The 128,705-nt window shown below is 40.3% G+C and overlaps 2 protein-coding genes and 1 pseudogene across 2 annotated transcripts; 1 reads left to right on the top strand and 2 right to left on the bottom strand.

The window, feature by feature from the left end:
• Positions 1-9,624: 9,624 nt before the first annotated feature.
• Positions 9,625-33,168, top strand: LOC127624252 (serine/threonine-protein phosphatase PP1-beta catalytic subunit-like). The gene is made up of 8 exons (XM_052098991.1): positions 9,625-9,704; positions 14,489-14,620; positions 19,926-20,156; positions 21,611-21,715; positions 27,358-27,429; positions 27,585-27,736; positions 27,961-28,095; positions 31,118-33,168. The coding sequence occupies exons 1-8, from the start codon at positions 9,647-9,649 to the stop codon at positions 31,220-31,222; spliced, it is 990 nt and encodes a 329-aa protein (XP_051954951.1). The 5' UTR covers positions 9,625-9,646; the 3' UTR covers positions 31,223-33,168.
• On the bottom strand, positions 33,072-102,915 carry LOC127624251 (monocarboxylate transporter 10-like). The gene is made up of 6 exons (XM_052098990.1): positions 102,464-102,915; positions 74,697-74,841; positions 62,872-63,301; positions 37,493-37,636; positions 36,275-36,503; positions 33,072-36,070 (listed from the first exon to the last, which is right to left on the bottom strand). Exons 1-6 carry the CDS (start codon positions 102,777-102,779, stop codon positions 35,838-35,840), a joined length of 1,497 nt encoding a protein of 498 aa, XP_051954950.1. The 5' UTR covers positions 102,780-102,915; the 3' UTR covers positions 33,072-35,837.
• An 11,530-nt stretch (positions 102,916-114,445) lies between these two features.
• Positions 114,446-124,563, bottom strand: LOC127623571 (ribosome production factor 2 homolog; annotated as a pseudogene).
• Between the last annotated feature and the right edge of the window lie 4,142 nt (positions 124,564-128,705).

Here is a 128,705-nt window from a genome sequence, read left to right as displayed (position 1 = left end):
TACAAATGAATGTTATTACTTTTAAATTGTACACATTATTTGAAACATTGAGAGCTAATATAATTATTGTACAATTTCAAGAAATAAAATTAACTGATAGAAAGTAGAATTTTATATTTTTAAAAAGTTAAAATGTGATTATAATAATCAAGACAAACAAATTATTAAAACATTTTCTATTGCTTGTTCTGCACTTGATCAGCCTGAATGTTGCCCACTATTTTTGAATGCTCATTTGTTTGTGATCTTTTCTTATAGTGAAAGGAATATGAGAAACTCTTTTTATTTAAACTTTGGGCATTTATATTGTGTATTAATGAACTTTATTTTTGATGAGAAATTGTAATGTGCATTTTGCGCTGACATTAAAAAAAATGAATACAATTTTCTGCAATAGTTTGTCATTTAAGTGTTATCATATCGAATCGAAATAATATTGAATCGTGAACCTAATCGTTAGATAGCCATATCATCCAATCCCTAGTTTAATTTGGGAAAGATCAAACTGAACTCGTTGCCCTGCTCATTCTTTCCAAGGTTTGTGGAAAATCATCTCGGTGTCTCGTCGACTTTTCAGTTCAGAATCTACGAGGGCGTTACAAAAAAATAAGGTAACAAACTCTTTAAAAATTTCTTTTCATGAGGAATCAAAATAGTCTTGATCATTTGAGATAAAAGAGCTTGATGGACTGAGACAACAGAACTCAAGACTTTCTCTCCATTCCAAAAACAGCATCTGTTGAAACCAAACTGCAGGTGGAAAATGGTGGAGCACGAGGGTGCTTTTTAACAGAAATATTGTTTGCCATTCTTAACCAAAGTATTTGTTTTAATTAGTTATTTTGTTGTGGTAGTCTGTATGTCTCTTTGAAATAACTGAAAGAATTTAGCGAAGTTATGTGGATCCGTTATGCGGTCAAGACCTGGAATTACTTCATAGCTGTGCGTTTACAGGAAAATAACTGCACACCTTTGAACGTCCGTCAACCAATCAGAATCAAGCTTTCAACAGACCCATGATTCCCACAGTTTTCCTGAGCAACAACTGGGCGATACCATGATGATTAGAATTGCCTGTTTTCTGTTTTTGGTCTCAAGATGCATCTTAAAAACTACTGAAACGAGTGATCCAGATGGACAACAACAACCGTTTGAGTCATAACAACTCTTAATGATTTTGAATTAATGATATCAAAGTAACTAAACTCAGACCAACTCTTCATGTCATCTACACACTCAGGTGAGGCACTGTCTACAAATGAAACAAAATGGTCTCTGTGAAGTATCGGCATGTTTTTCTGACAATTTTTACAAATGTAATACTTTAAGCATTACATTACCTACTAAGAATATACACCGATGCGAGTTAAAACACTGGAGACTGGAAATTGAAAACAGCTGAATCGTTGAAAACTTCCGCATTCAGGAAAAAGGATAATTACAAAATAAACAGATCTCTGACGCAAACAGGAGGTTGATTTCAGCTGTTCAGTGATTACTTTCTTCTCACATAATTACATAATTTCAACACAAATCAATACAAAATGTTTATATATTTATTTGTTTGGTAAGTAGCCGTGTAATAAGCAGGATAATGTATAGTCAGCCGGATGTTATCCGCATCACGTCGGGGTTCTGATCATCCTTTTGGGGTTTATTGTGCAATAACAACCGGCTGACTATACATTATACCTTACTAATTATTGTTCTTTTTCTCTCCCCTTTTCTTCCCAATTTGGAATGCCCTATTCCCAATGCACTCTAAGTCCTCATGGTGGCTGTTGGGGATTGCCCCACTGAAAACTGGTGGATTAGATTATTGACTGCTGCAGAACTCTGGTCAGGGAGTCGGAGTCATCAGATAGAGTTTAGCTGTTTATTGCACAAGAGTGACCATACACAGAATAGTGTACTTGAGGTAGTTTCTGAAATAAATAATATAACAGAAATAAATACTCACTGTCTAAGCATATTCAACAATTTAAGAGATTGCAAACCCGAATATAAACATCTCTGTAAAGTGCACTGATACATTAAATACAAATCGAGAAACATATCAGTATGAGTCTTCAATAACAAACTGTGCAATGAATTTGACAAAAACACCAAAATATAGATTATAGAAATTGGACTGTCTCATTAATAGTATAATAACTAGTGAAGGATATTATCCCACAGAGAAATGCACTTCAAGGTAATAACTAGTAAACATGAGCAAACGAGCCGTGATGCTAGCGGGATAATCCGCTCGTTAAGCAGGATCAAATTACCCTTAGAAAGATCGCTAAACATCAACTACATCACAAATATGATTTAACTTAGCACAGATTGTCACATTGTATTTCAACTGCGCTATTAACAATATACATAGAAGGAAAACTTACTTTGTCACAAACTTTATCTTGCACATAAACACTGCACATGAATGTGTTCACACGATATGATCGCTCAACTGGAGTAGCTTAGTGAATAGGCAATTACACTGAGTCCATGCGTGCTGAGAACGCTGCACTACGTTATTTGCATACAACGCAACTTAAAACTTCACACACGTAGCCAACTTAATAATTAAAGGGAGAGAATTCACAACAGCCGCCCCCACAATTGAGCAGCAAATGGGTAATCAAGGAATTCTCTAACTGTCTTTGGTGTTACCTTCTAGAGCAGGCAACTCTATCAAGTGCGCAACTGGTCTAATGTAAGCTTTACCATCAATAACAACTTCAACAGTTCGCACACATCTGTCACTGCTGGGCAATGTTTTCCGAACTCTGCCTATGGGCCACTGAGCTCTTGGGAGTTGCGGATCCACAATCAGTACAACGGAGTCAACATCCAGGTTTTCTGAAGCGTTATGCCACTTTTGCCTGGTCTGAAGCGTAGGCAAGTAGTTTCTGGTGAACTGTATCCAGAATTGGTCCTCCATGTTTTGACAGTGACGCCACCTTCGCCGCCCCATGTCTCCTGGAGAATACGCTACCTGAGGGAGAGATGCATCCCGCCACCTCATTAGGAGAAGATTAGGAGTAATTGGATCGATGTCTGCGACATCTGTTGAGGCATATCCCAGAGGTTTCGAATTAAAAAATCCCTCCACTTCCACTAGGATTGTGGACAGAACATGCTCTGTGACTGCTTGGTTCCCAACGGCTACCTGAAGAGCATTTTTTATAGAGCGGACCTCACGCTCCCATATTCCGCCGAAATGTGGAGCGCTGGGCGGGTTGAACTTGAAGTCGATTTGGTGGTCTGCAAGAGGGATTTGGAGTTCTGACTCCATGCTAAAGAAGGCTTCCCGTAGCTCTCTTTCTGCCCCGCGGAAGTTGGTGCCACAATCTGAATGGATCTCACAGGGTTGACCTCTTCTGTCTATGAGCCAGCAGAGTGCAAGAAGGAAGGCATCAACATTCATCGAATTAAGAAGCTCGATGTGAACTGCCCTGGTTGTGAGACATTTGAAGATCAGGCCCCAGCGTTTCTCATTCCGCCTTCCTATTTTGACCAGGTATGGGCCAAAGCAGTCAACACCCATTGAATAAAAGGGTGGGCAGAGTAGACGGAGGCGTTCTGGTGGCAAATCTGCCATTTGAGGTACCTTTGTCTGCGCTCTCCAGCGCTGACAGGACTGACAATGAAGTTGATGGTGCTTGATAGCCTGGCGTCCTCTGATAATCCAGTACTGCCTGCGTATTTCAGCGTAGACTCTTTCAGCTCCCGGATTTTACAGACGCTCATCAAATTCTTGAATAAGGAGCTTTGTTACTGCATGTCTCGGGTCCAGTACAATGGGGTGGATTTGTTCTAGGTCTGAGTTTGCAAGCCTTCTTAGACGCCCCCCAACTCGTATCATGTTGGTCAGGGGGTCCCACACTGGAGCGAGGTTGACTAATCGACTGTGCACAGGAATCAATTTCTGTGCCCGAAGGGCAGCTACCTCTTCCGGGAAGCTCTGAGCTTGACATGCCATCAGCAGGACAGCTTCTGCCTCTCTGTTAGTCATTATCACACTGTTCGATGCGGCCGCCCCTTGACAGGCTTGTAGAGTTGCCCCCACTAACTCTCGCCAGGTCTTGAATTGTGTAACATCGGGGAGGTTGGACTCTGTTTCAACTGCCATTACGGAGTAGCAGGTTAGGCCTTTCAATTCGGATTCTCCTTCTGACTGAGCAACTTCAGGTCTTTTAGGCCAGTGCTCTGGGCTCTTTTTCAAGAATGGAGGCCCTTGACTCCATCGACTGGGCTCGGCCAAACTTTGGAGGGTTTTACCTCTCGTTATGTCATCAGCTGGGTTATCCTGCGTATTAACATACCTCCATGAGCTGTGGTCTGTTAATTCTTGGATCTCGGTGACTCGTGTCCCAACAAACACCTTGTACCGGCAGGAGTCTGACTGAATCCACTCTAGCACAGTCATGGAGTCTGTCCACAGAATTGTCTGATTGATGGAGAGTGTCAGCTCATCCCTCACCAGTTTGGCCAGCTGAGCTCCAGCTAATGCAGCGCAAAGCTCCAGGCAAGGTATAGACTGCTGTCTCTTAGGAGCAACCCGTGATCTGGCCATTATGAAGGAAACATGAATGTCACTGCTGGTTTGAACGGCCAAATATGCCACTGCATCGTATGCTCTTTCAGAGGCATCGCAGAACACATGAAGGGAACTGTGCTGTTCTGCTGTAGTTGTGGAGGGTGGTGTGTAACAGCGAGGAATGGAAACTGCAGTGAGTTGTTTAAGCTCGCTTTCCCAGTTGGTCCAGGCGGCCTGAAGGTTTGGTGGTAGATCTGGGTCATCCCAATCTCTCTTTTTAGCCCACAACTGTTGGATGATCACCTTTGCTCTGGTGGTAAATGGTAGTATGAACCCGAGTGGGTCATATTGTGACGCCAACACCTGATAAGCAGCTCTCATCGTCAGTTCTGCATGCTCAATGAGCCGATAATGGTAGTTGAGGGTATCAGCTGCACAATTCCAATGGAGGCCTAATGTGGGCTCCATAAGATCAACGCGGTTTTGCACTAACCACTGCTCTGTGGCTGATGACCGGGCTTCCGTCAGAAGATGAGATACCACCACTGGATGACTGCTAGCCCACTGTCTGAGGTCGAACCCTCCTTCCTCTAACATGCTGCGTAACTGATCCACAGTTTGCTTGGCTGCTGGGACAGTAGGGAAGCTTGTCCGGCAGTTATTCACGTAGAAGCTTTGGTGGACTAGTTGTTGTAACCCTGGAAATTTTGCTTCTGAATTGCAAGCATGATGTTGCAGAGCAAAGATGGCACAGCATGGACTGCTTGTCGTGCCGAATGGCAGAACCTGCCACTCGTATACATCTGGAAGATTTTCACCCTGCAGATCTCTCCAAATGAAACGGAGAAAGGGCCTGTCCTTCGGCAATAGACGAACCTGATGGTACATGCCCTTGATATCTGCGCTTACTGCTACAGAATGCTGTCTGAATCTCAGGAGTACTCCTAACAGTGATGGTCCAAGTGTGGGACCTGGGAGGAGCTGGTCGTTCAAGGACAGGCCATGGTATCTGAAAGAACAGTCGAACACCAGTCGTTGCTTATTGTTATGACTCACGAGATGATGGGGCAGGTACCATGCCTCTGTTCGTGTCGCTTCCATTTGGTTGAGCTTGACTACGTAACCTGACTCAATGAGTTTGGCAATCTCTCCTGAATAGATTGAAGCCTTTTCAGGGTCCTTCTGGAGTCTCTTTTCAGTGCTCCTCAGATTTGCAAGGACGGATTGCACTGAGCCCTTAAGTTCTGGAGCACCTGGGTTCCACAGAAGAGGGGTTGCGTAACGCTGTACTCCCTTGATATTGACTCGCTGCGTTTGAGACTCAAGCAACTGCATAGCCTCTTTGTCTTGCTTAGACCGGACAACCAGTTTCTCATTACGAAAGGGCAGCACATCCGGTTGCCATAACCTCTCATTTCTGTAGAGAAGATCGTCTGGGTGGTCAGTGGAGATGAAGAAACACTGCTGCACTGGTTCTTGGCCTGTGGTACTCATTTCCGCCCCTTGGAGTGCCCAGCCGAGAGCAGTACAAACTGCCATGGGTCCCCCTTTGATGCCTTGACGAATAGGCTCTTTGGCAGTAATAAGGTGAACTTGGTCTGAACCTATGAGCACCAATGGATATACCTTGTGAAATGGCTGTAACGGAACTCCTCTTAGATGTGCATACCGTCTCTGAAGAGTCTGAACTGGGTATGACTGTTCCACCAGATCAATGCCAGAAGCTGTGAATGCTCCAAACACTTGATAGCATTTCTCTGGGTTACCTTTTGGAGAGATATCAAAGGTGACTTTTGAGCCATTAAGGTGAGTAGTGTCTGGTCGGACTGTACGAAGTGCTAGAGTCTCAGGTTCACCTTTAAGCTGTAGCTGCTGGACAGCAGTAGGTAGGATCATGGTACGCTGTGCTCCGTCATCTAATATAGCATAAGTCTCTATTGTCTTTGATTTGTGGTGCAACAGCACAGGCACCACTTTCAGAAGGACTCTGCCTGATGCAATGGATGGCAAAAGGTAGAAGCGGCTCTCCGAAGTAGCTGATGATGTATCGGTTGCACGCCTTTGGGCCACGCCATGAAGCACTTGAAGGTGAATACCACCACAGTCACTGCAAGGTTTCTAAAGATTACAGGTCTCAGGCGCATGGGAACGGGCACATTTCCAGCAGCACGTCCCCTCTGAAATCCACTTACAAAGATCAGCCACTGACTGTTCTTTAATACTGCCGCATCGAGTGATGTAGTGGTCTTTGCTGCCACAGAAAAGGCAGTTGACTATGAGGGGGGTCTTTTTCCAAGACACCTTAGGACTGGGGGATGCTTTATCCTCAGTGGGTGCTGCACCATGATACAAGGCTGTACTTTGGCTTTTTGGTTTAGCTGCACTCTTCTCCTTTGAACTGCTGGGATCTCTTTCATACTGGTAGCATTGCACTAATCTACTAGACAATCTCTGTTGCTGAGCTTTGACGTGAAGCCACCCTGCAAAGTCTTGTAGGTTGTACGGGTTAATACTGGGGGAGTTGAGCTTCCCTTGTAGCTGGAGAAACTCTATGAAACCATCTCGCAAGTACTTTGGCAGCCTACTAACCAATCGATCCACATGTGAGCAGCAGTTCAACTCCATCCCTCTAGGTCCCTCCAAAGATAACAGCATGCTCACTAAGAGGTGGACACGGAGAGCGAAACTCTGAAAACTGCGTGCATCGTTTGGTTTTACCTCTGGTGCTGTGAGGATTGCTGCTATTTCGCTCTGCGCCAGCTGATGGGGTTGGCCATATTGTAACTGAAGAGCTTGCATAGCTGCAGAGTACGGGTATGGATGATGGCAGCAAGACTGGCCAATCATTTGTGCCTCAGGCAGTTTAAGGCGTTCCAGAAAGATATGGTACTTGTATTTCTCATCTAGCTCTGCATGGGGTTCAAGAAGATTGTCCAATGCTAACTTCAGGTTAGCGAATTCCCTTTTGTTGTCATTTACAAAATCAGGAATCTTTGGCTGGGGGGCAGCATGCAAAGGGTGGTGAGGCACCAAGTATTCTGGTCGCTTCAGTGGCTGGCTCAATGGATGTAGAGAAGTGCCCGCAAGAGCAGGAATGTTCATGGCAGGAACTGAAGCACTGTGCAGGGTTTGAGGCACTGACGCTACTGGAGGCATTGTCATATAGTGAGGAACTGAAAAACTGGATGCAGGTGGAGCCGCGACAGGTTCTCGTGGAGAGGGTGCCACTGTTGTATAGATGTAAGGCACTCTGGGATGCTGGTAGGTTGACGTGGGAGCTACTAGCTGTGGCCGCACCCAAGGCTGGAATGCAGTTCCTGCATCGTCATAAGGGCAAAACTGTGTATTAAGCAGTAGTGGCAAAGTGTCTGCTCTTGTAACATGTTGGTGTTGGCGCATGGCGGCAGGTAATGTACCGGACGAAATTGGTGAGTACAAAGGGAGTGAAGTGACTGGCTGTATTGGTACAAAACCAGGGTTAAAGTGCTCTGTCTCTGCAGTAGGTGTGCTTACATTTATTTGTGTGGCACTCACATGTCCTTGTCCTTTGGTATGTAACTCAATGTCAGGTGACTGTGATGAATAGGAAGAAGGGCTTGATGAATGGGTTGGATGAGGTGAGTTTCCTGGAGGTGATCTCGGTGGTGTGGCAGGCTTTACAATTTGCACCTCTTCATCCTCTTCTTTCCTCAGGAATGATGTGATATGTTTCATCAGCTCCTGACGCCGATGCTGTCGTTTTTCATACTGCTTGAGTTTGCTCTGAAGCGCAGCCATATCAGCAACCTCATCTCTTTCCTTCTCGGATATAGACTTTAATTTTATTAAAGATAAAAAATTAATTTTATAGACTTTAATTAATTCCCTCAGTGAACTCGTACTTAATAAGTCTGTGGAGCTTGTGGCTGGATGCTCACCCTGGCTGGAGGCTGGTCGTGATTGACTAATTATGCCCACTGCGGCTGCTGCTCCTCTCTGCTCCGCTGGCACCTCTGCTGTAGGTGGGGAGGAAAGAGCAGGTCGGTGATAGCTGTAGTCAAGGAGATACTCCTCCAGATGCTTGGGTGTGCGACGATGCCGTGAGGGTCTGCCTGACGTCTACATAGTTCTTCTATTCTTGATATCAGAGGAAATGTCAGAAGAAGAGTGCTGAGGAACAGATGATGACACAGATCAAAGGAACTGTATTTTAATGCTAATAATAATAATAATAAAATTGACTGTGACTTGATACTATTTAACAATACAAAATATGCTAATCACATTACAGTGGAAAATGTGTGTGATTTGTTTTAATTAATATAAATAAATGTACATTTTGTATAATTGATGTAATTGTAAATGTAAATAAACAAATGTAATTTTTTTTTTATAGTTGAGTATATACTTGCTTCATTCACAACACAAATGTATACAGCTAGTACGCACTTTTTAGAATAAAACAGTGAATTTACAAATATTACTGTGAAGGCTTGGCTCATGAATATTAATTAGAAGTGCAGTTTACCCAAAAGTAAAAATTCTGCCATCATTCACTCGCATGTCGTGTCAAGCTGCAAAATGAAAAAATAAATTAATATTTGTAGCTCTGATGTCATATAAATTTTACACATTGTGTCATGTTTAAAGTCAATCATAGAAATTCACTGATGTCAATGACATTTGGTTATGAGACATTGATGTCAAACCTGATGTAATGCATCTGATGCCACCACATTTAACTTGAGATTCAGATTTTCAGTGAATAATGACTTACATTTTTCACTCAAAGCTATTTTGTGTCTTCAGAAGACTTATTCAGCACACGGTTTATATGGACTGCTTTTTACGTCACTTTAACAGTGCTTCATGAACATTATTCAGAAATTGTGTTCCATGGAAGAAAAGAACAGCATATGGGTTTGGAACATGAGGATGAGGATGAGTTCATAATTATATAATTTTTGAAAAACTATTCCGTTAATACATCCAACTATGGTGAAGGCTTGGCTCATGAAGTAGCTTACGTTGACGGGCGCTCACGGAAAGTCACAAAAGCTTGCCTTATTAGGTTTGGTAAATTGGTGTGTCGGCGCGCCGTCTGCCGGTGACTTGCAGTATCGTTTGTGTCGCTGCGGCTGCATGAAAATGGCGGAGGGTGAGCTGAACGTCGACAGCATCATCTCCAGACTGCTGGAAGGTAAACGAGTTCTGCATCAGCACACTTTTCATAAGTAGCGATCAGAGAGTTTCCCAAACGCTCGTTGTTTGATTATTACACAGATGAGCTTTAATGTCACTGCATATCTCACAGGCAGCGTTATAGGCCAGCAGGCCGACTGATGTGTTTTTTTTATTTCATTGTATTGCTCTGTATGTCTGTCTGTGTTATCATGAGGGCGTCACCTTTTATTTTTCCCGCTTTGGGAGAAAAAATGTCCACGTATTCCTGCCTTTCTGGTTAATAAAAATGGAAGTTTTGGGCTGGGTGGTTTCGGCCTGTGTTTACATACTTTCTGCACACAGAGACGTTTAAACGCTAAATAGTTTTAAATTACCAAATAAAACCGCTAATCTGATCACAAATTCGATTTTACTCCATGTTGTGTGTGTGCTGTCCTTGTCAGATGTTCTGGACTGATGATTACAGCAGCCATTTCTTGTTGAACTCGATGTAAAACATTCTTTCTTCACGTCGTCCATCGTCACGAGAGGCTGCACGTCACTATAGCTGTTTATGTGTGATTACTTGGTCACTAAACCTAGTGTGCTTCCTACCTAGAAAACTAGGTTTGTGAACATGAGTGTCACAAACACTCGTTGGGTCAAGAAATATCCTGTCGTTAAAGAACTCACCCTCATGCCGTCCCAGATGTGTATAACTTCTGCTGAACACAAATTAAGATTTTATAAGGTTATTTCAGCTCTGTAGGTCCATACAATGCAAGTGAATGGTGACCAAAACTTTGAAGCTCAAAAATCACATAAAGGCAACATAAAAGCAATCCATTTGATTTCAGTGGTTTGTGTCTTCTGAAGCAGTCGAGTTGGTTTGGGGTGAGAACAAACAAAAATAAAACTCCTTATACATTGTACATCTTGCTATTGCAGTCGATTACGATTACAAGCTCAATTTCACTTTCTAGTGCTTGACTCATGCGCAGAGCACTTGAGGGCGCTATAGGAAGTGTAATCGAGCTTGAAATCTTGATCGTTATAGAGACTGCTGATGTCAAGATTTATAGTGAAAAAGTTATTACATTTTGGTCTGTCCTCACCCAAAACCAACTGGATTGCTTCTGAAGACATGGATTTAAACACTGGAGTTTTATGGATTACTTTTATGCCTCCTTTGTAATTTTTCGATCTTTTGAGTCCGGGTCACCATTCATTTGCATTTTATGGACCTACAGAGCTGAAATATTCTTCTAAAAATCTTCATTTGTGTTCTGCAGACGAAAGTCAGACACATTCTCACATCATGAGTAAAGGATGAGTAGAAAGTATTCTTTTAACTTCAAATAAAATAAAGGGTGCTTCATGGGGCTCAATTCGTTTTGCTGGTTACTTTATAAGAAATAAAGCAATGTACATATCAGGCTGGGAAAAAATTTAAATCTATCACATCACAATAATCATTTCCATTTCACCTCCAAAATAAATCCTATAGGTTGTGTAGATATGATGCATATTCTACTCTTTTTCCCTTCAAATGATCTCTTCAACCTGTTATTTCTATCTAATCGTAACCCCCTAAATATATCTGGAAACTCCAAATGTCCTTCACACATCAACATCTGTCAAAATATTCGATTTACTTGTAAATGTAATTGATGACCATTGAGCCGATCTCAAGTTTATTTCATTTTTTTTAATGTTTAATTATAAAATATATGGTGTAAAAATACAAAATAATTGTTTTGTCTATTGGAGAGAGAAAAAAACACTTATCTACACAGTTTTTATTCATTCATACCGGTAATTTCGACAGTTCATTCTAATGGATTAATTTCGGCCTGTTTTCTAAAATAGATAAAGAAAAAAAAATAGCTTTATGTGCTTATCTTTAATGTGTTTGCCATGACAAATTTTATTTGGAGAACTTTATTTGGATTTTTCTTTTCTCAGTTTTGTAAGTGTGTCTCAGGAATTCTGCGGTGATAACACAGACCTAGCCGAGGATTATCCCGCTTATATCATGGGCACTTGCCAGCATTGATTAGTTACAGATGTCAATGATTTTTACAGTGGGGCTGAAATGATTAGTCAACGTTATTGACAACGTTGACAAAAAATGTAATTGTCGAATAGTCGTTTGATCTCATTTAACATAACATCATATCATATTAAACTCTGATGATGATGAAGATGATGATGATGATGATGATGATGATGATGATGCTGAGAGCAGCACTGCAGTTTGCTCCTGACTGATGAGAGGAAGAATTACACCGATCACTGTCCAGATGCACTCTAAACTTTCACAGCTTCAGGTGATGTAGATAGCAAAGTTCAAGGGAATTATACAAAAATACCAAATAAGTAAATACAGAAGCACTCTCATTGTGGAATAATTGGAGTCGGAGCTCTTTAAAGGAAACACCCTGGTGTTACATCTTAAATGCAGTTTTAATGCGTTATAGCTTTTATTAAATTTCAAATAATATGGAAGCAAATCATATAATTAACTACTCCGAAACTAGCAAATGCTACAGCTAGATTATAACATGATGGCTCGTGATGCATTCCAACCAATCAGAATTGAGTATTAGAACAGATCATGGTATAATTGTATTTATCGGAATATTTTGCAATGAACATACTATATATTGTTTGTACTCTTATCAACATCTGTAAGTTTTTTTTTTTTAATTTGATTGTCATTTACAATACTTCATGGGATTGTATTGCATTCCCTCATTATATAAGGAATATTCTCGGTTCAATACAGGTTAAGCGCAATCGGCGGCATTTGTAGCATAATGTTGATTATTACAAAAAATCATTTTTACTCATCCCTCCTTTTCTTTAAAAGAAGCAAAAATCTGTGTTCCAGTGAGGCACTTACAATGGAAGTCAGTGAGCCAATCTGTAAATGTTAAAATATTCACTGTTTCAAAAGTATAGACACAAGACATAAACTATGTGTGTTAACATGATTTTTGTGTAATAAAATCACTTTCTGCATATGTGTAAGGTGCCAATTTTACATCTATAATGTAATGTCACCAAACCCAAAATCCAAAAACAACTTATTTAAACTGCTCAATTGATACATGAGTTTTAACAGAATAATTAATTTAAGTGCTTTTATAAAATTATAAGCTTCACATTTCTCCCTTTTTAAACCTTCCAAAAATTGGCCCCATTTCCATTATAAGTGACTCACTGGAACACAGATTTTTTTTTCTCTCTCTCTTTTTTAAATTATTTTCTCCCCACTTTGGAGTGAACAATTCCCAATGCCCTACAGTTCCTCGTGGTGGTGAAGTGACTCAATCCGGGAGGACAAATCTCAGTTGCCTCCGCATCTGAGACGTCAATCCGCACATCTTACATGTGGCTTGTTGAGCGTGTAATCGCGGAGACGTAGCGCATGTGGAGGCGCACTCTGTTCTCCGTGGCATCCATGCACAACTTACCACGTGCCCCACCGAGAGTGAGAACCACATTATAGCGACCACGAGGAGGTTACCCCATGTTACTCTAACCTCCCTAGCAACCGGCCCAAATTGGTTGCTTAAGAGACCTGGCTGGAGTCACTCAGCACGCCCTGGATTCGAACTTGCGACTCCAGGGGTGGTAGTCAGCGTCTTTACTCGCTGAGCTACCCAGGCCCCCGATTTTTGCTTTTTTTTGCAGTAATCAACATTATGCCCAGGGGCTTATATGGGCTGAAGTCTAGGGGCCTACAACTCCCATAGTTCCCAGTGGGAGGAGCAGATGTTGACATGGTGACAGTGCGCAACCATTAAAGGCATCTGTGTAGTGCTTGCTCAATGCAGAGCATTTCCATTCCCACCCCATTCAACAACTTGAAGGGGGCTTCAGCGAGCCCATGGGCCCAGAGGTACCCCTAAGCGCCCCTGATTATGCCACAAATGCTGTTGATCGAGCTTAACTTGTATTGAACCTGGAATATCAGCCTACTTTAAGTACAGTCTTGTACCTTTGTCTTTTTGTCCAATTTAAAAAATGTTTTTTGCTTCAAGTCATAGTTTGTGATGTTGTGATTCACCTCAAAGCTGGTTGGTTTGATTCATGGCGCACAACTGTTTTATGTACAATTTTATGAAACCAAAACGACTGAAAATGGGGACAGGCACTGTTGTTGCGCTCTTTTTACTTTAAGGAGTTTACATTCAGATCTTGACTTTTTCAATATGGCGGACACTCTGGCTTATCGCAGTCCTTATGAGGAGTTACTGATGTGGTATGTGGGTTTTGCCTATTATTTTGATATTGTTAAGTGCACAGTGTGTGTGGCGCTTCAATCCCATTGAACGAGTTTGTGGGAATGGGCAGGGCAGATGTGCTGTACTTTTGAGGCAGCTTAAAACTACGTCAAATAATTGAATTAAAAACAGCATGTTTTCATTAACACTGTAAAAGGACCCGAATGAAGCTCCTCAGTTGTTCTAGTTTAAAAATACATGTATTAATCCATTACCTTTTGTGCACTGAATAAAAGCAATAAAGTTTGATTTCATTCAAAATATCTTGAAAAGTTCTTGTTTGTTTTATACTCTAAAACATTTTTAAAAAAATCTTATCGTCTGAAAAAATCTAGATGAACTACTGTAACTAGTCCGCCTCAAACAGACACGTGGTTGTACGTCGACTTGTCCAGCATCCTGATTCATCTCTATTATTTATAGTTGTTGGAACCCACAAATTGAATTTGTTTGTACAACAATAATCTTTACTTCAAGAACTGAATGTTTGTGGATGACAGCAGTGTGTCCAAACTCTCTGTCTGGTCAGTGCGAGGATGCCGTCCGGGGAAGATCGTGCAGATGACTGAGGCGGAGGTGCGAGGACTGTGTATCAAGTCTCGTGAGATCTTCCTCAGTCAGCCCATCCTCCTGGAGCTGGAGGCTCCTCTGAAGATCTGCGGTAAGTCACACTCATGTTTCTGTTCTCTTTCCTTGTGGTCACGTCTTTCTGTCAGGTTCATGAATCAGTCCATGTTGAAACCATTCAGAACCGAATTAAGTGATCTGGGGTCTTGTGAAATATAAAGTTCATTTTAAGGTTGTGACTATAAAGAGGATCTACAGAGCAACAGGTGCTGCACACAGACACAAACAGCTCAAGATTTGACAGACTTTAACACATTTTAATATTGTAGTGTTAGTTCTTCTGTCCTATTTCCTATTTATCACTGTGACTGTGCGGGCAAGTTTCTCATCACCCAGTAGGTCATTGATTTGGAAAATGTGGGTGATCATGTTTATGTATTCATCTGAATTAGAACAAGCCATTTGTGTATCCTAAAGCCCAAAGTATAATTTGGTCAGTAGTGAACACTAGGCGTCTGCATACAGGACGCGTGATGCAAATTTTGTCACCAGCAGAGTCTTCGAGCACTTGACGCGTGCGACCCAACTTTTCTAACCGCATGTACTCTTGAGCGTGCAGCTTGCATATGCAGCTGGAATTACTTGCACTAATTAGTGGGTTCAAAAGGTGGCAGCGCTCACAATTGAGCCTTTGCTGTCACAACAGTAGATGTGCACGTCAAGAGTGCATGTTTGAGGAGGTCAGGAGGTATAACTCAAGTCTGTCAAGGCTCCATTTGTTAAAGGGATAGTTCACCACCCTCATACTGTCCCAGATGTGTCAGACTTTCTTTCTTCTGTAGAACAAAAATGATGATTTTTAGAAGAACATTTCAGCCTTGTAGGTCCATACAATGCAAGTGAATGGTGACCACATCATTTTTATGCTGTCTTTGTGTGCTTTTTGGTGCTTCACTTTACGTTCACACAGTCAGTGTTTGGGATTGACAACTGTGTTTACTTACAGGTGTGAGTCTTGAAATGTCCTTTTCATAAAACAGTTTACAGTAGCAGCTCGAATACTGTCCGTATGAACGAACAACCGATCTCAAGTCCATATCATCATCATAATCACATCTTGAAATAACAGTGTCTAGAAAATCCAAAACATGCAAAGAGTTTGCAGAGCAAATATGTTGAATACAAACTTGAACTGTGCTGAAGAGCAGGTTTATTGACACTTCTGAAAAATATCTTATAGATCCGCACGGTAAATTCAGGTTTGTAAGGTGCTGTCTTCACAAATTTTCGATAGTTGTCATATTCTCCATTATTTACAATTGATATGCCAGATCACCATCGCTGCCGGTAACTCTGCCCCTTCTGCTGTATACGGCAAGACGTGCGCTGAGTGCAGGAAGTGTCCAACACTCCGTTTTGACGGTTGAAAAAGTGCATCATCCGGGTACTCGTAGTACACTTCTTTGTTGCATTTTCAGTGTAAAAATACTACTAGCACTACTTACACTTCAAAATGACGTAAAATAGTGCAGAAGTGTGTGGTTTGGAACGTGCCTAAATTCTTTACTTTTTGTCTGTATGCTTGAAACTGAGTATTTTTTAATAAAACACTCAACAGTTCTCATGAAGTGGCGATTTTGTTCTTTTGAACACATGGGATGGAAACGCGGCTTTATTCGTGCATTGTTTTTGTGACCATATACAGTGAGGAAAATAAGTATTTGAACACCCTGCTATTTTGCAAGTTCTCCCACTTGGAAATCATGGAGGGATCTGAAATTGTCATCGTAGGTGCATGTAAACTGTGAGAGACATAATCTATTAAAAAAAATCCAGAAATCACAATATATGATTTTTTTAACTATTTATTTGTATGATACAGCTGCAAATAAATATTTGAACACCTGTCTATCAGCTAGAATTCTGACCCTCAAAGACCTGTTAGTCTGCCTTTAAAATGTCCACCTCCACTCCATTTATTATCCTAAATTAGATGCACCTGTTTGAGGTCGTTAGCTGCATAAAGACACCTGTCCACCCCATACAATCAGTAAGAATCCAACTACTAACATGGCCAAGACCAAAGAGCTGTCCAAGGACACTAGAGACAAAATTGTACACCTCCACAAGGCTGGAAAGTGCTACGGGGAAATTGCCAAGCAGCTTGGTGAAAAAAGGTCCACTGTTGGAGCAATCATTAGAAACTGGAAGAAGCTAAACATGACTGTCAATCTCCCTCGGACTGGGGCTCCATGCAAGATCTCACCTCGTGGGGTCTCAATGATCCTAAGAAAGGTGAGAAATCAGCCCAGAACTACACGGGAGGAGCTGGTCAATGACCTGAAAAGAGCTGGGACCACCGTTTCCAAGGTTACTGTTGGTAATACACTAAGACGTCATGCTTTGAAATCATGCATGGCACGGAAGGTTCCCCTGCTTAAACCAGCACATGTCAAGGCCCGTCTTAAGTTTGCCAATGACCATTTGGATGGTCCAGAGGAGTCATGAGAGAAAGTCATGTGGTCAGATGAGACCAAAATAGAACTTTTTGGTCATAATTCCACTAACCGTGTTTGGAGGAAGAAGAATGATGAGTACCATCCCAAGAACACCATCCCTACTGTGAAGCATGGGGGTGGTAGCATCATGCTTTGGGGGTGTTTTTCTGCACATGGGACAGGGCGACTGCACTGTATTAAGAAGAGGATGACCGGGGCCATGTATTGCGAGATTTTGGGGAACAACCTCCTTCCCTCAGTTAGAGCACTGAAGATGGGTCGAGGCTGGGTCTTCCAAAATGACAATGACCCGAAGCACACAGCCAGGATAACCAAGGAGTGGCTCTGTAAGAAGCATATCAAGGTTCTGGCGTGGCCTAGCCAGTCTCCAGACCTAAACCCAATAGAGAATCTTTGGAGGGAGCTCAAACTCCGTGTTTCTCAGCGACAGCCCAGAAACCTGACTGATCTAGAGAAGATCTGTGTGGAGGAGTGGGCCAAAATCCCTCCTGCAGTGTGTGCAAACCTGGTGAAAAACTACAGGAAACGTTTGACCTCAGTAATTGCAAACAAAGGCTACTGTACCAAATATTAACATTGATTTTCTCAGGTGTTCAAATACTTATTTGCAGCTGTATCATACAAATAAATAGTAAAAAAATCATACATTGTGATTTCTGGATTTTTTTTTTTAGATTATGTCTCTCACAGTGGACATGCACCTACGATGACAATTTCAGACCCCTCCGTGATTTCTAAGTGGGAGAACTTGCAAAATAGCAGGGTGTTCAAATACTTATTTTCCTCACTGTATAGTTTTTCACATAAATTAAATTCGCAGCTTGGATGGAAACAGTGACTAAAGTAAATATTAAAGATGGCAATGTCCACAACCCGGCAAGTCTCATCACAATTGATGTCGCATTATTAAATAAACAAGTCCAATCGAGGCGCGTGTTCATCCGTCAGATCATAATTAAATGAGAGCGGCTTTGAATGATTTTTAACCGTATGCAAAGCGCAGCTTTTTTTGTCACGGCGGCTCGCGCCTGTGAGCAGTAGGGAATACCACTTTAATTTATTTTCGATCTGATACCAGTAATTTCAAGTCCAATGTCATCAATAACGATACCAATACCGACATTCTATTCAATTCTTTTTCTTACATTTTTTTGGGGGATTTCTTGGGATAAAATATAAAAAATACAATATATTGTCATAATTCGTCATTATACATAATACAATTATTAGACTTCTGTTTTGTTTGTTTACCCTTACAGAATAGTTTCACTGCAGTAACTATAATTTAACCATGGTATTTAGTTAATCCATAGTTGCCACACAATTAACTGGCTTCTACTAGGGTTGTCGATTTAACGCGTTAATTCAGTGCGATTAATTTGACTAAAAATAACGCCAAATTGTTTTTTTACGCAATTAATCGCAATGCCTGCAATGAAATGGAAGATTCCTGAGAAATGCAAGCTTGTAGTACCACTTGTTTACTCCAGAGGGCAGTAAGTGGAACTTCAGCTGTGTGGCAATGCGCAGTTTATATAGTGAAGAAAACCAACATCAGCAGCAGAACAACACAGACATTCATTACGTTCTTGCATTTAAAATAAAAAAACAAAATTATATTTAAAGATAACTACGTATCATTATTCCATCATTATATATTGAATTATATTTATATGATGGGCTTTCTCAGCAAATATTTGTATATGCGATTAATCACGATTAATTAATCAGGACACCATGTCATTAATTCGATTAAAAAGTATAACCGATTGACCGCCGTAGTTTCTACTACAATATTACTGTAGTAAAACCATGGTTTCAGCCCTTATTACTATTACTTATTAACAGCAATTATACACAAACTCATTATAAGAAATGTCACCTTTAGATATGTTATTTTAGCATGAATTTACTCCAGAAGAAGCTGTTTCTCTGATTTTCTATCATTACCTCTACAAGGTACTGATTCTTCTTGTTCGTACGAGTCTTGTGACAGCACTAGCGCTTGTGTTTCTTTGATGAGGTGAAGTTTCTTTGATAGTTCTTATCCTCCACAAGTATTTGCTAATATAGCCTAATCAATTTTATTTCACTTTGAAGCTTATGATTATTGTTCTTGTTCATGGTAACCAAATAATAAAATCCCCAGTTAAAATGAGCTTTTGTGAGGATCAATAGTTTTTTATACAACTATCACAGTATGTTGAAATGAATATGATCCAGTATTAATAACTGCTTTAAATATGTTGTTCATTGTTATGCATATTAGCAAAATAGTTCACTAATGTTAACAAATGGAACCTTGTTGTAAAGTTGTTCACCCCAAAATAGTAATTTTCTCATTATTTACTCACCCTCATGCCGTCTCAAAACTATAACTTACTGCTGCGGAACACAAACAAAGATATTTTGATGTGAAATCTTGATTTCTGCAGTCTCGTTGGTGCGATCAGAATTTGGAGCCTGATTACACTTCCTAGTGTTTGATGCATGTGCAGAGAGACTGCTGAGGTCAAGATTTTTGTTGTAAAAGAAGTTATATTTTGGTCTGTTTCTCACCCATAACTGATCGTATTGCTTCAGAAGACATGGATTAAATCACTGTAGTCTTATGGATTATATTTATGCTGCCTTTATGTGCTTTTTGGAGATTGAAAGTGTTTGACCCCATTGACTCCATCAAAATATCTTTATTTGTGTTCTACAGAAGAAAGAAAGTCCTACGAGTTTGATATGACATTAGAGTGAGTAAATAATGAGAGAATGATTGTTTTTGGGTGAACTTCCTGTTCCTTTAACGAACATTTTTTCATGAATAATATTACACTGACCTCCACTGATGCACATGAAGTGTATTGATTTGATGAATTCGTTCTCTAGGTGATATCCATGGTCAATACACAGACCTGCTGCGGCTCTTCGAATATGGAGGTTTCCCACCGGAAGCCAACTACTTGTTCCTAGGAGACTACGTGGACAGAGGGAAGCAGTCGCTGGAGACCATCTGCCTGCTGCTGGCGTACAAGATCAAATACCCCGAGAACTTCTTTCTGCTCCGTGGCAACCACGAATGTGCCTCCATTAATCGCATCTATGGCTTTTATGATGAGTGTAAGTGACTCTCAGCTCATGATAACTGAAATGTTTGGACAAAAAAAATCGATTGGTAATAATTATTGTTTTTAAATATTGCAGTTTCGGTTTGAATTGCGATATGATTAAGAGTCATGAAACCCCAAAACACATTTTTACAGGTTGCACATCACTGAAAACAAAGATAGCACTCATTATGTTAATCCCTTAATTTGTTAAGGGAGAGTGGTTATTTTTTCGTTTTGAGCCATTTTGTTCATCTGGTTTAAAAAAAAAAGAAAGTTGAAGCAATATCACAAAAATGAGGTATATGCGTAAACTCAGAGTTATGATTGGTAGGACAGCATGCATTTATGTCACCAGAGTCTGACCGTTTCTCCACATATTTCATGAAAAGTAGTGCTTCCATCCAATCACAGCACTGCTTCATGCATGAGCTGGCATTACAGCGGAGTTCAAATTCAAACTCATGGACGGAACAGCTGTTAGATGGAGCGCTGATTCCATCACCTCTTCCCTGTGTCGGATCATGGAGATGATCACACGCCAGAATGGACAGTGAATTATGGGAAAGTCTTAATGCAGTGCTGGTTTTGATAATGTCTGCTCTGAATGCTGCTCTCACTTCATTCTCAAAAGTTTGAACAAAACATCCAAATCTTTTTTGCAGATTTGATAATGGTTCTGTCGTCTTCACTCTTCACACTTTTGTCTCATGATTAATATACAGCCCCAAACTCTGTTTTCATCTCCTCTCATAATGTGAGGTTCAGCAGCAATCTCTGTTTTGTGTGTTTTTGGAAGTAGCTCTTGACCCCCTCCTGTTTTCCCTCTTCCCGCCCACAATACCCACCCAGATATTTGAGTATTTTCCTGCCCATCTTGAGAGTCTTTTTTCAGCCTGAGGTGCAAAAAATTGGGGCTGAACTAGGGGGGTTTCATGACCCATTAAAAAAAGAAAAAGGCTAGTAAATGTTTCCTTTTGACCAAAATTAAAGCATGTGCAAAAATGCTCTACTGCTTGTAGAAATACAGTTGTAGAAAGCTTTTCACACTTGAGTCCTCTTAAAAATAACCAGACTAAAAAATTTTAAACCAGTTTTGATAGTGTTTCGGCTCACTTTTTATCATTATTTTGTTGGAACCCAATTAGAAAAGTAAAGAAGTTAATTAAGAAATTATTCCAGAAATATATTTTGGTGTAATAATAATGATATTATGAAAGCTTTTATTTTGGCAGAAAACAAGACTTTTGAGTTGAAAGGCCTTTTAATACAGAGAAATGCTCTCATCCACACTTCTGTCCACAAAAACCTGTTGTTATGAGGTTACTTTAGATTTAAATAATTGCTAGTGAATCTACAGTCCTGTAAATATAAAGTGTTCAGAAACGGTCCATTTGAAATTTCAGACCAGATACCTATTTTGCTGTTCTGGCCTGCTTCAGTCACATCTGTGTTTGTGTTTTTCAGGTAAACGTAGGTTCAATATTAAACTTTGGAAGACTTTTACGGACTGCTTCAACTGTTTGCCCATCGCCGCCATTATAGATGAGAAGATCTTTTGCTGTCATGGAGGTGTGTTTTTCTGTCACTAAGTAATAATAATAATAATAAGTTTAATTTATATAATGCCTTTCCAGAGCTCAAGGACACTTTACAATAGTAACACAATAATACACAAAAACACAGTTCAGATAGTATAAATATTGAAAGTGAATACATGACACATTTAGATAAATAAAACTGAGAAAACAAAGTTTTAAGTTGAGATTTAAACTCGGAGATATAAGAGATGCTGTGAAGAGTCAGGGAGAGTGAATTCCATATATTGGGTGCTACTACGCTGAATGACCTGCCACCCATATTAGAGAGGCGAGATCTAGGGACAGAAAGGAGTCCGGACCCAGAAGACCTAAGCGAGCGGATTGGGTTGTAGGGGAGAAGCAATTCACTAAGATAGTGAGGTGCCAGACCATGAAAGTGTTTTAAATGTAAGCAGGATTAGTTTATATTTGATGCGAAACAAAATGGTAACCAGTGAAGTTCAAACAGCAATGGAGTAATATGAGTGGAGCGCTTGGTATGTGTAAGATATTATAGCAGAATTTTGAATATATTCCAACCTAGCAATAGAGTTAGCTGGTAAAACAATGAAGAGGGCATTGCAATAGTCAAGACGTGAGGATATACAGTGAGGAAAATAAGTATTTGAACACCCTGCTATTTTGCAAGTTCTCCCACTTGGAAATCATGGAGGGGTCTGAAATTGTCATCGTAGGTGCATGTCCACTGTGAGAGACATAATCTAAAAAAAAAAATCCAGAAATCACAATGTATGATTTTTTAACTATTTATTTGTATGATACAGCTGCAAATAAGTATTTGAACACCTGTCTATCAGCTAGAATTCTGACCCTCAAAGACCTGTTAGTCTGCCTTTAAAATGTCCACCTCCACTCCATTTATTATCCTAAATTAGATACACCTGTTTGAGGTCGTTAGCTGCATAAAGACACCTGTCCACCCCATACAATCAGTAAGAATCCAACTACTAACATGACCAAGACCAAAGAGCTGTCCAAAGACACTAGAGACAAAATTGTACACCTCCACAAGGCTGGAAAGGGCTATGGGGAAATTGCCAAGCAGCTTGGTGAAAAAAGGTCCACTGTTGGAGCAATCATTAGAAAATGGAAGAAGCTAAACATGACTGTCAATCTCCCTCGGACTGGGGCTCCATGCAAGATCTCACCTCGTGGGGTCTCAATGATCCTAAGTAAGGTGAGAAATCAGCCCAGAACTACACGGGAGGAGCTGGTCAATGACCTGAAAAGAGCTGGGACCACCGCTTCCAAGGTTACTGTTGGTAATACACTAAGACGTCATGGTTTGAAATCATGCATGGCACGGAAGGTTCCCCTGCTTAAACCAGCACATGTCAAGGCCCGTCTTAAGTTTGCCAATGACCATTTGGATGATCCAGAGGAGTCATGGGAGAAAGTCATGTGGTCAGATGAGACCAAAATAGAACTTTTGGTCATAATTCCACTAACCGTGTTTGAAGGAAGAAGAATGATGAGTACCATCCCAAGAACACCATCCCTACTGTGAAGCATGGGGGTGGTAGCATCATGCTTTGGGGGTGTTTTTCTGCACATGGGACAGGGCTGACTGCACTGTATTAAGGAGAGGATGACCGGGGCCATGTATTGCGAGATTTTGGGGAACAACCTCCTTCCCTCAGTTAGAGCACTGAAGATGGGTCGAGGCTGGGTCTTCCAACATGACAATGACCCAAGCACACAGCCAGGATAACCAAGGAGTGGCTCTGTAAGAAGCATATCAAGGTTCTGGCGTGGCCTAGCCAGTCTCCAGACCTAAACCCAATAGAGAATCTTTGGAGGGAGCTCAAACTCCGTGTTTCTCAGCGACAGCCCAGAAACCTGACTGATCTAGAGAAGATCTGTGTGGAGGAGTGGGCCAAAATCCCTCCTGCAGTGTGTGCAGACCTGGTGAAAAACTACAGGAAACGTTTGACCTCTGTAATTGCAAACAAAGGCTACTGTACCAAATATTAACATTGATTTTCTCAGGTGTTCAAATACTTATTTGCAGCTGTATCATACAAATAAATAGTTAAAAAATCATACGTTGTGATTTCTGGATTTTTTTTTTAGATTATGTCTCTCACAGTGGACATGCACCTACGATGACAATTTCAGACCCCTCCATGATTTCTAAGTGGGAGAACTTGCAAAATAGCAGGGTGTTCAAATACTTATTTTCCTCACTGTAAATGCGTGAACCAGTGTTTCTGCATCTTTGAGACTGATGAAGGGACGAAGGCGAGCAATGCGGTGAAGGTGAAAGAAGGCAATTTTAGATACAGATTTAAAATGAGCTTCAAAAGTGAGGGAGGGGTCAAAGATGATACCTACATTTTTTACGGTATTGGATGGTTTAATAAAAGTGGCATCAATATCACAACCAAAGTCATAAGGAATTTTTTTCATAAGTTTTCCAGAAAATAATGATCTCAGTTTATCCATGTTTAGTTTTAGGAAGTTGGAGTTTTTTTAATTTACACATGTTGATAGTGGACTGGTCTTGAGAGTGGGAGCAGATCTACAAGCTGTACATATTTGAATGTCATCAGCATAACAGTGGTAACTGAAACCATGGTGGCGAATGAGCTCCTAAAGGCAGTATATATATATATATATGTATATATATATATATATATATATATATATTAGGGACGCACCGAAATGAAAATTCTGAACCGAAACCGAAAATCCAGGATGCACTTGGCCGAAAACCGAAACCGAAATTTTTACCTATTTAAAAAAAAAAGAATGTTGTGTATAATTGTATTAATTTTATACTTTTTCATTAATTTCATGAATTTAATTAATCTGAATTGAAAAACTACAAACCAATAAAATAAATCACACTTTTATTGAAAGTAACACCAAAATTGGACAAAAAATATATTAAAACTATATTAAATATTATTCTTCTTTCAGTTCTGTAAAAATCAAATTTTACAGATTTTATTAACAATTATCCAAATAATGTAAAGTTTTAGAAAACTATTATATGCACAACAACAGTCAAGTAATGAACTTAGCTGACATCTTTCAAAAAGTTTAAATATGCAACAGTAATTTTTATTAAAACAACAGGCAGAACACAGAATGGCAGAGGGCCTCTATTCCACTGATCTATATATAGCTATAATATAGAATTATATATATAGATCAGTGCTCAATTCTGTTTATGTAAACGTATGTACACTTTAAGTGAAAATGATTGTGCAAAACAACAGTAATTGAACTAAATCCAACCTCAACTGTAAACGACAGATGTATCCTCAAGTGAAGAACAAGTGTAATGTAATTGCTATACACATCAAATTGGACCGCTTTCTATTTAAGTACAAGTGACAGGTTTCTCTTCAAGAACAAAAGTTGCTAAACGTTCTGACCGTCTCTCCTGTCAGAAAGCTCATCAAGAACATGAGATGCTGCACTGAACAGTCTCTCACTCTCTGTGCTGGTGCTTGGGCAGATAAATACCTGTGCGCAATCCGCGCAAGCAAAGGAAATCGGTGTTTGTTTATGCGCCCGTAGTCAAGGAGATTGTCGCTTCTGGCGTAGTTCAGCTATACGTCTCAAGTTGTGGTGTAGCTGCGCTAGTTGTGACATTTTCCTGTAGAATCTCTTGCTGTATTCTGTATATATATATCTTGAAAGTTCTGCTGAATAAACACTGCAGATCGCAAATTTGATGACCTTATCAGAAACTTTGAAGAATTTCCACACCGCTGACATGATCGGCCTTTGTTTGGTAGCGCCGTTGTGGAATTATCTAACAGCTGTGATAAGGGCTGCATCGATCCAGATTGAAATCTGAGCACTGAGGGCGGGCGAGGAGGTATATATTTTCGGCTCATATTTTCGGCCTTTTTTCTCTTTCGGCCGAAAACCGAAAGTGCCATTTTCGGCCGAAAATTTTCGGCGGCCGAAATTTCGGTGCATCCCTAATATATATATATATAATGAATAGTAGAGGTCCAAGAACCGATCCCTGATGGACACCTAATTTCAGGGAAACAGTAGGTGACTTTGCATTGAAATGTAAAACCGTCTATCCGTGAGGTATGAAGAAAGCCAGGAGAGAGCAGCACCAGTGACACCAACAGCTGAGAGGCAGTAAAGAAGTAATTCATGGCAAACGGTATCAAAAGCAGAACTAAGATTAAGTAATAGAAGAATGGAGTCACCAGTGAGTAGTAGGTCATTGACTTCATTTACAAGGGCGGTTTCAGTACTGTGAAGTGGGTGAAAGCCTGACTGAAAGGGGTCAAAAAGATCATTTTGAACAAGGAAAGATTGTAACTGGGAGGCAACAAATCTTTCCAGTATTTTAGAAATGAATGGTAAGTTAGAGTTGGGGTGAAAATTAGAAAGAACAGTAGGGTTCAAGTTAGGTTTACGTACTGGAGTTACTGCCGCAGTTTTAAGTGGTAAAGAACGAGAAGCAGAAGCTAGAGATCTGCATATGAAATGAGAGATAGTTGCAGAGATGATAGAATGACAGAGTTTGAGGAGGGATGTGGGAGCAGGATCAAGTTGGCAAGATGAAGAATTGGACTTCAGTATTAAGTCACTGATAGAGGAGGGGTTTTTAGGAGTAAAACTAGACAAATATTGACAAGAGTGGTCTGGCATAAAATTAAAATCTGAAGCCTCGTCTATAAAGCACTGGCAGACAGGATTCATCTTTTCCTGGAAATAATTCAGGAAAGAACATCAAAGCTCATCAGATGCATGGACATCATGAGCTGGAGGTTGGGTGAGTTTATTTATCGTGTCAAACAAAACCTTGGGCCTATTGCTTGCTTTTTTTGATAATTTTAGAGACGTAGTCAGACCGTGCAGAGTTCAGAGCAATGTTGTATGCGTTGAGGTGTTCAATGAGCGCTAGATGGTGAACAGTAAGACCTGTTTTCCTATAAAGCCTCTCAAGCTGTCTACCAGTGACTTTTAAGGCCCATATCTCAGGTGTATACCAGGGGGAAGTGTGGGAGGAGGGAACAGACCTTGTCTTAATAGGAACACGCTCATGCAGAACTTCAGAAATAACAGAGTGTCACTTGAAAGTATCAATTAAGGACACGAGACATCAAAGTCATTAGAAATTGCAGAGGAAGCAGTAAATAATGTGACATTGACAGATTTAAGGTCACGATAGGATATCATTTTGTTATTGCATTTTTTCTGAGCTGGTAGACTAAAACTAAATTCAATAAGCTTATGATGTCGTGTCAAAAGGAGACACTGAAGCAATATCAAACCCAAATGTACAGATTATATCAAGAATATGACCATGATTATGAGTAGAAAAAGACACCTGTTGAGTCGAATTAAAACAGACAATAGTTGAGATGAATGAGAGCAAACTGTATCCACATGAATATTAAAGGACAATAGTGACGAAGCACAGGCACGAGTCAAAAGTTCACTGAGTTTGGAAAAGAAAAGTCAGATTGAGCCTTAGGAGGACGATATAGTAGAATACTTGTGAGAGGACTGAATCCCTCAAAATAGATTCAACATACACGTATGGTCTTGCAGAAATGGTTAAAATCGCTGAGAAGTGCTTGTGTTTCTCATTGGAATCTCATTTCTTGGGGTGGTCTGCTCTTCCCATAGGCCTCTCTCCAGATCTGCAGTCCATGGAGCAGATCCGTCGCATCATGAGACCCACCGATGTACCCGACACAGGTGAGGGTTTTCAACCTAATTGAAATGTTTTTTATTGATTTTTTTTATTTTTTTGGTGAGTGACCATCATTACATTAATTGTTAATTATTTAATTGCAATTATCTGATTCTTGATTCTTTTATGTTTGTCAGTTTCATATGTTCTCTGTTTTCAGGCCTGCTGTGTGATCTGCTGTGGTCAGACCCAGATAAAGATGTTCAGGGGTGGGGTGAGAATGACAGGGGTGTTTCCTTCACTTTTGGAGCCGATGTGGTCAGCAAGTTTCTTAACCGCCACGATTTGGACCTCATCTGCAGAGCTCACCAGGTAATGACTGTAAATTTTGAGGAAACATTCTGTATGTAGGAAAGTTTAACCATTATTTTGTGTTCTGGTAATTTTGACCGGGACATTTTATTTTTTTTAATGTTTTGTTACGCCCTGTCTAATGTCTAGATGTGATTTTTACTACTGAAATGACTAGACGTGATCGTGAATTATTTTCATTATCTTAAGTAGTTTTCTCAGATTTTTTTCTTCTTTGTCGGTAGGTGGTTGAAGATGGGTATGAATTCTTTGCTAAACGACAGCTTGTGACCCTGTTCTCTGCTCCCAACTACTGTGGGGAGTTTGATAATGCAGGTGGCATGATGAGCGTGGATGAGTCGCTCATGTGTTCGTTCCAGGTAACACACACTTAGGATACGCCCTCCACACCCTTCATACATATTAGGGATGTGCATCTGCATAACTGAGGCAGATGCGATATGCATCTCGATGCATAACCAACGATACGATACATTAAAGATACATATGAAGCAGCTACCGATGCTATGCGATACGATTCACCCCTATTACAATGCAGTGTGATCCTTTTTCAATGCGATTCAATGCAATACAATGCCATGGGAAAAAATATGATGCTATGCAATTCAATATGGTAGGCTACAGATAGTTCGCTTTTATTTCTTTGGTTCAGACAGACAGCAAATCATAAATTAACTTAAGTGCCTTCTGACTTCTAACGCATGGACCTTTCACAAAAAGGCCTTTGTAGTGCACATTTTTTTTTTTTTTTTTTATGAAACCAGATGGTCTCCAGTTACATTTTTAACAGTTCACACATTTAACAGTGAAACAATTTAAGGATGCTCCGGGATAAACAATGAAGAAATGTTTTGTAACTTGCCAGCAGATGAATGTGCTTTCGTGTCGGCGCTTCAAGTGTTAAATTAGTCATACTGCCTCTATATTTTATAGGGGCATGACATATTTTACAAACTGCATGGTTTTATAAAAATCTCCATCTCTCTTCTAAAACCCAAAGAGTTTCCAAACATTGGATTTGTATCTACTTTTAATTGACCAACTTGTGGAGTGGCGGTGGCATAGTGGGCTAAAGCACATAACTGTTAATCAGAAGGTCGCTGGTTCGATCCCCACAGCCACCACCATTGTGTGCTTGAGCAAGACTCGTAACTCCAGGTTGCTCCGGGGGGATTGTCCCTGTAATAAGTGCACTAAGTCGCTTTGGATAAAAGTGTCTGCCAAATGCATAAAAAAAACAATAAGATTTACCAGTTTCATTTAAAAAAAAATAAAAAATGCTTGTTGGGACTACTGCATGTATCATTGCTATGAATTCCTACATGGAATTCATCTTCTAATTAATTAAAAAATATATAATAATGTTCAATGTTGATATCATTCAGTTTTAACACTAAACCAACACACCTACAGTGCAATAGATTACAATAGCCAGGGCATTTACCTTATTCTGATGATTTGCACTGAATGGAATCAGTAGTTAGTCTCAAACACTGCTAGTTTCTCAATTTTGTGCTCTTCTCAGAAGCCCTTGGAAGGCACGAACCTAGTTGTCATGACAACTGAATAAACAAAAATCTCGCCTGGTCAAAATGTACTCGTCAAGTGCAAGTCAGACAGAAATTAAAAGAAGGAAAGCATTATATTTATTTTTATAAAAATTTTACGAAAACACATTTAAAATTTAAAAGGGCGATCTACCAGCATTGCCTTTGGGATCGACGTATTGGCACCCCTGTTCTATGTGACACTCAGGACACGCCTCGGCCTCTGTAGTGTTGTGATTTGTCATGTTCACTTAGCAGCAGTGGTGATGAGAGAACACGCTGGAGAAACAGTTTAGAGAGGAGAAATCAATCTACATATAAAATATTGGTCACAAATTATTGGTCACATTTTGCAAATAATAAAAGTATAGCGCATCTACTAATAAATTATATATAAATAAATAATTTTTACTATGCAAATACTTTTTTTAAATCGATGCATCGCATCGTTAACTTTTATGCTGAAGCGCCGATGCGACTCGGTGAATCTTACCATTCCTAATACATAACATGCATACAGTTGAAGTCAGAAGTTTACATACACTTGGGTTGAAGTCATTGAACCTCATTTTTAACCACTCCACAGATTTCATATTTGCAAACTATAGTTTTGGTAAGTCATTTAGGACATCTACTTTGTGTTATCTGTGTCTTTAAGCAGCTTGGAAAATTCCAGAATATTATGTCAAGCCTTTTGGCAATTAGCTAATTAGCTTCTGATAGGAGGTGTACTAAATTGGAGGTGTACCTGTGGATATATTTTAAGGCCTATCCTCAAACTCCATACTATATCCACAGTAAGATGAGTCCTATATGGACATAACCTGAAAGGATGCTCAGTATGGAAGAAGTCACTGCTCCAAAACCACAATAAAAATCCAGCCCACAGTTTGCAAGTGCACATGAGGACAAAGAGCTTACTTTTTGGAGAAATGTCCTCTGGTCTGATGAAACAAAAATTGAACTGTTTGGCCAAAATGACCATTGTAATGTTTGGAGGAAAAAGGGTGAGTCTTGCAAGCTGAACTGTGAAGCATGGGGGTGGCAGCATCATGTTGTGGGAGTGCTTTGCTGCAGGAGGGACTGGTGCACTTCACGAAATAGATGGCATCATTAGGAAGGAAAATTCTGTGGATATATTGAAGCAAAATCTCAAGACATCAAATCTTCCAAATGGACAATGACCCCAAGCATACCTCCAAAGTTGTGGCAAAATGGCTTAAGAACAACAAAGTCAAGGTATTGGAGTATCTATCACAAAGCCCTGACCTCAATCTGATAGAAACATTGTGGCAGAACTGGAAAAGCATGTCAGATCAAGGAGGCCAACAAACCTGACTCACTTACTCCAGTTCTGTCTGGAGGAATGGGCCAAAATTCCAGCAACTGATTGTGAGAAGCTTGTGGAAGGATACACAACATGTTTGCCCCAAGTTAAACAATTTAAAATCAATGCTGCCAAATACTAACAAAGTGTCTAAACTTCTGACCCACTGGGAATGTGATGAAAGAAATAAAAGCTGAAATAAACCATTCTTAATCTTAATTTAAATCATTCACTATTATTCTGACATTTCACATTTTTAAATAAAGACAGGGAATGTTTTCAATAATTAAATATCAGGAATTATGAAAAACTGAGTTTAAATGTATTTGGCTGAGGTGTATGTAAACTTCTGATTTCAACTCACCACACATCATACATAACATACAAACACACCCTTTACACTCAAAACACACCCTTTTGATGCGTAAGACACACCCTCCGCACTCAGGACATGCACGGTAAACATGGCATGAACTCGCTCTCTGTGTGTATTTCTATGTGATGCAGATCCTCAAGCCATCAGAGAAAAAGGCGAAGTACCAATACGGAGGGGTGAATTCTGGCCGCCCGGTCACTCCCCCTCGCACAGCTCAAGCCCCTAAGAAGAGGTGAACTTGTTGGTCCACCATGATCCACTGGCACCTCTGAGATCCTCCTACCTTTATCTGGCCTGTCCTCTATACAACCAACCCATTTCTCATGTGTATATACATTTTGCTGTGACCAATGTTCTTTATTTGCTTAGGTTTTAGGCTTTTCTGTTAATAATTGATATTAACTGGCTGTGTTTTTTCCAGTACTATGATGTATTGCTTAACCTGGACTGTGCTTCAAAGTACAGCGATATCAGGTAAATAAAACATGTGTGTTGGGTGGGAGGTTGGAGGATGTGGGGTTAGGGCAGTGAGGTAAAGACACATTCTGCCTTCATTACTAATAGATGTGTGTACATGTGTGTTTTTGGAGCTGAGGGGCGTAAATGTTCCTCCGTTCTTGTACATATTCTACTTTCATCTAAACAAGTGCACTGGGATAAATCATTCCCATGTGAATCCTTCTTATTCCTCTGAAGTATTACCCAAACAACTGTTTTGTTTCGAAAGGCCTCTTTTCTGTTTCCCATTGGACAAAAGAATGTTTCTCTTCCTAATGAGACTCTGGTAATAATTTAACTGAATACAGTGGTCCTAAAAAGTGTTTGGACACTTAAAAATGTATGAATGTTATTGCATTAGCCAAGTGACATCTGTGACCTAATGGTGGTTGAGTTTTATTTTGTATTATTAACCTTTTCTTTGCCTTGACTTTCAAACAACTAGTGTCAAGGTGATTATGAGTGGACGTATAAAGTCGGTTCCTTTCAAGTTCATGTGGGTGTCCTGTAACCACAGGTGCAGTTTTTCACATGAACTATGGGTATGTTCCATTTAATGTTTGACAACCAGAAAGTCTCCAAATACTTTCTTCATTTACACTAATTATTACCATTTGAAACTTAACTTCTTTTTATTTATTCTTCTTGGATTGCTTAAGTGTTTGTTCTCTTTCGAGAAAATAAATGTCACTTGTTTGGATATTTTCTTATTTAGATGTTAAGACATGCCCTTCATAGTCTAAAACACACCCTCTACACTCGAAGCATGCCCTTTGTTCAAGACACACCCTCTACTCTTAAAACACACCCTTCATATTCTAAGACACACCCTCTACTTTTATAGCACGCCCTTCATAGTCTAAGACACAAATGTCACTTGTTTAGATATATTTGTATCTGATGTAATGGCATTCACATGCTTTTAAGTGTGGCTTGGGTGTCCAAATAGTGTTTGGTGTCACTGTAGGTAGAAAAGCACAGTATTATGTACATTAAACACCGTGGTTTGATTCTATTTAAGTCGTGGGCATAAAAAAAAAGTTTAAATTGATTTTAGTTGAAGATTGTAATTCTTTCAGTTTACCTTTGTAAATCCTTCCTTGTCCAAACACTGCTCTGACTATATGAGCGTCATATTTTTGACTCTGCGTCTGGATGATATGTAAAATCTCATGATGTCAGAGTAGATTTGAAGTGTTCCCAACAACATGATGGGCAGTCCTACAGAAGCATGACAAGTGCCCTCTCCAAAACTGTCTAAGTCTCTCTGTTACTCAGTACTGCCATCTGGTGGAGTTTCTCCCTGTATTTGCCTCTGACATCCTCTCTGGTTTCTAAGTAAAGGGATTTCTGCAAATAATGATTAACTATTTGCATTAGATGTTAATTAGTGAGAGCAAAGAGTTCTACAAGAAGTGTGCTTGTGAAAATATTTTCCATTTTGTCTCACAACTTCCTTTAGACTATTAGACTTTGCAGTGAAAAGTTTTTTCTTCTACAATATCGGCCTAAACCTTAACTCGGCAAATGTTTTGAAGATGAGTTTTGAGATTTATACGTTTGTTTCAAACTTTCATTTGGAATAAATGGAACCGTGCTGTTGACCCCATGTGTGTGACCTTTTGACACTCACTGAATTGCAATTGTTTAAATTGAGTGATCGTTGCAATGTTTTGATTTTTGTGAAACATGGGCTTAAGTTGTTTTTTTTCTGAAAAAGTATCACAGACACTCAAAATACTGTTCAAAACAACAGTACAGAAAAGTAAATTTCTTTATTAATACAACTTTTTGAACTTCAACAATGTCTACAAATTCTTTGGCACATCGTAAAACAAATAACAGAAGCTGAAATCATGCTACATTGTTGTTCATTGTGCTAATCTAATTTCTCACATGTATCCAATTATCTGGATTGTGATTATACATTGACAGAAACAAAAGAGTAGCTCACTTTTACTTATCAAATTGTTTAAGAGAGATTTACAACTCATTAATAATGGTATGTTTTGGTCAATTTCAACACAAAAGTGTTGTTAAACAGATGGACAATCTTTAAGGCGTTTAAGGTGAAGTATTTGGTGTTTAGCGGCAGCCTGAAGGTCTTTGAGTTTACCCTGAGAAATGACTGTTGAGTGTTCACTATACAACTTATCCCTATTCACACTACAAAATATGAAGAAAACATTGTTTGGTTTACGATTGTTTGCATGACCAATATGATGAAAGATTCAAAATCCATAAAAAAATGACCAAGCACAAAGAGATCATACTCTAACAATATTCATGTGAACAAATGGGTCTCAAAGGAAAGATCATTTCAATGAATGAGTTTTAAAGTAAAATAAATAAAATCAAAAATAGTGTACAGATTTGAAAAGAATTAGCTTTTAATGAACACAATTTAATCAACTATTTTTTGGTTTCCAAGTGGAAGATAAAACATTGTGCCATTGATTCCATTACAAATGATTAAGGCATCTTCATCCAACAATCATGTCGTCAAGGCACTATTATTCCTAATGCTAATACATCTGTGACCGGAACAGAAAATCAAATATCTGCGTGAAACACGGGACATTGGGCACTTGGTGATTGTTGTTTCAAGTGAGTTCTGAGGAACAGTTCACGAGTAACGTCAACTGAGGTAGATTACGAGACTAAAGATTATGTGAGATGCAGTCCAAGAACATGTATTTTATCAGTATGAATCATGAAAACTGTTGAATTTAAATAACATTCTAGATCAGCTAACTGATTTCATGACCAAATTCACTTCTACATTGTACAGCATGTATAGAGAGAGGGTGATGATCAGTTGGTGATTACATGAAAGACAAAAGCAGAAACTAACTTGGCACACTTCGCAATAAAACGTAAATAGTGTGTATATATATATATATATATATATATAGTGTGCAATTAAAAATTGGAGGACATTAAGAAGAACCTAACTATAAAGTGTCGTCCAATGAACACACTTTAAGATCTTTTCAACATTCATTTCATTGTAAATACTAATGTCTGCCCTGTCTGGTGTTCAACGCATGTAAACATTCCTTCTCGGACGGCTTTCTCAGGCGAAACCTTCGAAACAATTGATTAAAAATAAGAAGCCCCATTGAACACAACACAAATGCCACATTTCTAATAAAAAAAACAGCAATGGAAACAATGCATTCATATCTCCACGCTTAAACACGCCAACATTTTAAATACTTCCAAAACTTTACACTGAACAAATTCAATCTGGCTTTTTTTCCTTGCATATTAATCGAATCTCCAATTTCAGATTGGGCCAATATTAATACCTAATAAAATCACTTCCGATTTTGTATAGCAGCATTTATGTTTCCTTGTTTCTTATTTGAAGAGTTCACATAAAGATAATAGCATATAAGATAAAGCTATAGTGTACATGCACAAATACACTTTTACGCAAGTGTACATGGAAATGAATACATACAATCATTTCTATGCCAAATGAAACCAAATTTAGATGTTGTAGTCAAAAATAAAACTAAAGTTGGATTCATTGCAAGAATGAAAAAACTACGACTTGGAAACTTTCACATTAGTTAACGTGAACTGACGATTAATAATGTTCATTTCTATATTTACCGATACACTTTAACATTGAAGGTATGGAGGGACAAATGACTCAAAATGAATCATATATAAAATCATTAAATTAATCATGAACTCACTAATTAAATCAATACATGTCCCTTGTATTTCATCTTTGGGATAATTGTTTATTTTGGCACAAGCTTTGTGTCTTTTGATTTTCAGTGTTACGGATTCCAGCACGTCACAAAACAACAGTTTAATCGTTTTAATGATTTCATTTCTTTTTCTAATGTATTTGAGAGAAATAACTTATTTAATTCTTTTATTTTCAGTAATTTGGCCCTCCATATGAAAGTTCTGTACATTAATTAATTAATGATATCAATTAATATTAACCAATTAATTAATAAATGCTGTATAAATGTATTTTCTATTTGTAGTTCATGTTTCCTAATGCTTTAACTAATGCTACTTTAATAAAAACCTTCTGGTTAGCAATATTTTGAACCTGCTGATTCAAATCCCATGAATCTTCCATGAGGATGAAGTTTTCAGAACATTTCCCTTCTTAAAGTTCATTTAAAACCCAAAAAACACTGAAGGAAATGCTTTGATTGACGCATCACATTTGAGTGGGTCACCTGCTGTCTGCCCGCTCCATGTTCTGCCAAAGTGTTTCATTACTTCCTGTAGTAAATCAAGGGATAGAAAACGCAATCCACAACATTATTCACATGCAGAACAGACACCTCGTTCGGTCTGTCCGTGATGATTGTGTGTTTCTCAGACGTCAGTTTCCGGCTCGTCACTCTTGGTCCTGTTGTCCGTGTCGTCCTGCGTGTCACTCTTGTGTTCCAGCATTTTCTCCATGGTGTCGGCCTCTACCTCCCGCTGCTTCCTCCTCCTCTTGGCCTCTACCCAGGGGATCAGACACAGAATGGCTCCACCAATGAGGGGAGGTATGCCCGCCAGGTAAAACGCCACATCATAGCTGCCCAAACGGTCTCGGAGGAATCCTGGGCACAAAAGCCAAGAAAGAAATCCAGTTAATGAGTTGAGCAGTTCACTAAAATAATGACTTGTTTAATGAAATGTTTTGCGTGGTGAGCGTCATTTCCCAGTGTTCAATGGTGCAGTGCCCGCTTCACCCAATACTGCATTACATGTCAGAGCGTGCACATGACTCGTAGTTCAGAAAGGAAGTTCACATGGTGCAGTACCTGCGATTGGAGGCCCAACAGTCATGGGGACGGACATCATGCCCAGGAGGAAGCCGATGGCCTGCGACACGTTCTGAGAGCCCACCAGCTCAAAGGCGATGGGAGCCATGATGGAGATGAAACAGCCATCAAACAGACCCATGAGCAGACACACGGCTATCAGCCCGCCGAAGATGTGACACAGGGGAATCATCATGGACATCACGCCGATGACCAGGAACGAAGACACCTGGAGACAAACGGAGAGAAGCGGGGGTGAGAAACGGTAATTTTGTAGGATGTAACAAACTTAAAGGGATAGTTCACCCAGAAAGGAAAATCCTCTCATCATTTACTCACCCTCATGATATCACAGGTGTGCGTGACTTTCTTCACCAGAACACATTTGAAGAAAAATAGAAAAATGTCTGAGCACAGTAGGTCCTTATAATGTAAGTGGATGGTGATCAAGCTTTTGAAGCTCCAAAATTCACAGACAGACAGCATAAACGTCATCCATACGACACCAGCGGTTCAATTCATGTCTTCTAAAGCGATAGGATCACATTTGGTGCAAAAATAAATAAATATTGAGGTACTTTTTTTTTTTAACTCCAAATCATCTGAGCAGGTGTACGTGTGTGACGTAATCGTATTGGCATTTGACACGCGTCAGAACTGATGTATGTGTGTGTGTAACAGCCGGAAGAGCAGCGCTGTTTACAAGTGAGGAGCAGGAACGCTGTATAGTATCTTGGTTGGTTTTGGTTTAGTTTTGTATTTATCTGTTTCTTTACTCACAATGGTGCATTTGTGTGATTATTCTGGATGTCTCAATCGAGAGGAGAATGTGAGATTACGCCTGTAACATGCCAACACAAATACAACACGCAAGAGACCGAGTAAACTCTGCTCATGTGAACGCTCATACTGCTGCTGACTGGAAGCAATGATTTATAGTTAAAAAGTTCTTTAATTTGTATCTTTTGTATGGCTTTAAAAGATATTAATTTAACCGCAGGAGTCGTATCGATGATTCTGACTGTCTGTGATTGTTGGAGCTTCATCATCCAGTTGCATTTAAGGATCTACTGAGCTAAAACATTTAGAAACTTTTCTTCATTTGTGTTCAGTAGATGAAAGCACCTGTGATACCACGAGGGTGAGTAAATGATGAGAGAATTGAAATGTTTGTGTGAACTATCCAGCATTATTTTGCTCCAGTGTTTCTTCTCTCACCTGTAGGTAGACTTTGTTGACTCCAGGTACGTAATCCGCCACTCTGCCGAAGATGAGCCGACCCACTGCAGACGTGATGCCGATACACATCAGCAGAACCTCTTTATTAGCGCCCTCTCCAAAGCGCTCCTCCACATGTTTCATCTGATAACACACACACACACACACACACACACACACATCCATCAGTCATGTACAGTACAGAGTCAGTAACAGTATATGAAGACTAAACACGTTACCCTCCCATTTCTCATTACCGTCACACGTCCAGACGTTTTCCTTGAAAGATTCTTTTCATTAAAAATAGAGAAATTGAAAAACCGTAGCAAAGGAGTACTACTGAGATGTACAAATACATTACAATTTTAAAAAAAAATATGTTATTTGTTCACATTGCGGTAATGAGAATTGTGGTGTAAAATGTGCATAATTGTCATGAAAATATTGTCACAATGTGAAATATCTCAATGGCCCTAAACAAGCGCTTCATTTTGCAGGACTTGGCATTAAGAATCTTTTTTTTTTTCTGTTGTATGTTTTCTAAACTTATGACAGAAGCCAAATAGGATACCCATACAATCAACTCGATATCAAACCCAAGTTGTAATAATACTAAACAAAAATGACAACAATGTCACGGGGTTACTTTTGTCAATTCTTATCTTGTTTTATTCAAATGCAATGATTCTTAACTCTTTCCCCGCCAAACATGGAATTTTCCGGGTATCCGTGTTTTAGGTGTTATACGGTAAGGAAGACCCGCACGCATGTTTTGAAAGAGTACTCAACTCTTTGATCAAAGAAACAGACTGCGATCGTCTCAAACGTGAAGTGGAACACCATACTAATACTAAAGCACTTGTTTGATAAAAATGCCTTTTTCTCAGCTTTTTGTCCGAAATGTTGTTTTTGACAAAACCTACCTCTGTTCAAGTGGCAATAAAAAAAGAACAAATGAAGATAAAATAAAATCATTTTTTTTTTGCCTAAAAGCAGAGGCTCAGATCTTTATTGTGATATATAGCATCTTCATATATTCATGGAAGAAAATATTCTGCGGGCCATTAAAGTTTAGCGAAAATCGTCAAAAACCCTGGCGGTGGCTGGCAACGTTTTTTAAAAACGCTGGCGGAGAAAGAGTTAAATATATAGCCTACATCATGATGTGATGCAAACTTTTATATACAATGACATAAAGACATTTCTGTCATCCTCTCTCACCTTCAAGTCTGTATGAATGTCTCTCTTCCGTGGAAGACTAAAGCAAATGCTAGGCAGAATGTTCATCTCAGTCACCATTCATCTTTTATTTCATACAATGAAAGTGAATGGTGACTGAAACTAACATCTTTTTGAGTTCCACTGAAAAAAAGAGTCATAGACAAACAAGTGTGCAACTAGGGAAGGGAATCATGAGGACATTAATGATTACGGATTTGAGGAAGAATGATTTGAAAATGAGAAGCGCAATCCTTATTGTTTTACTGCAAAATCAATAATGAGAGCAGAGCAGATATAACAAATCAGAAATAAAAGATGGGTTTGCAGACGACATAAATGCAATCCAATAATTGATCCTAACTAGTCCATATTTTAAATAAAAAACTCAAAACAAACAAGAAATGTGATAGCAGATTTCATTCATTCATGCATTTATTTAAATTCCTTGTAGTACAAAACTTGTCTTTATTAAAGACCTGTCAGTAGCTGCAGTAACTGTTCTGTTGTACTTGTAGGCTACAGTTCTCATTTCATTTGAATTGGACATTCAGAACTTGTGCATCAATGTAAGACTAAAACTAGATCGGACTAGACTAGAAGCGGTGTATGTTTCACTCTGCAGATTCAAAAGAGTCATTTGTTAGAGTATTTTATTACGGTGTTCCACATCGGCAGAAAATTCATGAGAGGGAACGTGAACGTTGACAATGTTTGAAAATGTAATCCCTTTCCTCATGTAAATACATTCCTCATTAAGAATATACACTGATGCGAGTGAAAACACTGGAGACAGGGAATTGGAAACTTTGTGGAACACTTCCGCAATCAGGAAAAAGGTTTTTATCTTCTCATTGAATTACAAACAGTTTCATTCAGTGCTGCTCGTGCTCACGGCAGGGAAATACAGAAAGAAAATTCATTTGCGATATTAGTGTTTTTAGTTCTCAAGTAGCTGGTGCAGAACGAGTACTCGATTACTCGTGCACATCCACAGTCCATACTCAGCACTTACATTAAAAATGGCCATTTAATGTTGACAAAATGCATTAAAAACACACAAGATGAATCATGAGAGATTCCTTATATAATATTTATATTAAAGACAAACAATAACTTTTTCATACTATTTATATTATTAATATTATAAATCACTGCGATGGACTGGCGACCTGTCCAGGGTGTCCCCCGCCTTTCGCCCAATGTTAGCTGGGATAGACTCCAGCCCCCCGCGACCCTGTACACAGGATAAGCGGTTGACGATAGATGGATGGATGGATATTATAAATCACTGGTATTTCACATAGAATTGGGGGAGACGGGGGAAACACATCCCCCAATGCTGTGTAGGGGGTGAAAAGTCTCCCCCAATCATGCATCTGTCCTTTATATATTTTATCAACGCTGAAAATAATTTTGTCTGAGATACCTTGCAATTGATTGGCTGTGAGTCTGTCATATTGAGACAAAAATCTGAAGTCCCCTCTCCGTTGAACGAGTTGGTATCGCCCAACTAGACGGAGGAGTCACGTGGAACCTGTTACTTTTCTCAGCGCTGCCCAGGATGTATGAACTCACAGTCATTTATTATTACTGGATGATGATTTTTAAAAATGCTTTTATATAATGCTGAGGTGGATTTTCATTCACAGGTATAAATCCATGCAATTATCAGTTTTTATTAAAAATAACTATCCAGTGTAAAATGTCTCAAAATGGATATAAAGTGTTCTTAGATTTAAATGCGGATGAACGGAGGATTCAGTTTTCAGAGTGTCAAGCGCCCCCTGCAGGAATAAAACTCACAAGACAGTCAGTGGCTGACAATGTGCAATTCCAGTCTGTAACCCACACAAAACTTTCAAAAACATGAAATACATCACATGAGTCATATGTGGAGTTAGTGAAGATGTTAAAGGTGTCCATAGAAATGATCAGTTGTTTTTCATGGTGAGACAAGCATTTCAGATGAGCACGATAGAAAGGGTAAATTTGTTGTGAAACATTAACCCTAATTATTTTTCTGAATGTTTGATATGATACAGTGTATAACTATTTAAGAGTATGCATTGAATTAAGGATGACGTGATTATTCAGTTAATTTAACTAAGAATTTAGAAGACACTGTTAAAAACTGTGAAATGCTTTATTTACACGTGGCAAAATTATTAGATATAACGTATAAATATATAATATAAAATAGGTTTTTGTAAGAAGATTGTAGAAGATTTTGTAAGTCTAAATGGAAAACTCTTGCGCATATGTGGGTACTGGAGCTGTTGCTATGGTTACGGATGATGGCCACGAGGTGCTTTAATGGCCAGGTGTCGTGAACTGAACGTGAACTTTCAATTCACATGAAACTGAAGCTTAAACACACAAATTCCAAAATATAACAGAAGAATTCGATCTACCAGACTCATATCCATCAAAAATGCAACTTAAATCAGCTGTTTGGCAGCATTTAAATGAATGACTGAAGATGACGGATGTAAAACACGGAGACAGAGGTCATAGAAAGAAACACATCCTTGGGACAGGATGATCCACAAGTTGTCCAAAAAACAAACTAGTAAGTTTCATATATTTAGCTGCAGTGATTTAAAGTGATGAATTAAAGATGCCACTTCTTGTATTGTTTAAGTGTGTGTGTAGATACTATCAGCGAGTAAACTTTGAAAGGTTGCGTCTTAAATTGTCCTCATTATTTAAAACATTGCTTCAGTACAAATTCACCACATTAAACAATAAATGTCAATTTTGTTAATGATCGGACTTTAAATTGCCTGCTGTAAGCAATGTTCCCATTATATTCATAGCCCAAAGGTTCATTTGTAATGTGTTGTGGACAGTATTTAGAGTCTGTTGCTGATTCTTTATGTTGGGGTGTCTGACCGACAACGGATTATTTAATAAACTGATGCAGAAAAAAACTGTTTAATGCTGTGAACTACATGTTACACACGTATGAAGCACTCTGGTTACATCAGCACATCACTGAGCTCGGGATAAGAGGTGTTCTTTTGGCGGATTAGCTGATATTTTTTCTACACTGTCGCCTGTCATTTGGAGAAGAGTGTAACCAGTGTGCATCGTCAACTGCTGCCGAAAATATAAACAAGGCTTCAAACTCCTTCTCCATGGAGAAAACGTACATGTTCACACGGAGCAGGAGAATATATGTGTAAAATGATTCCAGAAGAGGAGTGAGAGGAGGGTGAGCAAGGCCATGAAAGAGACGTGAGCCAGATGTGCTCAGAGGTTCCTGGGCGTTGGGGTCCTCCTCCCAAAATGCACCAATCTGAGCAGTAAGAAAGGGGAGCGGCCCACCCATTGTCCCGTGAGAGCACTCAATCCAGCTCCCCACACACACACACACACACACACACACACATGACTGCACATCAGCTGAATTCAACATTGTGAGTGTACAATATGCTGGTAATGATTTTAAGACATTATGGAGCAGAGCTTTTACCACCAACGGCAGGATAAAATACGTAAGGAGGCATAATTTGAGAGGGGGCACACATTTATCACTATAGCCTTTTTAAATGTAGTAATGCTGCTATAATCAATGTGAATGTGTTCTATCATAGCTGTCTGAAGGACGGGGCAATCCTCAGATGATAATGATAAAAATAAAGAAAATGTATACCTTCTGCCTTGCTACAAAATAGACTAAAATAAAATAAATGATCAAGTGAAAATTAAGAATCAGATATATACAGTATTGTGGAGAACTGATAATTCTTTAATTACAGTATAAATATGAAATATAATTAACTTACTGTGAACTTCGCAACAGAAGGTTTTTAGGAAAAACTTTATTAAGAAAGTATGTAGAAGTATCTTGTCTTGACCTGTAGTGTGCAGTGCTATTATCATCCATTAGCCTGTTTTCTCTTTATAGATATTTGTTTCTTCTTCTCAACAAATTCACAATAATGTCTATATTTCCTCCTTGTTCACTGATATGTTAGGGGGCGCACACCTTTCAGCTGTCGCAAAACATACACAGATGTGCATATTAATGTAATTCATGTTTTAAATATTCTACACATATAATATCATTTTAGAAATGTGTAACCCAAGTAATGGACTTAATTGAAGTCAGTAACTGTGATCTGATTACAAGAATTAAAAAAATGTTATGTGCAACATTACTTTTTGTATGAAAAAAGTAATTCAATTACAGTAATTAATTACTTTGTAATTAGATTACACCCAACACTGGTGCTGCCGCTGTAATTTTTAAAGGAGTTAACAACAGCCCTTAATCATGGTCGGATCACAGATGTCTTTACTGTCACACTCGATGCTTCAGTAAAGTTCTTACAAGCTTGAGCAATTTCACTGTCTATTTCAACTCTCCGGCAGTGCTGAATGATGACAGCGCACTACTGTGAATTGAAGAATTTACAAAACTGTTTAAAAAGCATTTCAGGGTACACCTCATGAAGTTTCTTTGAAGAAGATCAAATATACGATACAAAAGTTTTAATTTGTTCAATATTTGTTACTCGCTGTGTAATTCCTATAGTTCCATTAGGTTTTGATGACTTTGCAGTGATAAGAAAGAATGAGTAGGTGTGTGCAAACCCTTGAGTCTGATAGTAGTATGTTTGTGAACACTTTACTATCCACTTGGCTTTATTGTCTTGATAGAGCAGGTCATAAAAGAATAAACGAGTGGACACTGACTTCTAAAAGTGCTCAGTTGCATTTCTCGATGCCACAGCATAAGACTGCTTGCCTCAGCAGGTTCAAACATGTGACATAATGACACTGTCAGCATCTATTGTGAACAAGGAAGAATCATCTGTGGGTAAAATGGGTCACAAGTTTGAGGGACTTCCTCCTGCGAGCTTTCGACCCTTCAGTCATTACATAATGCTGCTGACTCAGGTCAGGCTACTTCACCACACCGATGCGTCTCTATTCTGCGGTACTATTCAGTCCTAATACAGTTAGCAAAAGCAGCCTGTACTGTTTTATTCAAGCTGAAGTGTATAATATCTGTGCCACTAGCATCACCAGACAGAAGTGCAGAAATAGTGATTGTTTTCATACAGGTTTTCCAAACACTCCCCATCTGCCATTAGTCAGACAATAAGATGGTCCCACCACAAACTAGATTCACAAGACCTTTCAAGACCGTTTTCTTCCCTATAGAATCATGAAATGATGTGAGCTGGAGCAGAGACGAGTAATGTGAAAATACTGCAGCTGTTTATTAACAATGTTGCTCAGCTCTTTTATTGTTTGTCTGCCAATGAGTGCCAGCTATGCCAAAGAACATTTGAGAAGTCTGTGCCAACAAACAACTGCAAACATCCTTGCACAGAGAAGTGGGCTTCTCAAATCCTGCCTATGAAAGAATGCATGGGAAGGCATAGAAAGTGTACATCCAGCACATAAACATACATATGTACTAAAGAATCATAAATATATATAAAAAAAATAATTCTCGTTTTATGTAAAATGACTACACTGCTTCCTGAGATTCAAACATGCTTTTAGTCCACGTCTAATAGGTTTAAGGTCATCTATATGCTAGTTTCCATCTACACGCTGACAAAATGACAAATTCTAAGGCTGCACAATATTGTCCTCTTCCTCAAGATACATTATTCTTGTGTGTTGAACACACTTGTATAAATGATTGATTCTTATGAAACCCCTAATGAAAATAAAAAACTAATAATTGTTCATAAAGAAATGAAGGCTACATTTAGAATCATTAAGATTTTTGGCATGTTCAGAACACGTTACCCTCCCATTTCTCATTACCGTCACACGTCCAGACGTTTTCCTTGAACTATTTCCTTTGATGATTCTCAAAACACGATCATTTGACTGTATTACAGATGCTGTTGTACAAAGATTCTTTTCATTAAAAATAGAGAAATTGAAAAACAGTAGCAAAGGAGAACTACTGAGATGTACAAATACATTACAATTGAAATAATATATATTTATTTTAACATTGCAGTAATGAGAATTGTGTGGTAAAATGGGCATAATTGTCATAAAATTAATATCCCAATGTAAAATATCTTTAAGAGGTCATTAAATGGAGAATCAAATTTCCCTTGATATTTAGACATAAGAGTTTAGTATACTATAAAAACATACTGTACATTTCAGAACTTAAAACTTCCTCCCAGTCTAAAAAAAGCATTTATAATTCCCACTCTATTGAAAGCGTGTTTGTGATGTCACAAAACATTGCTCAGTTGTATTTACACACCCCAGAACATGTTTCATTGCACTCTTGGCCCCGCCCACTGGCGCTCAGTTTGTATCGTAAACAGAGACAAAGAGAGACAGGCTTAGTGTACCAAATATCCCTAAACACCAAAGGGGACCCATCTGGAATATTAAAATTTCTTCTGTGCATATAACATTATACATTTGATAATGTTGTGGCGAGGTTGTTTATTCTCTTCCTATTGAATTTCAAATATGGCTGTATTTGATGGGCTGCACAATGTTAGCCAATCAGAACTGTGGGCTTTTACATTGAAGTTTAAAGATGCTGAGGCATCTTTAATGATTCTGATTAACGGTTTTTATTAATTCACACAATTGACAAAGAAAAGCAAAACATACAGTTTGTTCACAGAATCAACATTTAAGCCCTCTCATACCCCAACCCCACCCTGACTCTCAACAAATATCCCTGTGGTCACACTTGAATATACCAACAAAAAAAAAAAAGATTATATATATTCAATATTTTAATTATTATTTATATGTTATATTAAAATAATAAATAAATACATATAATCGCACACATTTAAAACTACACTTCTCTCTCCACTGAACCTCCCTGACAGCCCTCCGTGAAGGCCAAGTAGCTGCCCATTTTTTATTAAATGAATCTAACTTGTCTAGACTTCTACATGACATTACCTCGATTGTCGCCACCCTCCCCATCTCTGTGCACCACTCTTGTAATGGGGACGCTCCAGCTGACTTCCATCCCCTTAGAACAAATCTGTCTGTCAATCGTAACACTGGCTAGGACCCAATTTTTTATATATTTATCCCCTATTGTAATGGCCGCCTCATCGCTTAAAATATAGAGTCTGGGGCAAAATGAAATTTGAATGCCCAATACGTCACACATAAAACTCTTGGATCTTAACACACCACCAAAATGATCATTGATTATTAAATTATCAGTGGACCTCAGGGAAGATAATACAATTATTAAAAAATAGCATTTCATGACCCTCTAATGGCCCTAAACAGGGCTCATTTTCTATATCCAAAATATAATGTATTTTTTGTCTCTTTAGATTTTGGAGTTAAACAACACCAGGATATTTTTTGTTGACAGGTTTCATGAGAATTACCCAAATGAAAAAGTGTGACAAATGTTATGTCAAATAACAACAGAACACTTCATGGGACATTAAACAAAACAGTATGTGCACTTTGATTTTATTTTCATGGCCATGCTAGGTGCAGTGCAACGGCCATGCACAACATCTTTTCATTAGATATTTTAGTGAGTGCCAATTATAAGCACAATTTTTATGGCATCGCAAAGTGCAAGTGGGCGTGAGTTTTTGCGCTATCTGTGGGTGTGTGCGTGCAAACTGTGAGTGTATTCAGTCCTCCAGACTCCGAATGGTCACAAATGCGAGCAAAAATAAATTACTGCAACAATAATTTAAAATCTAGTTGCCATTGGCGACAGTCGGGATGTGTGCGTTTATATGTGGTTTCATCAGAGTTATTGAATACATCTTTAGAGTGCCAGTGTGTCTCGCACCACATTTCACCCTTTTTGTTGATGATAGGAGCTCACTGGCGGCATGCAACAACAAACACAGCACGAGCCATGATGTTGATTTGTGAACAAATGACTCTTTTGAATCAGGTCTTTAAAATGAATCACCCGAAAAGAGCTTGTTTGAACTCAGGAGCTCTGGTTAGCAATTTGAATTCAAGTTACTTTCTCAGCGAATCAGCCACCAGTGAGTTCACAATTGGGAGTGAGGACATTTCAAAATAGTAGTCCCATGTGTATTTCGGCTTGTTTATAATTAAAAGTATTTTTTTCCCTGGATATTATTGATTAGGATTGAAGTAGCACAATGAACTGCATCTGGGATTTCATTCAATTTGCACTCTTGTTGTCTTTGTGTCTGGGCCATCTAGTCACAGTAAAGTTATAAAGTATATAAAGTTGAAGTCAGAAGTTTACATACACTTAGGTTGAAGTCATTAAAAAAAGTTTTAACCACTTCACAGATTTCTTATTAGTAAACTACTGTTTTGGCAAGTTGTTTAGGTCATCTACTTTGTGCATGACACAACTAATTTTTCCAACAATTATTTACAGAGAGATTGTTTCACTTTTAATTGACTATATCACAATTCCAGCGGGTCACAAGTTTACTAAGTTTACTGTGACTTTAAGCAGCTTGGAAAATTCCAGAGAATGATGTCAAGACAAATTTAGCTTCTGATAGGTTAATTGGAGCCAATTGGAGGTGTACCTGTGGATGAACTCCATACCTCATTGCTTGACTCAGAAAAAAAAAGATTGTGGACCTCCACAAATTTCCAAACACCTGAAGGTACCACGTTCATCTGTACAAACAATAGTACGCAAGTATAAATGCCATGGGACCACGCAGCCATCATACCGCTCAGGAAGGAGACTCATTCTGTCTCCTAGAGATGAACGTATTTTGGTGCAAAAAGTGCAAATCAATCCCGAACAACAGTAAAGGCCCTTGTGAAGATGCTGGAGGAAACAGTTAGACAAGTATCTATCCACAGTAAAACAAATCTGAAAATAAAATAAAAAAAAACCTTAAAGGCTGCTCAGTAAGAAAGAAGTCACTGCTCCAAAACTGCCATAAAAACCCAGACTACAGTTTGCAAGCGCACAAGGGGACAAAGATCTTACTTTTTGGAGAAATGTCCTCTGGTCTGATTAAACAAACATTAAACTGTTTGGCCATAATCACCATCATTAAAAGCAAGCCGAAGTACACCATCCCAACCGTGAAGCATGGGGGTGGCAGAATCATGTTGTAGGAGTGCTTTGCTGCAGGAGGGACTGGTGCACTTCACAAAATAGATGACATCACGAGGAAGGAAAATTATGTATGATATATTGAAGCAACATCTGAAGACATCAGCCAGGAAGTCGCAAATGTGTCTTCCAAATGGACGATGACCCGAAGCATACCTCCAATGTTGTGGCAAAATGGCTTAAGCACAACAAAGTCAAGGTATTGGAGTGGCCATCACAAAGCCCTGACATCAATACGAAAGTTTGTGGGCAGAACTGAAAAAGTGTGAGCAAAGAGGGCTACAAACCTAACTCAGTTACATTAGTTCTGTCAGGAGGAACGGGCAAAAAATTCCAGCAAATTATTGAGAGTAGCTTCTGGAAAGCTTTCCAAAATGTTTGAGCTAAGTTAAACAATTTAAAGGCAATGCTACCAAATACTAACAGTGTTTGTGAACTTCTGACCTACTGGGAATGCGATGAAAGAAATAAAAGCTGAGATAAATAATTCTCACTACTATTATTTAAACATTCTTAAAATAAAGTAGTGATCCTAACTGACTATGATTAAATGTCAGGAATTGTGATCTGAGATCTAGCTTTTGATACTTGGGACCACTGAGGGACCCATACACAACTATTACACAAGGTACAAACATTTACTTGCTGGTAATTTTTTAAGATCATTTCTAAAAATAAGACTTAAGAAAATATTAATTGGGGGCCTGGGTGGCTCAGAGAGTATTGACACTGACTGAAACCCCTGGAGTCGTGAGTTTGAATCCAGGGTGTGCTGAGTGACTCTAGCCATGTCTCCTAAGCAACCAAATTGGCCCGGTTGCTAGGGAGGGTACACAGAGGTTAACCTCATCACGGTCGCAATTAGTGGTTCTTGCTCTCAATGGGGCACATGGTAAGTTGTGTGTGGATCGCTGAGAGCAGCATGAGCCTCCACAGGCAGAGTCTCCGCGGTGTCAAGCACAATGAGCCACGTGATAAGATACGTGGCTTTATGGTCTCAGAAGTGGAGGCAACTGAGTCTTGTCCTCTGCCACCCGGATTGAGGTAAGCAACAACGCCACCACGAGGACCTACTAAGTAGTGGGAGTTGGGCATTCCAAATTGGGAGAAAAGGGGATAAAAAAATTTAATAAAAAAGGAAAATATGAATTGTTGCACGTTTCTATCCACTACGTAATGCACATTAACATGAGCGAGCCGCCTCGTCATGATGGAGCAGCTGAATGACCTCTTCCTGCTTTGGGGACAGTTTTATTTGCTAGATTGGCACAAGTATCTAATTTTATTAAATGCATCCACGATACAATAAGTGTAATATCTTATATAATGTGGGTTGAAATAGCTGCGATGCCCACACACCGCCAGTCTCCACACACCTGTGAGCGCCCACTCTCGAAACTGTTCTGGAGGATTGTGAGGACCCACTTTATCGACCAGCTGTGGGTTAAACACATCCAAATGACAAGTGCTATGTTCAAAGAATTGTGTGCGAAGGTCGAATCTTTCAGTGAGCTAGTCACATCAAGCTATCACACACTCATAACACATGGATGAATGGTCAACATACGTCATCGTTTTGCGAATAAACCATTTCCATCACCTTAATGTGCACTTTAACTAATGCGAAACTCTAAAAAATCCAGCTCCGGCTAGCGCATAAAATTTGAAGTGTTTCCATTAAGGATTTCTTATGCGCAATTTCAAAATGCACATAAAAATAGATGGATGGAAACCCAACTACTGATGCTCAAGAAGGCAACTTGCAAATACCTGTTATGTAGATTCTGATAGGCAAGTACTAAATAAACAATAAAAAAGATCTTATGAATGTGCTGACTTTGTTTATATCACTGGTGCTTGAGGGAATACTATATAATAGGACACAGATGGTGCAATAACTGGAGAAGGACCTCAGAATTAAACTGCACTTGATCCAGCCCATTAGTTCTTGGCATGTAAGATTTCACCAAACCTACTTGCGCCTAGAATTACCGCATGCTAGCATGAAAATACCAGAACTTCATGGCCATACCCATTGACTGTGGTGCATATGACGTATCGCATAGCACTCTGCTTAATACTGTTAAAATAGGGCCCCAAATCTACTGCGAAAACTTATATGAAAAATGATATGGCTGACTACAGTTTACAGCTCTTGTCATACAGCTATATACCATCATAAATTGGTGGTTGTAGTCACTTATTTTCATGCCTTTTTATTGTTTCTTTTATAGGATAGCTGATAGGATAGGAAATGATGGGAGAAGACAGGGCACACGGATCAGGAAATGACACAAAGATTCGAACCTGCGTAACCCACATATGAGCAACCCAGCTCAATGTGTCATAGCATGTTTACTAACTGCTAGGCCTAGGCTAGCCTAACATATTTTGTAATTAATAGCAGAAAATAACAGTACAAATTTTAAACTAGTACATTTATCAACATAATCATTACATTTACAGACCTGCCAACCTGTACGTATTTTGCATAGAAGGTACGCATTTTGACATCAAGGTACACTGGTACAATTTGTCACTCTAAACTATGCAAAAAGCTGGTGATGCCTTTGTGTTCAATTGTGCTCGTGCAGCACTCAAGTCTAACAGCAAGAGGCATCAGTGTCTATCCTGCCGAAAAGCAAAAGAAGAGTTTGACCAATTATAGCATTGGGTTGGATGGGGTGGATATGGAAAGTTGATATTGTGATTTGAGTTACCTTAACGCAGACCTGCCAACCTTGGGAAAACATTTACCGTTAATAACGTTAACCTAACATTACGTAATTTGCAAGCTAGCTTGCTTGTTCACCAGGCATTTTAGTTGGCAAAGTAACATTAACTTATATGGTCCGTGTCGTAGATTGTTAAACGTGACTTTTTTATATTACCGTAATCATATTTATTATTGCATCCAAACCAGTCACCGTAATGAGCAGATCAGATCATGGCAGGATGAAAAAAAAAAGCGAGTGCACGTGCCACATAAATAAAGTTACCTAGAAAGTTACTGGGAGGTGTGTGTGTGCCTTGCAGTTAAAATAATCATGATGTCAGATGAGGATACTGACTGGTAGAGAGAGAACACCAAGCAGCAAGTCCATGCCCCCACAGAAGTTCCTCACAAAGTATCAGGAGCAATGGCCATCAGATAATAATGTAGCTAAACCTCTATATACAAAGGATCATTTTTTTAATTGAATAGGCTACATATTTTTAATTAGGCTCATATGATGTGTGCCTATATAAGCTGATTTAATAATGTAATTGTTAAATAAAATGGAAATCCTGAACAGAAACGTCCCTGACAAGAAAACATTTCTGCCAATGGGGTAAGCAAAATAAACTTGTTTTCTCTTTAAATTAAGTTTATTTTGCTTACCCCATTGGCAGATTTTTTTTTTATTGTTTTGAGTCTAAAGTTCAATAAATTGAGTCAGATTTATCTTAAAGCAAGACTTAATATCTTATCCCATTTTGCTTGACAAGTAAATAAATCATGTTTTAAGAAAGTTTAGATAATTTGACAGGAAAACAAGACAAAAATATTTGTCTAGAAAATAATTTTTTGCAGTGTACAGAAACTAAGATTTATCAAAAGAGCTTGCACAGAGTTAATCAAGAGAAAAATGAGGAGGACTCTGAAGTGTTTAGTTTTGTTGTTCATAGCACCACTACACCCTAATGAAAAATGCACACGAGATAGATGAAGTATTAATGTACTTCAGTCACAGTACTTTTATTTTTTTATGTTCATAATGTCCTGTTAAATGCTTATTTTATATTGTATAGTGTATATTGTTACTATGGTTTTTATTTGATTTATTACCTGGCACCTTAATTTAATTCTATCTTTATTGTTATTTGTTCTGTTTTTATTATTATTATATGTCTTGTCATTGTCTGTTTTGTGTATTAATGCTTTGGCAATATTGTATGTAAACACAATCATGCCAATAAAGTACATTATAATTGAAAATTGAATTGAAATTGATAGCCATAGTGTTATTTACTCTAGATCAGTGTTTCCCTTGAATACACCACAGCATCTCAAGTTCCCCTTCATCAACACAAAATGTATACCAAAGAAAAAACATAATTAAATGTTATCATTCATACTGATTATTATTGACCAGTCAGAATTGGTTGGATCTACTGATATCCCTTTTAGGGCTGGATATTGATTGATTTATTTGATAGTTTTGATTCTGATTCACAAGCTCTCGATTCCTTTCGATTCTGATTCAATTCCAATTCATTTGGGTATATCTTAGTTATAATGTCCATTGTGCTTACGTATGCATGGAATTATCTCTCAGTTAATGCTGTTAATTGATCAACAACTGACTGTAAAGAACAAAAAGGATATTAAAAGGGACATTATTCAGTGACAAATGGATTGTGTGGATCTTGTCTTTGGAGTCAAACCTAACTTTTACTCTCAACACAAAGTGAAAGGATCTCGCTGCTGACCTTTGCATAGAGTAAATTATAAGTTTTATCTTGGGGTTTTAAGAATCGATTTTGGGATTGTTCCAAAAATCTGTTTTTACCCAGCCCTAACCCCTTTTTTCAACCCATGCATTTTGTTTTAAAGGTTCAACATAGCAAAATCCAATTATTTTTGTGCAACCCCAGTTGGGAAAGCCAGATTTAAAGATACTCCAACAGCTTAGATCAAGCGGAGAGAAGTGTGAGAACTTGGTTACCGAGGAGCCTTAAAAACAAAAGCCAAATTCAACATGGCAAGGAAAAGTCCATGTGCCCTTTGTCCCTGAGGAACCTGTTTTTGTTTTGACTTGAACAGCTCAAGTGTGCTCCTCAGACTCAGTCAGATGGCAATGACACGCTGAGATGTGTGTTTATCTACCGCTAACCTCACCTTAAACCCAACAGTGAGAAAACATTGAGAGGACTCCCCTGGAAAAATAGGAGAACTGCTCTCCACACATAAACACCCTCTTTCCCTTTCAATACTGCCCATTAACTGACATCTCTGACTGGTCTGCATGCAACTTAACCTGTGCAAAACACCTCTGTAGATCCCACAATAACAGAGCCGATGTTTGTGTGAGCCTCTAGTCTCCTCAGATCAATTTGTCTTTGTATTGAAATAAACCTCACAGGAAAACATCCATCCATGCTGGAGTCCACAGTGCGGATGAAGGAACTGTATTGATACCTTTGCAAATGTGGCTACTTGTGTATCCTTTGAGTAACTTTCGTTCAATCAGGATCAACATCTCTCGCTGAGGTCATGAACTCAACCTTCATTAGACAAAACATATATCTTAGCATAAGCCAGTGAGCTGCCACCCCAGACATGTTAACTGGCTTCTAACGCAAAGAATGTTCCAAAAGCGAATTGTGCAGATTTAAATATATGTCATCATGGTAAAGGTACAGTAGTGTAGCACTCGAGTGAACTCGTTCTCAAGACCAGATTTTTCAACCTAGTCTCATAGAATGAACATTACTGTAACTATCGTTTCGCTTCAGATTCCTGGTGAAATGCTACTACAACTGTGTGTTTTATTCACTTCCTCAAACATTAAGACTATAATGGCTAATTATGACTTAATAAACACTTATTTTTCGCACTATTACTCACTGTTATGTTATGATATCAAAACACTTTTATTGTAACGCACCATTTGAGGAACGACATATTTTAACACTCGTATTACAGACTCGCCTACATTTACATACTTATTTGAGTGTGAATAGCTTGCGCGGTAGCTCACCTAACTGAGTGTTGTACTTTTTGAACTTGGAAGACCGAAGCTCGAGAGAAGTCAAGAAACACTCAAAATGTAAGTGCATAACAGCGACATAAAATTCTTGTCGCATTTGCATTTTCCAACACAATCGGTTAGGTTAAGTGTTAGTTCAGGGTAAGGATGTCTGTTTTGTTCATCTCTTTTTTGTTTTAAGGACACTATCAGTTTTGTTTAGGTTAAAGTTTTAGGTTTGGGAGATATTAATAGTATTCTCATTAAAACTTTTACTTATTAAAACCTCTAATATTTACCATAAAAACCTTGTCTGACAATAAAGTGATTTGATTGATTGCATCACCATTTTTATTTGTACACAATTTATCTTTACATGTCAATATGTCACACTTTAATATAGGTAAAATGTTTCTCTCCACATGGAATGTTAATAGCTGGGGCACCACATAAAAGGTTGCATCTTTCCTTAAGCTTAAAAAATATGATATAGTGTTCCTTCAAGAAATGCATCTTTCTTCACAGGAAGCTGAAAAACGTGGTAGGGCATGAAGTGGGGATGTGTTTTGTAGTGCTGGTTCGAGTAACAGGAGGAGAGTCATTACATTGATATGTAAGCATTTACAAAAAGATCAAAGATACATTAGGAAGAGTCATTATTTTTTTGGCTAAAATACAGGGGCAAAACCTTATTTTGGCTAATATTTATGCAACCAACGCTGATGATCAGAACTTTTTTATATATCTTGAGGGGAAGCTACAAGTCACTGGGATCCTTAATGATATGGTCTTGGATGGAGACTTCAATCTTTTAAAGGATCAAGTCCTTGATCATAGTGATGCAAAAGTGTGTAGATCCTTTAGAGCAACGTTGACACCTGGATGTGAAAAAATCTTCGTCTTACAGACATTTAGAGACTTCTGAATCCATCTCTTTTTTTCATCAGTTCATAAAATTTACATAAGAATAGATTATTTATATCTAAGTAACTTAGTCTACCATTGACTACCATCTAACATTTTAGTTTCAGATTATGCTTTGGTGTGTTTAGAGATGTTGCCACACATAGAGAAAAGAAAATCATATAGATGGTGCTTTAATACATCCCTTCTACAAGACCCTGAATTTTAACAAATGTTAAAGACTGAAGTCAATGTTTATGTAGAAACCAACTGGTCCCCACTGTCCTCTGTGGACATGGCATGGGGCACTTAAGGCAGTTCTTAGGGGGCGAATCATACAATATGCCTCATTCATTAAAAAGATCAAAGCACAAGAATTTATTGAATTGGAAAATATTATTAAAAGTGCTGAAACAGATCCTCACCATCATCCACCAAACAAAACATCAGACTTTCCTCGAGCTGTGCACCGAACAGAAGCAAATGTTCATTGCGCTCCTCCAGGCCCAAGCAAAGGAGTGGCAGATGTTCCGGAGCTTGCTGCAACCCCAGACCCCACGACAGCCACACCCCAGGTTCCGCTAGTTAAGATGGGCACCCAAGACGATCTGGGGGCCTTTCTGGAGCACTTTGAATGGACTGCCGGGGCATGCGGATGGCCGAGCACCCAGTGGGTGGTCCGGTTATTTCCACTGTTGTCCGGGGAAGCCCAACTAACGGTGCAGAAGTTACCAGTGGAGAACCTCCTGGTGTACGCTGACTTGATGAAAGCCATTCTGCAACGGGGCAGCCGCACACACGAGCAGCAGCACCAACACTTTTGCTCAATGACCATTGGTGAGCACGGCTGCCCAACAGCTCTTGGACACCTGCCAGAGGTGGTTGCTGGCTGAGTAACGTGACGTCGGAGCTGTCATAGATCTGGTGGTACTGGAGCAGTTCATCGCTTGACTTCCGAGAGGGAAAACGGAGTGGGTCCTGTGCCACCGCCCGTCGTCGCTCCAAACAGCCATCCAGCTGGCAGAGGACAACATGGTGGCACATTTGAGAGCCAGTGAGCCCCAAGATCCTTTTCTCTCTCATTCTCTTGTCTCCCCTCCTCCCCCCATCTTGTTCCTCCTCCCAAACCAGATCCTTGGCCACGGGAATTTCCCCTCCCCCTCTCCACTCTCACTCCCAGGGTGGTGGGAGCCCGGGCATTTCCGGAACCAATACCCGGTGATGGAGGTGAGGACATTGGTTTGGGTCTCCGACACACCGCAGACTGCCCCCAATCGACCTGGGACGTACCGCATACCGGTGAGTATTAAGGGGATTACATACCAGGCCTTGGTGGATTCAGGTTGTAGCCAAACCTCCATCCATCAATGCCTGGTTCAAGATGAGGCTTTGGGTGCTAGTCACAAGGTGAAGGTAAGGTGTGTGCGTTAACGATTCAATTTCAGGGACAAAAGCATAGTGTTGAGGCTGTGGTTAGTTCACGCCTCACCCATCCGCTAATTTTGGGCATGAATTGGCCAGCATTTTCTACTTTATTAAGGGATATTTGTGCAGATGGGTCCTATAACAGAGCATTTGTGATGCACTAGCTGGGGAGGCAGAGCCAGGGCATTGCTGTGTTGGTTTTGGTGGACTACGCAACGTGATATCCGGAAGCAGTGCCTTTGCGCAGCATCTCAGCATGTAGTGTTGTGGAGGCACTCTTCAGAATTATCTCCTGAGTGGGGATTCCGAAAGAAATCCTCACTGATCAAAGCACTACTTTTATGTCACATACGCTACGAGCTGTATGAATTATTGGGTATTAAATTGATTCGGACAAGCGTGTACCACCCGGAGCACATCAGATTTACCACCTCAACCTCTTAAAACCGAAGAGGGAGGTGGTCCCCGTGGATTTAGCAATGGTGGTACTGGAGAGGGAGGAGCTCGGGCCAGAGGTGAACTTAAAAACCAATCATAGCACTAGCGAAGACCACCTCTCACCGTCGCAAATCATAGACGTGGTCCGGCTGGAAAGACAATTCTCAGACCTGTTCTCTCCCCTTCCTGATTGTACGAACCTCATAAAACACCACATAAAAACAACCCCAGGGGTAGTAGTATGCTGTAGTCTCTACCGATTACCCGAGCATAAAAAAGTGGTTCAAGAAGAATTGAAGGACATGCTTGACATGGGGGTAATAGAAGAATCCCACAGTGACTGGGCCAACCCAGTGGTGCTGGTTCATAAGAGTGATAGCTCGGTCCGTTTCTGTGTGGATTATAGAAAGGTCAATGCAGTGTCTAAATTTGACACGTCTCCAATGCCTCGTATTGACTAACTGCTCAATCAGTTGAGCACGGCTCACTTTTATTCAACACTGGATTTAACAAAGGGTTATTGGCATATCCCCTTAACACCAATGTACCGTGAGAAAGCAGCCTTCTCCACACCATTTGGCTTACACCAATTCGTGACCCTTCTGTTTGGTTTGTTTGGGGCCCTGGCTACATTTCAGTGCCTTATGGACCGAGTCCTCAGAACGCACATTGTACGCCACTGCCAATCTGGATGAAAATTATATAAAGTTATGATTGGCAGTGGCATATGCAGGTTCTGAGGTGAACTGTAAAAAGTGTGAAGTTGGATGGGTGGAGGTACAGCATCTGGGGTTCCACTTGGTCACGGACAGGTGCACCCCCAAATAGATAAGACCGCAGTGGTTGCAGCCTGGCTGAGACCCAAGACCAAAAAGGAGTTGAGACAGTTCCTGGGGCTGGCTGGCTATTATGCCCAATTATTCGGACGCCAAAAGCCTGCTGACCAATCTCACTAAAAAGGGAGCCCCAGATCCGGTCCAGTAGTCAGAGCCATTCCAACAGGCTTTTATGCATGTGAAAGCTGCACTTTGTTGTGGGCCATTGTTAAATTCTACTGATTTTTCTCTCACTTTTGTGGTACAGACCGACGCGTCGGACAGGTGGTTGGGAGCCGTGTTGTCCAAGGTGGTGGAGGGGGAGGAGCGCCCGGTGCTGTACAGCACATTGCCCTGTCACAACTTAAATTTTTATCCATTTATAAAATGTTTCTCGTATGATTTGGATAGGTGGGCTTCACTACATTTGTATATGGCTGGGAAGGTCAATGTTCTAAAAATGTATTGTATCCCAAAATTCAATTATCTACAGTCTCTCCCCTTAGAAGTTCCTCTTTCTTATTTTAAACAATTTGATAGAACATCTAAGTCCTTTATTTAGAATGGTAAACAACCTTGGTTGCATTTCAATAAGTTACAGAGACATATTGACCAAAAAATTCACAAAATATTTTTTTTTATGACTATGCTTTTAATCTCAGACACTTGGCCCATTGGTCTCTTCCACCTGAGAGAACCCCTCCCTTGTACTACACTGAACAAGTGGTAGTACAAGTGGTAGTACCTTGCCCCAATCTTGCCATTGCAAAGTCTTTCTATCAAACTGCCTGGAGAAGTAAAAATTCATCCCATTATTTCACACTTACATTCAGTATGGACAAAGGTTTCCTGTTTGTTATATTTTTATATTTATATAAATGTTCCCTCAAGCATATGGCTGAATCCCAAATTGTATTAACAATTCCTTTGCTGGAAAGAATGGAATGAGAGGATTGTTGCTACACTTGGTGACTGTTAGGGTTACCTTGTCTTGTTTTACCTTTGCCCCTTTGGTTTCCATTTTTGTCCCTTTTGTTTTCCGTAGTTTTCACTTTTGTCCCTTGTTTAGCTCCACTGTCTCACTAGTCTATTGTTTAAAAGAACTACACTTCCCAGTATCCACCTGTCATCATCACTGCCATTTTGTTCATTGTTCTCACCTGTGTATCATTTGTAATCATCCTGTCCTTGTGTATTTATATCCTGGTTTTTGGTTCAGTCCTTGTCTTTCGTTGAAATGTTGTTAGCCTGGTGTGTTTCCCCTACCCGTGCTTTTCTAGTTTTATGTTTGTTTCCCTATTGAGGGTTTTTCCTTTGTGTTTTGCCTGTTTGTTGATTTAATAAAGTAAGCCTGCATTTGGATCCGCTCTCCTCGTCTGCCTTCGCTGCCTTCATTTTGTAACAGAACGATTGACCGCCACATGGATCCAGCGGCTTTACGTGCAAGCTGCAAGCTGCTAAGCCTCCAGCAGGGAAACCGTTCGGTGGAGGACTACACCCGTGATTTCCTCTTGATTGCGGGTGCCACTGACTTCCCTGACTCCGACCTGGTGGCGTTTTTCCGGGCCAACCTGAGTTGTGCGCTCCGGGAACGGTTGCCACCGACGACGTACGGTTGGAAGCTCCAGGACTTCGTTGAGGAGACTCTGCTGGTCTGCGCTTCACCATACACTGTGGATGTCATCGAGGAGAGCCCTGCCACTCCTCCCACAGTGTTGGTACTCCATTCGCCCGTGGTTCGTCCCCACAGCCAGCGAGCCAGTACGGCCCACTTCGTCTGCCCGGAGGAGGAGGAGAAGACAGGCTTTCGCCTTCCGGCACACGCCTGTCACGGTGAGCGAGCCAGAGCCCACGCATGTCACTGTGAGCGAGCCAGAGCCCACGCATGTCACTGTGAGCGAGCCAGAGCCCACGCATGTCACTGTGAGCGAGCCAGAGCCCACGCATGTCACTGTGAGCGAGCCAGAGCCCACGCATGTCACTGTGAGCGAGCCAGAGCCCACGCATGTCACTGTGAGCGAGCCAGAGCCCACGCATGTCACTGTGAGCGAGCCAGAGCCCACGCATGTCACTGTGAGCGAGCCAGAGCCCACGCATGTCACTGTGAGCGAGCCAGAGCCCACGCATGTCACTGTGAGCGAGCCAGAGCCCACGCATGTCACTGTGAGCGAGCCAGAGCCCACGCATGTCACTGTGAGCGAGCCAGAGCCCACGCATGTCACGGTGAGCGAGCCAGAGCCCACGCATGTCACGGTGAGCGAGCCAGTGCCTGTCGTCCCAGAGGTCAGTGAGCCAGTGCCTGTCGTCCCAGAGGTCAGTGAGCCAGTGCCTGTCGTCCCAGAGGTCAGTGAGCCAGTGCCTGTCGTCCCAGAGGTCAGTGAGCCAGTGCCTGTCGTCCCAGAGGTCAGTGAGCCAGTGCCTGTCGCCTCAGAGGTCAGTGAGCCAGTGCCTGTCGTCCCAGAGGTCAGTGGGCCAGCGCCTGTAGCCTCGACCATCTCTGAGCCAGCGCCTGTAGCTTCAACCGTTCCAGAGCCAGTGCCAGTAGCCATGACCTTCCAAGAGCCAGTGCCAGTAGCCGTGACCGTCCAAGAGCCAGTGCCAGTATCCGAGCTTCCTAGAGCTCCGCCTCCCGAGCTTCCTAGAGCTCCGCCTCCCGAGCTTCCTAGAGCTCCGCCTTCCGAGCTTTCTAGAGCTCCGCCTTCCGAGCTTTCCAGAGCTCCGCCTTCCGAGCTTTCCAGAGCTCCGCCTTCCGAGCTTTCCAGAGCTCCGCCTTCCGAGCTTTCCAGAGCTCCGCCTTCCGAGCTTTCCAGAGCTCCGCCTTCAGAGCTTCCTAGAGCTCCGCCTTCCGAGCCTCCCGAGCTTTCCAGAGCTCCGCCTTCCAAGCTTCCCAGAGCTTCACCTCTCGAGCCTCCCAGGGCTCCGCCTCTCAAGCCTTCCAGGGCTCCGGCCCTCCAGCCTCTTGAGCTTTCCAGAGCTCCGCCTTCCAAGCTTCCCAGAGCTTCACCTCTTGAGCCTCCCAGGGCTCCGCCCCGCAAGCCACTCCTGAGCTTTCTAGGGCTCCGCCTCACAAGCCCCCTACGGCTCCGCCTCCCGAGCCCTCTAGGGCTCCACTTCTCGAGCCTCACGAGCCTCCCAGGGCTCTGCCTCAAGTCTCAAGCCTCCCAGGGCTCCGCCCCACAAGTCACTCGAGTCTTCCAGGGCTCCGACTCTCAAGCCTCTCGAGCCTCCTACGGCGCTACCTCCCTCGGCTAGGCCTCCTGAACCTGTCCCTGTCCTGTCCGGTGGCCTTCTCCCAGGGCCCCAGACCCTGTTTCTGACCTGTGGCCTCCTCCCAGGCCTCCTGACCCGGTCCCTGTCCTGTGGCCTCCGCCCAGGCCCCCTGACCCTGTTCCCATCCTGTGGCCTCCTCCCAGGCCTCCTGACCCTGTTCCAGTTCTGTGGCCACCTCCCAGGCCTCCTGACCCGGTCCCTGTCCTATGGCCTCTTCCCAGGCCCCCTGACCCGGTCCCTGTCCCGTGGCCTCCTTCCAGGCCTCCTGACCCGGTCCCTGTCCTATGGCCTCTTCCCAGGCTCCCTGACCCGGTCCCTGTCCTGTGGCCTCCTCCCAGGCCTCCTGACCCTGCTCCCCCTGGACTGCCTGTCTGCCCCTCGTTGCCCCCTGGACTGCCTGTCTGCCCCTCGTGTGCCCCCTGGACTGCCTGTCTGCCCCTCGTGGCCCCCTGGACTGCCTGTCTGCCCTTCGTTGCTCCCCTTGGTCTGTCTGCCCACCACAAGCTTCCCCCCCAGTCAATGGACATTTGTTCTTCCTGTTTTTTGTTTTGTCACTGTTGATCGTCTGGAATCCGATCCTTGAGGGGGGGCTATGTTAGGGTTACCTTGTCTTGTTTTACCTTTGCCCCTTTGGTTTCCATTTTTGTCCCTTTTGTTTTCCGTAGTTTTCACTTTTGTCCCTTGTTTAGCTCCACTGTCTCACTAGTCTATTGTTTAAAAGAACTACACTTCCCAGTATCCACCTGTCATCATCACTGCCATTTTGTTCATTGTTCTCACCTGTGTATCATTTGTAATCATCCTGTCCTTGTGTATTTATATCCTGGTTTTTGGTTCAGTCCTTGTCTTTCGTTGAAATGTTGTTAGCCTGGTGTGTTTCCCCTACCCGTGCTTTTCTAGTTTTATGTTTGTTTCCCTATTGAGGGTTTTTCCTTTGTGTTTTGCCTGTTTGTTGATTTAATAAAGTAAGCCTGCATTTGGATCCGCTCTCCTCGTCTGCCTTCGCTGCCTTCATTTTGTAACAGTGACCTTAATGATATTGGAGCTTTGAGATTATTTGAAAATATAACAAAGCAATTTGGGATGTCTAGGTCTCAATTTTTCAGGTATTTACAGTTGCGCCATTTACGTTGTACTATTTTTGGTGGCGGCACACAGCCCCCTAAGCTGCAGACAGGGGAAAGGGGCATGAAGCATCGGTATATTATTCCTCATTGATTCAGAGTCTTGGAAATGGGGCATTAACAGGTCTTAAGAGGTTATGGGAAATAGAATTTGAACTTGGTACTGGAAGATGGGGAGTGGAAAAGTATTAAAGAAAATGTTAAAACTATGCCTAGGGATGCAAGGGAATGCCTTATTCAGTTTAAGATTTTGCATAATTTCTACTGAACTCCCTCTAGATTTTTTAGGCTTGGTTTAAAAGACACACCTACCTGCTGGCGATGTCATTTGGTGGATGGAGACATAGCCCATGCTCTGTGGTTCTGTGCTAAGATTCAAGAATTCTGGGAATGAGTCCAGATTTTATTTTTGAGGTACTCAAGATACTCAAATTTTGATAAAAATCACCCCAGACTATGTACAGTACATTGGGTGATGGGGCGGTTATTAAACTAGGTGACAATTATACATAAAGCTGGGTTTAAACTAGCATAATGACTGGCAGATAATTCTTTGAGGATGAAATCAATTGGCGCTCCCTCATTACAAGTATGGTTCACCGAATTGTGAACATTTGAAAAGATGTCATTTAAATAGTTTGGCAGATTAGATGCATATGGTAAGAAATGGGACAAATACATGACCTTTCTGGAAGGCTCTCGGTGAGGACCATGTGGAAAGAACCCTTTTTTTCTTCTTCATTCTGTTTATATGTTTATACTCAGGCTTGGACCACAAGAATGTTTGTTGTGGGTTGGGGACTGGTAGGGGGATAGGGAAATAATCGGGGTAAAGGGGGATAATGGTTGACTATACATGTATACTTTGCTTTATTCTGTATCATGTTTGTTCTTTTTCGGATCCCATGTGTGCTTTTTAAACAAGCGTTGCGGGGAAATTACTTAGCTGTGGAAAAAACTGCTTAATGACCAAGCCGCATGTATACGTGAGTAAATAGTATGCCGCTCATGTTTTTGTGAGATTGTTTGCTGATACTGTATATTATAAACCATCACAAATAGCTCTTCCTCTCTTTCAAAACTTTACACTTGCATACTTAAGAATATTTCAAGTCCTTTTTGAAGAGGGACTACATTTCTAGATGGATAAACCTATATGTGTTTGATAGACTTCAATTGTAATTTTATTATTGTAAATGTCTCTCAATGAGAAAAAAAAGACAAAAGTCTTGAAATCATCTATGGGACTTGACAAAATGCCATAAATGCTGTTAGTAAAGCTTATGATGAAAATAATCTTATAAATGTAATCCCCATTCTGATATTCTGAAGACAAAGGCAGAACATAGAAATTCACACACACACACACACAGATTTACATGCGCACACTCACCAGGTGAACGTACGGCACAAAGTATCCATACAGAGCTGCAGGGATTCCAAAAGCCCAGATGCGATATCCCAGAGACTTCCAGATGTGCACATTGAACACCTTGTTGAGCGAGGGACAGCGGCTGCCAGACTTGCTGCTGCTCACGGGTTTGGGCAGGAGCGGTTTGTAGGTGAGGCCCGCCAGCATGAGGATGAACATGAAGATGGCTAGTACCCGCAGCGTGTTCTGCAGCCCCACACGCCCCAGCAGACCAGACAGCATGTACGGAAGCGTGATGGTGAACACGCTGCTGCCTGCAGTTACAATGCCGTTCACCAGGCCCAGCCTGCGCTTGAAGTAGTGACCCAGGATCACCAGACTGGGCTGATATGCAAAACTGCACCCGCATGCAAACACTATGCCATAGGTGAAGTACAACGGCCCGAGAGACCTGCACAGAGAAAAAGAAAGAAAGAGAGACAATTTTTCGTGATTTTCGAGACAAAATCATGATTTTGTGTGTTCCTGTGATTTGTTTACTTAATTATTTAATCTGGCATAGTGAATTCAGGTTTTACTGCCTTTAAAGAGAGTTGTGCTCTTCATGAACCATTCACATTTTGAGAGTTATTTAGAACAGAGCACATAATGTTGAAAGCACAAATGTACTGAAGTCAAGCAAGATCAGCTTGCATAGAATTTGTTCACACAGTCAGTGTTTGGGATTGACAACCATATTTGCTGATAGAAGTGATACAAAATGACGTGGTTGAAAATGAATTTGCTTTTCATGATGCTTTTGTATTTTACATCGGTTAAGTTTAGGTGTTGGTTTAGAGTCAGGATGTCTGTTATGTTCACCACTCATTTACTTTTAGGACACCATTGGTTAGGTTTAGGTGAAAGTTTTAGTTTAGGGAAATATGTTTTACTCAATAAAATCTCCATCTAAAATTCACCTTACAAACCTTTGTCTGATTACAAAATAATTTACCTTGTTTTTGTTATTAAAGTTATCTAAGTCTTTTTGGATGATAGCCCTGTTCCCACTTCCTCCTTTCCAATGAACAAGAGGCTTGTCTGGCACAAAGCATTTCCTGTTTAAACAGGAAGTTGGGGAAGGACATATCAAAAGGTTTGTCCCTTTTATTAACCATTTCGCACATACAATCAAACCGGTGTGATCTGCATCCACACAGTTGTTCATACTGCCATTTACCGGGACACAGGGTCAGAAGCGGTCATCATAAAAAATAGCTGATTGAACAGTCTTTTCAACCACAGAATATATTTATTTATAATGTTACCAACATTCAAATAATCACAGAAGTACTGGAATACACTGCTGAAAAAACCTGCACTTAACCCCACACAGATAGAACACTACAGACCAGTCTCTCTCATCCCATTCATGGCAAAAACACTTGAAAGGGCAGTTTTCGATCAGATCTCCGCCTATCTCTCACGGAACAAGCTGCTGGATGACAATCAGTCGGGCTTCAAAAGTGGACACTCCACTGAGACTGCCCTGCTGTCTGTCATCGAGTCGCTGAGACAGGCGAGAGCTGAATCGAGATCATCCGTTCTGATTTTGCTGGACCTTTCTGCTGCCTTTGACACAGTCAACCATCAGATCCTACTCTCCACCCTCTCTAAACTGGGTATCACTGGAACTGTGCTTGACTGGTTCAACTCTTATCTCTCAGAAAGGTCCTTTGAGGTAGCATGGAGAGGGAAGTATCCAAGCCACACAAGTTACTTACTGGGGTACCTCAGGGATCAGTGCTTGGGCCACTTCTCTTCTCCATATACACAACATCACTGGGACCCATCATCCAGTCACATGGTTTCTCTTACCACTGCTACGCTGATGACACGCAACTCTACTTGTCTTTCCAGCCCAACGACACCACAGTGACCGTTCGAATCGCTGCCTGTCTGGCAGACATCTCGGCCTGGATGAAGGAACACCACCTTCAACTCAACCCTGCCAAGACCGAACTCCTTGTCTTTCCAGCCAACCCTGCTGTTGAACACAACATCACCGTGCAGCTGGGTCCAACTACAGTTTCACCTTCCAAAACGGTCAGAAATCTAGGGGTAACCATTGATGATGAGCTAAATTTCACAGACCACATTTCAAAAACTGCAAGATCTTGTAGATTTACACTCTACAATATCAGGAAGATAAGACCCTTCCTCTCTGTACATGCCACACAACTGCTCGTTCAGTCCCTTGTCATAACTAGACTGGACTACTGTAACGCTCTCATTGCAGGCCTTCCTGCATGTGCTATTAGACCTCTCCAAATGATCCAGAATGCAGCAGCACGTCTGGTCTTTAATGAACCTAAGAGAGCACATGTTACACCACTCTTTGTCTCTCTCCACTGGCTGCCGGTTCATGCCCGTTTTAAATTCAAGGCCCTGATGCTGGCATATAAAACAGTCACTGGGTCTGCTCCAGCATACCTTAAAACATTTATGCAGAGCTACGTTCCCACCAGAAGCCTGCGGTCGGCTAAGGAACGTCGCCTTGTTGTACCAAAACAAAGAGGCACCAAAATACTTTCCCGGACTTTCAGTTTCATCATACCACGGTGGTGGAATGACCTTCCCAACTCAATCCGGGAAGCTAACTCACTCTCTATCTTCAAAAAACGGCTAAAAACACATCTTTTCCAAAAGCACTTAACCGGTCAATAAAAAAAAAAAATAAATAAATAAAAAATTATATATATTTACATTTCTTGTTGCACTTAAATCTGTTTTGTATACTATTATGATGATAGTGAAACTTTGTAATATGGCACTTTTTGTACCACTGTCTCCCTAAGATGATTCGCTTATGTTCTTCCTCTTTTGTAAGTCGCTTTGGATAAAATCATCTGCCAAATGAATAAATGTAAATGTAAATGTAAATGAATAGAGTTTAAAGTCATAACTGTTTAAGATGGCTATTTTAACTTACCAAGGTTTTTTGATATCAAACAAAGAATGTATTAGGTAACTAGTTAGTTCACTTGCAGTTCAGTACAACAAGTGTAAGGGTTAGGGTTCTTTGCAATAATAAAGTCAGAATCCCATGAAGCATTAAACATAAACAACATCAATAATCAGGGCTGCATGATCATGACAAAAACTGGTATCGTAACTGACGATTATTTCCCTTGATAGTGTAAATGTGATTATTTTTTATGAATATAATTTAAATTACTATATCATTTTGGGTAAATCAACTACATGCAGTAGGCCTATTCTTTATGTTGGCTACACATCCAAAACAAGCTGAGAACTGTGTTCCTGAATTACCTTATTGCCGTTTTGTACATCAGTAAATCAAGATTAGTTACACATTAAGAAAACTTCACATTGGCCCACTTAGCAGCATAAGATAAGATACACAGAAATGAGCAACATATCTGTCTGTGATTGGTTACAATGCACAAAAACACATTAAATAGAAATTACATAAATTTTTTAACACAGTGTGCATTACAGAATTTGCAACAGTTTTTTTTAGTACAGTTTGAACAAACTTTCGAAAAGGTTAAATAACGCTGACATTCCTTGTCCGTGCGCATCGTAAGCACATCCCCCTGTAGTTACACAAAATTATGCTGACAGAGTATCACAAAACAATCATACAGCGAATTAATTGAACGTATTTGTATTCGCTCGTGGTCAAAAGAGTATACTGTACTTTGAAAGGCAGAGCTTAAACGTGTGCGAGACGATCCGGCATGGAGTATACCCAAGCCTAAAGCACAAGATGTGTGACGAATATTGTTAAGTCTGTTTTCCCAGAAGAGGTCATTTTGTCAACGGTTATGAGTACAGGATTTGACTGTTTTCAATTTCCGGTCTCCAGTGTTTTCACTCGCATCAGCATGTTATTAGTGAGTAATGTATTGTTTAAGGTATTACATTTGTCAAAATTTGCAAAAACCATGCTGATACTTCACAGAGTACAATTTTTTTTTTATAGACAATGCCCCTCACCTGATGACCTGATGACTACCAAACACAAACCCCTCACTACATCATTTAGAACAAATTTGTTTAGGTCAAACTTGAAAATTGTATTATTACAGATCATAGTTTGGATGTGCTGTTTGACTGAAAACTGGATTAAAATGGATGAATATATTAGTTTAAATGAGTCTACTCCCACATGTTATTGTTATAAACATGAGCCTCGTCTGAAGGTTCGAGAGGTGTTGCTACAATTTACAGTGAAGTTTTTGGTGTTACTCAGAGTACAGGAAATAGGTTTAAGTCTTTTGAACTAATAATACTTAATGTGACTTCATAAGATATAAAAAGATATATCCCTTAATACAGAATATAGATCACCCAGGCCGTATTAAGATTTCCTTGGTGAATTTGCAAATTTTCTATCAGATCTAGTAGTTACTGTGGATGGAGCTTTAATTATTGTACCGAAGCATTCGGGCCCTCGCAGCCAGACTGCGTAACAGCTTCTTCCCCCAAGTCATCAGACTCCTCAATACTCAGGGACTGGACTGACACACACACACACACCCACACCTATACACCATCCAACTTTTGTCCATAGCTGTACTTTAATTCATTGTCACTTTATACTTGGCTGCTACCTCAATAACTGCTATGTCCATAAAACACTATTTCATAGTATGTTATGTTTACATTTAGCATTTTAGAAAGTGTCATCTTTTTGCACTACTCGATTACAAATATGTACTGGTTGGCACTGCACTGTCTCTTACTGTGCCTATTGTCCTGCTCCTTTTAGTAATTTATTGTACTGTCCCGTACTTTTTGCACATGTTTGCACTAGGGATGGGCGATATCTTATCGTTTGCGATATATCGTTGAAAATTCTCCTCACAATAAAAATGTGTCTCCTCACGACAATAACCATAAGTCTAGTTGATGACGTAGTTTTGTGTGTGTGTGTGCGCGCGCGATTCACTGTTCACGCGAAGTGCATTTTAAAATTTTGCATAATATATACCCTTGTAACGCACATTTGTCCAAATACTGTGATGTAGATGAGGTATGCACCTTCTGTAATAATGAAGTCGAAGACGTCTGTCATTTGTTTTTTTCTTGTAATGTTTCTTCAATTTTCTGGAATGATTTAAGTTCTTATTGTTTTTCTAAAGTTAATATGATCAGTAATCTTTGTTTAAAGGATGTAATTTGTCCTTTTGAAAACTCAAACAAATCTTTAGAGTCTACTGTTAACTTTCTTATCCTTGTGGCAAAATTTTACTTTCACAAGCAAAGGTTTCGTAAGAAAATTCCTACTTTTAATGATTTCCTTTGTGAAGTCCAATATTTAATCAAATCACTAAGAACAATCGATAATAGAAAATGTATGTCTTTTCTGAAAAAATATGATGAGATCCTTCATGTACCATGAGTTATATCTCTGCCGTTTTATTTTTTATTTTATTTGTTTATTTATTTATCTATTTATTTTTTTTGTCATTCTGTATCCTATGATTGTGCAAAATTGACCATGCTTAATACATGGTTTTTTGGAAAAAAGAGGAAAGCATTTAAAGAGAGAGAAGAAAAAAAAAAGATAAAAAAAGGGGAGGGGGAAAAAGGAGAAAAAAGAAAAACCGTCATGTAATTCTCATAATTTGTTAATATATTTTATATATATCATAATATTTATATTATGTGCACTCCCAGCTTTTTAATTTTTTTATGTATTTTGTTGTTGACTGTTTCTTTTTACTGTACTGTTTTGAGCATCAATAAAAAAAAAATATAAATAAATAAAAAAAAAAGATTCACTGTTCACGTGCGGGCATTCTCTGTGCGGAGTGAAAACAAGCATGGCGGAAGGCGGACGTGAGGCTGAGGAGGAGCTTGTTGTTAAGCGAGGACCTACCTCCACGTGGGCCACTTGCAGATGGTGAAAGCAATCCCCTTACGTGGTGGAAGGTACATGAGGTGAATTTCCCTAACATCAGTCGTTTGGTGAAAAAGTACTTGTGCATCCCCGCCACTAGTACACCCTCAGAGAAGGTGTTCAGCGCTGCTGGAAATGCAGTGACATGCCAAAGGTCTCTTCTGAAACCAGCTACAGTGAATATGTTGGTTTTCTTGACCAAAAACCTTAAGGTGTGAGCCCTGTTCTCTTTTTGAAAGCTACTGAATCACACTAGTATGTGTGTTATGCAACTTGCACTACCAGACATGTTCATGTCAGCCTCATTTCTATATTTTGCAAGAGTATATCAGTGTTTACAGTTTAATTACACTTTTATTTAAATTGAATTTATTGATTTGTTTTTTAATTTATCATCTTGTTTTGCACTATTTTGTAAACTATCTGAAGACAGTTGGGATCATTACTTTTTGATACAGTGTTTGCACTATTTTTACAATTTGTTCCATGGGACAAGAGTGTTGATAATTTAACTACCTAATTGGTGTTAGCATGTTCCACTTACGTATTATATTTACATTCTAAGAGTGTGTTTCACTCTGAACTTCTTTACTTTATCAGGATTTATTTGCAGTTGTACTCTGTTGTAATTTTGAAATACAACTGAAGACATGGTTGGTGATTGTTACTTTTGCTGTTTGCTTTGCACTATTTTTCCACCATGAGAGTATAAATAAATAAAGAATCTGTGTTTACATTTTAAACTTGTAATTGATTTGAATTATTATTATTGTGTAATTGTTGTTGTGTGATGTTTTTCAGCACAGTCACTGGAACACAACTTAAACATAACATAATCTGATATTTTACAGAAGAAAATAATTTATCGTCATTTGTATCGTTATCGCAATAAATCCCTGAAATTATCGTGATAAATTTTTTAGGCCATATCGCCCATTATTAGTTTGCACGTGCACTTTATGTAGAAATGTTATTTAGTCTGTGTAGTCTCATGTGGTTCTATGTTTGTCCTGTATTGATTTATGTAGCACCATGGTCCTGGGGGAACGTTGTCTCATTTCACAGTGTGTACTGTACTAACTGTATATGGTTGAACGACAATAAAAACCACTTGACTTGACTTCTAGTGCTTTTAGAAATAAATACTTTTAGTGCTGTCTTCGACACCATAGATTACAACATTCTCTTGAATAGGCTTGAGAATTATGTTGGCATTTGAGCACTTCCATTAGCATGGTTTAGGTCCTATTTAGCAGCCCGCTACCACTTTGTCTGTGTAAATGAAGAATTGTCAATTCAAACAAAAATTAAGTATTGACTGCCACTGGGATCGGTTTTAGGGCCTCTGCTTTTCACCTCTATATATGCTTCCCCTGGGAGATATTATCAGGAATCATGGAATAGGTTTCCACTGTTGCACCGATGATACCCAACTTTATATTCCTTCGAAACCCGACTTTCACAATTCTCCAAATTCCTCCTACTCAATTCCGACAAAACAGAGGTAATAATTATTGGACCAAAAACCTCTAAAAAGTAAGATGCTAAAATATAATTGGACTCTCAGTGGATGTACTGTTTCATCGTTTTCTACAGCAAAGAACTTGGGTGTTATATTTTATACCATTCTGTCCTTTGAAAATCAAATTACCAATGTTTATAGAATTCAGCATTCTTCCAATTAAGAAATATTCCTAAATTACGACACATGGTATCTTTTTAGAGTGTGAGTGTATGTCTGTCTATGTGTGGCCCTGCGATGGACTGGCGACCTGTCCAGGGTGTCCCCCGCCTTTCGCCCAATGTTAGCTGGGATAGGCTCCAGCCCCCCGCGACCCTGTACACAGGATAAGCGGTTGACGATGGATGGATGGATGGATGGATGGATGGTATCTTTTTATGGTGCCAACAAACGAATTCATGCGTTCATGACCTCGAGACTAGATAATTTTAATGTATTACTGGCAGGATGTCCTGCAAGTTCAAAAAATAAACAGACAGCGTGCTGACTAGAACCAAGAAATATGATCATATTAGCCCCATTTTATCATCGTTACATTGGCTACCTGTAATTTTTTTTATTAATTTTCAAATTCTGTTAACTACATGCAAAGCTTTGAATGGTCTAGCTCTGCAGTACTTAAGTGATCTTCTACCACGCTATATTCCATCACGTTCATTACGATCACAAAATTCTGGCCTGTTAATAGGTAGATCCTTTTCATATTTGGCTCCTAACCTATGGAATAGTCTCCCTAAATGTTCGGGATGCAGACACACACACTACGTTTAAGTTTAGACTAGAGACTCATCTATTTAGCCAGGTATACAGTTAATTTATCCATCAACTCACAATTAGGCTTTATGTCTGCCAGAACCAAAAACACTTAGAATCTAGAACAAAGCAATAAATTGAATGGCATCCATGCTAATATTATTCTATATTCATATCCTGAGGTTACCAGAGCCGGCCAGATTCAGCTCTGTTCCTGCTTGGTGTTGGACTCCACTGCTACGTGTCTCTGAGTGATGATGACTAACTGCATCCGGTGCTAGCCAGACATCACTTCAGTCTATTACGATGAACTTCAGAGGATGAACTTATGCCAGCTCCAACTGTAAGACATGGGATACTTTGTGTCCCACTGCCTACATCACCTTGGTCTAATGATGGACGACACTTTTAAAATGGAATACACAGACTATGAACTAATTGCCAACAAAATCCTTCATCAGCCAGTTAACAAAGCACAATACATCTATGTGAACTTCATCCAGGATGGACTTAAAAGACATTAGTCATTAATCTTACAGTTCATACAAAATCTTTGTTTAAACACTGACCCTTAACACTTACTTAGTTTACACATTTTAAACCATGACTTTCATTGCACACAAATAACAAAAAGAGGGGAACTGGCCCCCACAGTGAGTCTGGTTTCTCCCAAAGTTATTTTTCTCCATTAATCAACATCTTATGGAGTTTTGTGTTCCTTGCCACAGTCGCCTTCAGCTTGCTCACTGGGGTTCTAAATACAATAATTATTTAATTTTATACACAATTTACCGTAATTTCCGGACTATAAGCCGCAACTTTTTTCCCACGCTTTGAACCTTGCGGCTTAAACAATGACGCGGCTAATATATGGATTTTTCCCGCTTTCAAATTTTATAAAAAAAAAAAAAAAACATTCTGTGACGTGCTCAGTTTTTTGCCGGCATGAAGCTTTCATTAGACCAATGAAATTGCCGAACGGGTTAAGGTCAAAACAACTTTTTTGGTTTACTGTTTAGATTAAATCGAGCGCACTCAAACTTCCCATCATTCTGATTACGGTAGTAATTTTGTCACCCTCACCATGGCAAAGACATGGAGAAACGCATATGATGCTGCTTTCAAGTTGAAGGCGATTGATCTGGCTGCTGCACGGGAGCTTGGTCTTAATGAGTCGATGATAAGACGTTGGAAACAGCAGCGTGAGGAATTGACTCAGTGCAAAAAGACAACTAAATCTGAGGCTATTTAACTCCGACACCGAAGGAGATGACTTCAGTGGTTTCAGTGCACAGGACGAGGAAGATAGTGACCAATGACTTTCTTGGTAGGCTACTGTTTACTGCAAATGTTTTATTACAAGCCGTGTGTGGCAGCGGGGGCGTGGTCAAGCGCCTGTCCGGGAGAGAAAAGCTGTAAGGTGTTAGACATAATTTAGCTCAGGTGTAAGCGCCCTTACCGCTTTTCTCTCCTGGACGGGCGCTTGACTACGCCCCCCGCTGCCACACCGTGTTTCGTTAAAGCCTGTGTAAAGTTCATTTGTTTCAATGTACCGGTAGGCACCTGCGGCTTATAGACAGGTGTGGCTTATTTATGTTCAAAATAATATTTTATTTAAAAATCAGTGGGTGCGGCTTATATTCAGGTGCGCTCAATAGTCCGGAAATTACTGTACAATAATATTCCGCCGTGGAGGGTAGTGAGAGCGGATGAGCGAGTGGCTTTGTGACGACTGGAGAGGGGTGCTCTCCACGATGACGTCAGCACATCATGCACCTCAGGGAAAAATGGGACCGGGGGTCATCCACGTTAGATCCCGCGCTCTCCGATGCAGCGGCGAGCTCATCCACCTCAAGCTCCAGCAGGATAAGCAGGCTGGCTGTGAGGCGAGCCGCTGTTGCCTCGAGGGGGCGTAACCGGCGGAGCTGCACCCGCTGCCATCCCCAGATCGCCTCCATCACCAGCCGCATCGTCCTCAATCCCGTGGGAAGAAGGAGCAATGCGTGGGGCGGCTGGAGTGGCTTGCTTCCTATTGAAAGCAAGCCGCGACCGCAACGTTGCCATGGTCATGCCCTCGCAGTGAGAGCATGAACCATCCACAAAAGCAGCCTCGGTGTGATCGCTGCCCAGACACACGAGACAACGCCTGTGGCCGTCTGAAGAGGAGAGCACTCTACCGCATCCAGGAACTACACAGGGGCAGAAAGGCATCTTTAGAAAGACGCGTCCTGAAAAGGACGCTCAAACATTGCTGTGTATTGCTCTTTTAGTGAAATATACTCTTTTAAAGAAAATCTTTTTAATAACTCATTTAGAGTTTGTCTCTGCGCTGTCGAAGCGCCCAGGGGCAAACTGTACTGCGTGCAAGGAAGGAGAAAGCCGCTGTAATACGCCGTCAATCCAACAGCAAGCAGAGCGTCAGAGAAATACAGGAACAGGTGTGACTCATAGCAAACAGCATGCACAACCAAGAAAGAAGAATGAACTCAATGTATTTCCTCGCCTTTATACCCGTATCTCCGGGAGCGGGGTATGCAAATACTGTCTGCCAACTTCTCATTGGCCTTTTTTCATAGATCAGAGGCATATTCGGCACTCAAGAGACACAACGTTGAGAGAGCGACAGACGGGGAACTCAAGTTCTGATTTTATTTTTTAAGGCCACTAGATTGATTGAGCCGTAATCAACAACAAACGTGTCTCTACTATCCGAGTGTTCAGGCACATTGATGACGGCATCCTCTATTGATCTGTTTTGGCGAAACTCACAAGGAAGTGGCGTACGTCTCGAACAATCTCTCAAAAGACAATAAATGTGAGTGCAACTGGGAGTTTGTCATGCAAAGAATCTACAGTGGGTTTCTTAGGACCAGCAAATGATTTATTTAATATAAGCAATTTTTGTGTTCTCATAAGCCATCACTAAATTGAATGATATATATGATACATATGAGATACAGTATATTGCCATCCATGTATATATATCGGCAATCGGTCATCCTGCTCCTGGGAGTCGGAATTTATTATTCCACAATTAAATGAAAAATAAATATGGAAGAAGTCACACTAAAATACACACAAAATGAACAATGGCAAAAGCTCTTTTTCTGTTGTACAATTGAAAAAGTGTAAGTAAATACACCTGCATCATTTTACACAACCTATATGATTTAACCTCTATGACCTATATGATGCATGGTATCAGACAAATAATTAAAAAAACATTAACATTTTGCAACAGCCCACCAAGGGGAAATCATTAGCTTTACAAGATTAATAATATTCAACTGAAGCACTGAAACTATTTTGCTGAAACGCCCTTTCAGCGGCACACCTCGGGTATAATCAAGTATTCGAGATACCTACTGGTAAATTTGACTTCGCTTGGTTATTCATGTGCTTGGAACTCATAATTATGATATTTTCAACTCCACTTGAAGGTCACGTTGGTATTTGCTCCAACAATTTAAAAACCCATAACGGTCATCCTATAGTTTTGTCAACTAGACAATCTGGACCAACTAACGCAATGTCAATGACATCATTCTCTAAAACAATAATGCTGCTTAGCAACAAATCAAATCTCTGATATCAACCCAGTCAAATCAAAATGAAATGAATGAAAAGCTTTACAATATTTTTACTCATTAATGCACTTACGTGACAAAAGAACTGGCCAGAAGTCCCACAAGCCCCACGGCAGCCCCTCCAACCGCTGTTATCCGGCAACCGAGCAGATCTGTGAATACACTGACGATTGGTGAGCAGAAGAAGATCATACCCATGGAGAGAGAACCGACCCATGCTGCATACACACACAAAAACAAAAATAGAGTTAATTTATACATGGAAAACAGAGTGAGTAAAAACATTACTCAAAAGAGACAGATCACCCAGTCAGAACAAAACTCAAACTACAGGTCTCACAGAGGTCAGGTGGGTCTTTCTTCTATTATTTAATCTGCTTCATTTCAAACCCATTTGATTTATTTTTTTTCCAGTGTGACACCAAAAGTTTTTTTAAAGAATCGGTAAACTACCATCTGACTTCAGCTTCAGAGTTAAAATATAACGGACGAGTCATATGGACTACTTGTATGATTCTATTAAGGTGTTTTCTTGGACTTTTTTGAGCTGAAATATGTGCTCACTGTAAACGTCGTTGTGTGGAAAAGAGCTGCATGAAGATTCTTAAAAAAAATGACACCTTTTGTGTTCCTTTGTAAAAAACAAATGTTATATTTAGACATAGAAGACAATGTCGATTTAAAAATCTAGTGATCACTGATGTCCTTTAGCTTTTCCCCTAACTGAAATCATGTCTTTAAAATGAGACAATAATTCAAAGCTTGAACTATGATGTAAATTAAATATAATTTGATTGTCTGTATTATTTATGTGCAAATTTTTTATTTTGGTTTCTCAGCCCTTTGACAGCCCAAGTAACAGATATAAACCTGTGTTTTGATCTGGTTTTAATTAAACGGTTTATGACCTTTCCCCGTCTTTCAGATGAGATGTTAAACAGAGGTCCTGACTCTCTGTGGTCATTAATAATTCCAGGAAACTTCTCATAATGAGTAGAGATGCACCGATTGCAATTTTCTTGGCCGATACCGATTTTTTCAGATTCCGATTTTCTTTCTAAGAACTATTATTGACCACATATACAAACAAAATCTACCTTTCTTCAATGCAAAATTTTATTTTCATAATACTATTAATTATTAAACTACATTTTCCCCCAAACTGCACTAAGTTACAGGATCTTCTCTCACTTAAACAACTCTCAAAATAAAGTGCTCTGTGACTGGAAAGAGGTAGAAATAACAATTAACTGCAAATGAGTTGCTTTATATAACAGATGTCATTTTCCACTATTTTTATAAATGGACCTTTTTCTCTTTATTACTCGTCTAACAAAACAATTCCAAAGATCTGAAAAACTGAAGTGTCCAATACGCTCAACTTACGTTAGATGTACAAATATCAGTTGTAAAACTGAGCACTGCTTTGGGAACGGCTTGCATACCTGTCAACACTCCCGTTTTTCCCGGGAGTCTCCCGTTTTGTTATTTCTCCCAAAAAAACTCCCGTAATTTGCATGGCCCAAACAACGTTATATGAATAATCACATCAACATATTATTCCAAGGTGGTCCAGTTGCCAGATCTTGAATGAAACGCATCCTACTCACACAATCGACACATCATACACATTACAAATCATTTATGACCACAATCTGGCAACCAAAACCCATTTGCGCTGTTGATATCTGCGCAGGCAGTAGACGCGGGAAGTTAAATCAAGCATCACTGGTAGATGGGAGGAGAAGACTCAGCTGGTGCTCCGGTGAAAAAAACAAAATATACATGTACATTTAACAACAGCTGGATGGAAGAATTGAATTTCCTATCCTGAAGCCATATTGACAATGCCCACGCCTTTTGCAATGTGTGTCGCACTGATTTTAATATTGGACACGGTGGGACACGTTAAATCTCAACGGCACAATTTGTATGTATTTAGCCTGCCTCTGCCATCCAGCACCCCCCTTCCCCTCTCGCAGATTTGTGTACCCAAATGTTGACAGATAACAGGCTGTGTGTGTTACATGACATGAGATTAAACATCTCTGGCAACGCGACGTCGGAGAGTACCTCCTACTCTGTATCGAGGAAATGTATCAGATTTCTGATCCCTCTGTCCTCAACTATGGAGAACAGCTGGTCATCCAGGGCCATGAATTCCATCATTTTCCTCGTAATTGCTTTGGTATTTTCGCTGCTCATACCAAGGAATGATAGGAGAGGCTGCTGACTTGTGGCTGGCTCTGAGCTCTGGCTAGCTTTAGCCGCTTTCACTTTTTAGCTTCTTTTTTAAAATGGGCATTTTCTGCTGGGTGATGGTGTTTTAAATGTCTAATTATGTTTGTTGATCCAAAAGTTATTGTGGTGGTTCCCCCACGGTTTACTTTGGCCTTACAATTATTCCACATTTCGAACTTTATGTATTCTTCACTCACACAGTGAAGATCTTCCACGGCAATGACATGTTTACGTGCGGCTGTGACGTTATTGCCTGTGCTGCATGCTCCTCGGCCTCATCCGGGCCGAGCATGCAGAAAATCGGCTAATTCCGGTCCCTGGCCGGTCAAGCGGTGCATCTCTAATAAAGAGTAGGGGTAGAACCCTTGCCAAATATCCCCCATTGGCCCTTCTCAATCATGGCCACCTAATAATCCAATATTATGTCAAAAATGGCAGAAAAGAAACGGCTTTCTCAAGAAATTCATCAGTAAATCATTGTTTTGAGGAATGAAGGTTATACAATGCTTGAATTTGCCAAAAATCTGGAGATTTCATACACAGATGTACACTACAGGCTTCAAAGACGAAGCACAACTGGCTCTAACAAGGACAGAAAGAGATGTGGAAGGCCAGATATATAGCTAAACAAGAGGATAAGTACATCAGAGCCTCTAGTTGTAGAAATAGACGACTCACATGTCCTCTGCTGACAGTTTCAAGTACAACAGTAAAGAGAAGGCTCAGGGATGCAGGCCTTATGGGAAGAATTGCAAAGAAAAAGCCACTTTAAAACAGAAACACAAAAAGAAAAGGTTTGAGTGGGCAAAGAAACACAGACATTGGACAACAGATAATTGGAAAAGAGTGTTATGGATCTAAACCCCATTGAGCTTTTGTGGGATCAGCTAGACTGTAAGGTGCGTGAGAAGTGCCAGATAAGACAGACACATCTATGGCAAGTGCTACAGGAAGTGTGGGGTGAAATGTCACCTGAGTATCTGGACAAACTGACAGCTAGAATGCCAAGGATCTGCAAAGCTGTCATTGCTGCACGTGGAGGATTTTTTTATTAGAACACTTTGAAGTAGTTTAAGAAGTTCAGAATCTGTTTTTTTTTTTCAAACTGTAATAGTAATTTTTCATGTTATTAATGTCCTGGCTATACACTGTGATCAGTTGAATGCCATATTGGCGAACAAAAGTACCAATTTCTTTACATAAGAGTATTATTCCAAACTTTCAGCCACCAGTGTATCTAAAGTATTTTCATGATTTATGTTTAAAGCATAAATGTAATTCTGTGCATGTAAACGTGGTCGATGTTGCAATGATTTGCATGGTGGGGGGTTCTGAAACAGTGAGTGTGCCATGCTGATGAGATATTGATGAGTGGAAAGGTGTGCGGGGATGAATGTTATATAAAAAAAAAAAGCAAACATACACAGCACAAGCAACAAATTGGATTTAAAAATACAGAAATAATCACTAAAAACTATTATGTTAGTTTCAAATAATGCACATCTAATTTCTCAAAGCTTAAAATCAATTTGGCAAAAATAAAACACACTAGTGCAATGGTAGAAATGTTTAAAACCGGTCAAGATTTGACTTTACCGTTTACACTTTACCGTGGTAGGTATTTTTTGCAGCTATTAGTGGGCAGGGTTGCATTATATTATTTACATGTAGGAACAAAAGAATCATACAGTACTGCAAAAAAACAGACATGTCCCAAACAAGTCAAGTAAAGGAAGAAATTTTGAAAGAAAGTTGTAAACAAAGTTTTGAAAATAATTACAATTTGAAAGAATGTTTTAGTTTCTTTTGAAAGAAAGTTTCAAAGAACGTTTGAAAGTTAGAAAGATAGTTTGAAAGAAAGTTTTAGTGTAAAACTTCTAAAAAAAAAGTTAAAAAGAAAAAATTTAAATATACGAACAAATATAAAAAAAGGTTTAAAGGAAAGGCTGAAAGAGTTTCAGTTTGAAAAAGGTTAGATGTTTGAAAGAAAACATTTGAAAAACAGGCTCAAAAGAAAGAGCAAAAGAAAGTTTGAAATAAAAAACAAACAACTCTGAAATGTTAAAAAGACAGTTTGAAAAAGACAGTTTGAAAGAAAATTTGAGTTGGAATGACTTTGAAAGTTTAAAAGAAATAGTTTCAAATATAAATGTAAAAAAAATTAAAGTTTGAAAGGAAGTTGGAATGTTTGAAACTTCAAAAGTTGAAAATATTAATAATAAAATGACAAAACAACATTTTAAAAGAAGGTTTAAAAGAAAGTTTGAAAGAACGTTTTAGTTTCGTCATTAAAAGTTTCGATGTTTGAAAGAAAGTTTCAAATGAAGATCAAACAAAAGCTTTAAATGAAGAGAACAAAAAACACTGAAAGAAATGTTAAAAATACAGAAAGTTCGAAACAACATTTTTAAAAAGAAAGCTTGAAAAAAAGGTTTTAAAGAAATAGTTTTAAAGAAAGCTTGAAAGTGTAAAAGTTTTAGTTTGAAAGTTTGAGAGTTTGAAAGAAAGTTCAGAAGAAAGAACGAACGAACAAGCAAACAAAGCGTTAAGAAAACCCTTGTTCTGTAATAAAGGGTTATTTATTACAGGACAAGCCTCAGTTGCCTCTGCTTCTGAGACAGTCAATCCACGCATCTTATCACGTGGCTCATTGGGCATGACACCGTGGAGACTCACAGCATGTGGAGACTCATGCTACTCTCCGCAATCCACGCACAACTTACCACGCGCCCCACTAATCATGACCACAAGGAGGTTACCCCATGTGACTCTACCCCCCCTCGCAACCGGGCCAATTTGGTTGCTTAGGAGACCTGGCTAGAGTCACTCAGCACACCCTGAATTCAAACTGGTGACTCCAGGAGTGATAGTCAGCATCAATACTCACTGAGCTACCCCAGGCCCCCTTCTTATGTTTTATGAATGTTTTTCATGTTGAAAAGAAGAAATTTGATTTTAGACCAAAACAAGTTTTTGAATGTTTTGTGTTTTTAATTATATTTTTATTTTCAGCTTGTAAACCATGTAAATGTTATCATCAAATTCAAACAATAAATGTTGTTTTGAAGCTTCTTAATGTGGTGACCAATCATGCTAATTGATGCGCTGCATATTGTGCTCTCTCTCCATGATCTTTAGAGTTCATAGAAACAATAATTACAGTATAACATTAGAAAGCTGAGTCTTTCTTTTTCACACCCATCCACATCCCTATTGGAGTTGGCCACAGCGGAGACAGCCTCCACCACCTTTTCCCATTCTCCCATCTCTTACTTTCAACATGTTCAACTACACTATTATGAACAGCAGCAGCAACATTAGTATAGAAACATCACACAGAATGTTTCCATTTTCCTCAATTCGAATCAGGTTGTCTTTTTATTCTTTAATGATTAATCATGTACTGTCTGCACCAGTGCTCATCACCTTGGTTTTACTTCATGATGAGCGATATTTCCACAAGTAACTACACAAGTGGAACCACAATGTTAGCACAGCAAACAAACTTGGGCTCTAAGTGCTCATGTCCTCAACATGTTCCACGGAAACTGCGAATGGTGCAAATCTCTTTTCTTGAATCAACACGCTACCTCTCTTTGTTTTGACCGATGACAGCTGCCACAAATTTAGACAGAAGTCATTTTGATGTTATATCATAGTTTGATTGATGACACTGCCAGCTAATGCCTAGTTTGGATCTTATATTGGTACTGCTTCATTAATACTGTGGATTTTAAAGGAATATTCTGGGTGAAATACAAGTTAAGCCCAATCAACAGCAACAAACTTACAACAATTGCCCTTTTTCTATTGTTATTACACTTCGGTCAAGATTTCTACAAACTGAAGGTTAAGTCAAATCATTATTTTCTGTTGTAAATGACAGCGTTCACTAAACAGATGCATGTGGTATTTCAGTGCAAAACCCTGCATCTTATTGACCACCCACAATCTAATTTAAGCAGACACAATCAGTGCTGAAATAGCACCTCGTCTTGAGTATTCAATTAATTCAATGCCATTCCTATCCACACAAACACCCCTATCAAGAGAGACAAATTAAAATTCTAAATCAGGTAAGGAATTACACGAATCACTATTTCATAAATACAGGTTAATTGGGACACTTTCCGTTAATTTGTCAATTCCATTGTTTTTCAAATATCCATCCAGATGGCGTCATCAATAGGCATTTTTCCACACAATTGTGGAACTAGTACCTGAACTAAAATGAGTCTCTAACTAAATGGAACTAAACCTGTTAAAAAAATACATCTAAAATTGTTTTTCCACCAAAGACACAGAAAGCAAGAACTTTGACATACGGTATGTGGCTCTGTTACTACCCCCTTGAGGACTGTGGGTTTGCTGAAATGTGTTACCACCATAGTAACACAAGAATGCCCATTAAGTGCATGCAATGGGACCACACTTGCAATGTGATGGCCAAGCACTCACGACTGTGTTTGCATACAGTATATTTCTGGCCTTAATTCACTAGGTGGCATTTCAAAGGACCCATCCTCAATTTTTACCTCAAACAATGGTGAGCACTTCATGTATTGTGTTGGTGCTTAATAGTGTTTAGACAAGATCATGGAAATGTTGAGCTATGGAAAGAATAACACTACAGAGATAGATCCGTAAACATCACACTGACCTTCCTTGTCTTCTCATAAAGAGTTATGCTCTCCTCTTCCTGAAAGCCAAGTTCCTGAATAACACAAATAAGCATCGCTGTTTCAACACTTGAATCTGTGATGCCACATTCAGTGGAACGATATCATCAGTTTCCTGATTCTGTGTTTTGCGTGATTAGATTACAGAGGTAACACACCCTGGACCAAGAGTCAGGAGTTCAAGAGCAACTAAATTCATGGACAATTAATTTGATTGTCTTCTGTTTTGTGGATCAATGAGCCTAAACAGGACTACAGTGACAACACAGACCGCTGAAAGGCCAAAGGAAAGGGTGAAAACAAATAGATGAACACAAAGGTTGTGTGTTAGGTTCTCACACTTGTCAACACCAGCCTCATGGAAAACTAACACCAGTAAGATACACTTTGGGGACATCGCCTTCTAATTAACCAGCTTAGCTAGACCTGTACTAATTTATGAATGATATGCCTACGACGTTGGATGTAATCATACTTGATTCAATTGCAATCTTAATATCGACAAAGTCCACGGTATGCAAATCTCACAGGAACTCACGTTTATAGTAGAAGGTACTTGTAATGTGCAAGAGCAATTTCATTAACAGATAAAAATGCATTATCACAGAATTACTCAATCTTTTTTGTAGTGTTTGCAACATTTTGCACTCAGACAAGAATGCTCCCTTAAATTGTGTGGTTTGGTAACCACCCACCAACCAGTCTGGCAATTCCAGAACATTCTGACAGGCACTTAGCAAGGCACTTAGCAAAACCCCACTTTGTACATATTAGCAACTGCATTACCACATCCTAGCAAAAGCACACAACACTAGGGATGCAACTAAAAATTATTTTGATTATCGATTAATCTTTGATAATTTCTTCGATTAATCTGATAAAACACAAAATTGTATTTCCTGTATTTTATTAAAACAGAAATTATAAAGTCCAAAAGGATTTGGTTAAATTTATGGGACTGAATTCACAATTCGATACTCTCACAACAAAGCCTGAATGATGAAAATGTAAGTTTGAATTTATTATTAATACTTTCAGTGCACATGCAAAACAGTTCCTTGTCGATAATTTCCATTATCGTTAATTATTGATTTTATCGATTATTTGTTGCAGCCCTACTGACAACCAGAAAAACCTTCTAGCAAACACAGCAACATGCTAAAAACCACTCCTAATCAACCACATTGTAACAACCTGGCAAACACCCACAACACTATCCAACACCCGCATCGTGGTGACAGATTTTACACTGGCAAGCATCACCAGCATTTTCTTAAATTTAAAAATGTGGTTTATGTCATCCAGCTGTGGTGCATTTTCTGCTTTTCAGGAGTCAGGTAAACCCACATCATTTTAGATTTGACTAAGACATTTCATAATACAACCACAGAAATCAAGGGACACAAGCAAGGATGAATTTGCAAAGCAAAACTGTTTAAGAGTTTCCACTTGTATTTCAAAATATGCCTGTTATGCAAACATTTACTTAAAAGTGTTTGGTGCTAGCAAACTTAAGCAGAGTCATCTTCTGTTTTAAGTATGGGAGATGCCAGTTTAAATTCAATTTTATGCGTATCCGATTGGAATTCGATCTTCATTTTCTGGCATATCTGCATTGGTTGCTATAGCAATGACGTTGGGGAATGGAAAAGTGTGTTTAGCTTATAACATGGCAATGTGTATCTGCGGCGCTGGATTACACCTTTTGAGGCAGCTTAGGAGACGGTGGATGCTGTCATGCGCCACTTTTTTCAGGCTGCCGTCTCCACCGGTATTATTGTTTAAAGTGGTGTGTGATCCAGACAGACTAGTCGTGACTGGTGGACTCGTCTGATAGCCACCTTTCATGAAACGATTAAGCTGTCGAACTTCAAGATTCCCGTAATAATATTCTCAGCTAGACCTACACTCCGCCACCACTGCCAGCATGTTTCCTGTAATAATGTGTGACGTATAACTGGTCTTTACGTAGATGAAATAATGACATATGGCAAAAAGCCACTTGTGATCTGATCCGAGAGATCAGACTGAAACGGATTTCCAACCACATATTTTGAATAGGATTTAAACCACATATGAATGTAGCTTTAAACTATATCTGATCGGATTCCTATTGGATATGCAAAAAAATCCGATTTGGATTCTGAAAATAGCCTTTCCCCGTCTGTCGCTCACTTCGACGTTACGTCTCTCGAGCACCGAATATGCCTCTGATCTATGAAAAAAGGCCAATGGGAATTAGGCAGACAGTATTTACATACCCCGCCCCGGACATACGGTTATAAAAGCGGGCAAATACGTCGAGTTCATTCAGAAATCTTCGGAGGAGGAGATGGTCGTGTTGCAGTCAGCTGCGAGTCACACACCTGTTCCTGTTTTCCTCTGACGCTTGCCTGTTGGATTCGACGGCGCATTACAGCGGCTTTCTCCTTCTCTGCATGGCAGTGCAGTTTGCCCCTGGGTGCTTCGACAGCGCAAGAAACTTACAAGATTTATAGAGTTATAAAAGAGTGATTTTCTCTAAAAGAGTTATTTCCTATAAAAGAGCAAATACGCAGCTGGCGTTGAACGTCCTTTTCAGGATGCGTCTTTATAAAGATGCCCTTCTGCCCCTGCGTAGTTCCTGGATGCGGTAGAGTGATCTCAGCTTCAGACGGCCACAGGCGTTGTCTCGTGTGTCTGGGTTGCGATCACACCGAGGCAGCGTTTGTGGATGGTTCATGTTCTCACTGTGAGAGCTGTAACCTGAGGGGCCCATGTGATGTATCTCACCACTTACCTCCCCCTTGCTGGGCAGGTGTGGTCTTTCCCCCCTGAAAGAATAGGAAACTGGGTAAGACCCCCTTCCCACGATGCGTGTAAGGGCCCCAGCTGCTTTGGCTCTATGCCCCTGCTTAGGGTAACCAAAAGAGTTCCGACGTCTTTTATGGGGCATTGGGGAAGGGTACGTGCACTTTGACACAACTGGTCGCCTTTGCACATAAATATACCTGCCCGCCCTTGTGTCAGCAGTACACCTACACGGCTCAGCGCATGCCGTGATTTGAATTGGACCCCTAGTGTCGCTTCTTCGACATAACGTTGAAGTGAGCGACAGACGGGGAACGTCTAGGTTACGGATGTAACCTCTGTTCCCTGATGGAGGGAACGAGACGTTGTGTCCTCCTGGCCATGTTGCTGAGCCGAGCCACTGCAGTGGCCGGACCATTCCGGCTCCTCAGAAAATTCCTGAATGAACTCAACGTATTTGCCCGCTTTTATACACGTATGTCTGGGGTAGGGTATGCAAATACTGTCTGCCTAATTCCCATTGGCCTTTTTTCATAGATCAGAGGCATATTTGGCACTCAAGAGAGACCCCTAGTGTCGCTTCTTCGACACAACGTCTCGTTCCCTCCATCAGGGAATGGAGGTTACATCCGTAACCTAGACGATTTCACAAGATTCAGGAAGTAAAACAATGTGATCTGCATATAGCAAAGCTCGATCGTACTGTAGCGGTCTAGGGGGAATCAAATCATGTGATGTCACATAAAGCAGCATTATGAACTGATAATTGGTACAATCACCTTGGAGAAACCTGGGTTAAGTGCCTTGATCAAGCGGTGCAAATGGAGACGGCTGACTCCTTCTGAGATACAAACCAACAACCTTCTGGTTAAGAGGCTTGGGATTTACCCACTACCCCACCCTACCCTATGGATGCTGCAGAAAATAATGCAGCCACAACAACTGGGTTTCTCATTGCTTCAGTTGTATTGTTGTTTCATTGGAATTTTGCATTGTTTCATCTTGGACAGCCTTGACAAACGAACAGCCCAGCATGAATAAAAAGACAGATACAAGAGATCATAGAATCATACCGCAGACAGTTTAACACAGGTTTCTATAAGTGCCTAGCCTCTAAAAGCATGCCTGCAGGAGTACTATATTCTCTAAGATTTACATTTATGATCCTGTTTCATCCCCATGAGCACAAGGCTTGGGCCTTAATTTGCTTCTCCACATCTGGGCTTAATAACAGAGGTTTAGGTCTTCGTCATCTAACAGATCCTAACTGCTGCCCTTCAGGCTTTTTCTGAAGATCAGAGAGGGTTTTATGGGTATACGACAGAGATGAATACTTCTGTTGGCCAATTCCAGCTCTGGACATTTCCTAACCCCCGGGCCTTATGGGCAAATCAGTCCACTCAGCCACCATCTTCAAAATGTTCCTGTGCAGTTATTTACTATGAATACAAGCAGGAAACTTTTACACGTCCTATCTACTGTACATGAATGGTGAAAGAGCAAAATCTCCAAAATGGTTGGTCGAGATTACATTCAAAGAACACTTAAAATCAGCAGTAAAATCAAAAATAGTTTGATAAATTGTGCTCCTTTAGCTCAGAAGTGCATGTGCATTCTCGAGTAAACTGACAGGTGATTGGCTGACTATCAAAAAGGTGATTGGCTCTTATAACTGCAAGCAGGAAATTCTATTCCAACAGTTGCCATATTCAGTTACAATTTGGAAGTATGCTCTTAGTATGCAGTATGCTAGCACACTATTCAAAACATATCTCAACACTTTTCTCATGATGACTTTGCAAAATTCGCTGAAGCGCCGTCCTGCAGATGTAGAACAAATGTTTGGGGAGCTAAGAGGGGGGTTTGGGGTGAATCTGTAGGAAGACCAAGCACTACTGCACACAGCTGGGGTAGATTATGGGTAATTTCAACTCAAGAGACCACATGAAGAGCCACCAGAAGAGGAAGAGTTCCTACCACAATTAAGGCCAAAAAGGAACAGCTCTTATGTAATGTTCAAACGGCATTCAGACATATCTAGCTCAACAAGAAGTGCTTCCCTTCAGTTGAGCAATCAATATAATGAGTAAGTCAAACCCATGTGATGGAGGGCTGGAATGCTTGTGATGAGAAAAGATTAAAATAGGCTTCAGAGATAATACAAAAAAAACCCATTGTTTTTTCCATAACCTAACTGTCTCATTTCTTGACACTTTACACACCCAACACATTTATAGTCTCAGATCCTCATTGGTGAGATTGCCAGACATATTTAGTAGAAGTTGAGTCTAGAATCCCAAGTGTGCATTGCGATAGAGTACACGGTTGTTTCCCAAGAGAGCTATTGCTAAACAGCAAGATACACTTTGCCAAAGCATCTGGAATTTGCATCTTCAATCTTGTTGAAACTTTGCAGAGTAATGCTCAGATACAAGTGTAGATAGTCTTACAATAGTATCACAGCCTGGTTTTTCTGTCTCTTTGTAGTGGTGATGTGTACTGGTCAGATTCAGGTCAGATTCAGGGCTGGTAAACTGAGGATTGCTGGTTCGATCCTCACAAAGAGCCATCACATTTGTACCCTTAACCTCAGGTAAGGCCGGGGGATTGTCACTGGTTCTTGATGCCAGTATATGATGAAATTAGAAGTAGTATATTTAAAAATGTATATTTCAGAGAAATTTACCTCATGGTAATGTATCAACATAGCCAGGTCTATAGGGGGGGCATTGCCCCCCTACATTTTCCTGGTGCCCCCCCTCCCAAGTTGGACAGCGAAACAACAAAGGGGGACCTCCTTGGTAAGAAGAGAGAACCTATTGCCCACCCTAATTGCACGGGTATACTTGTTTTTCTGCGTTACAGATAATATCCCGCCTGGTTGACCGCGATACATTTCAAAGTATACTATTTTGACTATGCGCAGATGCCGCATGCACACAACGACTGCTTAGTGATTCTATTTTAGTACAGTTAATGGCTTGTGCAACAACAGATGATAAAACTGGGCCTCACGCGGACAGTCCGCACAGACTGTGCTAGTCACGTATACTGTGCATGGAATGACATGGAACTACGTCAACCAAAGTATAATTTGGCATTAAGGGACAAAATGATTACCTCCCCCCCCACAAGACCACATCACAGAACAAGCCCTGTGTATCAATATTCTAATATCAACCAATATTTCTATTTTTTACATGGGAAAGAGTGGACCACTACTCAAGTCAAGCGGAGTGTGCGAAGAGACAAAATGTACTGCCACATTAGGTTAATTAGCACTAAATTATTTCTATTCGACAAAAATGCAAAGTCTGAACGAGTTAAGAATATATAAGTCTATAAGATGTTTCAATTCATAAGGATGTCAATACAGATTCTTTATACAGCTATACCACAAAGGTTTTCATGTAATGATTAACATGTTGGAACCAATACACGATATAAATATCTCAGTTTTGAACTGCAATACATTAAACATGAAGAATGGGAATATTATTATATCACAACCCACAAATCACTACACTGATTTCATATCACTAATATCATATCACTAGGCTGATTCCAACCCCTAGAACGCATCGCAAGTAAGTCATAGAAACAAATTCACAATTAATTTGGTGATAATGCAAAAGTTGTGTGTCTGCCTAAAATAACGAAGCGTAAGCAAAGATAATTTACTGCGGAAACCCATCCAGGTCATGATATAAGGCCTCAAAGTTTTTGAAAGGAATTCAGTTTTAATCTGCATCACTTGCCCGCCCCTTATCAACACACTGACCAACTGCTGCAGGGCTCCATGAGGCCATTCGGCAAATCTATGCTCACACACACACACACACAAACACACACACACACACACACACACAGATGAAGCTGTAGTGTTCCTTTAGGCTCACGCTTCCCTTGTTTACATTATCTATTTATCTTTCAGTAACCTTCAACTAACAGTGTGTCAACAGAGATCAAATGCTCTGTAGACGATTAACTAAAATGTGCAGGAGCAGAGAGGGAAGACATCGTTGGAAAGCCACATTGCACGTGTCGCCAATGGCAAACTCCACCTGCTTCTTCCCAGATAACTCCAAGGCTAATCTGTGAATGATAGCTCATTTATATCAAGGAGGCATTTCTAGGCAAGACTGTAAACATATCCATTCCACATATTCAGAATGGACCTTAGTCAGAGTAGATGAAATATTTAAAGTTGAAACGTGTCCTTTCTGCAACACTAACGTCACCAAATGGAATTGCAAATATAACTACTATTTTTGAACAAGTTTCCAGAACACTACCCATGTCTTCCATTGATTAACCAAACAGATAGTCACACCATTGGTTGATCCAGTGTTGCCTTGTTTGGCTGAACGGAACACTCAAACACGTCACTCCACTATCATCCACCACTGTGGCATCATCAAATGAAACCAAACTATGCTCAGTATTAACAGAGTGGATGTTTCCGGCAAAAATGCAATCTTCAGTAATGAAGAGTCTTTTGCCATTCATGTAATTACATTCAAATTTAACTTCTTAAAAATTACACTTGAGTATGTGGTTCCCTTACCTACTGCGTTCCCTTACCATTCAATTCTGCTAACAACAGCAAAACTACCAAGCATTTGCACAATCAATAACAGAAAGAAAGAGTTAAGGTAAACCAGATAATGAAGTGTGATAAACTAATCTGTGTTATTTTTATTTCAGATAAGACACCAATCTTGATTTGCAGTGACAGTGGAAACACAGTGACCAGATACATTCACAGATACTGATGCATGATCTGAATTATTATGAACACACAGAACACTGATAGCATATATATTGAATAGTGAAGAGTGAAGGAAAAGCAGTCAACAAGTGTCCAGCATTCATGGGAACTCCATCAATACTACTAAAATATTATTTTGATTTAAAAAAAATTGGTCAGTTCAGAATTCTCATACTTTCATTTGTGTTATTACTTAGTTTTGATGCTTTACTATTGTTCTAAAATGTGGAATCAGTAGGTGTTCTCAGCCACCTGGTAATTGCATTAACGTTATTTAGTGCTGTGGATAAATTGGGACACTAAATTATGATTGGATGAACACACACCTACAAACATTCTACATAAACGTGTCAAGTCGCTAGCCTTGAACAGTATACCGTTAGACTACTGAATGATATTACTTGGAAGAATTGTTTATTCTGATAAAAATATGAAATGCACACTGCTGTCTTGCTCTTGCTGCCATTTTAGAAAAGCAATAATCCACTTGAATGGCAAGATTTTTCCACAGTTAAAGAGGGCAAGCAGAATGTCTCTTCACATAACAGTACACTTCCGAGCAGCATTACAGGAGTATTATGAGATTTACAGAAAAAAGTTACAGTGATCTAAAGTGATTTGATGCCGTTTTATTTTATTGGACAGAAACTTGTGAGTAGTAGTACAAAACAAAGGTGTGTTCTTAATGGGACCACTGAGGCTACACGCATTCAGTTTGAGGAGTTTGTTCAATCAATGGCAGTTGGGGGGGTCATATTCAAAAAAGCTGTTTGAAAAGTCATCACTGTTGCTATTCTGGTTTGGTGACAGTAGTGCCGCAGAAGTGACACAGTTCACCTTTATACTAGTGTGCTCAGTATTGCTAATGTGTAATCATGTTGCACTGGTCGATACGGTAGATATGGCGTTGTGCAACATCATGCAATAGCAATAGTTTTTTATTAGTAATGCCAATGCAGTCAGCCATGATTGAGGTTTCAGAAAAGGCGAGAGCTCCATGTAAAATAAAACAGCTTTTAATCGAATACTCATATGGGTCATATTCATCTACATCATGTGAATGTTGGATTGTACACATACTGTACCATTTCTTTAGGGCTAAAACTTTTCATGAGGAAAAACTTACAGAGTGCACTTTTACAGTTGAAGTCAGAAGTTAACATACACTTAGGATGAAGTCATTAAAACCCACTTTTTAACCACTCCGAAGCTCTAATTATTGAGCTCCAAACTCTAATTTTTGCAAGTAATTTTTTTCCAACAATTGCTTACAGAAAGATTGTCTTTTATCAAATCAAATCACTTTATTGTCACACTAACATGTACACAAGTGCAACAGTAGGTGAAATTCTTGTGTGCAGGTCCGAGCAACATAGCAGTCATGACAGTGACGAGACATATACCAATTACAGTAAACAACATACTTACACAACACAATTTACAAATCAAATGTACACATACTTACACAACACAATAATTATATACAATGTACAGTAGACAATACACACAATATAGAATACACAATATACAAGAAGTAAGAGTATATGAAATATATAAGTAGTTGTATTGAGGAGAATATGTTGACAGTCCAGTGTGATGAATAAAGTGCAGTGCTAATTATTGATCCTGATAATTGACTATATCAAAATTCCAGTGTGGTCAGAAGTTAACATACAGTAACATACAGTACACTAAGCTAACTGTGCCTTTAAGTTTTGGAAACTTCCAGAAAATTATGTAAATCCTTCAGCCAATTAGCTTCTGATAGCAGGTGTACTGAATTGGAAGTGTACATGTGGATGCATTTTAAGGCCTTCCTTCAAACTCAGAGCCTCAAACAAAATTGTGGACCTACACAAGTCTGGTTCATCCTTAGGAGCAATTTCCAAACGGCCGAAAGTACCACGTTCATCTGTACAAACAATTGTTTTCAAGTATAAATACCACGCAGCCATTATACCACTCAAGAAGGAGTCAAGTCATTTTTATTTGTATAGCGCCTTTAAACAACACACATTGTTACAAAGCAGCTTTACAGAAAATGAAACTGTAATATCTATAATGTCTTAGTCGGTATAGTTTGATGAAATACGATTGTGAATTGTGTTTAAAAATAAGTAATTAAATAATAATTGTATTTAGAAACCAGTGAGCAAGCTGAAGGCGACTGTGGCAAGGAACACAAAACTGCATAAGATGTAGATTAATGGAGAAAAATATCCTTGGGAGAAACCAGACTCACTGTGGGGGCCAGTTCCCCTCTGGCTAACATCATGAATATAATGCCAATATTACTTATGTATAGTTAAAGTCATGGTTTAAAATTATTAAACTAAGTGTTAAGGGTCAGTGTTTAAACATCGATTTTGTAAGAACCGTACAATTAGCGACTAATGTCTTTGAAGTTCATACTGGATTAACTGCTGAAGTTCACATAAAAGCAATTGTCCTGTGTTAGTTGGCTGATGAAGGCTTTTGTTGGCAATTAATTGATAGTCTATGTATTCCATTAAGAGTGTAGTCCATCATTAGACCAAGGTGATGCAGACAAAGATCAGTGAGGTGCATCGCAGGTTAACCGGCCGACAATTCAGTGAGGTCTAGCCTAAATTCAATGTTCAGGCAATGGCATATGATGGATCCCATGTCTTAAGGTTGGAGTTGGCATCAGTTCATCCTCTGAAGACCATCGTAATAGACTGAAGTGATGTTTGGCTGGCACCAGCTGCATTTAGTCATCATCACTCAGAGACGCATAGCTGTGAAGTCCAAAATGAAGCAGGAATGGTGCTGGATCCAGCCGGTTTTGGTGAATAGGAGTTCCGAGGCTGAGACAATTATACAAATAGAATAATATTAGCATAGATGCCATTAAATTTATTGCAGAGTTATAGATCATGATCAATGTTTCTGGTTCCAGCAGACCTAACTAAAGCAGCCTAATTGTGGGTTGGAGGATAAATTAGTTGTATGCCTGGCTAAATAGATGAGTCTAAACTCAGTGAGTGTGTCTGTGTCCCAAACAGTGTTAGGGACACTATTCCATAGGTTAGGAGACAAATATGAAAAGGGTCTACATCCTTTTGTGGATTTTGATATTCTAGGAACTATTAACAGGCCAGAATTTTGTGATCGTAATAAACTTGATGGAATATAGCATGGTAGAAGGTCACTTAAGTACTAAGGAGCTAGACCATTCAAAGCTTTGCACATAGTTAATAGAATTTTAAAATTAATACAAAATTTAAGAGGTAGCCAATGTAACGATCGATAAAATGGGGCTAATATGATCATATTTCTTGGTTCTCGTCAGCACTCTAGCTGCTGCATTTTGAACCAACTGAAGTTTATTTATTGAACTTGCAGGACATCCTCCCAGTAATGCATTACAATAATCTAGTCTTGAGGTCATGAACGTATGAATTAGATTTTCGGCATCAGCAGCAGAGAGCATGTGTCGTAATTTAGGAATATTTCTTAGGTGGAAGAATGCTGTTCTATAAACATTGTTAATTTGATTTTCAAAGGTTTGTATCAAATATAACACCTAATTTCTTAGCTGTTGAAGACGATGTAACAGTCCATCTATGGAGAGTCTAATTATATTTTAGAGGCTTGTTCTTAGAAGTTTTTAGTCCAATAATTAGAACCTCTGTTTTGTCAGAATTGAGTAGAAGGAAATTTCTGGCCATCCAATCTTTTATTTCATTGATACACTGTTTTGAAGAAATATAAAGTTGGGTATCGTCGGCATAACAGTGGGAATTTATTCCACGATTACTGATAATATCTCCCAGGGGAAGCATATACAAGGAAAAAGGCAGAGGCCCTAAAACTGATCCGTGTGGCACTCCATACTTTTGTTTGGTTTGACAATTCCTCATTTACAAAGACAAAGCGGCAGCGGTCTGCTAAATAGGACCTAAATCATGCTAATACAAGTCCACAAATGCCAACATAATTCTCAAGCCTATTCAAGAGAATGTTAAAAGCACTAGAAGTGAAATGCTGCCATGAGCAGATGATGAGAGCAAGTCATTTATAAATTAATAGAGAGGAGAGCAGCACCTTCCCTGGAGGGATGGAGTCTGTCTCTGTTTGGCAGGATAGGTCTACCCCAAAAGCTCTTCTAATTATCTATAAATCCTATGCAATTCTCCGGACACCACTCAGGCATCCAGTGGTCCATTCAGTGACAATAATCTACTATAAGCATACCTGTCAAGTTTTGGATTTGAAAATAAGGGAAATTTTCAGGCGCCCACCGCGAGCAGTCCCACCACCCCAACCAAGCTCCAGTATCCCTTACATTTTAAGACAGGTGTTATAGCCTAAATGAAAACACAAATGGGTATATATGAAGAGCATTTATTTAAAGGCTTATTTGCATATTTTCTGTTCATTTAACATTGCTTGTCTTTTACATTTACATTTTATTTTCATTCTTTTAATTTCACATAACTTTCGGATTTCTCGTGCTGACATACAGCATTCCTTCCCCGTGTGAGATGCTAAAGTCGCAGTTACAAAACTTACCAAACGCGTGACTGTCCCCCACCCTGCTCCTCTTCAGAAAAGTAAATTCGCTGTCCCATTGATCGCGGTATTTACATGAGGGTTTTGGTTTTTTGGCAGGAGTGCCTTCCGTCTCTGTCATAGCGTCCAACATCCGTCTGTTTTTTTTTTTTTTTTCCCGCGTTGTCACTCATCTGACCTCACACACTAATCTCATGACAACTGCCACCTACATTACCTGTAGTAGGCTACTGCAGGTGGCAGTTATCGCGAGGCTAGTGACAGAGCTCAGATTGGGAATGTTTTTTTTACTCCGCCCGGGCCCGGGGTATTATTTTTTTATAACGCAGGTTAAAATACAGGAGATTTACGGGAAAATACTAATATGGGAGGACGGCGGGAAAGAAGGGTAAAATACGGGACTTTCCCGGCCAAAACGGGATACTTGACAGGTATGACTATAAGCCTCGTCACCACGACGAGAAGGGAGGGGGCCAGAGCATATTACAGTATCTGACATCGTTTTTGCAAGTTCACACGCCTCTTTAACATTATCTCTTGTGATCTCTGACTGGCTAAGCTGGACATCATTAGTGCCGACATGGATAACAATTTTAGAAAATCTACGTTTAGCATTAGCCAGCACTTGTAAATTCGAACCCTTTAAATGAATTTAACAATAGTGGCTGGAGTCTCTATTTCCACATTCCTTGCAATAGAATCACCCTTGACCAAGGCTCTTTCAACATGATTATCTGTGGGTGCATCACTGAGTGGGGAGAATCGATTGGAAACCCTAACAGCAACGGGAGAGTGGTGTCGCTTTGCTGAGCAAGTATGCCACCAAGATGTCACCCAAACGCCTTGCTGCAGGGGCTCTAGAGCCAGAACCAAAATGTGTGTGTTGCTCGTTGTACTACCTGCATCTGAAACAGTATCTACAGACTTCTCTTTCTCACTGACCTCCACTACCAATTGGATGCATGTCTCTAAATCAACCTTCTCCGTCAGCCTGACTAATTCCTTACATTTATCACATGTGAATCCCTCACTGCTGACAGAAGAAGCTATCATAAACATGTGACATGCAATGCATGGAGAAATAACATGAGTGGATGCCATGACTTACCTTAATTGTTTGTTGTTTTTGTTTGTTCCTGAACGGTGAGGGTTTGAGATCGATGTGAATCCCTCACGCAATTGTTTGTTGTAATGGTTGTTCTTGATAAGCGGTGTTTTGAGATCAATGCAATAATCTGTGTAACACAGAGGATAGAAATGGCTGTGCCCTGTAAAATGCATGCAATTTAATCACGATAAAAATAGAAAGCAGATTCATGTGGAAAATGCACACAGCTGAATCAAGATAAGAGAATAATGCGGGGGAAAACCTGATGTATTTGGCTAAGGTGTATGTAAACTTCTGACCTCAACTGTATATATGCTGGGGCAAACATCCACTCTACCAAAATAATATGTACTTCTGAATTAGAAACATCAATTCATTCATGCCAACAACATTGATTTTCTTTTAGCAGTTTTTCCTTTCTTAGAACTGTTCCAGCACAAGAAGCCCAGTGCTCAATTGAAACAAGTGTGAAAATGAGAAGCTGTTATGATGCATTTCAAAAGGTGTGTGAGATGTAGATAAAGGTAGAATAGAAAATCTTAAAACAGAGATGTAATTTAGTCCTTACATTTTTGACACATCAATTACATTTACGATTACGCATTTGGCAGATGCTTTTATCCAAAGTGACTTACAGTGCAATTATTACAAGGACAATTCACTTAGAGCAACCTGGAGTTTAGTGCCTTGCTCAAGGCCACAATGGAGGTGGCTGCGGGGATTGAATCGGCAACCTTCTGCTTACCAGTTCTGTGCATTAGCCCACTACATCACCACCGCCACCATTAATATATACCCTTAAACCCTTAAAACAAAATGTCAAACCAAGTGCCATTTCCTTTATAGAAAGATAGCACAAGCACTATTCTCAAGTAACACATTTCACACAAATATGTTTTTAGGTCTGAAATGATAAAATACTGTTAAATGTGGCTAGGAAATGACTTCCACATGCACTAAAAATCCCCTTGACACTAGTTGTTAAAATTTATTTCAATAGTGGTTCAGGAAATGTTCTGTGGAAAACTCTAGGATCAATATGCTGTTTATCTAACTCAAATTGTGACAGAGTGGTTCAGGGAGCATGAGGAACCATTTTCACACATGAATTGGCCACCACAGAGTCTTGACCTTATTGACCTTAACCCCTTTGACCTTAACCACTTTAGCCACCACAGAGTCTTGACCTTAACCCCATTGAAAGTCTTTGGGATGTGCTGGAGAAGGCTTTACGGAGTGGTTCGACTCACCCGTCATCAATACATGATCTCAGCCAAAAGTTAATGCAACACTGGATAGAAATAAATGTTGTGACGTTGCATAAGGTTGTTGAAGCAATGCCACAATGAATGTGCGCCATAACCCAATCTAAAGGTGTTATTAACAGTATTGAGTTGAACCACTAAGTAAAATCTTCTCCAGCACATCCCAAAGACTTTCAAAGGGGTTCAGCTCAGGACTCTGTGGTCACAAATTCATGTGTAAAAATGATTCCTCATGATCCCTGAACCACTCTTACAATTTGAGCACAATGAATCTTGGCATTATTGTCCTGGAATATGCCCGTGCCTTCAGGAAAGAAAACATCCATTGATGGGATAACCTGGTCATTCAGTACTGTACATTCAGGTAGTCTGTTGAATTCATTTTGTTGCTGAGCCTAGACCTGACCAAATTAAGCAACCCCAGATCATAACCATTATTTAAATCCAAACAGAGACTTTTTTTTGGGCCAGGCAGTGTATATTATATGCAATTACTCAAACAATAAGGGATATCCCAATAAGGGAATTAACAGTAAATCCCTTATTTGGACAGTAATATTTGATGGGAATTTAAAGTGCACAATAATAACTGCGATCAGACGATTATTAAATAATCACTACAGGCCTAGGAATGTGCATACTGTATCTTATGTCACCATTTCTTTTGTTTTCTATATTTTTTTTTCCCTTCACTTCTTCATTTTAAATGGTCCTGCAGTGTGACAAATTACTTTAAGAGATCAAAGGTCATAAAAACTGCATTTATAATTATAAACATTTTAAATAGTTTTAGATGGAGTAGAGCAGTGGTACCCAAACTTTTTTAAACTATGGGATTCCAATAGTGTTTTTTTTTAAACCACTGAAAAATAAATAGTATGCTTTTGAAAACTCTCTTCTATTTATAATGTTATTATTAATATTAACAAATTAAATTAAAATGTAGCCTTCAACTGTTTCTAAAGTAAACATTGCTTCAAGCTTTTAATGTAATTATACAAAAACCTGTGATAAAGCAACAGTACTCAGCAGTAATTAAATATTTAAAATCATAATAAAAAAACATTTAAAAAGTAATCTAATGCAAAATTAATTAATTACTGACATTAACTGTGTGATTATTAGACATACATTAATTTATTGGGCTTACAGCTACTATAGATCTTCATCTGAGGACAGTAAGTGCTTTTTCTTATCAATATTGTTTAATTAAATTGAATGATAGTCTTATAACAGACAGCAGCAGGTTTATTAAGCTACATTTACACGTCGCACAGATATTATATTTTGAGATATAACATTTTTGTTCTGTCTGCTTAATAAATTAACCATTGTTTTCACATTAATATGGCATCAAGATGGGCATTTTGACCGCACATTTGACTCTTTCACTGTTCTCTATAAAGCATGCTCAGACATGCACATGAGCATTTGAAAGCAGTCGACAGTGGTCAAACAGCATGCAGGTATTGCCAGTAATCAGTGACAAATAAAGCACTGAACTGAGTAGAGATTCCGTGGCACCCTTCAGTTTGTGAATTTGTTTTTTTAATTCAATAACTTTCTGTGAGACAGAAATGCGAAAACCAGAGAAAACAGAAAGAGAAATCATTATGCATAACATCTGTATATTCTGTGCTTCACACGATCTCTATAGAAACCTTGTTTTACATTCTGCTGACTTTTTAATGTTAAGCTAATGCAATGTGTTGATGGGAAAAGCTGCTCTACTGGCACCACGGATTCCTTGTGTGTTGACATCCTCAGTCAGAGAGAGGATTGAGTGGAAAACTAAAAAATGAGAATTAATCAAGACCAACTTTTAATGTAGGCTTTAATATCCTTTGCCTGAAAGTTGACAATAGTTTGAGGTCAGCTTTGGTCAGAATCAGAATCAGCTTTATTGCCAAGTATGATTACACATATAAGGAATTTGCCTAGGTGACAGAAGCTTCTAGTGCACAAACAATACAAAAACAGCAGCATAGATAATAAAAAGAAAAACTAAAATATTTTTTATACACATATGTACATACACACACAGACACACACATACATAGTGCAATTCTAATACAAATCTGTTATGTACAGTGCAAAATACAAATCTGTTATGTACAGTGCAATATTCTTTTCTCAGAGGATTGAAATGGCAGAAGAGAAGAGGTAGATGTGCTTGATAAACATAAAATAGACTAAACTGTGTATTGCACATAATTATTGCTCAATAGGGCAACTGTTCATGAGATGAAAAAACTGCTATGGTTGCTACGGTTTTGCTATGTGGTTGCAAAGGAGGTAGTTGATAGGGCATTGCTTTGAAGTCACTAGTTACTGGTTTTTGGGTGTCTGCAGACATCAGCTGCTGGGAACTGACCTCTGACCTGTGCTGGCATGAGTCAATGTAGTGTGTGTGTGTGTGTGTGTGTGTGTGTGAGGAGGAGACAGCCGGACTTGATGACTGCAGATGCAAACAGATGCAAAAAAGGAAACAATCCACGACACCTTCAGGTAATAGTCACATCGATGTGACAAAAACTCCCGACTGCACAATTCAAATTTGGCAGAGCCAAACACATGACAATGGCTGAAAAGTTTTATAGCCCAATTTGACCTTATTGTTGTGTTGATGACTTGAACACATTTCACCTCCTGCTTGAAGTGGCTTATAGCTTAAACTACTTACACCATAACGGTGATGACAAAAACCTTCATTATAATAACAATGTTTATTGTTCCCACAGCGCTGGAGACACGTCTCACCTTCAGAGTAGAATTCATCCAAAATTAAAACTGTCAGTATTTACTCCATAATACTCCAGTATTTTTCCAGTGGAACAAATAAGTAGACATTTTTGAAAGAAAAGGGGAGGAGGTTTTCAGGGTGCAGCTCTATTTTAATGTGACCAGGGTTTTCAAGCTTACCAAAACAATCAGATTATCAGTCAATAACAACTTAAATTTCAGTTTGTTCCCCACACAAACCAATTGTATGCTTCAGATGACTTGGAATACAGTGCACAAGTTGCAAAGACTCCTTTATTATGTTTTTTTCGGTTCTATTTTGCTTTTTTGTATTTCAAGGAGCTTGACAGACAACTGGGGTCGTATAATTGAGCGATGAAAATATGCTTCAAAAACGTTTTGAAATTTTGTGCATATGATTACAATAATGACAGAATTTTCCTTTTTAATTTCCATTATTTCTTTAGACGGCCATGTGAAGACTAAAGAGGAATATGTAGTGCTATCAGAGCATTGTATGAGATAAACATTTTCAAAACAATTAGACGATAATAGAATAGAAATTCTGATATATTTTAATGTATTATTTTACATTTATCAAAGAGATGATGCAACAAATTTTAACTAGGATTCATTACTTCCACACTGACATTTCATTAGACAACATGCTGTCAAACACATAACACATGTGTATTTTCTTAGGCACTAATTTTATCTAAATAGACACACACGTTACAGAATTTCAGTAGTACACCCAAATTATGTGATCAAACTCATACTGTTTGTGTGTTATACTTGCTATAGTTTACTTCCACGTTTCTTCTTTCTCAAATAAATCAAGTCAATCACATAAACATCAGCGCCACTTTGAGTAATGTATACATGTATGTGTACGTGCATATGAGAAACTGATAATTCACTATTGTCACACTGAAAATCAATGTAGTTTAGGCAAGTAATCATTAGCATGATATACTACTTATTTGTCTTGTATTAAACAAAGAAATAGATATCCTGTATATGTAAACATCATTAAAAAAATTATTTATGAAAGAGCAAAAAAAGTTACACTATTACACAACTAGGGTGTTTAATGACCCTATAAACTTTTATAGCAATTAAGCAGTTAGAAAAAATAATCTTGCAATTTTTACTTTTTTTATTACACTATTCAGAAAAGAAAGATACAGTAATATTAAATACTAAAAAAATGGATGAGGTACAGGGGGGGTGGAATGATGTCCTGGGTCACTAAACACCTGAGTTATGCATTAAAGGGTTAAACTAATTCTGATTTGTTAACATTGAGTCTTGTTAAACTAAAGCTTTCTGATGCCGGATTTTGTCTGGACACCATAACAACACACACACTTAAGAATGTGTTATAACAGCTTTAATAAACATTCTTTGATTCGGGATTATACGAGAGCCTTTGATGGTATATTGTTACTATAAACTAATTAAAACATTCCCTTCTGCTCCACTATAAGCAGCTAGTTTCAGATTTCATATACACATACACACTAACACCGATCAGCCACAACATTAAAACCACCTGCCAAATATTGTGTTTGTCCCCCTTGTGCCACCAAAACAGCGCAAACTCCGCATCTCAGAAAATAATTTAGAGATGATATTTGATATATGATACAAACCAGTTTGGCCATTCTATCTCTCAGTTCTGTGGATGGAAACACTTATGAGACAGGTCAACAGAGAATGGCCAGACTGGTTCAAACTGACAAAGTCTACAGTAACTCGGATAACCGCTCTGTACAATTGTGCTGAGAAGAATATCATCTCTGAATGCTATTCTGAGATGCGGGTTGGCGCTGTTTAGGTGGCACAAGGGGGACCTACACAATATTAGGCAGGTGGTTTTAATGTTGTGGCTGTTCGGTGAATATAAACCTTGTAACATGATTTGTTTTACTGACATTTGGTAAATATCTCTACACATTAAAAGCATTAAAGGCCTTCGAAGATTGTGAAGTAAATTCATGTTTACTGAACATGCTGTGTTCTCAAGTGTAGAAGAGCTCCAGTAAATGTGTGATGAACAATAAGGTAAATAATGATTAACAAAAAAACACCAGCATGACGTGACCTGGAAAAGATGTTGAAAAGTGAAAGCAAGTGGTTTGTCTCATTACCTTCTCTTATGCCCAATCAAACAGGCTGATATATAAACAAACCAAATCATTTTGGATAGAAAGCCAAATTTCACCTGATTTACCTTAATTACAATAATACTGCCAGGGGCATCACTTGACTGCGTGCTCTATAAATGTTTAGCTCAAGAATACATTACATCTGAAAACGGCAAATTATTTTTATGCAAATATGGCAAAATTGCACTTACAAATGAAGTACTGTGGTTTTACCATTTTGGGCATGGTGCCATAGTAAAACAATTATTTTGAACACTACTGTGAGGTATTATCCAAAACACTAACATGATATATGAATATGATAATTAAACAGTACCATGGGTTTAGGGAAGACCAAGGCTAGTTGTCACACAGGATTATATCTCAGTAACAACAAGGTTTTGAGTCAAAAGACCAATTACAACATATGCTTTCTACAAAAATTGTTTGGACATTGGTTTCAAACACCTTTAAAACTGTAGGTTCCACTGTGACAACATGCCCCGCTAAAAAATTTCAATTTAATTTTATGTTGATGTCCAATAATGTAGCAAATATTTGTAGTTATGTTTCTAAACACACACACACACACACACACACACAAAAGGACTTCAAAAGTAAACCTACTATTTATCTCGAGAAATTACGCAGAGTAAAAATTGTGGCAACTTCGATCCCCTTTATTAACGCACCGCAGCATTACCATCGAATCAGATTTTACTGATGACTCTACCATGGTAACAGCTCAGTACTGTCTGTTAGAGTGGGTAGTTCATTTTGGGCTTTTTTTTTTTTAAGTAACACACTTTGTTTAATAGTCGCCGCGATTATTAGTGAAGAGAATTTACGCAGTGACGCGAGCCTAGTCTTCAGGGGCGGGTTTGCTTGTTGCAGAACACTCTGGAATGATTGAAACAGTCCCCTCTTTGCAACCTGAACTTGTTCAGAACTTAAAATATCTGTGACACGTGTGCTAAAATAAAATAAAAAAATGAAAAAATATAGACACAGTTCAACGACTGATACAGAACGCAGGGGTCTCGGCGTGCATTTTTTAAACTTAAAGCTCTTAATAACTTGACACAGTGACCAAAAATGTGCCAGTCCTCCTTGAAACACTGAAGAAACAGCAAGAAGCGGTGCAGCTGTTATGGACGTTTGGTCAGAGCAGACACAGGCAAAAATACGTTCGGTGTGAACAGCCCCTAACTCATCAGTTTGCGCGTATCTGTTAGTGAGAGCACGTGCGCGAAACTTTTTTTTTTTTTCATAAATTACAATCCCGAAACCTACTTAAAAAATGAATCTAACGTGAACCGCTCCAAGAACGCTGACAACAGCGTATTCGTGCGTGTACCACAGCAACATGTCACCCCTCAAGCATTTTTTGCGGCGTTTCCTACCGGGGCGGGGGTCCCCCGACGTCCGGGTCGCCGCTACTGCTCGTCTTCGCACACAACGTGCAGCACAACTTTCTTGACGAACAGTACGGGTCTCCGAGAAGAAGCCTCAAACTTATAAGTCACGACCACTCAAGGCTCCCCACTGCGTTTCTTACCGGTTTTGAAGCGGAGGTCTTCGTCGTCCTCGGAGCCGAACTCTTTCATCAGAGACACGAACAATATGCCGAACGCGTTCTGGATCCCGAACACCGAGCCGTTGCACCACATAGCGGCCAGCATCACCACCCAGCCCCATCCGCCCTCGGGGGGCTCGAACTCTGCTGGGCCAGTCTCTGGGGCTGTCTCGTCGCTCAGGGCGAGTTTACTGCCCCCATTCTCGCGCTTCACCTCCGGCTGCACCCCGTCCACCTCAGACGCGGTGACTTTCTTCGCGTCTGATTCACTCTCAGTCATGCTGGTGTCCTCGGTCATGCTCGAATCAACGGCTGGATCTCTAATGACAGCTCAGGGATGCGCTGCGGTCCTGTCAGAAGCCGAAATGACACTAAACAAACATCTCCAGACTTCTGCAAGAAGTCAGTCAGTCTGCTCGTGCTGTTGCAATAACGTATAAATATAGTTTGAGCTCGAAGAGGCGGGGCTACAAGCACACTGTCTGAGAATGGATCAAATTAACAACCAGCTCTCCAGTGCAATGGCAATACTGTATTTCTGATTAATCACAATAGAATCCAGCTGCAGCTTGGTTGAACACGATAGAGACTCCATCAGTCCTGCAGCTGGACTGCATTAAGACTACATCATTAAGTCTAAGTCACAGCCATCTCACCCTCAACACACTGACGCCGTTTAGTGGATAAGTAAACTCTGCACACACGGCCCAAAATAACACGAGCTTCGAACGTACTGACCACATGGCTTTGAAAACGCAACGAACTGATTACTAGCAGACAAATATCACAGAAAATATGTCCTGAGCGGCCCGCTAATTAGAAGCGCTCACTTCATGACATCCATTTTTGTCCACCAAAGTTCCTTTCAATGCAATCCACTCAGTCCCTATCTTTGGAACACTCCTTGACTTACCTGTAAGGCGTGTGTCCACCAAAGCGTTTTTTTTGCGAGCTGAAAATGCGCTTGAGAGCGCTTTGGTGACGCTTTGGTTGCTATGATACGGAATATCCGCCGAAGTAATGTGTTGCAAGTACCTCATTTCGCAAATAGTTTGTGTTACTGTTTGTGTCAACACGTGAATGTAAAAATGTCAGCATAAGAGAATTTGCTCTGGCCCTTTCTCTAGATGAAGGGAATGCTGAAGCATTATTTTTCATATTAATATATTGTGGTAGTCCGGGATAGTGGTAGTCTCATCTGGTACAGATGCCCGGAAAAGAGCACCCACTCCCATGATGCACTGAGCAACCCTTCACCCTTCAACTATTTATCTAATTGTACATATCGGAATATTTTCTAATTAACATAAAATATATTGTTTCTATACTTATCAACAACCTAAAATTAATAGATGGATATATTCCCAATGTTTTTTATTCAATTACATAATTAAAAATGCTTTATGGGATTGTAGTTTGTACCCTCGTGAAAGATGAAGTACACAGCCTTGTACCTTTGTCTTTTTGTCTGATTTTCAAATACTTTTTGGCCTTAAAACAATGTTTGTGAAGTTGTGAGCAGGTTGGTTTGGTTCATGGCTTGCAACTCTTTTATGGAGGTTTTTATGTGACGACTATGCAAAAAATGTATGTGAAAAAATATTTCTGGAAGCCATGGCACTGAATAAGTGGGTGGGGCATTGTTGCGCTCTATTGAGCCTTCCAATGACTCCCATAGATTTGAATACAAGTTCTCCTTGTCGGGCTAAATGGTCTCTAGCAGACATATCTTTGGAGGGCAGGGCTTTAGAGAGAGCGTGTTTTTGGAGTTATCAAGATGGCAAAGTTAAAAAAAGCACAAAAAAACCCCACTACCGAAATCACTACAGTACCTCTCATATCTGGTTTAAATCACAATGTAAGAACAATAGTATGACCCTCTTTTATATCTGATGAGATGTGAGCAAATCAAAGATAAACAGTGTCTAAATGAAAACATGAGTGGCTACTGCAAAACTTCTAACAATTTCTATCTCACTTGAAAATGTGCTAAATAAGGTTAGCTAGGAAACATTTATTATTATTATTATTGTATTGTTGCTGTAACTCCAAAACTCAATTACATAATCCTGGCATTAAGCCACCAAACGAAAAGGGGGAACAAAATCACATGTTTTGATTTACAATTGTTTCACTGAAATGAGGGAACAAGACGCTGTGTCAGTAGCTGACAATATGGAATCACCTCGTAGGGGCGGTGATCTAGAAACCCCATACCATCACGCCAATTTGATTGGCTGGTGACTTCACCCCATGCTTTTGTCATCGTGGGCATATAAATCAGAGCCCAGCATCACACCATCAGGATTTACCAACTGAAGGAGTGTGTAATTCTCATCCCTTAACAATGAAAAATCAGTAGTGTGGTACAGCTTCACAGCAGCTCTTTCTCTTCTTTCAGCTAACCAAGGAGGAGGAGGCGGGAACCTGCTAAACAGTCAGCATAAAGTTTAGTGAAAAAACTCAACATAAATTTAACAAACAAACGCAGACACACATGCAACGTGGCCGCGTGCACATCTCTCGAACTGGCACCTCCGGCTCCTATTTATTCCCCTCCCGGCTGATTAGGGCCAGCCTCGCCCTCCTCCTCATCACACTCCTGCATTGCCCGACTCAGGCCGGGGAAACTCCCAGCATGACGAACTTCCTTCCCCTTCATGGAAGTGCCTGCCGGCAGGTCTTCCCTACCTTTTGGATCCCTGGGAGAGACAAGGGGAGGGAAAGAGAGGAGAGAAAGGGGAGAGGGAAAGAGTGAGGCAGAGTGACAGAGAGAGAGAGGCCAGAGAGAGAGAGAGAGAAGAACTTGCTCACCAGCTCCCGAACGTGCTGTCGCACAGTCCTCAACTGCTCCTTGCCCTCTGGCGGACGCCAGCTCGCTCCTCTGGTGGATGGCAGCAGCAAAGACTCAGACAGTGCATCCCTCCTCCCTCCTGCGTTTTGGCACCAATGTAATGAGGTAAGGGATGGGCAAGGAGATATTTAAATACAAAACAGCATGTTGATGTGCTGACATGTATTACCTGTTACTTTTCTCAGCGCTGTCTAGGATGGGCCAATCAGAGTCATTTATTATTACTGGACAAGGATTTTAATAATAGTTCTATAAATACTGCTGAGGCGGATTTCCGTTCACAAGTATAAATCCTTGCAATTATCAGTTTCTATTAAAATAACTATACTGTGTAAAATGTCTGCAATGAAATATGAACTCTTCTGAGATTTAAATGCAAATGTATGCAGTATTCAGTTTCCAGAGCATCAAGCACCCCCTTCAGGAATAAAACTTTGTTTTTGTATCTCATATGACACAGTCAGTGGTTTACAACATGTGCATTTTCGGTCTGTAGGACTGTTCCCCACACAAAACTATGGTATGAATTTTGAAAACATGAAATCTATCATGAGTTTTATGTGGAGTCAGTGGAGATGTTAGCGGTGTCCATTGAAATTCAGTTGATTTTCTGGGTGAGGAAAGCAGGTGTTTCAGACAGGTACGAATTTTAATTTTCTGAAACGGTTAATGTATCTGAATGTTTGATATAATACAGTGTAACGGAAATAAACGTTACTTGATGTATTATTGCATTTTAGCACATTTACTGTTGTTGATGCCTTGGTGTTATGTATTTGGAATTGAGTGTAGTAACAATAGGAGCTGCTTGAGGGCGCTATTGCCTGGAGGTGGCCGGATATATAAACTCACATACCATAGAGTAAGTCAGTTCGTTTGGTAGAGGGAAATCAAATGACTGAACTCATGCTACCTTCTTGCTCCTCTAAAGTCCTTTGTTGAGAACTCTTTGAGTTTCTGCTCAACTGTGAGTATGGCAGTGACGTGCGGTCTGGGTAGGCAAACTAGGCACTGCCTACCCTGCCAAAATTCAAAAATAAAATGTTTATTAAATAATAAACTTGTATTTGTATTTTTACTTTTTATTCTTGTGATTTTTATATATGCAATATGTGTGTTATTACAATTGTTTAGACGTTATGATGACAAATGTAGCAGTTACGCATAATCAACTAAAAACATATGGTAGAATAAGCAGTGCTTTTACGGTCCATTCATTGCAGACGACAAGCGGAAAACCCATGTTGCGCATGCGCACTTCGATCCTGTATTCTTTAACATGTACGTCAAAAAGCACAAATCTGCTGTGCCTTTTGACGTAAATATGTTATGCCCGTAATCATCTCCGTTACGTATCAGACATGGACCAATTCAAATCGAGATATTCCTGGACATTTGCGTAGCTAACGTCATTACACAACAGCTAGCGTACATGCCTAATCCCCGCCAAAATCAAAATCAAAATAACAGCACCGGCCGTAATCACGGAATTAAGACATTTTTCCAAACTCGATTTTAATTCAAAATATGAGTTAATTGCAAGAGGGAGGTCTACGCCAGCCTTAGATGGACTAGTACAGCAAATGGGCCCAAAAATTATCCGATCATTTCAAACTGATTGCCTGTAAAGACGAGTTTTACAAAGCTGTGATCGACGTCTTCACGAGGAAAGAGCGGCGGATGGATTTTATGTACAAGTAATCTACCGATTGGTGAGTCAAAAACTATTTTGGGCTTAATATTGAATTGATAAATGTGGTTGAATTAATGCAAGCCATTTGCCTTCATATTCTATTGAGCAGTGTGTGATTTTACTTTTGCTGACTGACAAACATAATTGGCCGCTGTGATATTTCTATATAGCATTGCTTGTTCCACCACCACGCAATGACTGTTTTTAAGGTGACAATCTGTTACACATTTGAAGATTTACTGTATCTTGAAGATTGTTGTATTGTATCTTCTGTTATAAAGATGAAGATTGCACATAAAAAAAATAAGCACATAATGTTGTAAAAATAAACAACTTATGTTCTGTTATATGTTCTGTGTTTTGACAACTGAATTTTGTATAATAATATCAAATGAAGCTATATTAACAAAATCGTGTATATTATATATAAAACATATATAAAATACATATACATTTCTTGATATGTACACGATATACATCCTGATTTGTACATTTCTTGATATGCCGCACTTGTGCGTAATGTTCACTGTTATTACGTATTATTAGCTTAAACAATAAATCAGGTAATCTGGCTTTCATAACTCAGTGCCTAGCCTCTTTAAGACATCACCGCACGTCACTGGAGTATGGATTGACTTATATACTTGATGTTGTCTTTGTTTCATAAGATCATTGATGTTAGCTATTTACTTTCTTTCTAGAAAGGACTTTTAATTTACACATGTTCTTTTGTGAGCACTGATGGGATACTAGAGACAGTGAATCCAAGTGCAATCCATGCTGGCAACAAGGCTACAGCACATGGCCAGCAACATGGCACTGAGGACAACATTTCACTGAACACCGTTGACTGTGATCTTTTCTCACATTGTGGACTATAGGATTACAATCATTGCATCGCACTCAAATAGCTTGGTGGAATTGAAACTCATTGCATCTTCATCATCACTTCAACTTATCAAAAGACAGGACATTCGAACGATACGTTTATTTCATCTCCTTGACTCATTAAAGAGACAAAGACTTTTGAGAGTGCTTTGCGGTTTATTTATTATATGTTTGGCACATGTATTAAAGGGTAAATAAACCCCTGCTCAGTGTCTGACTCCACCCACTAGCAATATTTGAAAAAATGCTGGAAAAGTGGGCAGACCCCAGCGGGGATAGAGGGGACGAACCGCGGGGGGGCGTGCACCTGAGAACCCGTAGTGACGGATTAATTGACAGCTGCTGTCAGACTCTAAAATGGAGAGTAACTGGAGTGACGCAAGTAGCTTTGCCACGGAGTGGTCTTTTGAAGTCGAGGACTTTTCTCCCCCACCTTCACCTGAAGTGGAGGAGGGTGAATTGTCTGTGGACACAGGGCCGGAGCCAAATCAATTCGAGCCGCTGGCTCAAACTGCGGTTTTATCTCCCGCATCGCGATCGGCATCCGACGATGCTAGCGAAGCTACCGCGCAAGGGAGAATGGGGCCAGTGTCTAGCTCGTACCAAGGGCGTGGTGAGCTGGAACCTGCTTACGTCAGCTTTCACCGCTTACGTCACGAACTACCGCAAACAGCCAATAGGAAAATTCAACTGCAGTAGCCACCGTTCAACCTGAAGAGAGCAGCACTCAGACGTTTTTACACCATATATTGTAGAATTAAAACACTTTATACACAAATGTCAAAAAAATTACTTGAATCAATGACCAGTACTAATAAAGCCCCATTCTTACAGATCATTAACTAAAAAAAGTTGGTTTAGGGTTTAGTTACCCTTTAAGTACTGGTGGGGAAAATAAAATAGGTTTAAATATTAATTTGTTTTCTGAAGAGATTTATTTATCAGTACAGGTCAAAATCTGTTGAACCCCCTCAGAGTATTATCTTTAAAAGTAAGGAGGTGTTACACAGTGTATAAATATTTAGGAGTTTGCTATGAATATGATTTTCCATTTATCTGTGCATTAATTTGAACTGTTATAATGCACTGTGTAATGTGTTGAAATTAATAAACAATCTTTTGATCATAAATGCTTTGGGGACTCTTAATGTAGTACAAGGATTTGCTGGTGACTGACAGGGTATTGGTCTATACTGTAGACGTTAATGATGCACTCCTTTTGCATTTACAGCATAATGATATTGTATGCTTCCATTATTTTCCAATGTCAGATCTAGATAGACAGACAGACAGACAGACAGACAGATAGGCATGCAGTCTCCATAGCTCTGGCTCAGAATGCCAGAATGTGCCGAGCCTGTGACAGCAGATCTGTCCTCAAAGGAATTTCCCATGGGGTAGCATCGAGCAGGTCTACCATCTCTGGGAACCAGTGGCTGTTGGGCCATTTTGAAGCAACTAACTGTTTCCTTGTCTTCCGCATCTTGCACAATAGGTGATGTAGCAAGCAGATGGGGGAAATGCATATTTGTGTTTCGCTGGTCATCTGTGAGCTAAGGCATCCAAGCTTAGTGGAGCTTGTATCATGGAGTTCCATAGGCGGCAATGCGTGGTCTGTGGGGAGGCAAACAGACACACCTTGGCTTCCACGATTACCTCCCAAATGCTCTGAACTGACAGAGTGGATTCTCCATTCCCAAACCCTGTGACCCCACCACGAGTGTAAATCTGCTCCGCTGTTCAGGTGGCCAGGAACGTGCATCTCACGTATCAATGGTAGACATGGTTTGCTCCAGAGGAGAATTCGGCTCACCAGGTTCAGCACTGGGCATGAACAAACTTCAGCTTGGTGACTGATATATGCTACACCTGCAGTGTTGTCCACAGGAATCAGAATGTGACACCCTTGTACATCTGGTCAGAAAGCTTTCAGAGCCAATTGGACTGTCAGCAGTTCCAGGTGGTTTATGTGCCGCATAGTTAATTAACCTGTCCAGGTATCAAATGTTGGGTGCAAGGGCTCCCCAGAGTGTCAAGAGTGTCACAACTTGTCTGTAAAATTCAGCTCTCCTCCAAAGGTTCTCCTGCTAGGGTTGGAAATAAGGGGCTTAAGCACAAATTATGCTTTGGTTTTGACTGTGTACAGTTGAACGCAAAGCCTTTCAAAGTAAGAATATTTCTCAGTTTAGGAGTTTAGACCCATAAAGATGTCTTCATATTCCTGCAGACTTGAATTATACAAATCCAGGTATTTCCTATCCTCCTCACGAACTCACTTTTGACATGCAAATCCACTGTGTTGCTGTGTCGGACACGAGACTGGAGCCGTCACCATCTTGAACAGAGACTTCCTGAGACCAGTATGGGCCACAATCCAAAGCTCTTATTGGCAGTCAGAAAATAATGGCTATAAAAGCCTTTTTGCTCTTCACCTGTCAGTGTGCTCTCTATTGCATCTTTGGTCAGGTGAATCTGTACCTCTAAGCATAGAATTGGCACGTCAATGGCACGGTGGAGGAACAAACATTGTTGAAGTGTGGTGGACGCTTTATTAACTGCCCCCTGTCTGGATCATGTTCAGTACCCAGCTGGAGGGCACAAACTGTGGTTTGAGTGCAGCCTACCCTCAGGGGTGGACGCTCAGAATAACCAGTTTAAAGTTGGAAAATTTGGCCTGCTCAGAAGGAACTTTTCCACTGGTATGAATTCCAGAAAGAACCACTTACCCCTTGGGTGCAGGCTGCAGGGTTTGCTTCCTCACTGGCAGCTCTGTCTCAACTCTACGGGAAAGAAGAGGGTTAAGCATGGCAACACTCTGATGCAAGCAAACTTGGTTAAAGAACTACTCAGTGCAACAACACAGTGCATCACACCCTGCTGCTAATGGGGATGATGAAGAGTTCAAGGTATTGCCCTGGCCTCCAAATTCCCCAGATCTCAATCTGACTGAGCATCTGTGGGATGTGCTGGACCAACAATTTTCATCCCTGGCGGCTCAACCATGCAACTTACAGGACTTGAAGGATCTGGTGCTAATGTCTTGGTACCATATATCACAGGACACCTTCAGGGGTCTTGTAGAGTCAATGCCTCGGCAGGTCGGCACTGTTTTGGCGGCATTCGGAAGACTAACAGCATATTAGGCTGGTGGTCAACGTGTTTTGGCTCATAGGTGTAAGTCCGCTTGCCATGGACAACCCCCCCAAAATTTGGAATCTCTGTCTTAAAGATCTTAGAAACAATATTATTTCACATTTCACACTTTTTATCTGCAACTAAATATGGGTCTACCAATCGGTTGAGAAAACATTGCAACAGTTACATGCATGGTTGCAGAGAGATACACTAAAAACAAAAGTCCTCTACAGAGGTCTCAGTGAACAGTGTCTATAGACCTTTTTCACAGTAGCGTCATACATAAAATATGTAAAAGGAATGTAAACAAGGCTTTGAAGGAAAGTCGCTTCAATAGCATGCACTGAAAACTTAGATCACTTCTCCTTTTACACAACTCATATTTTCAACTCGTTTTTTTGTCTTCTAAAATCTTTGAAAATATTTTTTCAATGTTTCTACACAGAACGATTCAAAACACTTTAAACAACTTTACAAACCATTGAAGACATTGTATGTCTGTCCCTCAGAGCCTTGTCATTCCCATCAAAAATTAAAGATGGAAGAGAGTTAAAAGACACCGGACTGCATGAGGAGTCTAGCGTGATACAGTCTCTGCTTAATTAGTGTATTTCAGATTAAGGAGTGAATGTTTAGTTAAGAAGCACAAGCAAACTGATCAGTTCCAGTTACTGAGTGAACACTTATTCACATCAGTCAACACAAAGTTGCATTGCAATTAGCTTCTGTTCTCAGCTGTCCGGCCCTCATCACAGTAGCAGAATAAATAAATAAACGGTCAGCTGCTATGACGGACGCTGTACCTTCAGGCCTTTCGGCTGTACAAGAGGGCATGTGAGTTCTTATCACAAAGTCTAATGTAGGTCCCATTTCCTCCAGCTCAATCCTGGGTGTATAAACAGCCAGACATCTTCAGCAACACTCTGTCCGAACAACATCATCAGGCAGTGCTTCTCAAGTCATCTGTCACGATCCCCTGTTGTCTGCCCTGTGTTTCTGTCATAAACTACACTTCCCATAATTCCCTGCCCTCATCACTGCCCATGCACTTCATTGTTCTCACCCGTAACTGTCATAAACTACACTTCCCATAATTCCCTGCCCTCATCACTGCCCATGCACTTCATTGTTCTCACCTGCAACTGTCATAAACTACACTTCCCATAATTCCCTGCCCTCATCACTGCACATGCACTTCATTGTTCTCACCTGCATGTCGTTTAGTCATCATTGTGTTTGTGTATTTAAACCCTGTTTGTTCTCCAGTCATTGTCGGTCGTTTAATGTGTATGTTTGAATGTGTATGTGAATATTATCCTTGCTCTCCGTAGATGTTAATCCTGCCTGTGTACCCCTTTCGTGTTTTTGTTCTGTTTTCCCCATCGTGGATGTTTTATTTGTTCCAGTCTTGTTTGTCTAGTTATTTTGTCAATAAAACCGCATTTAGATCCTCACCACTCGTCTGCCGCCTCCTGCCTTCATAACAGAACGACCGACCCAAACGCCCATGCCTGCCACGGCCAACGAGCCAGTGTTGCCAGCTTCGTCCGCCCGGAGGAGGAGGAGGAGAAGAGGAAAGGCTTCTGCTCCCCAGTCTCCACCTGCCACGGTCAGCGAGCCAGAGCCCAAGCCTGCCACGGTCAGCGAGCCAGAGCCTCCGCCTCCGCCTCCTGAGCCTTCCACGGCTCCACCTCCAGAGCCTCCCTCGGCTCCGTCTCCAGAGCCTTCTACGGCTCCACCTCTCAAGCCTCCCACGGCTCCGCCTCCCACGGCTCCGCCTCTTGAGCCTCCCACAGCTTCGCCTCCTGAGCCTCCCACGGCTCCGCCTCCAGAGCCTTCTACGGCGCCACCTCCCTCGGCTCCACCTCCAGAGCCTTCTACGGCGCTGCCTCCTGAGCCTCCCACAGCTCCGCCTCCTGAGCCTCCCTCGGCTCTGTCTCCAGAGCCTTCTACTGCTCCACCTCTCAAGCCTTCCACGACTCCACCTTCCACGGCTTCGCCTCCTGAGCCTCCCACGGCTTCACCTCCTGAGCCTCCCTCGGCTCCGTCTCCAGAGCCTTCTACGGCTCCGCCTCCTGAGCCTTCCACGGCTCCACCACCTGAGCCTCCCACGGCTCCGCCTCCTGAGCCTCCCTCAGCTCCGCCTTCCACGACTCCGCCTCCCACGGCTCCACCTCCTGAGCCTCCCACGGCTTCACCTCCTGAGCCTTCCAGGGCTCCGCCTCCTGAGCCTTCTACGGCGCCACCTTCCTCGGCTCTGCCTCCTGAGCCTCCAACGGCTCCGCCTCCTGAGCTTCCTTCGGCTCCGTCTCCAGAGCCTTCCACGACTCCGCCTTACACGGCTCCACCTCCTGAGGTTCCCACGGCTCCGCCTCCTGAGCCTCCCTCGGCTCCGCCTTCCACGACTCCGCTTCTCATGGCTCCGCCTCCTGAGCCTCCCACGGCTCCGCCTCCAGAGCCTTCCACGGCTCCGCCTTCCACGACGCCGCCTCCTGAGCCTTCCACTGCTCCGCTTCTCACGGCTCGGCTCCACCTCCTGAGCCTCCCACGGCTCCGCCTCCAGAGCCATCTATGGCGCCACCTCCCTCGGCTCCGCCTCCAGAGCCTCCTACGGCTCCGCCTCCTGAGCCTCCCACGGCTCCACCTCCTGAGCCTCCCTCGGCTCAGTCTCCAGAGCCTTCTACGGCTCCACCTCCTGAGCCTCCCCCTTGGACTGTCTGTTTGCCCCTTGTGCCCCCTTGGACTGTCTGCTTGCCCCATCCCCCCTTGGACTGTCTGCTTGCCCCTTGTGCCCCCCTTGGACTGTCTGTTTGCCCCTTGTGCCCTCCTTGGTCTGCCTCTCCCCCCCCCCCGGGACTATTTTGTTTGGTGGGTTTTCTCTTGGTTTTTTGTCAGGAGCGTCTGGAACCGCTCCTTTGAGGGGGGGTTATGTCACGATCCCCTGTTGTCTGCCCGTGTTTCACCTGTCAACTGTCATAAACTACACTTCCCATAATTCCCTGCCCTCATCACTGCCCATGCACTTCATTGTTCTCACCTGCATGTCGTTTAGTCATCATTGTGTTTGTGTATTTAAACCCTGTTTGTTCTTCAGTCATTGTCAGTCGTTTAATGTGTATGTTTGAATGTGTATGTGAATATTATCCTTGCTCGCCGTAGATGTTAATCCTGCCTGTGTACCCCTTGGATGTCTTTTGTGTTTTTGTTTTGTTTTCCCCATCGTGGATGTTTTATTTGTTCCAGTCTTGTTTGTCTAGTTATTTTGTCAATAAAACCGCATTTAGATCCTCACCCCTCGTCTGCCTCCTCCTGCCTTCATAACATCATCGCAATACTGCCATAATTCTCAGATGGATCAGACTCATATGAAAGTGAAGTCAGATGTCTTTGTGTCTCACTTGTAACTGTGCATGTAAATCTTGCCGTCCAGCACAGTGAAGTGAAGCACATTATCCAGTCCTGCCAGACGCACCACGTGATTTGGGTCCACAGAAGAAATCTGACACAGGACTGAGTCAGATATTACAGTACATGATCACAGCACAGATGGGAAATATCTGAAAAAGCTGCTTTCATATGATTTCCCAAACCACAAGAATGAGCATTAGTAATAGTGATGCTTGCCTTACAAATAGGGATGCAACTATATGGAATGTGATCACGACTTAATTTTCTCATGATCTCAACATAACAAAAATAGTTTTCTCATGATCATGACTTAATTTTCTCTTTTGTTCTTGTGATTTCCACAAAGTTCCCACGAGAAAACACCTTTGGCTGCTGGATTCAGCTCATCTTCACAGGGACAGCAACTTCATCTTCTGTTTATCTGCTTCCACGACTCCGCCTTCCACGGCTCAACCTCCTGAGCCTCCCACGGCTCTGCCTCCCACGGCTCCGCCTACCACAGCTCCAACTCCAGAGCCTTCTACGGTTCCGCCTCCTGAGCCTTCCATGTCTCCACCTTCCACGGCTCGGCCCCCAGAATTCTCCATGACTCCGCCTACCACGGCCCAGTCTCCGGAACCTTCAACGGCTCTGCCTCCTGAGCCTTCCATGGCTCTGCCACCTGAGTCTTCCACGGCTCCACCCTCCATGGCTCTGCCACCTGAAACTTCCATGGCTCCGCCTACCACGGCTCCGCCCTCGGAGTTCTCCATGGCTGTGGCCCTGAGGCCGACTCTCAGACCTCCTGAACTTGTCCTGTGGCCAACTCTCAGGCCTCCAGACCCAGACCCTACCCTGCGGCCGGCTCCCAGGCCTTCTGAACCTGTCCTTGCCCTGTGGCTGACACTCAGGCCTCCTGATGCAGTCACTGTCCTGTGGCCACCTCCCAGGCCTCCTGACCCAGTCCCCCTCCTGAGCCTTCTACGGCGCCACCTCCCTCGGCGCCGCCTCCTGAGCCTCCCTCGGCTCCGTCTCCTGAGCCTTCTATGGCTCCACCTCTCGAGCCTTCCACGGCTCCACCTCCTGAGCCTCCCTCGGATCCGCCTTCCACGACTCAGCCTCCCACGGCTCCGCCTTCCATGACACTGCCTCCTGAGCCTTCCACGGCTCCGCGTCCCACGGCTCCACCTCCTAGCCATCCTCGGCTCCACCTCCTGAGCCTTCCATGACTCCACCTTCCACGGCTCGGCCCCCAGAATTCTCCATGACTCCGCCTACCACGGCCCTGTCTCCGGAACCTTCTACGGCTCTGCCTCCTGAGCCTCCCATGGCTCTGCCACCTGAGTCTTCCACGGCTCCACCCTCCATGGCCCTGCCACCTGAAACTTCCATGGCTCCGCCCACCACGGCTCTGCCCTCGGAGTTCGCCTGATGCAGTCCCTGTCCTGTGGCCACCTCCCAGGCCTCTTGACCCAGTCCCCGTCTTGTGGCCCCCTTGGACTGCCTGCTTGCCCTTTGTGCCCCCCTTGGACTGACTGTTTGCCCCTTGTGCTCCCCTTGGACTGTCTGCTTGCCCCTTGTGCCCCCTTGGACTGTCTGCTTGCCCCTTGTGCCCTCCTTGGTCTGCCTGCAACCCCCCCCTTCACTCCTTGGACTATTTTGTTGGTTTTCTCTTTTTTTTTTATTTCAGGAGCGTCTGGAAGCCGCTCCTTTGAGGGGGGTTATGTCACGATCCCCTGTTGTCTGCCCCGTGTTTCACCTGTCAACTGTCATAAACTACACTTCCCATAATTCCCTGCACTCATCACTGCCCATGCACTTCATTGTTCTCACCTGCAACTGTCATAAACTACACTTCCCATAATTCCCTGCCCTCATCACTGCCCATGCACTTCATTGTTCTCACCTGCATGTCGTTTAGTCATCATTGTGTTTGTGTATTTAAACCCTGTTTGTTCTCCAGTCATTGTCGGTCGTTTAATGTGTATGTTTGAATGTGTATGTGAATATTATCCTTGCTCGCCGTAGATGTTAATCCTGCCTGTGTACCCCTTGGATGTCTTTTGTGTTTTTGTTTTGTTTTCCCCATCTTGGATGTTTTATTTGTTCCAGTCTTGTTTGTCTAGTTATTTTGTCAATAAAACCGCATTTAGATCCTCACCCCTCATCTGCCGCCTCCTGCCTTCATAACATCATCGCAATACTGCCATAATTCTCTGATGGATCAGACTCATATGAAAGTGAAGTCAAATGTCTTTGTGTCTCACTTGTAACTGTGCATGTAAATCTTGCCGTCCAGCACAGTGAAGTGAAGCACCTTATCCAGTCCTGCCAGACGCACCACGTGATTTGGGTCCACAGAAGAAATCTGACACAGAACTGAGTCAGATATTACAGTACATGATCACAGCACAGATGGGAAATATCTAAAAAAGCTGCTTTCATATGATTTCCCAAACCACAAGTATGAGCATTAGTAATAGTGATGCTTGCCTTACAAACAGGGATGCAACTATATGGAATTTCTGGGCCGATTCCGATAACTCACAGCTCATTGTGACCGATATTTTAAAACTATTTTTCAACATGAAACTGCTTGCTAATTAATTAAAAACTTCGAATTTGGACTGCTTTTAAAGGTTTAACGGATGTAACATGAACCATAAATGTGCCTATATTTACAGAAGCCTGTTTTGTCCATAGTTTGTCAATTTGTTTTTTGTTTTGTTTTCTCATGATCATGACTTAATTTTCTCTTTTGTTCTTGTGATTTCCACAAAGTTCCCACAAGAAAACACCTTTGGCTGCTGGATTCAGCTCATCTTCACAAGGACAGCAACTTCATCTTCTGTTTATCGCAACAGTCAGTAGGCTTCCCTAGGTCAAGGAGATTGGTTTCATCTCAGTTTAATCTAGTAAATGAGGGTATAAACTGCATGTAACGAATATTAAACAACCAAACAAACCCTAATCTCTGTACACATGGTGTGTTATTAGTGCGGGCAGCCAGACTGCGAGTGCAGCGCTGGTTTGTGTGTGTTATGAATAAGCGTCTCATTCACAGACAGTTCCCTGTGTAACTTATTAAATGTGCCATTTTAGGTTGTGCTTGGACTTGTTTTAATCACAATGCAAGTAACAATATACTATTTCCCACATTCTGTTTATGTTTCATGAAGTAATAAGCAAAAACGATAGTCCCCATGTAACATACATGCTTTGCCGCAATTCGTTTATTGCCTCATGAAACAAAAAGAATATGGGAAATGCCATCGTTATAGCAGAAGACTAAAACCAGCCCCAAAACAACGTAACAAGGTGCATAGATGTGGAAATAATCCTCACAGAGCTGCTCTCACGTACACTGCGCATGCGTGCACTGTCGCTTGAGACTGCCTGAAGGAAAGACGCCACAGGCAGCCCGAGAATTTTAGCCACAAGTAAATAAACCGTAACAAATTATCGGCAAAAATATCGCCAGCAATTTATTTATCCGCCCAATATTTAGATTTTCCAGATTATCGGTGTTAGATAATTTTGTCATTCAATGTATTTAATTTATTTCCTTGATCTGCAATCCCCGTCTCGATGCGGCTCAGCTGAGGGAAGAAATGACACAGAGAACCAATGCTATCAAATTCTTCTTCCACGTTTATTCGTACAGCACTTCATTATATGGTCCAGCAAAACAACATTCCACTGGACTAACCAATAGAAACATTCTTCACCTTATCTGGACATGACATACATGTTTGATATGAAATACGTTAGTTATTAGGACAGAGAGTATAGATAAGAAACACATTTCAATAGATTGCAGTTTACCAACACACCCTTCAAAACAGGAAACAGCTTGCAACGCATCAACTGTGTCTTGTAACAGCCAAGTACACTATACTGACAAGAGAAGAATTTGTTGAGAGCCCTTTTTATTTTACATTCGGCCAATAATATTTTGGCCACCGATATATTGTACTTCCTTACTTACAAAGGTATTTATAATAGTTCTCACAATCTTACATAAGTTGAGAACAATTCTACAGAAGTTTATTTGATAAGGTCCCATCACATGAGACATCGTGATTACTAACAGTAGCACATTTTGATAATTGCCATTAACAGCTGAAATGATGTCTGTATGACAATCCTGTCAGAATGTTCTTCAATCGCTTGTGCTCATTATCTGTGTCAAAAAGTTCCCCCGTAAACACCAGCATGGGTTTGGTGGCCTCTGGACACTTGTGCCTCTTTGAAAAAAAAAAAAAAAACGCGTTCAGTTTTTGTCCAGTATGGAACAGGATGCATAAAACATGTCGAACAAATTTAATCATGTGTGTATATTAATTCTATGTAAGAATTCATGTTGTTCCAAACCTGTGTGGCTTTCATACATGGAACAAAAAAGGAGATGTTCACTACAGTCACCATTCACTTTCACTACCATGGTCAGAAATGCCAACAAATATGACAAAAATGCCCCTGAAATTCAAAGTGTGGGTGCAAAAAAATGCCTGTTATGATTTTTTTCTGTCTTTTTATATAAACAGTTCCCCTCTGACTAACATCATAAATATAATGTAAATATTACTTATGTGTGACGTCCCAAGGCAGATAGCAGACGTTCGGATTAACCAGTTTGTCTGATTCCTGACCTGGGCCCCAGTTAGTCAAATACTATCATTATTAAGACTATGAGCCAAATTACTAGAGAGGAGAGCGGCACCTTCCCTTCAGGCTTAATATTTTCATGTTTCAATAAATAAATTACATTTTTCTAAATAAAAATTGAGCTGTAGAAGTGCCTATAAAATCACTGTTAATACTAGCCATGATTTGTGTCTCAGTAGATGAAAATGATTAATAATAATTATATTCTCTATAATTTAACAGAGCCTCCATACAAATCCACATTTCCTATGCTTATAAAAAGGTCTGTGTCACTTTCATAGAAATATTTATATTCTTCCATTTCATTGCATACAGTCGATTTACACTACCAACTTCTTATGAATGTGCTGTCTTTGTTTATATCACTGATGTTTGACAGGGATTGGCCTACAGTGCATTGAGTATTTAGACCCCTTCATTTTCTTCACATTTTGTCATGATGCAGCCTTATGCTAAAATGTTTTAAATAAAAACAAAATTCACATCAATCTACACTCCATACCCCATAATGACAAAGCAAAAACCAGATTTTTGATAACTTTGAAATGTATTAAAAAGAAAAAACTGATATCACATTGACATAAGAATTCAAACCTTTGCTATGACACTTGAAGTTTAGCTCAGGTGCATCACATTACACTGGATCATCTTTGAAATGTTTCTACACTTTGATTGGAGTCCACCTGTGACAAATTCAATTGTTTAGACATGATTTGGAAAGGCATACACCTGTCTATATAAGGTCTCACAGCTAAAAATGCATATTAGATCAAAAACCAAGCCATGAGGCTCAGAGACAGGATTCTGACAGGGGCTTAGATCTGGGGAAGGTTCCAAAGAGCGCAGTGGCCTCCATAATTCTTAAATGGAAGTTTGGAACAACCAGGACTCTTCCTAGAGCTGGCCACCTGGCCAAACTGAGCAATCGGGGGAGAAGGGCCTTGGTAAGAGAGATGACCAAGAACCCAGTGGTCACTCCGGTTGAGCTGCAGAGATCATGTGTGGAGACAGGAGAAACTTGCTGAAGGACAACCATCACTGCAACACTCCACCGATCTGGGCTTATGTTGGGTCTAATGAAATTAAGATTTAACTGTTTGGTCTCCGTTCCAAGCATCATGTCTGAAGGAAATCAGGCACCACTCATCACCTGCGCAATATTCTGTTAACTCTATTCGGTTAACTACGTACAAAGCTTTGAATGGTCTAGCTCCGCAGTACTTAAGTGACCTTCTACCACGCTATACTCCATCATGTTCATTACGATCGCAAAATTCTCACCTGTTAATAGTTTCTAGAATATCTAAATCCACAAAAGGAGGTAGATCCTTTTCGTATTTGGCTCCTAAACTATGGAATAGTCTCCCAAACACTGTTTGAGATGCAGACACACTCTCTCAGTTTAAGTCTAGACTAAAGACTCATCTATTTAGCCAGGCATACACATAATTTATCCTCCAACCCACAATTAGGCTGCTTTAGTTTGGTCTGCCGGAACCAGAAACCAGAAACATTGATCATGATTTATAACTCTGCAATAAATGTAATGGCATCTATGCTTATATTATTTTATGGTTCCCTGTCTCAACCCCGGGACTCCTATCCTGAGGTCACCAGAACCGGCTGGATCCAGCACCATTCCTGCTTCGTGTTGGTCTCCACTGCTACGTGTCGCTGAATGATGATGACTAAATGCAGCCGGTGCCAGCCAAACATCACTTCAGTATATTATGATGGTCTTCAGAGGATGAACTGATGCCAACTCTAACCATAAGACATGGGATACTTCATATGCCATTGTCTGAACCTTGGATTTAGGATGGACCACATCGAACCTCACCGAATTTACCGGCCAGTTTGAACTGCGTTTCACATCTCTGATCTCTGCCTGCATCACCTTGGTCTATTGATGGACTACGATCTTGAAATGGAATGCATAGACTAACTATTGCCAACAAAAGCCTTCATCAGCCAATTAACAAGGACAATTGCACCTATGTGAACTTCTGCAATTAATCAAGATGGACTTCAAAGACATTGGTCATTAATCTTACAGTTCAAACACAATCGATGTTTAAACACTGACCCTTAACACTTAGTTTAATCATTTTAAACCATGATTTGAACTATACACAAGTAATATTTACATTACATTCATGATGTTAGCCAGAGGGGAACTGGCCCCCACAGTGAGTCTGGTTTCTCTCAAGGTTATTTTTCTCCGTTAATCTACATCTTATGTAGTTTTATGTTCCTTGCCACAGTCGCCTTCAGCTTGCTCACTGGGGTTATTAATACAATTATTATTTACTTACTTTTAAACACGATTAACAATCGTATTTTATCTAATTACACAATGATGATTCATCGACATTATAGACATTACAGTTTCATCATCTGTTAATGCTGATCTTCTTTAAAGCTGCTTTGAAACTATTTGTGTTGTGAAAGGCGCTATACAAATAAAATTGACTTGACTTGACAATACCATCCCAATGGTGGTGATAGCATCAGTAGCAGGGACTGGGGGACTGGTCAGGGTTGAAGGAAAGCTGAATGCAGTAAAATACAGAGATATCCTTAATTAAAACCTGGTCCAGAGCGCTAGAGGACATCAGACTGGGCCAAAGGTTCACCTTCCAACAGGACAATGACCCTAAGCACACAGCCAAGACAATGCAAGAGTGGCTTAGGGACAATTCTGTGAATGTCCTTGAGTGGCCCAGCCAGAGACCAGATTTGAACCCAATCGAACATCTCTGGAAAGACCAGTCACTATCCAAACTGACAGAGTTTGAGAGGATCTGTAGAGAAGAATGGCAATATCCCCAAATCCAGGTTTGCAAAGCTTGTCGCATCATACCCAAAAAGACTTAAGGCTGTAATCACTGCCAAAGGTGCTTCAACTAAAACTTATGTCAGTGTAATATTTCAGTTTCAACACATTTGCTAAGATATTAAAAATCTTTTTTTTTTTTTTTTTGGCTTTTTCATTATTGGGTCTGGAGTGTAGATTGACGTGATTGCATAAGGATGCAACATAACAAAATGTGAGAAAAATAAAGTCATCTGAATACTTTCTGAATGCAATGTATAACATAGGTAGCAGATGGGGAATAACCGGAGAGAACGTCAGAATTAAATTTCTTTTGATCCAGCCCAATAGTGCTTTGCATGCATAATTTCACCAAACCCACTTGCACCTAAAATGTGCATGCATGCATGAAAATACCAAAACTTCATTGCCATGTCCACTGACTTTGTGCATATGACATATCGCATAGTGCAAGTGTTATCTAATATGTCAGCAAGTGATGGAGAAAGACTTTATTAATGGATAAAGCATTTTTAAATAAAGCAATTTGCCTTTGTATGGTGCATTTAAGAGTGTATTACTTAAGAGCAAAGGGCAGCAGGAAAAACAGCATAACATATATATGTAAGGTAAGAAAATGTATCTAGAACCATTCCAGATTTCCATTGACATGCTTGCATTCACATTTTGATCCAGTTTGAGAAATACAGAAACTGTTTTCAGCAAGAGCAGTGCATTTACAATACATAACTCTATCTCTGTATGTTTTTATGCATATATTTTACTACGTGTAGTCCAAACGAACCACTCTACCCAACTGTTACCTACCTTAAAATAGAACTGGATACAATAAATAGAAAAATCTGACAAAATTTTGTTTTAAAACAATAACATGCTTATATATGCTGCAAATAAAGTGCACAGATGATGAATGTTGAGTTACATTTATATGTAAATCTCATTAAATCTGACCCTACTGTTCACACTGAAGGCAAAATGGAAAAAATCAGATATGTTTCCAATGTATTTCCACATATGGAAGTGGCCCAGATCGGATTTGAAAATGTCAGATTTAATCAAACAATCCTGTCTCGGAGGTCAATTCCTTGGACTTCATGGCTCGGTTTGTGCTCTGACATGCACTGTTAACTGCGGGACCTTATATAGACCATTTGTGTGCCTTTCCAAATCATGTCCAATCAACTGAATTTACCACAGGTGGACTCCAATCAAATTGTAGAAACATCTCAAGGATTATCAGTGAAAACAGGATGCACCTGAGCTCAATTTTGAGCGTCATGGCAAAGGCTGTGAATACTTATGTACATGTGATTTTTTTTATTTCGTTTTTAATTTTTAATAAATTTGCAAAGATTTCAAACAAACTTTTTTCACATTGTCATTATGGGGTATTGTTTGTAGAATTTTGAGGAAAATAATGAATATAATGAATTTTGGAATAAGGCTGTAACATAAAATGTGTAAAAAGTGAAGTGCTGTGAATACATTCCGGATGCACTGTACATCCATTCCCATGAGAAAGATTTAAAACCTTTTTTAAAACACATGTTCAACTATTTTTGGCTGATTTACCCTAATGTTTTTTAGAGACACAAACTTCTCAATGCCCAGTATGTGGAAATCATAAATTCGACCTGTAAAATTCACAATGGTAAACAAATCCTTTCAAAAAAACCTACAACGATAAAAAATAACAATAAAAGATCTTCACATTTATTTTGAAACGACAAACCAATTATGAGGTTATTGGATCTTGTTGTGTGAGCCGAACAAAAACAACGAACGATCTGATTTCGTGGAGAACCATTCCTGTAAGAAGGTAAACGTAAAAATGTCGAAGCATTGACTTTTTTTTGAACATCAATGAAGTTTTAAAATACAAATCATAAACTCACCAGAGCTGTCGAGTCCTCAAATGGCCTGTTTTTCCATACAGATTGGTCTTACATTTTTATTTTAAAAAATATTTGCAAATGGTCTTGAGACTTAAGTAGTTATGTTACTCAGTGTTACTAATGCAAATTAGGAATAATATATTAGTTTTCTAGTTGTGTTTGTATGTGATGGACATTTTCAAGAAGTCTGAATTTCACTAACTTATGTATCAGCAACAATATACTAAAAATGACTCTAAATGCAGAAGACTACTTTAGGCTGAGACAGAGTTTGAAATGAATGAGTTGGACTCATACAGGCAGGCGGGTCTTACGAGTTACTAGACCGGTTATTGAACCAAAGAACATGTTAGAAATGAATGAATCAAGACTTCCGGCATAATCAAAAGTCAGCATTTTCGGTCATGTCCGACTCTCAGAAATAACTGTCCAGGAGGATTACCAAGGAGCTGCTGATACTATGAGTATGCGTGAACCAAGGACTTGAATGAGCCATAGGTGAAATGTATGTTTCTTTAATAACAAATCAAATGTACTGGAAATATGCTTATGACTAGTTTTATCAAAAAATATTTTTTATTAAAACATGCAAAAAATATTTTTTTACTATTGTTTATTGTGCTTGCATATTAGATTTTAAATTGTTATAAGATGAATCATGGTTGCTGGATAGTTGATTAAGACTCACCATTTTTTCTCTTTATATGCTTTAGACACATACAACATATTCACATTTGTGCATTAGTGTCTGTTTTTCAGTAAATATATTTCCAAAGGTGCTATTGACATGAAATTATCACCAGATGTTGGTAACAACCCAAGTAATCCATACATACAAAGAAACCAAAACAAATGAGCTCAGCAAATTAATGTTATGTGTAATAATGTGAAATGACACAGGGAAAAAGTTTTGAACACATGAAGAAAGGGAGGTGTAAAAAGGCATGGAAAGCCAAGACAACAGCTGAAAACTATCAGTAATTAAAAAGCAATCCAGCCACTTGTAAGTGCAAATAAATATCAGCTGGTTCAGTCCCAACGGATGGCCTACAAAAAGGTCTCATTGCCAAGGTGTCACTCAAGACACATCTCATGGTGGGTAAAAGCAAAGAGCTGTCTCAAGACCTTCGCAACCTAATTGTTGCAAAACATAACGATGGCATTGGTTATAGGTGCATTTCTAAGCTTCTGAATGTTCCAGTGAGCACTGTTGGGGCCATAATACAGAAGTGGAAAGACAATCATTTCACTATAAATTTCCCTCGACCAGGAGCTCCTCGCAAGATTTCTGACAGAGGAGTGAAAATAAAAATTAGAAGAGTTGTCCAAGAGCCAAGGACCACTTGTGGAGAGCTTCAAAAAGACCTGCAATTAGCAGGTACTGTTGTGGAAAAATCCACAAAGCCTCATTTGCTTCATGGCCTGTATGCACACTCACCACGCAAACTCCATTGCTGAAAAAAAAGCATGTTGAAGCTCGTTTAAAGTTTGCTGCACAACATTTGGAAAAGCCAATGAAATACTGGGAGAATATAGTGTGGTCAGATGAAAGCAAAATTGAACTGTTTGGATGCTATAATCAGAGGCGTTTCCAGCATTGAAGGACATCCGGGGCTTAGCCCAGACAATTTTATTTTCACACTAGCAACCACTTCCCTGTAGTCCAAAGCTGGGGAGAGGGTATTCTTTGAGTTTTGCTCTGGCTGGGACCGTTTCTACAGTTCCTAAATCTTCCACTCTAGTACTATCCTCAACATCCACTCTCCTCCCTGAATCATCTGGGATGCAAAAGAACAGATACAGCACATAACTTATTGCAAATCAGCTTCAAACAACTAATTCATCAAGTGCTACATATGTCAAAGTGTAGACCAATACATTGAAGTAAATGTATTGGGAAGAGCAGATCAGTGGGATTGCCCTAAGATCTATCATGATTCTTGAATTTTCATGTACATTACAATAAAGTCATCACAAAAGAGTTATATTATAGTGAGTAAAGTGAGGTAAAAAATATTTAATATAAATAATGTATATTTTTTTACATAAATAGACAAAATGATGTATAAAATCCTAAGTTAAAGCAATACATGAATGGCAATACACTGACACACCATGACATCGAACTGTATATAATTATCAATGTTCATCTGTCAAAATCCTTTCATTAGGATTATTGAGATAAACAATGTTTCACTTTTAACTTTCTCTAAAGTAAAGTGACTGATTAATTGTTACCAGTTTCCATGCCTGATTCTGGCACAGCTGCTGCTGCTCCTCAATCTGTTGCTCATCTTTGCTACACTCTACAAAACCATTTAATCAAATCAAAGTGTATATTTCCTACAAACTAATATCACAAAACAAGTCACACATACATTTTATGTTAATGCTTATTGGTTAACATTAGAGAAAACAACACCTGATAAATAATAGAAGTACGCTCTGCACTGGACGCGTGCGCTAACACAGAAGCTATAGGCTACAACCTTTAATGTCAGTCGCCAGTCCACCTCTTGAGGTTAGGAGAGTGAGGTTTAGCCTACTGTAGGCCAGATGATGATCTTCAGACTTTAAGGACCAAAAAAAAAATCCAGGAAACCTCATATGCTTCATTTTTGCTGTCTTTCCTGCTAAATGCTGTTAACTCGCCACTAAGTAACGTTAGTTGATGTCAACGACTGTGCAAGCTCCTCCCCTACCTGCTGCATATTCAACAGAGAGGAATAAACGGAGTCGCCCATAGGCTACCAACAGCAAAGGAACTTATTCTATAGGCTAGATAATGCCTATGTCTATTTTTACAGGCTGTATGCAGTATGTGCAAAGCCAAAACACAATGAAATAAGGCAACTTATGATTTCGGGGGTTTACATAGGCTATTGTCCGGTTTCATATTTGTCAGTCAACTTTTCAAAATACATTCGGGGCTACACTCAAACCATTCGGAGCTGAAGCCCCGGCGAAATCGGCTGCCGCCACCTCTGGCTATAATACACACCATGTTTGGAGGAGAAATGGCACTGCACATCACCCTAAAAACACCATACCAACAGTGAAGTTTGGAGGTGGGAACATCATGGTGTGGGGCTGCTTTTCAGCAAATGGTACTGACAAACTTCACATAATTGAAGGAAGGATGAATGGGCAAATTTACCGAGACATTCTTGACAAAAATCTGCTGCCATCTACCAGGATGATGAAGATGAAACGAGGGTGGACATTTCAGCAAGACAATGATCCCAAACACACACCCAAGGAAACTCTCAATTGGTTTCAAAGAAAGAAAATAAAGCTGCTAGAATGGCCCAGCCAATCACCTGACTTAAATCCCATTGAAAATCTATGGAAAGAACTGAAGATCAAGATTCATAGAAGAGGCCCACGGAACCTTCAAGATTTGAAAACTGTTTGTGTGGAAGAATGGGCCAAAATCAAACCAGAGCAATGCATGCGACTAGTTTCTCCATACAGGAGTCATCTTGAATCTGTCATTAACCAAGTATTAAATAAATATCAGTAAGCATGTTAAATACTTTTTTAAATGTCATTTCACATTATTACACATAACTTAATTTGCTGAGCTCATTTGTTCTGGTTTCTTTGCATGTATGGATTACTTGGGTTGTTACCAACATCTGGTGAAAATGTCATGCCAATAGCACCTTTGGAAATATATTTACTGATTTATTTTTTTTACGTGTTCAATACTTATTTCACCCGCTGTATCTAATATACACATAATTACACAACACAATATACAAATAATAATATAGAATGTACAGTCTACAATAAACACAATATAGAATACACAGTATACAATAAAAAAATGGTATATATAAAATATTCAGTTTCTCACAAAGCTGAGTACACCCTGCACATTTTTGTAAATATTTGATTATATCTTTTCATGTGACAACACTGAAGAAATGACACTTTGCTACAATGTAAAGTAGTGAGTGTACAGCTTGTATAAGAGTGTACATTTGCTGTCCCCTCAAAATAACTCAACACACAGCCATTAATGTCTAAACCGCTGGCAACAAAAGTGAGTACACCCCTAAGTGAAAATGTCCAAATTGGGCCCAATTAGCCATTTTCCCTCCCCGGTGTCATGTGACTCATTAGTGTTACAAGGTCTCAGGTGTGAATGGGGAGCAGGTGTGTTAAATTTGGTGTCATCGCTCTCACACTCACATACTGGTCACTGGAAGTTCGACATGGCACCTCATGGCAAAGAACTCTCTGAGGATCTGAAAAAAATAATTGTTGCACTACATAAAGATGGCCTAGGCTATAAGAAGATTGCCAAGACCCTGACACTGAGCTGCAGCACGGTGGCCAAGACCTTTCAGCGGTTTAACAGGACAGGTTCCACTCAGAACAGGCCTCGCCATGGTCGACCAAAGTTGAGTGCACGTGCTCAGCGTCATATCCAGAGGTTGTCTTTGGGAAATAGACATATGATTGCTAATAGCATTGCTGCAGAGGTTGAAGGGGTGGGGGGTCAGCCTGTCAGTGCTCAGACTATACGCCACACACTGCATCAAATTGGTCTGCATGTCTGTCGTCCCAGAAGGAAGCCTCTTCTAAAGATGATGCACAAGAAAGCCCGCAAAAAGTTTGCTGAAGACAAGCAGACTAAGGACATGGATTACTGGAACCATGTCCTGTGGTCTGATGAGACCAAGATAAACGTATTTGGGTCAGATGGTGTCAAGCGTGTGTGGCAGAAACCAGGTGAGGAGTACAAAGACAAGTGTGTCTTGCCTACAGTCAAGCATGGTGGTGGGAGTGTCATGGTCTGGGGCTGCATGAGTGCTGCCGGCACTGGGGAGCTACAGTTCATTGAGGGAACCATGAATGCC

Source organism: Xyrauchen texanus, chromosome 30 (genome assembly GCF_025860055.1).
Source record: "Xyrauchen texanus isolate HMW12.3.18 chromosome 30, RBS_HiC_50CHRs, whole genome shotgun sequence".
NCBI classification, from domain to species: Eukaryota; Metazoa; Chordata; class Actinopteri; order Cypriniformes; family Catostomidae; genus Xyrauchen; species Xyrauchen texanus.
Note: the sequence above shows the minus strand (reverse complement) of the source record. Positions and strands in the feature narration are given on the sequence as shown.

Excerpts from the sequence above, each read along its gene's own strand:
- LOC127624252 (XM_052098991.1), top strand. The coding sequence starts at position 9,647 with ATGAAAATGGCGGAGGGTGAGCTGAACGTCGACAGCATCATCTCCAGA. Across the intron at positions 27,430-27,584 it reads CACCGATGTACCCGACACAG|GCCTGCTGTGTGATCTGCTG; the intron begins GTGAGGGTTTTC and ends CTCTGTTTTCAG. Across the intron at positions 28,096-31,117 it reads CGCTCATGTGTTCGTTCCAG|ATCCTCAAGCCATCAGAGAA; the intron begins GTAACACACACT and ends TATGTGATGCAG.
- LOC127624251 (XM_052098990.1), bottom strand. The coding sequence starts at position 102,779 with ATGACCGAGGACACCAGCATGACTGAGAGTGAATCAGACGCGAAGAAA. Across the intron at positions 74,842-102,463 it reads AGACCTCCGCTTCAAAACCG|CATGGGTCGGTTCTCTCTCC; the intron begins GTAAGAAACGCA and ends GTGTGTATGCAG. Across the intron at positions 37,637-62,871 it reads TTGTGCCGTACGTTCACCTG|ATGAAACATGTGGAGGAGCG; the intron begins GTGAGTGTGCGC and ends GTGTGTTATCAG.